Below are 140,964 nucleotides of genomic sequence, written 5' to 3'. Positions count from 1 at the left end.
AGGAGTCTGACAAACCTTTCCTCATACTTACTTATCATCAGCAAGGCTTGCAATATGTAGTCCATCGTGACTGAAAGATACTGATCTGACCCATCGGTCGTTTGCACCTCCAGCAAATATTGGAGTGGGAGGGGGAAAGAGGTGCCTGGAGAGAGAGAGAGAGAGAGAGAGACTCAGCTGCCTGCAAAGCCCTTAACAACTGCAAAGAGTTTCTTCATCATTGTTTCCATCAGCCACTGCTAAGATCCTTCCCAAAGCTAATTACCAGTTAAATACATAAACCCATTAATTTTCAGTAGTCGTCTCCTCTCTAGGGGAAAGTTTCCAGATTTGACTACTTTACTTACCCAAATTCCATAAGAATAACTCCAAGATGTGGGTCCCAGACATAGACTCGAGTATCGTAAGATGCAGTAGCCAGTAAAGCTCCATCAGGAGAAAACTCACAAGCTACAACATCATTGTGATGTCCTTCAAGTTTCCGGATCATAGAGTATTTATCCATATCCCACAGAAAAACCTGCAATCAAACCAGCTGATGTTATAGCTCTGCTCACAGATGCAAGGAAGCATTTACTTTTTTTTTTTTTTTTTTTTAAAGTATAGCTGCTAGTCTTATTTAGGATTATATTAAAATCAGGCATTATGAATTACTACAATTAAGAAATATGCTCAGTGTCATATTCAAATTAAAATCAAGTTTTTTAAAAATAATTAAAGCAGACATGCAAGTTCTAACTCAAGTTTGTTAAATGTTATTTACAAAATAAGCCAAAATATAAGATAAAGGCAACACAATTTAACCATGTAGCTTACTGAAATTCAGGTATTACAAAACTATTTTATTAAAATATGCAGAAATAAATAGGGTTAAACTCTACAGTCCCCTCTTTTCAGTAACTACCGAAATTTTAAGAAATATACAGACAGAAAACGTAAGGTTAACATATTGTTACTCCAGTGGCATCCCTTTGAGTTTAAGATCACTTGTTTACAATTGGCTTGGATCACCAACGTCAGCCTAGGAAGAGAAACAGATACTGCAAGCAAAAAGAATTTTCACAGCCAAAAGTTACGTCTTCGGCAAAACAATAGGGAACTCTAACCACATTATTAGAAAGAATTTATGCATTTTAAATCAAGTCAACAGTAAGAAAGACATTAATATTACAATTTACCAGGCTAATTGCATAAGGTATTATAAAAATTGAGAACAGATTATAGTATTCTGAGATTTTACATGCAGTTGTACATTATATATAATCAAAATAAAGACTGTGCAGAATTACTTAATAGGAACGATCTATGTACTGCAATGTAATTTTACAGAAAATGTAACTCTTTAGCATAAGGTGTTATGTCCCTAAAAGAGCTCGTTAGGGTCCTTGATTTTTCCTGACTTGGTTTTACTGCACAGATTAATTACTGACATCTTGGATAAATTTATATGTTTGACCAAAGCAAACAGAGCCTTAGCGCCTCACGTACTTCCTGACACTGAACCATTGGACAATCAGTTATAAATGCGTTGACCAATTTCTCTAAGGAGACCCCAACATTCCAGAAAACTGGAAACTAAGTTTTAGGAGTCAGCGTGTTTCACTGCTGTGAAAATTATAAAAAAAAAAAAAAAAAAAAAGAAATAAAAAAAGAAAGAAAGAAAGCAGAAAGTGGACATCAACCAGCACCTGCGTACGTACAGGACACCTTGCAGTCCAAGGCAAGGTTACTTCGTCCTATGGTAAAGTTCGCCCCCAGCCTGGCAGCCAGAGATGCCACTCTTTCTGCCCCGCTAACACCATTGTGCTCCTGTGTGAGTGGTGCCAGCTTAACCTCAATCACACCAATATTGCTGCCACCACCTGTGACAGGGAAAGCAAGAAGCTTATGGAAAACACACAGCCTAAAGATATCAGCGTATACATCCACATCTGCTCTAGTTAAAGAAGAAACAAACCCCAGATCTCAGCTATCAATCCTGCACTGATAATTTAAAGTATAAAATGCATTTGAACAGTTATCCATATAAAGTGGTATCCAGTGACTGAACTGTGCTTTTTACTCATCACTAGGCTTTGTTAAACTACCTACAAAGCCCCTGTAACTGGACTGAATTCCCCTTTCTGTTTTATCCTAATTCTTCAGTGCCAAGAAAAGCAGCTTATGGCATATGTGCTTTACCTGCACTGCTTTCAGTTCTCTAGCAGGGCACTAGAATACAGCTGACAACAAAACCAGTGTGCTGTTTTTCGCCCTAGAGCTTTTAGACACGAGTGCCATTTGTATTGCAAAACATGGAGAAACATTTTTGTTCAGCAGGAGAAACCATGACTGGCTCAGACTTTGAAAAGTCCTTTTCATTGAGCAGGAAACAGAAAGGATAAAATCAATAACAAAATAGTTTTATGCATTAATCTAAGTATCTTTTAACACTGGAAGCTTTAGTCTTCTTTGCTTTTATACTATGAACATGTGCAGATGTGTAGAACTGTTTCTCAAAGAACGCTTACGGTTTCTTCAACTAAAAGCAGTGCAAGTTCAATTCAAACAGTGTCTCACCATTTGCTAGTTTAATTTCATGCACTTTTACATCATCATAAAACATTAGAAGTTCATGACACCGAGCACAAGCTTAATGTTACTTAGATTTAAAATGATTATGCACACAATTGAGTAGATGTAACGAACAAGAAACTCTGACACATACTGCTTTACTGGCTCCAACCGAGCAGAGGAGAGAGGAGTCTGGAGAGAAGGCACAGCCATACACCCAGTTCTGGTGTCCTCTCAACACCTTCATCATATTTCCTGAAAAGAAAGACATTCCCATAAGAATTGATTAAATATTACAAATTCAAATTGAAAAGCTTTTCCAAATTAGTTCTTCCTTTATAGAATTTTATACTATTTTTCCAAAGAACATCTTGCAGAGTCATTCTACACAGGCTGTCACACAGGCTCTAAATCCCATGTCCCCATTCAAAGGGGTCACTTTGTGCACTCTTTAACTTAACCCAATCCCAGTTTATACCTTTAGGGCACATACAGATAAAGAATTTCAAGAGAGCATGCACAGAGAGCGACTAATAGAACAAAAATAATTTTTTTTTTTAAGAAATGCTGACCTAACTGAGTTTATAGCAATAAAAGAAGAGAGTATGTGCATATTTCTCCTACGTATTCCAGCAGGTAAATTTAAAACGCGTACCATCATCTTTCAGGTCCCACACTCTCAGTGTTTTGTCTCTGGACGCAGACACTAAGATCAGGCTGCCATCTGGGGCAAAGGTTAGATCTCTAACAACTTCGGTATGGTCCATCAGGTTAAGGAGGAGTTTTCCTGTTACATGGAAACACCACAATTTGCAATGAAGGACTGTACTTTTATTCACATCAAATGTTTTACGGATACAAATACAGAATACACAATTACAGCACATAAAGCCAAATCTTCTTTGTAGGAATGCTCCCTACAGTAAGAAGGATGGGTATCCTTCTAGACTCTTCTGTATCGAGAGGCCATTTCCTGAAAAGCTAGTAAATCTATACACTAAAACCATACACCTCAGAAATAACGCAAGACTTGCCTTGCGATAGACATCTCTGTTCTAGCTTAAATTTACAAGATAACAACAAATTACTCAACAGTCATTAGTTTCATTTTTTTTAAAGCTGAGAAGTTCTCTCCCAACCTAGCAGCTGTGCTGCCAGCGGAATTGAGATGCCATAATTTCAGATTCAGTCTTTTATCTTCTGAAAAATTATTTACTTTAAAAAAAAAAAAAAAGGTCCTCATCAACATAATGCTTCCCCATACTCAAGAACAGAGAGCAACTTCATGTTTTGAAAGTTTCCTTTGTTTGAAAGTATTTTAAAACTACAATCCAGATTTTAGATTTTAGAGCAAAAGATTTTAGAGCAAAAGATTTTAGAGCAAAAAGCAATATACACAAAGTCAGTCACATAACAATTTTGCTGCACCAAGGCTTCATCTTCCATCATTTCCATCTCAAAGCATGACCCGAGTCTGCTCCTTCCTCTAGCAGTATTTGAACATTTCTAGTGGCAGGAGCTCATGCTTTTTTCAGATTACTTAACTTGTGTATTCAAGGTTCAGTTCCCAATTAAAATTCTGTCAGCAGTTCCTCCTGTGTATGAAATGGCAGTGAAGTGTCACCTTCCCCTCACACACTCTACCTGTATAAACATCCCAGATCTTGATGCGCCCGTTGTTCAGGCCAGTTGCGAGGAGAAGCTGGTCTTGCCCGAATTTGAAGCGGTGCCATTCTATATTGACACAACGGCTCTGCTTCTCTGGCACCGAGGACCCAAAAGCGAGGCTCCAGACGATATCGCCGCAGTCTATGATGTGTTCACAAGGCTTGTTCTTCTGACCACTGTCACTGTTCTGCCTCGCGAGTCTGGTACTGACAGAGTTTGCAACATTCTTTGTGCCATGCAACAAGCTGCAAAACAAACAAAACAGACCAAAAAAATAGCATAATGTGTCTTGAAAAATAGAACAAAAAGGTCTTTAAGATGTAACAAAATCTGTGAGTTGCTATAATGTCCATTTTGGAGACGCATAATGATGCATTTTTATTTTCAAATTATAAACACAGCTTTTTCTTATAACTGTCAAAAGTTATTAATCCCTGGGAACCCTCTCACACAATATAATACTAATACTTCTGTACACGTTTTTACCTCTGTAGAGAGCAATATAAACTTAACCCATTGCGAAAACCAACATTTTAAAAACATTTACAGAAAAATGAGTTACAAGAATTTCTAAGACTTTCTGCTAAACGAGCAAGAAGTTCCCTGCAATCCACTTAGAGGTGTTAAATACTGGGCAGAGACGCTGGGGCCAGCATAGGGAAACCAATTAACCCACCACCAGAGAGAGGGGCGGGATTTGCTGGGAGGGGAAATGTAACCAGCTACAAAAATGCAACTGCTGGTTACTAACTTCATTACAACACAACCTGCAAGTGTAAAAAAAGGTGCGTCTTTTAGAAATTAACCTGCATTCCAGTAAGAGTAAGGAAAGAGGTTTGCCTTTAAGAAAATTCATAAAAGTAGAACCAAGTAGGTCTCCAATAGGAAATTTTAAAGTCTAGATCTGCCCGAGTCTTTAAACTTCCTTCTCATTCTAACTTCCTCTCATTTTACAGCAACTGAATCAATTATTAAAGCCCTCCTCCACAGCCTGAGGCTGCAATACAGTTGTTTCTCTCGCTGGCCACAGAAGATAGAAAACAACAGCTGCTACTTTAAAGAATTAGTTTTTCCCAAAGACATCAACGCCTAAAAAAGCCAACGCACGCGTTTTTATCTATTCAAAGTTATCTCCTGTTCCGAAGCTCTGAAGTTTCTGAGGTGAATGAAAAGCCACGTGGTTTTGTCTTACAAGTTCTGAAGGCACTGGGACCACGGCACCAGCTTCACGATGCGATGTCCTTGGGACCAGGCAAAGTAAGAGCCATCGGGAGCGAAGGCCACAGTCCAGTTTTCACGTCCACACTTCTTGTCGAAGGGAGAAGTTGGGGCCAAGAGTTCTCCTACCGTGCGCGATCGTGCTAAAAAGGAAACAAAGAGGAAATGCCATTAAAAAAAAAAAAAAAAAAAAGCAGCAGCATATTTTAAAAGGTTACAAGGGAACCAGGCAGTTTTAACTATTTTGCTGTTATTTCAAGACGTTGAAAGTAATGGGGGAGGGTGTGTGTGTGTCGTATTGTCTCTGTACAACCAATGAATAGACTAAGCCTCAGCGGCACAAGGGACTGAGTCACTGAGGAGGAACGGCCCTGGCCGTCAGTCAGTAACATCACATCTCCGCACCTGGGGCAGAACTCAAAGAAATTAAAAATCTGCTGAAACCAGCTATTACTTCAATTATTCTAACGATAGCTCTAGAGACATCAATAGATCTATGTGCCACCTTGACCTAATACTGCAGAGTTTAGCAAATAAGATGCCCGGTAATGATTTTTTTTTTTTTTTTTTTTTTTTTACTTTTAAATAAAAACGTGAGTACACTCGCACGCTTTAATATCCCGCCCTCCAATAGGAACAATGAATTCAGAGACCCCCCAGGGACCACCGTGCGATGGAGGAGCCCGTGATCCCCCGCGTCTCACGGTAACCGGAGGCGCCCCGCTCTCCTTCCGGCTGCGGGGGCCGGTACCGAGCTCCGCAGAGCCCCCGCGGCCCCTCCGTCGGGCCCAGCGCCGAACCGGCCCCGCTGAGGGACGGCGCCAACCGCGCCCGCCCGGCCCGGCCGCCCCAGGCCCGAGCCGCCCCAGCCCCGCTCCCGTTCCCGGCCGCGCCCGCCGCTCACCGATAAGCTTCTCGTTGACACTCAGGGGAAAGCTGGCCATCTACGGGGCCGCCCTTCGGACCGGCTCGGGACCTGCAACGGAGCGAGAGGCGAGAAACGGACTGGGACAAAATGGCGGCGGCGGCGCGGGGTGTAGCGCGGGGCGGGCGGGGGACGCGCCCGCCCTCCTTTTCTCCTCCTTCCCTCGCTCCGCCCGCCGTCTGGCGGGGACTCGGCCCCGGGGGGCCCGTCCGCTCGCCCGGCCCTTCCTCCGGGCTTCAGCCGTGGCTCGGTATCTGCCCCTCGGTGGTCTCCTCCCGTCTTGCCCCGCCACTGCGCTCCAGCGCGCTGGATCGGGGCCTCGCTCCCCCCGGGCCCTCGGTGCCTCCCGGCTCCCCGGCCCGATGTGGTGCTCCCCACCCTGTGTTTCTCCGTCCAAACGCAGCCTGATGTTCCTCGAGATGGGGTGGCAAGAACCCAGCCTTCGCTGTAAAACAAAGGGGACACATTAAAAACCACCCCTTTTGGCCCTTTTGTGCCTCGGGGAAAATGGTACGTGGTAAGGTGGTAGCAAGACACGGGCTGTGGTGCCGTCCCAGCAGGGTCTGCCGCTACAGCCCGTTTCGGCAACACCTTCCAGTCCCATCTTTGCCAAAAGATGAGTCACGTTTTATCTGTACTAAGGGACTAAATCTGTGATAACCGGGCTCCCTCAAAACGGAGGGGTTCAGAGGACGGAAGAGAACCATGGTGACCCCTCAATATTGCAATTAAAAGACTTTTTATAGCTGCTGTTGCGGGGATGTACCGGTGAGGTGGTGATGGGGTATACTGGTGAGTGGTGGTGGTGATGTGGGGGTGTACTGGTGAGTGGTGGTGGTGACTGGTGAGGTGGTGGTGATGGGGTCTACTGGTGAGATGGTGGTGTGGGGGTCTACTGGTGAGGTGGTGCTGATAAACTGCAGAGTCCTCAAATGGGATCAGAAATGTTTCTTTTGTTGCTTAATTGCCTGACCAGCAGCAGTTCCCGTTCCCGCCCCAGTGAGTTAGAGAGAGGTTGTCTCCAGGCTCTTTTGAGACAGGTTGTGACATCGTTGGTGTCTGTTTGACCATGGAACTACAAGGCAACACGTAAAACAAAGAGTATGCGAAAGGTTATATGGCTGCGCTGCGGGATGTGTGTAGGATGGTGACGTGTGCTCTTGGTTTCATCTTCCCTAATGAGGGGCAGGAAAACCCTTGGGAGTTTCCTGCTCTTTGGTGTTTCTTTCTAAATGTGTGCAGCTCAGCACCTAAATCCAGCAAGATCTGGTTTATGACAAAATTTTGAATTTACTGTTAAAGTTAATGGAGTTGTCCATAAATGACTTGGAGAAAGAGACCCTGAAGCCACCTCATTCTCTGCTTGATTTTGCATTAACATCTGTGTATTCCCCTGTCTCCTTCCTTTTCCTCTTTCGTTCTCTGTTTGCGTATTGAAGTTCTGCTCCTCTTCTGGACCAGGTGACTCTCCCTTGCTCTCTCGTTGGACTTGAGAAAAGCACAGGGCAGGATAATTAACCGCAGATAGTAACTATGATTTCATTCCAAAGCAGTGGCCGAGCTGGAGCTGCACTGACGTAGCTGTATGGATTAGCTGTTCGGCCGTAGAAACTTCCAGAAGTTACCCTTATGTAAGCAAGGCCAGCAAAGCCTTTTTAAAGTCACGTAGTGCGACAATGTCAAAGAAAGGAGCAGGAAGAAGTTTGGAATACTTTTGATGACCCAAACTCTAGCAGGGATTAACGCTGGTTTGTATAAACTCTCTCAGCACCTCGTAGCACTAATTCGACACAGTTCTTCTTCGCAGCGTCATCCTGTTCCTGCTCTGTCAGTCCTCTACCACCCGCAGATGGAAAAGCCCTGAGCAGTTATCTTCACTTAATCCCTCAACAACTTCTTATAACGAGGCAGATTTGCAGCCAGGGAATATTGTGAAACACTGGTTTGGAGTTACTCATGGGTTGTGAATGTCTGAGCCAGCCCAGCTCAGAGCTGGGATAACTCCGTGAGATCTCTCCCGAGGGTCGGAGCCTCGCACGGAGCCAGGACAAGGCTGGGTCGTGTTTGCTTACCTTGGGGGCTGCTACAGCCAGGGAGAGATAGCACTGCAGTTACACAGCTTCTAGGAGTGTTACCACGTTGCTGGATTTCTTGCTGTTTGTTTGTTTGTTTTTTTTTAAGAAGCAAAGTATTTGGCAATTTATTATTTCTTTAAGTCTCTGTACTTTTGCAAGTACTGCTCCGATAGTTGGTGTTTCTTCCCTGGTGTGCTTTCTGCTCATTAATGTAATAAATTTGAGGGCTGGAAGAGACGATTAACTCATTTAGTCTGGTCTTTGTCTAACAGAGGAATATAATTTAATCTAATTTAACACACCTTCTAACACTGAGGATTTCCAGCAGTTACACTGTTGTTCAGCCTTCACAACACTGGAGCCCAGATGCCGATGTTTGAACTTCCCCGTCCACATTTTGGGTGTTATGGAGGCAAATTGTGATATGTAAGTTCCCAGGTTTTTGGAAGCTCGTTAGAAATTGTTTGGTGTCGCAGGGTGTCCTGGAGACATCTCCTTTCATGCCTGGCTGGAAGGGCTGATGCCTGGTGTCTGGAGCCAGAGTAGGAGAGGTGGAAAGCTGGGTGCTGTCTGCGCGTTACCAACTCGGCCATTGTGGGCGGTAAAACGTACCTCTCTAAAATTCAGTCAAAACTTGAGGAGACAAAGAATCCACACTTTCCCTTCTCGGCGCCCTTGCCATGTTTATTTCCCTTGCAAGTGAAGCAAAGTGGATGATTTTTGGGATGGTTTCTGCTGCGCTGCGCTGGTGAGGCATGGCTGTGGAATGGAGGGTGGCACGGGGCTACATACCCCAGAGGGTCACATGCCACGAGGGCCCGCGGGGCTGCGCGGGTGACTCAGGGCTGATTTATGTGTTTTTCCATTATCTTCCTTTATGGATGCAGCTGCCAAGCCTGCACAGCGCTGGTCAGCTGGGAAGCTAATAAACTCCCTGCCATCTTTCTCCATCAAGACTTTACACACTGCCATAAGCTTCCACAAATGAAAGGACTTTTGTTGTCTGCCTGTCTTGGAAATACTTTCCAAGTTCCAAGTTGCGGAGCTTTTCCCCCGGCTGCTGGAGCACCAGGATCTGCTTGTTCCATATCTTTGTATTCTGACCCGGCAAATCTAGTTATACCCAGTTCATTTGGTTTTCTTCTCTGATTTTTTTTTTTTTTTTTAACTGATTTATGAGTTTATGTTTCTTAATCAGCTTTGTTGAAGTCTTTTTGACTCAGTCAGTCATTAGGCTGGACTAGGAAGCCACCTGAACTTAGTATGTATCCCAAATGAGGGACTGAGCTGCTTTTATGGAAATTGGTTTTGGTGCTGTTTTCTCTTTGTAATATCACCTGGGGTTTGTGAAACGAGCCAAGGCATTTGCCTCCTCCATTTCCCGTCTTCTGGCTACTTGCGAGGCTCCCAGTCCTGTGCTCACTGTGCTTCCCTTCCATTGCTAGAGCTTCCTTCTGGGAGGCTTCCACCACCCAAAGGCTGCTCATTCTGCTTTCTGGTACAGATCACCCATGAATTTAGATTATGGTTTCTGCCCAAGTTCCCCATTCAGCTTGCGCAAGCCATCCTGGCAAGGTTATTGTGCCTAGGGGCCACCGAGGCTGCCTGTTTCTGTTAGCTGTGGTTGGTTGGGTTGTCCAGACAGGCCTCTGGAAGTCATATCAGCACAGTAAGTGTAAAATGCATTCCAAAGTACTATAAAAGCCCATGGTGCTTTTTCAGGCCCACGAGTTACATCCTCCCTCTTCACATTTTATAAAGCATTCCTGCCAGGTGACAGGTAAGGCCACAATTAAGGCCAGTCACACCAGACCCAAGGTGCAATAGTGCATGCATCTTGATGGTCTGGCTGTCATTAAAAATTACGCTATTTATAGTCTACGCTGTTAATAATTCACAAGCTCCTGTTTGTTTTGAGTAGCCTCCTTGGGACGGAGAAAGTTCAGTGTGAGTCTATGGTGGCGGAAGAGAAGGTGAAAGGAAAAAGCCGAATGGAAGGAAGAAAGAGAGGGCAAATAGGGTTGAAGAGAAGAAGGGGTTGCAGTGGAGAGACTGGGGAGCAGCAGGGAGGTTGTGTTGGCCAGAGAAAAGAAAGCACCATCAGAGCCCCAGTGTACGAGACCTTGTGTACTAGGCTTTGCAATTTCATCTACTGGAACTATTTTTTTAAAACACTTTAGCCCTCTTTGTCCCTCTGGATCTCTCCCTGCCCCCCTTACTATAGCACGTCCTCGCCGAGAAACGCTGCTGGGACTGGCACAGTTTCAGCCGTTACTTCATTTCGTGTACGTGTTGTTATTTGCCTGGTGACTACAAGCAATACTGGCAGAGCCCAGCAGCTTGGTGCGGGTCTTCTGGCCCTGACTAAATAGAGAAGACAAACAATGGTTGGGAGGGGAAGCGGGGAGACGGGGCCGCTTTCTCAGGGTCATGGTGGAGCAGCCAGGAGCATGATCTTCTGATTTTCCCACAGGCACCTCATGCATTGGAAGAAACTGCCTCCCTTCTGGAATTCTGAGCTGCCATTTCTCTGTCCCCTTCTCCCCCATTGCTCTGTAGCTTATTCACCATTGCTTATTGTGAAAAATAGAATTAGTTTTCTGCAGATGGTCATAAATTGATGCATGCCTGGTACCCGAGGGGTTAATCTGTACAGGTCTGCTAAAAGAGTGTGCTGTGGAAAAGTTGCACAGATGGAATATCAGAGATAGACTACAGTCTTTTTTTTCTCTGCATTCTTTTGGTCTCTTTGGGATTTTATAATTTTTGGACCACATCTTTGGGTATAATAAATGGAGCAGATGGCTTAGTGTGTGGGGTGAATTCAGCGTTTTCGTGATGAGTAGCTGCACTGGAATAAGGGAGACGGAGGTTTGGGTTTATTCTTTTTAGGTTCAAAACCATTCCTTCTTTGTAAGCCAGCCATGGGTGCCGTGTCAGGGAGCCGCTTTCAGAAACATCTGTGCTAAATTTACCCGCTGAAGTTACAAGAGCTGTTATCTCAGATGGCTGAAGGTCGTGCCGAGAGTTTTGAACTTGAACCGTCCTAAACAAGGAGGGTAGGAAAGGGTCCCTGTGTTACAGAGAAAGCAAGATCAGCCTCGCTTGACTTCACTGTATCTGTGCCCTGATATATGTCAGCATAACCTCAAACACAGCTATTTCACTTCCTTAAAAAATCCTTTCTAAAACATACTAGTTTTCTGTGTTCTCTCCAGCCTGTGTTTTCTCTGAGCTCAGCTGCCAATGAATTCAGTCTGCTGGACAGCCCAGGCTCCTTGCGGAAGGAGCGCGATGCCCGGCAGGCGCAGGCACCCGTCTGCAGTGTTTCCCCAGGATTCAAAATGACAGTTTTTTCCACTGTGCAGTGAGAAATGTTACTGAGCTGTTTTGTGTTCCTTTGGCTCCAATTCCCTCACCCTGCCCCATAATTATATCTGATTATTTACAGTGGTGCGAAACACCCATCTCTCATTATAACCAGGGTTAAAATCGTTCTAATTGGCTCATTAAAATCAGAGAGGATACGAGGCCTCGTGGCCAAAGCATGGGATGTAGAATCAAAAGCGTTAGCTTCTCCTCTTAACTTTGCTACCTGCTTCCTGGGTGAATTTGGACACGTCTTAAACCAAACTTAAATACAACCAGCTCAGTTCAGGGGTGGTGACATCATGCTCTGAGACAGAGATCTAAGTCTTACCAGAACTGCAAAATATTGCAATTGAATACTGAATTATTTTGTGGATCAGTTTCTTTTCTACACTGTAGATTTAGACACCTCCTACATCCAATCAAAATGTATGAGGGAATAATATAAATGAAGGCAGAGGTATTAAACATCGGAAAATCGGGCCTGGTGACATACTGGTATTTGTGCAGGGTGAGGACAGGGACAGTGCTCTGCAGCAGTCACTACTATGTGCTGTCTGACATTTGAATGCAGAGACACTCCTCGACACAAATTCCTGCCAGTGTTTGGTGGGGTTTGAGCAAAGGTCCAGTCCTGTTGGATGCAAATTCAAAGCTTCAGCACAGGCCTCTCCTCTCCGGCCACCTCCTCCTGCCACCAAACAGCCCAGGAGCTGCTGGAGACACGGGGGCTCATTCTTGTTTGGCTGCAGAGGGCTACACTTCAGTCCCCTCCATTTTTTTGTTCGTTTTGCAAACTTGTCCCTCTTCATTCCCCAAAATGCCAGATTCCTAATTTGACTTTCATCTTCAGGGCAGCAGGGTCTGGCTGATGGAACAGCTCAGCACTGCCAGATGAGACAGACCCACCTTGCAAGAACATTCATTTCCCTGCGATATAGAGGAGGAGGATCTCTCCAGCGGAGTCTGGTCTGCAACAAGCCCTGTCTGCCAGATTGAAAATAACCTTTCTTGGGCTGCTTATTCTTCCGTCCTGCTTTTCGTTCGTTGCTCCTGATAAGTACAGCACAGTCAAATGTTCCTGCTGGAGGGGGGAAGCTGGGGCAGAGGCTCCAGGCGTGTGGGCAAGGCAAGGCGGCTTCAGCATGAAGTCCTGGAGGGATAACACCCCAGGGCATTTGGGGGGCACAACCGGGAGAGCTGGGCGTCCCCGTGGGGAGCAAGTGCCGAGGGGATGTGTCCTCTCCTCTGCCCAATGCGACCGTGCATTGGCCAAAAAGGGCTGGGATCGGGAAGCTGATGTGAGACCAGAGGAATGTCAAAGCAGTCACGTAACAAGTAAAAATAAGGGCTTTGTCCTGGCCAGCTCTGAGGGTACAGATAACAAGATAGCGGGGAATATTCTGAATTGTTCCAGACCCTACACTTCTGTGTAAATATGAAATAGCCTTCCTTCCTTTTTTGATGTTTTTTTAAAATACCTGATCCAAGGCAGAAACGTGCAGTGATTTATGCCAGTGTAGGGTGTAGTCAGTAATAAACTGCTGGACATGTTTACAATTGGAAGAGTATTTTTTGCTTTTTATGAAATCTGTGTTTTGGCATTGGACTAGCAGGATCGTGCAAACAGAGGGAAAATCAATTGCACGAAGGGCGTCACTGCACGTTCCAATAAATTGTCTATAAATTCAATTTATAGAGAAGCAAGTTAAGTTTAATAGGAAAAAGGAAAGGGTTAGACTACATACATCCTGCAAAGCAGCTCAATAAAATAATAAAAGAGCAGAAGAAGTCAGCTCGTTGGGGAATGACAGGGTCGTGTCTGACGGTGTCTGCCTGGGAACAGCGGAGGCCGCATTCCTGCTGCGGCGGTTGGGAAAGAGCAGGTTGCTGACAGATAACGCGTGTTTGCTTTGCTCACAGACCAGAGACGGGCCCGAGCTGGTGGGGAAACGAGCCTGAAAATATTTGGGTGGTTTGTATCCCGGCCTGTTGCTACAGGGAACATGTTCACAGGGCTACAGAAAAGGTGAAGAATTTGAGAGAAATGTAGGTTCTTTGAAGCTGGAGGTTGGACAAGATAATTTCTTAAGATTTCTTCTTGTCCCCATTTTCGGTGGGTTATTAAAATGTTGGAAATAGGTGTAAGAGTGAGGGGAGAAGATGGGAACTCGCTTATTTGCAGTGCAGCCTCTTAACGTTACACTGGGAATGCGGGTCTGCGTTTGCCCAGCGTATACAGAGTAAGCGGCGTAAAGGAGTCTGACGGTAAATACTAGGATATGATCTTGAATAAATACTAGTGTAAAGACAGATATTAAGGCAAAAAAAAGTAATGCCCTAAACCCAAAATTCTTTATTAGGAAACAGGTACAGCTCTCACTGCTTTTGGGAACATTCCCACAGACACATCGGCAGCTACGGGGGCAGATCGTCTCCAGGCAGGCACAGGCAGAATAAAATACAGGTGGGGTTAGTGGAGGTAATTACTGACATTTCAGTAAATGTGAGTATTCTGGGTTATATCACTGACTCAGAACTTACATTAGTAATAGACACAATCTTGAATCAAAGCATGATGGAGGAAGAAGAAGGAAAAACAGGAAAGGAGAACAGGAATTGGTTGAGATTAGAAAAGCAAGATTTTGTATAAAATCTGGCAGTGATTTGGGAGAGTTTGTTACCAGACAGGACCCTGGTATCTAACTGTAACTTCTTTTGTAAGAGAGAGTTACTCATTGTCACAGCAGCAGGAGTGTCCAGCAGAGCAATTGCTCCATGTCTTTGCAGTCCGACAAGAAAACCATAAGGAAAGGTATATTGAAGAACTGGGGTAACGTTCAAAAGCTGAAGAGAAAAGAAGGAAGGAGATATAAGCAGCAAAGATTTCAAGCAAATGAGCTAAGGCCCATTAATGACCAGCATTAGAAACAGTGTTTAGAAAAGATTTATTTAGTTCCTTTCATAGGACTGGGTTAACAGAGCTTCCTTCTCACAGTATGTTTTATCCTTTCTTGCAAACGTTGTGTTCTGCAGGCTGTCTGAGGAGCTCCTGGCCCAGGAGAAGTCAGTATAAGGTAATACCCCTTCTAGAGACACATGGTAATAGAGTTTTAAGAAAAGCTAGCCATGTTGAGCCTTCCAGGAATGTCATCTTCAGTCCTTCCTTCCCCCAGATTCCTGTTCCCTTTATCCAAATGTCTGTAATGTGGCAGTTCAGCGGTGTCACTTGGCAGCGTAGCTACATCTCTGCGAATCCGAGTGCTCCTCTGCAGCCAGTTCTCTATGATTGTAAGTAAAACGCTCTGGGAAGTAGCCCTGGTTCAGACAGTCATACTGCAAGCAGAGCTGTAATCATGTAAAAGTACCTTATTGTGAGCACAGCCCGTTCGTGTAAATTAAAGGAATAAGATACAGCAATGCAAACGCAGCAACCCCGTCAACTGCTCCTCACTGCAGGCTTTGTTTCATTCGATCTGTTTCTGAGCAGACCTGGATACGGAGGCGCCGGAGCTGTGACGGGTGTAATTTACCCCCTGGATCACTTTTTTCTCCACCGCAGCGTGACGCCTGGCTCCGTGACCAGCCAGGCAGGGCCACACCAGGCAGCCACAGAGCTTTTAAGGGGAGGACCTGCTCCCTGCATTAATGTAATTGCAGGTTATTTGTGAGATTCCTCCCGTGTCTTACTTCCTGAAGGCCTGGCACAGAAATCCGGTTTTGTAATCTGAGAACTAACGAGTGGCTGGATGTAATTATGTGCTCCATTATTCCAGCAGCCTCTGCAGCACGAAAAGTAAGAGCTCAGTGTTGCCGTTAGTGCTGAAAACACACAAGTTGGTACGTAAGAGCTCTCTTGCACAAGGGGTGTAGTGAGCACTATGTACACAAGTATGCATTCAGGTTTAACTAGGGTCTATTTTGTGCTGTTTATAAATGCTTCCCGAAAGAGACTGATGAGATTTCTAGTTACATGCTCATTATATCTCTCTTAAAGCCACAGATGGTACAGAAAATGTACAATAAATAAGCCTTGGCAATAGCAATAGGTTCCCCACTAAAGCAAAGCAGGATTTGGGGGGAGCGTAATTTACTTTTTTGTCAGATGTCCTTTTGATGACATCAAGAGGGGGAATGAGAGGTACGTGCTCAGCCCCACAGAGGGATGGATGGGCTGCAGGACGTGTCATTGTGGCTGAACATTTTGTCTCAGCAGCTTCACGCTGCCTCTTCGGTGCTGGGGATGCTCTGGTCACTGCAGCCTGGAACGGGAAGAGGCTGCTGGTAAAGAAAGACATGAAGAAGAGGGAGTATTCTTGCAAGACCTGAAATTTAAGCCTAAATCCAGACATGAACAGGAAGTACATATTCTAGTTCAATAACACACTGTATTCTACACATTGTAGAATTTGGGCTATAAATGCTGCTTTTCAGTCAGACATCCTGTGCTATGATGGTAGTAATGCTTTGTACTCCTGCAAACAGAAAATGGTTCTATGAAAGGTGTAAAGCTCACAATGGCTGTGTCTGCTGATTGTTATTCGCATTGTTTTATAGATGGATACACAAATTCAGACTGAAGACTGGTGTATGCTGCTGCTTGGCTGTGACAGCAGCCAGGGCTTGGGTGAGCCGTCGGTCCCACAGCTGGTGTGGCAGCGTCGATGCAGGACCTGCTGCCGTGGCATCAGCTGACGGAGCCTTGTCAGGCCACGTCACACAGGTGTAAGCACCCTGTGCCACCAAACACCGCTTACAGCGCGATTAGAAGGCTGATAGCAGTGTTTGTAGGAACGCATGAGGCAGCGTTGTCAATTAATACAGCAGTATCGGGGTAGAGCTGAATGATGTAGTGCCTTCCATTGCTATAGTAGTAAATAAAAAATGGGTAAAGTCACTTTTTGTTGCTACAGTGCCCAAATTAGAAGCTACTAATTAGTGTTTATCCTCACTGAGGCTGCTAAGCTCCAAGCCTACAACCTTCTAGAAACAATTCAGCTGTTCCCTGAGGATCTGGTGAGGAGACAGTTTTCCAGCAGGAAAGGCTCTGATCTGGGAGCCAGGAGATGACACTGTGCTTGTGGCTGTTACCGCCTTGCTTCCTGGCCACCGAGTGGGTCACACCGGCTTGCCGTGCTTCTGTTTGCCCTCTCGGCTTCCGCCTCTTTCATCTTTTAAGGTCGCAAGTAAGGGATTTCTTTCTAATCTGTATTCGTAGAGAGCCTAATAGAAAGGGAGGGAGGTTTCTGTGGGAGTCCTCGCAAGCTGCTGCAGTGCAAACAGCACGGGCTCTAGTGCAGAGCTGCGTTGCTCAGCCCCGGCACAGGGTGACAAAGCCGCCACGTGGAGGTTGGCAGAGTTACTCACGCTCCATTTGTGTCTGTGCAGCTTCTAATCTTTAAACTGCAATTAGAATGTCTTCCCTGCTAGTGTGATAAAGCCTTCTGTCTCACAAAACAGCTCCATCGATGCCCTTTTGGTCTGTATTTGAAGGTTGTACTACCATGACTCTGTCAAGAAAGGGTGTAATATTTTTAAAAAAACTTAGATCAATGTGCCAGTGAAAGTTCTGATAGAGGTACAGCTCTACAACTGTAGGAGTGCACAGGACTGCATAATATTTTGCTTTTCAGAATAGAAATAGACTTTTATAGCTGTGTAACTATTTCTGTCTATGGAAGGGAAAGATGAACTGACCAATTCTGCCAGTCTAACAGAGGAAAATATTTAAGTGTAATTCCATTACAGGATTAAGCTGGGGGAGGCTCATGTGCTTCACAGGTGTAACCTTGTCTTTTCCTTTCTTTTCTTACTGAGCCTGGAAGTATTTTTCCCTGTTGCCCTCTCTCTCCTTTCTTTTGGAGCTGGCTTTTCCTGTCATACTACGTACTCTCGAAAGCGCTTGGCATTTTTCCCTGCCCTTTGCGGTTTTGGAATGCTTTATTCCTGTTTCTCAATCCCTGCTACAACTGCAAGTAAGGCAGAGGTGATGTTTTTGTTTCACTGCTGCTTTTAAGTCACATGATGATATTTAGGAAATCCGTGGACCTGCAGTACTGCAAGATTACACCCATGAAAAACGCAAAATGGGTTAATGAGTGCCCAGATCCTTAAACAGTCAGGTTCAAGTTTAGGGCAACAATAGCTACTGGTGCCCAGCAGTTTGATTCTCCAACATTTTTGTTGCCCATGTAGCCAGATAATTAAAGAAAAAAAAATAAAAAAAAGGAGTGGGCCTATGTTTGGATACCAGCCAAGAATTCACCAGGAAGGTTCCAATGTAAACATGGTGTTCACCGGAGGGCTGTGGCTCTGGAGTCCTTCACCCTGCCAGGTAGGCTCTTCCTTCAAGGATTAAAAATAGTTTGATGTCCCCCCTTCTCAGAAACAAGAAACTCCCCTCAACGCGTCCAACAAATTCTTACTACTATCCTTTTTCCTTATGGCTTCAGCGATGCAGAAGGAAAGGTGGTGGGAAGTGATACCGTGGGCCACGGCGCTGCTTCCCAGAGCTCATGTAAGACTTTACTAGGAGGCAGCAGCGGGCAGTTAATCATTACTTTAGGCTGAGGTCTTGACTTTAGTGCCAGTCAGGTCATGATTTGCCATTGATAAAAGCATTGCGCAGTGCCAGATACAGTGATGCTTCTAAGACAGTAGCAAAAATAGAACCCCTGGTTGCTTGGCAAGTACCTGTAAATTTAGCAAATTATCTTTCTATCTATCCATCCATCTGTCTATTGCCCACGTAAAGGATGAGCCTCAGGTCTAATTAATTTTCATGGGGTTAAAATTTACCTTCCTATGTTTCTCCTTAGGGATTTTCCCAAATCCGTAGTAGTACTGTTACTTTTCTGTCCTAGGTAAGCTTCATTCTCAATTTCCAGCTCCATTTAACAGCAGCTCTAAGACGCTGTGCCTGAGGACTCCGTGCTGTTCAGCGTTATTTGGAAGCGCAGGGCAGTGCTACACACCAGCCATTCAAACCACCTGAGCTCTATTTCAAATAAGCTTTTTTTAAAATTTTATTTTAGAAACTCTTGTGTGGGCTTAAGCAGCAGTTGAAATTAAATAGGGCAGCATAAGCTAATAGCATGACTCATGGGAAGGAAATAGAGCAGCAGTTGGTAAAAACTGTTCAGTAACAGAGAGTCTTTATATTCATAAATTCATACAGGCTAACACGAGGCTTACATAAAGGTTATTTAAGAACAGAAAACTAAATTCCGGTCTCGAGATTCTCCCCGTTCTTAAAGACTTGTCTTTCCACCAGATGCTTTCCCTCTTCAGTCCCTCTTGTACACCTGATCGCTTAAAAGGAAAGAGGAGGGAAAAAAATAGCAATCTTTGGTGAACAGGCTGGTCGAGTGGCATTTCTGCGTGCTGCACAAGTGTCTGTGTTTAAGTTAAAATAACAGTACAGATACACCAGCGGTGAATTTGTGCGGATCCTTGCTAACCCATTGACTCACCCCTGTAGAAGTGAATCATGTTTCTGATCCCAGCCGTTCCGTGGCTACGAATTGAGCAGGGGTGCGGTGTGGGTGCTACGGTGTCAGCAGAGCTTAGACCTTGGGCACCCCAACGAAAGACATCATACTTTATCGATTCAGTGCTGATGCTACTGAATACAAATCCCGGCTCCCAGGCTGTGTGACTGTAATCTAAAATCAGCTGATCTGACTGCGAAATAATTCCACTGAAGTTAAGGGAAATTACATGGGGCTTTATATAGTGTCAAGGGGAAAAAAGTGTCAGGCCCAGTCTTTTACCGTGTCCCTGAGCAAGCTGAGACTGGTTTTAATTTCACAGTTCCTCTGAGTGATGGGCATTCATCCCTGACTTGCTGGGTAGGTTTGTCTGGGTGTGAGTAGACACAGAGGATCACGAGGCACTAGAAAGCTTTAGGAAGACAAGCACTCCAGCACACATAATAAGATTTTACTGAGAATGCTGCCTGGTGAAGTAGCTCTCATCCCAGTGACACTCCAGACCTCCAGTTCGCTTTCCGTGACTAGAACTCCACGCTTTCTGTGAGATCACACAGAAAAGAAGCCAGAAAATACCAGTCAATACTAAAGTCACGAGGTCTATCTGGTCTTCCTCTCCTGTGAAATCTCTCCTCTTTTTGACCCCTGTTGTATGATAAATGAGTAAGGAAACAGAATTTCAGGAAGCGATAACCTTGAATTATCCTTTGGGGCAATGTGATAATCCAGGCCGAGCTGATTAGTCATCCAGAACAATTAAAATATTGCATTATAATATTTAAGTAACTTAACCTCTGCGAATGACTAATGTCTGGGGAAGGCATGGCTTGCTAGGGGAAGCAAAGAGCAGATACACAAAATGATCTCCTTCCCTGAGGTTTTTAGAACATAAACACGTACACTGGCAGAGATTGTGATCAAACAAACTCCAGCTAGGATTTGACACAGAGCTTGTTTATCCCTCTAAGGCGAAATAGCAGACACCAATTTAATACGTCTTTATCCATTTCCAGCGCATGGCATGAGCCTCAGTTTCAGAAAATATTCTGTTCCATTTGAGCTCCTGTGACATCTTGATAATGGACTATTTCTTTGTGTCAGTCCAAGTATCAGGGATTAAACTCCTGGTGTTTGCATCCAAATGAGATTTCTACCGGAACAGAAATATTTGCATTTAGAAATTGATTGCGTGAAACAATGTGCTACAATTGTAATTATCCTTTGCTGATTAGACTTTCTGGGATAAAAGTTTCCACGTGAATATTTTGTATAGAATCTCTAATTTCTCTAAAATATAATCCATCATTCTGTGAGTACTATTAATCTAGTCAGATCATTTGCTTGCTCTGCTCATATTTAACAGATCCTGTTGCAGACAGGGAGGAACTGGGAAGTCGAGAACACAAAAGAAAAATCCACGGCTTAATCTTTCAGAAGAAGTTTCTTCCCATTTTGAAATCTATCCAGCACACATCAGGTAAGTCAATAAGATACATGTCATGGAAAGAATACAAAACCACCGGTCATTTATCAAAGGAAAATAAATCCGGATTATTTTCCTCTCCTCTAATTAGTTCGAATTTGCGGGATTTCGGTGGCCTCTAATGCCCTCTAATGGACAAAGCTGCTGGAGCAAAGTCCTCCTGGGGACCGGGCAGGGGGGTGAAGCCACCGAGTGTCTCAATGGAGAAGGAGCTCCAGGAGGTTCTGCAGCTCTCATTGGGGATCTGCCAGCTCTGGGATTAAACCCATGTTTAAGGCGTTTGTAGCTTAGAGGTATTAAGTCACCACTTACCGAAAACTTGGCAGATTCTTTCCTTCCTCACTTCCTTCCTCATTTAATACCTTTCTTTGTTTAGTTTCACTTAAGAACAGTAGGAAAATATTTTTGATGCTGATCCCAGATTTGGCACATTTCCTCCGGAATGACACCCGATCTGTCAAAACCTGAAACCAACCATGTGCCTTGCGGAGGAATGGCTCTGCAGTGGTGGTGGGTTTCTGCATGAAATTAAAAAGTATCACTGAGCCGCTGCTGGCGTGTTTGACAAATGCTGGTGAAAACGAGGAAGTGGGATGGGAGGAATGAAGAGAAGAAATCAAAGTAGGAAACGAAGACTTTAGTGAGTAGGAGAAAAAAAAAGATAGGTTAATAAATAAATAAATAGAGTTGAAACTAAAAAGAAAAAGGTAACGATGTGGAAGGGAGAAAATCCATATTCTCTGGCAAGAAGCCAAGAGAAGTGTCACCTCCAAGAGCCAGTTCAGGCATAATAAAAAAGAGGCCCAGATCTCCTGAGTAAATTGTAGGTGATATCTAGAAATTAACTGAACCTTAAAGGGTAAAATGTGTCAGAAAGAAAGGAAATGCTTAAGGGCTTCTAGCTTTAAAGGGAATTTCATTAGAAGTTGTTAAATGATGCTCTAATGACACAGGATCAACATCGTCACTCTGGAGGGAAGGACAAAGCCAGTGAGTGGGGAATTGGTGTGGATTTTAGCACAGATGTGGGCAGGTCCTTTCCTCTGTGTGCCTCCACTTTCTCATCTGGTTCCCCGTCCTCTGACTCAGGCAAGAAGCAGAAGTGCCAGAATACCTCCAGGGAAGGGATTCAAGTGGCATTTTCTGTCTTGACTAGAAACATTGGGGTCTGGAAATGTCATGTTCTCACAGAGACAAATTTCCAGCTGGTACTTCCAGTGGCTTGGCTGGTCAGGTTCTAGTAGGTCTAAATCTACGCTGAGAGGGAATAGAGACACAGCCAGGGACTTTCCTCCTCCGTGTGACTCCTACCACTAGTGCCACTTCTGACAGCCACAGCGGGAAATTTTTAGTGAGGAAAAAACCATTGGCATTTACACTAAAGCCTGACAAGACTTTGGGGATGCCTTAAGCTGAAATTTCTTACTTCAGTTTACATACAAGCTTAAGGAAGTGCATTAAGAAGCTCTTGCTAAAATGTCTTAAAAAACCCACCAAAATAATCCAGAAGCATGAGATTGTCAAGAGCTGCTAAATAAATAGTAGCACAACTCAGAAGTTATCTGGAGCTAGGGAATTTGGGATGAGTAGCTTCAAATAATACCTGACTAGCAGTTACACGCTGTCGTGTGTCTGCCTGTTGGAGGACAAAATGTGTGTTTTCATGGATCCAACAGATTTGGTTTAGCACAAAAACGAATAGAAGAGATACTGTGTTTTTTTCTGGGACAGCAGATCACTTCTAGGATGGTGGATCTCAGGGCACGTTGTATTGAGCCTCAGAAGAAGAGGAAACAATTAAAAGGAAGCAGAGAGCAGTGGGAAAGAACGGGCTTGACCAAATATCGGCTGGAATTTTCCAAAGAGTTTGGGGGAAACACTATGAGAATTTCCAACATCACAGTTCAGCCTCTGAAGTTCCCCCCCCCCGCTCTAAACTGGGAATACTACAGCAAGTCATGTTTGCTTTCAGGGAACAGATTTGCTTTGGGAAAAACACTCTGAGAAACAGGAAGAAGCACTGTTTGTTTTGTTTAGTAAATTTTGAAGGGAAGAAACAGCCTGTCTTTTTCTACCTAAGTCCAGAGTTCCCAAGATGCTTCTCTCTCGGCTAATCTCATCACCCCTGATTTCTTTCTGGCTTTTTGAGATGTGTTTTTCGTGAGCATATCAGTAAGGTGAAGCCCTTTCCTGCCCCCTACATGAATTAATATTGTTTAGATTTTGGCAGATTGTAGAGATCCCTATGGAGATTGTGGCTGTATTGCCTTCACTGGATGTTATTCCTGCCTGATTGCTATGGAATGCTTAGAGGTCAAACGTATAAACAGTTGAAAAAGGAGATTTGACAAGTTCATGGAGGAAGGGCCCAGCAGGAGCGGTTGGGCCTCCAGCAATCCCAGGACTGCCGTCTGCTGGGAATTTGGGAGGGATGTGAGCGGAGGGCGAGCTCTGCGTGACTGCCGTGGTCTACGGGCGCTGTCTGTGAGCCATGGGCTGCTGGGGAAACGGAGAATTGGTCTGAGGCACGGCCTCTCATCTGCCACCAGCAGAACGAGCCGGCTCGACTCAAGCCAGCGAGGAAGGTGAGGATGAGATGGAGCTGGGTGATCATGGCTGGAGGAGGGAGTGTTCCTGCAGTCCCTCCCAGGGGCAGGTGCTGGTCCAGGACCGGGAGTGATCCCATCTCCAGCCCAGAGAGCGTACCTCTGCGGCATAAGGCCTCACTCCGTACTGTTTTAGGCCGGTTTTAAGGCTGAGGTTTCGAACTGCGAGGTCCCTTCCAGACAGAGCTGGGCCAGGCGCAGGTGGTACCATTCCCAGCTCTTGGTCACTGCCAAATGCTCCGGCTCCTCCTCTGCCAGCCCAAGGACTGCGGGACTCAACGGGAGATGGGATGAGCCCTAACCCTCAGGGCTCTGCTTAATCAGAAGGTAATAAACAGTTCTAGGTAAGATCTTGGCTCCACTGAGTCCATTGGGTGTTTTGTGTTTGTTTCTCCTTTCATTCTCTGTGACAAAGCCTTTTCTGTCAGCCCAAACAGCCTCTGGGTGTGCAGTGGGGTGGCCCCGGCTGATCTCAAGGAGCTGGTGCCATCCCCGTGGTCCCATATGGGGAGAACACCGCGGGAACTGCAGCTCCTGGAGAACGGAACCCATCCTCCTCCTGCTTTCCAGAGTCCAAAGTAACCGTTTACCTGTTCAGGGGCATGTTGGGGAGAGCAACAAATGCCTATAAAATGGTGTGGGGACGCAAACCCCTCTTTTGCTGGGCCTTTCTTTGTGCTCAGACGTACAACGACCATTAGAAACGGCTCCAGGGACTGGCTTCGCTCGCCACCAAGCCCAGTCAAGACTTTGATAATTAAGCAAATATATCCACATATCACGTAGGCTTGATTGGGATACGGGTATATATCACCAACACATTAGAAGTCGTCTCTAGAACATGAGACAACATTTAGTCTTAAAAATCTTTTTGAAACATATAAATGCTGCCCACTGTAATGCGCTGTAACGCAAAGGAATCGATAGCCTTTGCACCACAGCTCGTTCATTGTGCACAGCAAATGCAGGATACAAAGCTCAGGGCACTTAACAGCCCCACGTTTATACCCCATTGGTATAAATCAGAATGCTGCTTGCATTTCCTGAAAGATACGACCACAACTTGCACAGACACAATAATGCTATTTATTCTTCAACCAATGAATTGGTTTTTTTTTCTTAAATAAAATATTTGCAATCGATTTGCATGTTTTTATAAAACATCTGCCTCTTCAAATATTTGCTACGAACCAAGCTCCTGAGTTTGTTGCTAGAATACAAAGGAATTGTTCATACTGTAAATCTGAATTACAGGAATTTAATTGTTTGTTATTTACAGGGAAAGAATATATACCTCAGACTGCATTTTGTGTCGCTGTTACTGGTAATGGCGTAACAGCAAGAGTCTCCGAGTCAAACCAGAGCCCCTGCTGGGTGGAGTAACCCAACGAAAATTCATTTTATTCTCCAGTTCTTCAATGTACATTTGTCGATTTTAAATCCTGTGCTCAGGAGGTCTTACCTCAGGTTGCATCTGTGTTTATACGGTCAGAATTTTAACTCGACTCTAGCATGAAAGGACGTTATTTTGTGCTTCTGCCTCCCCAGAAGGAAAACAAATTAACATTCCCAAGAAGGAAACTGGAAGTGGATGTTTATTTGTCTTGTTATCCGCGTATCCTACTTTTCTGAGTCACGGAGAGTAAACAATTGGCTGGGGAAGGATTTTTCTGTGCTACATTTCATATTTTTAGTTACTGCTGGAGTTCTGCGGGGAAGCCTTGAGATGTAACGGAAGCTGTTAAATGGAAATAAACTAATTTATTAAACAATAACTTTTTTTTTTTTTTTTTTTTTAAGGTAAAATGGCGCTATAGATTCCGGTCTAATACCCAGACCGTAGACAATCTGTGTCAAGCACCGTGGCTTTGCAATGGCCACTGCAATTTGAATAAAGTCAGCGTCTGCCAACTGTCTCGTCCTTGTGCCAAGAGCCGTACATCAGCACGGAAACCACCACCCAAGGCTCAGCCCGAGCGCACGCCCCGGGTTCAGAGAGGGGAGACGCTCCCTTGCCATCTGAGGCCAAAGGACAGAAACTCACGTCTACAGTAACTAATTGAATAAATAATTCCAAGGCAGACTTTTAAAACAACCTTCTGTTTTCAAGGGTAGTTTATGCTATTTCGGTACTTTTTAACCTGGGAGGGTTTTTGCCTCCTCCTTTCCCCCATCCCCGCAGGGTGACCAGCGGCGAACACCGACACAGGCGGGGCCGGAGGGGAACGGAACGGAACGGCACCGACCCGGCCCCGGCCGCCCTGATCCCCCTGCGGGAGGCGATGAACCGCCCGGCCAGGCCCCTTTTGGCTTTACCCCCGGGGCAGCCGGCAGCTCCTCTGCCCCCGTCGGGAACCGGAGGGTGGGCCGCAGGTTGCGGCTCCGGCCGGCTCCTGCCACCGGCGGTGCGGGTCAGGGCCGGGGCGGCGCCGAAGCCCGGGGGAAGGGCCTGCGCGGCCGAAGGCGCCCGCCGGGGCGGAGCAGAGCGGTGCCGGGCCCACGGGGAGCGGAAGGGACGGGGCCGCCCCGACACCGGGCACCGGCGGGGCCGCCGCGGCCCTCACGGAGCCCCGCCCCCGGCGGACGGCGCATGCGCCACCCCCACACCGGCCCCTCCGCGGCGCAGGCGCGCGCGGGGTGCGCAGGCGCGGAGCGGCCCCCGCCCCGCCGCCGCGCAGGCGCAGCGCGTCCCCGCCGCCGCGCAGGCGCCGCCCCGCCGCCGCCCGTCTCTCGGCGCTCCCCCTGGCGCGGCGGCCGCGGCGCTGCGGCTCGCGCGGGCGGGGGCGGCTGCGCTCCCGCTTCCGGTGTGGTGTCATGGCGGGCCCTGGGCGCTGATGGCCGCGGGGAGCTGAGGGCCCCGGAGCGCGCCAGGGATACGGAGACGCTCCCCTCGCCCGGCGCCTCTGCTGCCGCCCTCCCTGCGGGGATCCGCCCCCCTCCCTGGCCGGGCGGGCGGGGGGACATGGCGGCCCACAAGCCGGTGGAGTGGGTGCAGGCCGTGGTGAACCGCTTCGACGAGCAGGTAGCGGGGGCGGCCGTGAGGAGGGGCGGCGGGCCGGGGCCGGCGGGGGAGCAGGGGCGGCGCGGGGAGGGCTGGGGCGGGCCGCCGCCGGAGGTGCGGGGCCTGTGCGGGCCGGGGGGCTGCGGGCGGGGAAGGGGGCGAGCGGCGGGGGAGGCCGCCCCGCGGCGGAGGCAGCGGCGGGGAGCGCGGCCTCCTGCCTTCCCCCTCCGCCCGCCGGCCGTGCCGGGGGACCGAGGGAGCTGCTCGGCGGCGGGTCCGGCTCAGCCCCGGCCGGGGGCGGCGGCCGGCGGCGCCCATTGTGCCGGGCGGGGTGGGGCCGGGGCCGCCCCGCCGGTCTGTCATCCCCGCGGCCACCCGGGCCCGGCGGTGAGGGGGGTCCCGGGCCCGGCGGCGGGGGGCCCTGCCCTGTGCCCGTCTGCTGCGGGTGCAGCGGCGGGGGTCTGCGGGGAGCGGGGGCTGCGGCGCCCGGATCCTCCTGGCTTCTGCTCCCCCACCCCTCCCGAAAGCGGGTTTGCTTCTCCTGGACGTTGCCGCGAAATTCACTTCTGGGCTTCACACCGTCCTCCTCATCGGCAAGGAGGTGAAGCCTCAAGAGTGAGTTTAAGGAGGACCAAGGGAAACTGCTCAGGCCATTCCACCTTGTTCCCCTTTAATCAGTGGTGAATGTCAGTGGGAAATCTCCCCACGTCGCTGGGAGCGCAGTGGTGTGGGCTGTAGGTGCTTTTCTAGCCGGTGTCGTTATAGCGATAGAATATTTACTTCTCTTTGCAAAAGTCACTCCTGGTTTGGAGAAGGATTTTTCTGAATGGAAGGAAGAGGGATTTGTTGGCCTGAGACTCTGCGTTTCTCTGATCCACAGGCAGGAGCTGCTTACCGGGATTAGGCGCCGTGACTTTCTCGGTGGGGCTAAGCTTAGCGCTTGGACTCCGCATTTTCACTCCCAAGATGCTTTCCTGACGTGGGAGCCTGAGCTCGCTTTAGGCTGAATGATGAGTTTCTGTCTCATTTTGCTGTCCCGTGAGTGCAGCCTTTGTGTCACGAGACAGAGCTCTCGGAGACCCTGCTCGGGGTAACATCCATCAGAAACGCTGAGGCGGTTCCATAGGTTGAATCTTGTTCACCTGCCTTAGAATCACGTCTCTCTCAGGGGTGCCTGGCTCTTAACGACCCGCAGAAGGGTTGTGGCCTGGCTGAATAAAAATAAGCTGTTCTTTTCGTCATTTATATTAAAACTGCTGCAAATGAAGTTTAATTAAAGAAGGAGAATATCAAACTTTATCTTTCGACACTAAAATGATGCAGATTTTTCGAATACATTTTAGGCATATTTGCATAGTTAACTTATCCCCCCCCCCCCCGCTCCGTTATCTTGAGTCATAGATCATTTTTTCCATAAGCTTTAAAAGCATGGTACTGATTATGCTCCCAATAATGCAAGAAAATGTGTCTTTGTGTACTGGTGTTAAAAGGCCCTAGGCTTTGTCGTTGGCTTTGTTATGTATATTGTAGAATTGGGCTTGCCAACATCTGTTAGGAGTTAAGAACTTCAGCTTTTTAAACAGAATTACTTTTCTATACATTTTCTGGGATAATGACGGATAGCTGTATGGGAGGAATCCTCTCCTGATAGGAAAAAAACCTGTCTTGATTGTATACTTGCTAAAATATTGGAGTTGCTGGGGTAATATACATCAAATGTGCCGTTACTGTTGCAGTCGTAATGTAGCTTGTGTGATAGGCGCTATTTACAAAATATTCATTAGTTTATACAAAATTTTGAGTAGTTTATTGCATATTTTTGTTTATTTTTTTTTTAATATTATGTCATCAGGTGAATGAAACAGTGAAGCGAGGATGGGACATTAATATGTACTCCCTTTGTGAGGAGTCTTCTCTCTCATTTCTTAATTTCAACTCGGGGTTCTCAATTTTATTTGTTTGCTTTTAATACATGATTTCCTCTGCCTTGCCCAGTCTGACAGTGATCTTCACGGTGGAAAGGTGACTGTTGTTAACCGACTACCCAAATGCCAGGCTGTAGTGACACCGTCACGACTGCTAAATGCATCGTTGATCCATGGGGATATTTATGTGCTTCGTGTAACTCCTCACACTTGTGTGTTATTGGGTCGTCGTGTGGTTATTAGGTTATCTGCTTGTTACGTTTCAGACTGCTCATTTAAGCATCAAGTTCATACTTCATAAAAATATACTGAATACATACACGTTATTTTAGTGGTGCTAATGCGGTTTGGAGGTTTTGCGTACTCTGCCCATCTCGGGGCAGCACCTCTTGATTCAGCACTGGGGGAGCCACTGCTTGTTCTGTCAGCGGTTGGTTGAGTAAGGGAGGGGAGCTCGGGTTTGGTGCGAGTTGTTTAGGGTTTGGGTTTTTTCCCTGAGGTTTCTTCTTCATTTTCAAAGGAGGAAAACCGTCTTTCACCAGAATTTATGGATGTAGACAGGCTTTTCATTCATTTGCTGAGTGCTTGAATTCATTTTAAGACAGATGAAACAACAAACTGGGAGAATGCTAATCTGTATTGAAAACAAGAAAAATCAGTGCAAACCAGTCTGTTCTTGTCTACTCTCGTTTATTGTTATAAATGCTGCTTTAACCAAAATCTGCTTTTGTGTGTACAGTTCTGTGGGCTTAAAATGACTGGCAAGCGCAGTTTTATGAATTAGCCAATGACTGGCTCACTGAATACATTTTTCAAACCCGCTGTGGGTCTTGCCCGGCTGCGTGCTCTCCTGAGCCTGCGACTGCTGCCTCTGGGGGCTGCCCGTGACGGCTGCCTGGAGGTCTCAGCTGGAGCAGAAAGAAGCTGCTGCTGGTACCTGGGAGGCTGGATCCCCTTTCTTGCACAGCACGGAGGAAACCTCTGGCCTGATTTTGTATGTAGGACTAGCTGTTAGATTTTTTCAAAACTTTCACTGCTCAGCGTTAGGCTGCAGGAGCGCGAGGAGGCTAGGCTGTGTTTTAGTAGAATTCTCTGTGGTTTCAGACATAATCAGGTCTTTGTAAAAGAAAATTATCCCTTTTTTTCCTATGGAAATGTTCACTTATGATTTTATGTACTGTATTTTTATAGTATTTTTAAACGTGTTACAAACTGAAGCCATGGGAAGGCTGCTGCAGTAGTGAAATAGTTGCAAGCGTAGTCAGAGAAGCCTTACTGCCTAAACCATTTAAACCTAGACTGGTTGAAAACTATCAGATGTAATAAAAGGTATTAATCCTGTGTGAACTTGTGGCGACTTAAGTGATTATGGTATGTTTTAAAGAAGGAAGCCCTTCATTATGTGCATTATGGTTTAGGCTCCCCATTTGTAGTGTATGAGATAGGATTGCTTTCAGTTAAGAAAGCTTTTGTGAAAACTGAAAGCCAGGAGGTGTGTTCCATTCTCACTTTCATTAAAAGGCATTAAATTAAAGCAAATATTCCTCCCTCGTGTTGATTCTCTGCAGCATTTGACATCTACCCAGGAGCAGAGACCTGAAAAAGCGCTGGCTGCAGGTACCAGCTTTGTGTTTTTCGTCGCCGTTTCTCACCTTGGCTTGGTAAGAAACCCCTAGTGGTAATAAGATGGATTTTAAAGAATTTCACGTGAGTTGTGCTGTCTCCCCGGTGAGATGGTGCCTGTTCCTGTAAGGGGAGGCTGCTCTGGGCAGAGTAGTTGTTCCCGGGACCGACTTTGAGTTAACCTTTCGAAAATACTATTTTTTTTTCAGAGTAACCCATAAAAATATTTTCAGAGTTCCGTGTTCTTCTGAGGGCTCAGTTGCGAAGTTCTCATACTAAATAACGCCTTTTTAGAAGGTGATGCAGTGCGTGTTTATAGTTGGGAGGAAGATGCCTGTTGATTTTTAAAGAGATTTGTATCTGGTTCTGACAGTATTTTTGCTGAGGAAGGATGGTGCTGGGTGTGTTTTCTGTCTCACCAGTACGTCTGTGTGTTACAGTCTGCTGGAGAAGTTTTGAAAATTATTGGAAAGGGAAGAACCAGGTGGATTTCTGTGATGTTGAGGGTAGCACCAGGGATATTTTTCTAGATGTTGTTCCTTTCTCCTGATTCGGAATCAAAGCCACGGGGCTGGGATGCTTTCAGGCATCTCAAGGTGCTCATTGGAAATGCTCAGCCCATTATAGAGGAGCAGATCCCCGGTGTGTGTCCCCCGGCCCCGCTCCCAGGGTGGGTTGGAGACTGGGTGCTGTTTGGGGTGAGGCGGTGGGAGGGTCTGGGACCCGGCCACCCCTGGGGATGGGGAGAGCAAGAGGGACCGGGACCCGGCCACCCCTGGGGACCTGGATCCTGGGGATGGGGGCAGCAAGAGGGACCGGGACCCAGCCACCCCTGGGGATGGGGGCAGAAAGAGGGACCAGGACCCGGCCACCCCTGGGGACCTGGATCCTGGGGATGGGGGCAGAAAGAGGGACCAGGACCCGGCCACCCCTGGGGACCTGGATCCTGGGGATGGGGGCAGAAAGAGGAACCGGGACCCGGCCACCCCTGGGGACTTGGCTCCTGGGGATGGGGGCAGCAAGAGGGACCAGGACCCGGCCACCCCTGGGGACTTGGCTCCTGGGGACCTGGCGCTGGGAGCCGCTGGTCACCCAGTGCCTGTGCGTGGCTGCAGTGACCAAGGCTTGTCACGATTGTGGTCTCAACAGCCGTCATCCTCACTAGGTATATCTGTCAGATTTTGGATTCTTAGTCTTCTGCAAAGTTGTCTCTCGCACAAAAAAGTTGAAATAGTGACTTGGTTCGAAGGGATAAAGCACTTAATCTTGCTCCATAACCTCTGAAAATAAGAACATTTAAATACAGCCTTTACTAAATAGAGGTGATGGAACTTGGTGTTCGTTAATTACAGGTGATGCAGAAGAACCCATGGCTTTGCTAGCCCTTCTCAGCAGCCCCTCACCGCGGTCCGTTTCAGGTCAATGGCCCCTATGTTTAGCAAAATATTGTATCAGAGAGAGCATACTCTGAACAAGTGCTAATAGCTGGTAGATACTTCAGTGTTTCGTCTTAGGAATAGGCTCTTCTCCTTGTTTCAGCAGTACCTGAGACACGGATGCTCTGGGTGTCACCCCGGGTTATTGCTCTGGCACAGACCGCCGCTGACTGGCGAGCCCTTGGCTTTTGCAGCAGTGTCCTTTTTTAATCGATCTGAGAAGGTTTAGAATTTGATAGTTGGAAAGATTCCAGATTTCATCTCCCTATTTTGCCTGTCCACTGTGTACAATAAGGCAAGTTATAGCCCCGAATGCCGTTGGTGCCTGTCCTCTGGAGCTCATTTGACACCTCCGGGAGAGGTGGTCGGACTGGGCTGGAGAGTGTGTGTGACAGCCCGGGCTGTACCTGCACCGCTTGGCTGTTGCTCCCATTTCAGTGGTGAAAACAGCTGAACTGGAGCAGTGGACTGTCCTTCTGCTGAACTGGGGTGAGTTCAGAGTGGTGCGTGTGTTCACAGTTTGAAGCTCCAGTTATATTTAAGCTTTGTGCTTTAATTCCTGTTTCTAATACAAATAAAAGCTGTACGGGAAACCATTTGTGTCAGACTTTCTTTTTTCTAAAATAAAATTAAAGGCAATGAAAGTAAAGTTTCAACTTCTTTTCCTTCCTCCCCCCTTCCCCCTTCCAGCTTTTTTCCCCTTATAATGTTTAGATTGATGGATATTTGTGTTGTAGTTAAATAGGCTTGCTTTAGCCACTCAACACCAGCACCGCGTTCCATTAGGGGACATCACCGCTCCAGCATGTCGGAGTGCACAAAGGAAATAGCTGAGAAATAAAAAAAAACCCCAACCCAACAGTGCTAATATTTCCTTTCAATGTACTTTCGTATTTTAAATGGTAGTATAAAAAGCAATTTTACTTCTAGGTGACCTTGTTGCAGTGGTGTTGTGGCAGGAAGCTCCGGGAGGGTGCCATACGGCGTTTCTGTAGCGTGGAAGCTCACAGGAATACATCTGTGGCACGGTTCTTTGGGATGCACTTCAGAAGTGTTTTATCACTCCGTGGTATCGAGCTTTTCTGCTGTTGTCAGCACAGACTTGAAAATTCAGATAAAAAGTACTAGTAATGATGAAAATTTTAATTAAATGTATCTATCTTTCAGTAATGACTTCTGAAAATGTGTTGTAAAAATAACATCTAACAATGAAAACAAAGCTTGAGTCATAAATGCTGTTTGTTCTGCCTTTTCCAGTGTTAAAATGAGCATATTGAAATGCATCGCACTGTTTTAAAGCATTACAGTCTGAACACTTGCAAGAGAATTACAAACTTAAGTGGGAATTACCTTGATCGCCCTGCGGAAGCTGTTGCTACAGGGGCTTGTGCAGGGCAAAAGCCTGAGACCTTCTTGGGGAGAGGTGGGCCCGTGGTGTGGGTCCCTGGACATGGTGCTTGGTGCTGGAGATCCCCGAGGCGCTGATCTCTGAGTGGAGAGCAGGGGTTCCTCAGGGACCTCGCTGTCCTGCTGGTCCGTGGTGTGACCAGCATGGCAGGACAGGCATTTTTTAATTGAGGAAAAACCAGCCAACCTCCACTGTGATCCCGGTCTGTGGTACCAAAAGAACTGACGCTTCAACCCCAGAGCACAGCACAGTTTGTGTGGAGAGGAAATTACACTTGGGCATGAAAACCAGGTAGTGTGTTAAAGAGGTCCATTTCCCTACAGGGGAAGGTGTCGATGCTGAGGAGACTGTATTTAATGGTGCAGTCAAAACTGTGAAAAAAAGTGTTCCAGTTTTGGTGTTCTTTAATACAATTCATCCAGCATTTCAAAAGGCAGTGATGACAAACGGCTGGCAGAGATGCTCGTGACCGCTGACAGCAGTTTCACTGGATGCCAGTATGGAAAGTGTCCTCACCCAGTCTGCCCAGTACAACCTGGAAGGTTGTTCTTTAAGCATTTTGCAGCTGTAAAGCTGATTGTAATGCCTTGGGATTCTTCTTTTAACCTCTCTTAAATTATCTTTCTCTCTTTTTCTTTTTGATTTTTTTAAAGATAACTTTCTAATGCAAAATATTACATTGTGGCATTTACTTTGAGCTATTAGTGTCTTTCAGAATGCACATTTATTGAGAATTCTAGTTAAAATTGGTTAAAACTTGTAGTAGCAATTAAAGTGAACCCCTAGGTCACGCTTTAAAATACAAATGGCAGGTGTGAATTATAAAAAGCGGTGATGATATTGATTCCTTCTTTTTCCCACATTTGGTGGCTTTTTAAAAAATATAAATCCTCAGTAAAATGGATTTTTCCAAGAGTTGCTTCTCTCATTGGTGGTGGTGGTGGTTCGTCACGGGCCAGCTCCAGCGAGGAGCGTGCAGGGGACGTGACTCGTTTGTCACCCTCGAAGAATTTGGGAACAGTCTGAAACAAAGTGCGCAGTGTGCAGACAGCAGGAGAGACATCCCGGCCTCGTGCAGTCCCTCTGAATCTTGTCTTTCCTGGAAAAGATGTGTTTCAAGTGGAGTTTTTAGGGCTGGCTGTTGGGCAGGGGCCGTAACATGGGCTCACGGGTGGTGCTTGGAGCGGGTTTGAGGCTGGGGCTCCATCACCTGGTGGTGGTGGTGGGGTGTCTTTGAGAGGGGACCCCGAGATCCTCAGGGACTGTCGAGGCTGGTGGCGGTGGTTCCTCCTGGGACTCTGTTGTCCCTCTTGGCCAGCTCTGTCCTGTGAAGCAGCAGAGAAAACATGTGGAACCACTGTTACCACCTTCCAGCTCACCCGCTTTGGGAGCTACTGGGGTTTTCCCTCTCAGGTTTCAAGATGCAGTTTTTTTTTGCAGGTATGAGACTTTTGAAGATTTTTTTTGGTATTTAACGAGCTAGTTTTTGAAATAAAGAAACTTTTCTTCTCAAATTTCTGTCTTATATTTTTCTGCTCATTTTGATTGCTTTGACATTTGGTTTGTAGAAAATTTATCACAAAATAGGGGTTTAGTTTCAATTGAGAAAAAGGAATAGGTGAATTGCAGTATTTTGTTTTATAGATAAGTAATAGAAAGATGAATGCAGAGAAAATGAAATAATGTGTTTGTAGTTGTCTCTTGTAGAATGTTTTTCAAGGTCGTTTCTTGTCTCAAAAAATTTTTAACCCATCTTTAAAGATGTAACGTTTAATGTAAAAAAGCTTACGGTGCTTATCTCTCGTTGTAGCTTCCAATAAAGGCCGGCCAGCAGAACACCCACACCAAAGTCAGTACGGAGCATAACAAGGAATGTCTCATTAACATTTCCAAGTACAAGTTTTCCCTGGTCATCAGTGGTCTCACTAATATCTTAAAAAATGTTAACAACATGGTAAGTCTTCTCATTTTGGATTGTTGGATGATTTTTCAAAATGGTTGTTATTTATTCATATTACACAATCTGCAGAGGGTCATTTGAGATCTAGGCAAATTGTTACTTGCCTTTTACACTGCATTTTTTTCTTTTTGTCCTCGTGCTGAAGTTCAGCAGCAGCACCGAGCTGTGTTACGTAGAAAGGTGATGAGATGAGATAGTTGTGGCAGAGAGATCTGGGGAAGGTGGTGCTTCAGGGCAGCCTGCTGTTGGCCATGAGAGCACACTGTGCTTGGGGGTGTGTGGGGCTCTCCGAGGAGCGGGGACACAAAGGTACTCGCTGAGCAAGGTTTAGGTACCCGGAGAACGTGCTGCTTTTGGGATGGAGGGGAGGCTGCTTCCCATCGTGTGGGAAGGTGCTTCAGGTGGCCAGGGCAGTGCAGAGGAGCGCAGCAGGAGATGCTGAGCAGCACCACAGAGGTGGGTTTCCCCCTCTTCTGTCCTGCCAGGAATCATCTTGGGAGAGAAGGAAGGGAGAAAGAAGGGAAAAGGATTTAAAACTTCGGTAGGCTGTTTGGATGTTTTAATATTTGTGTGTGTATAATATGTATATATATAAACAACCAGATGAATTTCAGTCAGAACCTTGTAAGAAAAATCCTTGAAAACAATCTCTTGTCTGATACTGCCACCATAGACCCGTACCTCCAAAGGGACACCCTTCGAGGCAGTAAGAAAAGGGAATGACAGTTGTGTGGGAGCGATACACATCTCTTCCGTTTACTGTTCGGTATGGATCGCAGCCTCTCCTTAAACCATTTAATCTGATGCTGGAGGGCAGGGCGCTGGTGGGAAGGGATGAAATTCAAGGTGATTTTTCTACAAGTTCCCAAAGAGAAATCTTCAGAGCCAGGTGCCTTAGTAGATGGTTCCCTTCTGCGTACTGGGTTTTGTTCTGCCTCCGAGGGAACCATAAAACGATTCCTGAAATCCATCAAAATATTTGACTCATCAGTATCACTAGAAGTGTCTTTTAAAATAGATCTCAGTGGAACCAAAGAGAAGAGAAACCTAGAAAAAAGATAAATGAATGTGAATGTACATTGTGGTGACTCTAGAAAAATAATTATCGCCATCAAGTTGGGTAAATGGAAAGTTTAGGAATCCGTTATAAGGAGAAAGATGCAGTTGATTTTCTTCTTTCAATATGGTCTAGTTTTGGGTTTGTCATGAGGAAAGTTTAGTTCATGGAGTTTTGAAGCCATGTGGTTTGTGATCATGTGGAATCTCCATGAACAAGTACAGAACTGGCCGAACTCTAGCAGGACCTTTTCCTTATGGTTTTAGTAAGAGAGTTTGCAGTCAGCTCCTTCGGATGTCGGTTGTGTAGAGATGTGCATCTGCCAGAACACTGCAAAGGGCTGATAACATCAGAAAATAGGTTGCCCTACTGCTAGGGAGTTTAGGCTGCTTAAAGCTACCTGTAGTCCCTTTTGAGAGAGAACTTATTTTAATTAAACTCCATAGGCATGAAGGAGTGTGTGGATGCGTAAGACGCCTGTCCGGTAAATGAGAACACTATACAGCAAAGACAAGTTTCTGTATGTGATATCTAGATCTGGAGAGGACAGACCGAGCTAAAAATGTCAATCAAAAAAGTCAATGTTTGCTTTGCCACTGAGGAACAAGACTTAACGTTTTTTCTGTTTGATGGCCTGAGGTCCTGTATGAATCAGCAATACTCGGGAAGGGTTTCTGTAGCTGAAGCAGACCAGGCCAATGGACTGTCACAGTGGTCTGACGCTTAGAAACAAGTCTTGAGGGTTTGTGCTCTGCTGAAGCTCAGACCTAGTTGAGCTCAGCTCTCCCATGGTTCAAATACAGCTTCCTTTGGGTGACTTCTGCACGTGTTCCACGTCTGGGCAGTACTACCAGTATATTTTTGGTTAAATCTTTTCTGCTTCATTTTGCTGTCTTAATATTGCTGGAACTAGTCACTATTGTTAGCAAGAGAGTTGGGCGCTGTGGGAAACACCCGATGGAATTCTGCCTCCTCCTGGGTCTGAAGGGTGGCATTGTTTTGGGGGGGGTGTCTCACGTGTTTCTTCCTGTGGTCTGTGCTAAAATTTGCAACACTTTTGTAAGCTCTGGATATGGATTTGTTGTAGCATCAGTTCTATTAAAATGTTGGCAATGAAGTACGTAATTGGAAAAGAGTCAGCAGTAATTGATACCAAAATAGTGTCTGAAAAGGTATAACCTTCATTTCTGGGTAAATCCTAGGCCTGATGGAGCTGCGGGGCTGCGGTACTTCCAGTCTTACTTTGCAGTAACTGTTTGTTCCTTACCAGATTCGGCATTGCAGACTGGCCAAGGGTATTTCCTCAGCAATAAGGTTTTAATTCCTATTTTAAACTAATTTTTACTGGCTTGATTTCTAAACTCGAGGAGCCATAACTTACTGTGCCGCTTTGCTATGTTACTTGAGTGCGTTACAAGTTAAATTTCTGTGTCTCAGATGAATCCATATCCTTTCTACTTCTAGAGAATATTTGGAGAAACTGCTGAAAAGAATTTATATCTATCTCAGCTGATTATCTTGGATACACTGGAAAAATGTCTGGCAGGGGTGAGTAGGCTTGCTTAAGCAATTGCTAACTTGGAATCAAATGAGTTAGAGACTACAAGTCAAATGCTTGTGAATCTATTATTACTGGTACTAAAGTTAAAACTCATCTGACTTAGAGTGAAGTAGAATTAATACCATTTAAAAAAATACTAAAACTTCCTATAAATGCAAGTATTCGATAGAACTGATAAATTAAGGATTTGTGGGGTGCTTTTTCTTGCCTAAAATTAGTGATTTTTTTTCAGCTACGTAGATACAAGTAAACTTTTGAATTTGTCCTTATAACTCTACAAATTAGTTGAATAGTAAGTAGTGATTTTATTTTTATAATTTGTTAAGAAGAATTGCACACAACTGTACTCAGAGACATGTGTCAACAGGGAAGACACAAATCCAAACGAAGAATTAGATGTAGTTATGAAGCTTTGCTAGATTTTTATAAGCTTCGAAAGCTTGTGGCATAATCTGCTCAGTGTTTTTTGAATAGACGCATGAAAACATTTTCATCCCATAATTTAAACTGGGAAAGTAATATGATAGTAAATCATGTTAAAAGTAAAAGTTTAATGCTAGTAAGTTTCCTGCAGATGGGGATGATTTTTCTTTCAGTTTCTTAAAACTTGCATTTGGTGGTGAAGTATTTTTTTATGTACTGCTTTATCCAGCAGAAACTTTGCTATCACTGCTCTGAAGATTACTTTCGCAGGTGTTTCCTAGATTACATGAGTTAACCGTGTCCAAGCTTCCACTGGGAGCCCAGTGCTGAGTTTTCCAGTCGGAGCTGTGCTGGGAGGCAGTTTGCTGGTACCTCGGGGACGTACGACTTACTGTGCAGAGCTGTGTGATTGCAAAGCCAAACCTCTCTCGGCAGCATTTGCCATGGTTTATTCCTTTAACAAGAAAGGAATTTTTTTTTTAAAGCTGTATTCCTGGATGGATGTCATGAAACCATCTAAGCTCTTTGCTGTTTCCCTGCAACAGTTTTTGAAGGTTCTTTCTTTATAAGGTAATGGCCTTATTATGGTTAGATTTGTCAAGCGGCATATCTTATATTAGAGTGCTAAAACAGTCTGAGTAATTGTGGATTCTTCTAAGTTCACAAAAGATCCAGGTAAATGCATTTTCCAGAGTAATTTTCAGCTTTCACAGCTGAGGTAAATACCTCTTTTTGGTACTACTTGTGGCTTTGATCCAGTGAGTCGAAAAAACTCTTTCAACTTCGGAAAATAATTCTTTTAATATAATTCTTACATGCATATTGTTTGAAACGTTAGCGTTTTTTTTTCCTGATAGATGATGGTATTTGAACAGCCTATGATTGCTCTGAATACTTCTTGCTTTGTCGATTCAAACGAGAGCAAGTTGAGCCAGTATATGTTTAATCAGACCGAGCCAAAGTTCTATACAAAGAGCGTTGTGTTCTGCGATATCTGCAGCCCTGTTTCTCGCTCGCTGGTCTTGCTCAATGTTTCATCGAGTTCTCATGGCAACAGGACTCAGGTCAACTAAGTGGGAGTCTCTGAAACTTCCCAATTCCCCATGGTAAATTCATTGGTAAAATTTTAGAAAGCTTTAATGCTGACCCTTCTGTTAAAACTTGCTCTTAGTAGAGCAAAGTTTCACTTTGAATTCTTTTGTAAATAGTTTCCTTATGTCTCATACTGTGCAAACTGGCAAAAATGAGATTTTTCTTTTGCAGGAAAGTTAAGCCATTTTTGACTCGTATAGAGCAATCCCAGGCAAGAGCAAGGGAGAAGCACCTTTTTTTCGGTTCATTTTTTTTAATATAAAATATTTGCTGTCAAAATACAGTGGTTAGAATAGTACCCAACAAGAAGTAAGGGTGGGGCTTTGCCCTTTGAGCTCCAGTCAAAGCCAAGATGGTTAATGCTCCGCTGCTCGTACTTCACACAGATCAATGGGGTGCATTCGTCAAAACAGAAATGTGTTTTACTTCAAAAACGAGTTTGATGTTTTGCTTGATACTTGATGACATTGATCAACTTGCTGTCCTACAGATTTTGGAGACTTAACTGAAAATGTAAGATGGTTTGAATGATACGGATTATTGTTCGAATGGCAAGAAGCCTCTTTCAGCGTAGATGACTTACGCTGTGGGCAGTGGTAGCCCGCAGGCAGAGTGAGAAGCCCAGATTCCAGCCCTGTGCCTACTAGTGGCAGATGCTCCTTTTTTTTTTTTTGGCCTCCAAACTTACAAAACGGAATTTCATGAAATACCGAATGTTTCTTTCCAGCAACCAAAGGACACCATGCGACTAGACGAGACGATGCTGGTCAAACAGCTGCTGCCAGAAATCTGCCACTTCATCCACACGTACCGGGAGGGGAACCAGCACGCAGCCGAGCTGCGGAACTCTGCCTCGGGGGTTCTGTTCTCTCTCAGCTGCAATAACTTCAATGCCGTCTTCAGCCGCATCTCCACCAGGTGGGTGTTTCTCAGCAGCCTGACTTGGTGTATTAGAAGAGCTACTCAATGCTGGTGTCTAGAGCATCTGTCATGAATTGCAGTCTTCCTAATTTCAGACAAGTTAACTGTTTAAATGATATTTAGCAGATAGTTCTTTGGTGAAATTCCCTCTACCTTTCAAAATTTGACTTGAGTTTCAGGTTACAAAACGAACCTGGTTGGTATCCATTCTAGGTTGCTGTGAGCTGCATTTACTGCTTTTTTAATTTGCCTTCTTAAGTACAAGTCAAATGCAGTTCTAGAGTGAAAAGAATGATAACTCAGCTGAATAACTTGAGTAAGTTCTTGCGGGTGCAAGGTGTTTTGGGAAAAAAAACAGGATGCTGAAGATAATGGGTTGTATCTATTCACTTATCAATTTCCAATGCAAGATTGCTGATTGTCTACAGCTGTGTTGGAGCCCTGAGGCTGTTTTCCTTCCTAATTTTTCCTGCTTGAAGGCTTTTATGTTAAATCTGTCTTATGCCTGAAGGGGACAAAACAGCTGGACTGTTTGTTAGTTGCTGGAAAAGGCCTGTTTGTCTTCTGACTGACCTGAGTCTCACAGCACGTTTACTGTAAAATAACTGTCTTTGCTGCTGTTCTAAGTGAGAAGAGGGACAGGCCCAAGGTTTCTGTCTGTTCTTTGCTCTTTTTGCCCCATTCCAGGTCTTTCTGATGCTTCAGCGTTTGCCAGTCCACTAGAGCTGTGTATTAAGCTCTCTATTACTGAAATACTTTGATGTTTTTTGAAAGTTGCTTTAAGTAGCTGAGCTGTAACAATGTGTGATAAGAGTGAACGTCATCCTTGGTTTATTAAAAGTGGAGCTTGGGCAGCCTTATGTGGTCACATAGCAATGAGTGTGCCAATTTAATTGAAGCAAAGATTTATATATTCCTTATAATGTAAAAACAATTCCATTCCAATATTTTTTAAAATATTTGCATTTTAGAAGTCAGCGTAAAATTATTTAATGATTTGAAATTTTAAGTATTTTAAAAACTTTTACAGAGCCTTCAGTAACTTCTGTTTCAAGAACATAGAGCTGGCAGCTAGTGTAGAGGATGTGGTTTTACTCAATAGGTTGATTATGTTTTGTTGCTTATGGAAATGGAAGCAATTTCTTTTGCTCCTTTTATAGGAAGTATTTTTCAGTTGAAATTTTTTGTCAGTCATTGAATCTCGTCCACGGAGCTGTATTTATTCACGTGTCTGTAGCATGGCTTAGTTCTCAAGCTCCAAAGCCCTTCTGACTGTCCGTCTGAGATGGAACATAGTGCTTTTCCCCAACCTGCCCTTCACTTCAAGACGGGCTGTGCGTAAATAGTTAAATATTTGACCAGTTGTTGCTGATCTCCACGGGGGTCAGCTCGCCGACAGTCAGCGGTGCTGCTCTCTTGACCTCTCCTTCCTGTTTAGGCATATTTCTAGGCCTTGTGCAGCAGCTGGGGGATTTTTGGCATGAAAAGCAGAGCAGTGGGGACCTTCCCATTCCCAGCGAGGGCTGTTAAGTTTCCCTGGCGTTGGAGAAATGAAGAACTGCTTTTGTGTGTAGTACTAGAAATCGCATTCCGTGTCTAAAACACATCTGTAGCTTTGGAACGAGACGTGGCAATCTTCAGTTTGTGCGAACAGATGATTTAGTTATTAGTGGCTTAGTATCTGATGAGATGTTTAGTAAATCATCTAGTACAAAAGTGTGAAAAGCTGCCATTGTGTTTAAAATGACGTGATTCAACTTCATCCTATTTCTTTTGCCCAGAAAAACATGTCCCGTCTTTAGCTTACAGAGAGCGGTTGGTTGTAGTTCAGCGATATCAAGTACCATCAGTCACGGCTTTGCTCTTGAGAAATCAGCTGGGGCAAGAGGTGCTGCCAGGGAGCAGTGGTCTGAAGGTGTCGTGATTCCATGAACTGAATATTTAGATGAAATATGACAAGATCACTGCTACACTGTGGTAGATAACAGAAGGATTTAGGCAAATCTTGAGCATAAAGAGACTGTTGCCAGATGGTGTTGGTATTTTGTAAGACATCACTGGTATTTCTAGATGCATTTTCAGTATGGAATAAGACTATAATATTAACTCCTAATCATGCAAAGTCTGTCTTTCATTTCTAAACCTGGAAAAGTTTAGCGGAGGAGATCATGTTATATGAGGAGATGATATAATATTGCCCTGCTCTGCAAATGTATAGAATCCTAGGTACATGTTCATACCTGTCTGACATGCTCCGATTGAGACGTTAGTTTACTTTGCGTATTTTTAGATTACAGGAACTGACTGTTTGTTCAGAAGATAATGCTGATGTTCATGATATTGAACTTTTACAGTACATCAGTGTGGATTGTTCAAAACTGAAACGACTCTTACAAGGTATGATTTGAGCCTGTGTTTTGAAATGGTTTTACCTGAATATGGCTAGTTAGAGATGACACGATGATATTGATATGTATATCTTTTTATTGCTGTGTTTTACTCCAAATAGCCATATATTTACCAAAATATTAAAAAATACTTAAGTAGCATAAAGACTTTGGTTTAAAAACTGCTTTGCACTTCAAATGGCTTTTATAATGTGTTGCTTTTTAGAACCAGGTTTCTTTTCTAAATGCAGAAATGTTTTACCTTTACAGAGACTGTTTTCAAGTTTAAAGCCCTTAAGAAAGTAGCTCAGTTAGCTGTTATCAACAGTCTTGAAAAGGTAGGTATTTTAATATTTATCTTCTGTTTCATTGGTTATTTGCAGACTTTATCTAATTTAGGAATAGTTGTGATTCAGTAATTTACTATGAAATATATGTTGGTGCATCCCTTTGCATATGTTTCGCAAGGAATGTTGAGTGATTAGAATTAAGAGTAAAATCTCTTCATTTAAATACATAATTCAGAAAAAATATTAAGCTCTGGAATGTAAAGATGTTTTGTGTTACCTGCAGGCATTTTGGAACTGGGTTGAAAACTATCCTGATGAGTTCACAAAGCTGTACCAGACCCCGCAGACTGACATGGCTGGTAAGGCAGAACAAACGACATCGTGTTCAGAAGTTGGTTTCTCAGCATCTCCGCACTCGCGTTTTGTCCCCTCTTCGCTGCTTGTGCAGCCTGCAAATAAGAAACTAATTTGTGTCGAGCTTTGTCAGGGCAGGCAGGAATACATCACTATCTCTTTTATCTCCTGACTTGCCTTTTAATGTGGTTCACAACACAAAGAAATAAACCCCAAAAGATGGAAACTCTTTAGATACATATTTTTCATCTTGATATGGGAAAAAACTCTTAACAGAACATCACCTGGATTTGTCTCTAGTCAAAAAGCGGAAAATTTATATTTTCAGGAAAACCATGTCTTTAACTGGGTTGATTTTTATCCCCAGTAATGTGCGAAACAGAACTTTTTTCTGCGTAGGTGGAGCTATCCCTCTGCTCTTTTGTACCTATTCTTTACCTTTTCATAATTAAAATTGGTATTGAACTAATTTGGGGTTATATTTTATGCAGATTGTGCAGAGAAGTTGTTTGACTTAGTGGATGGCTTTGCTGAGAGCACAAAACGTAAAGCAGCAGTTTGGCCACTGCAAATCATACTCCTGGTCCTGTGTCCAGAGATAATCCAAGATATAGCAAAGGATGTGGTAGAGGAAACTAAAATGAACAAGGTAACAGAAGAAAAGTATGTGAATTCTGGCTCTTGATTTCTAGAGGATGCTTGTCTTTGCTTATTTTGTATTTCAGGTGTATTTTATTTTGTCTTTCCTGTCAGAAAAACACGATGTTGTTTGTTTTTAATGTTGAAGGATCTAAACACCCTGACCACAGATTGCCAGAGCTCTGGTTATAACTATTCCTGATTTGAATTCTGCAGAAACTGTTCCTGGACAATCTCCGGAAAGCCCTTGCCGGCCACAGTGGGAGCAGGCAGCTGACGGAAAGCGCTGCTATCGCTTGTGTGAAACTGTGCAAAGCATCTACCTACATCAACTGGGAAGATAATTCCGTCATTTTCCTACTAGTGCAGTCCATGGTGGTAGATCTTAAGGTAAAAATGTCTGTTTCCTAACTCAGTGAAGAAATTTGAGTTTTAAAATAATGAAATAGACTTTGAATTTCTCCTGAATTGAATATCTTAGTGTTTTTCAGTGAAAAAGTTTTGTATTGAAAGTAGACAAGAATAATCTTGGTATCTGATATATATATTTGTATTTCTTTGAAACATACAGAATTTGCTGTTTAATCCAAGCAAACCTTTTTCAAGAGGCAATCAAAATGCAGATGTAGACCTTATGATTGACTGCTTAGTCTCCTGCTTCCGCATAAACCCTCATAATAACCAACACTTCAAGGTGAGAACACTGCTTACTGGTAAGTCATTCTCCACGTCCTGTTGATGACCTGTCAATTGGAAAAGATGTGCTAACAGCGGCTGGAAGCTCATAAATAACTTCAACTGTATAAATATCCCTTAAAATTAATCTCTGCGTGTTTTTGTAAATCTTTTCTTGTCTGGTTAGACTTGCTTATGTTTAGATTTGACAGCTTTGTCAATTTAATAAAACGGCTCCAGTATGTTATTCAGTGTGATAAGAAAGAAGGCAAAGAAGGTGGTGTTCCTAAATGGCTTTTATGTATTTTTTTTGTAGATTTGCTTGGCACAGAATTCCCCATCAACATTTCATTACGTACTGGTAAATTCACTCCACCGAATAATCACAAATGTAAGTTCTGAAAGTATTTAATCAGCCCAGCAATCTGTGGCTTCTGTGCAGATCGGTATCTGCTTGTTAAATGCAATGTGACTAGTAAACCAAATCTTGTAGCCTGTATCCACGCAGCAAGAGGTGCTTGCTAGTGAGGAAGGACATAGAAATCTTTGTTCATATTGTCCACCAGTTGGATCCCCAGTTTGAGAGCTCCTATTCCCATATAAAATTTCAACATAAATATATTTTAATACCTCTAATGTAGGATGACAAATGAATCTTATGTTCTCTAGTTTTACAGTAGGTACTGCTTTATTGGCACTTGAAAAACACCCTCAGGACCTTCACCGTTACACCCCCTGCTACAGCTTCTAGTGCATTGACATGGGCGCTGAGGGGAAGAGCTGGCCTCAGGGCTGTGCGCAGGGATTTGATCCAGCATGAAAATCAATAGTGTGAAGTTGTAGTAAATGCTCAGTGCCAGAAATATTTTGAAAGTGGGTGCAGTTGTTTGTATTCAGTGTGTTACTGTACCTTTAAGTTAGTTGTATTTACTAAAGTACAACTTCAGTTTTTATACTGTTCAGAAATACTTTTCTGATTGGTGTGAAAACAGAATCAGTCAGTGTTGAGCAACCAGCCTTACTTAATTTACATAACATTTTCTATTTCATTCATCCCAACATCATAATGAAAACACAGTATTTAAAAAAGGATTAGGCACTTTGACAAATAGGGGAGAAATGCTGCTGTGGGTGTGGTGGTGTATCTGTGGTGGAGTAATACAGCTTTTCAGGTATTATCAAGCACTGAAAATACCAATTTTCTGTTTTGTTTAGTGTGTCAGGATGAACTGAGTGCACATTATTTGTTTTGAAGTATTACTCACTAGCATTCCGTGTCCTGAAATCTACCGTGGTTTCCTGCCTTCATGGTTTCAGAGTTTGTGCTTGTTCAGAAAGAAGCGCAGTGTAGTAAGCAGTTCAGTTGGAAGGATTGCTTCTCTTACAACAGATGTAAACATTACGAGTTTTACAGTGAGAATGCAAAATTAACGTATCGGTAATACTGTGTAAAATACTCTTGTGTAAAATTAGTTATACCACTGCTTTGTAACTGTTAGAGCTGTAAAATAAACCGTATTGTGACTGGTTGGCGATCGGTTGGAGCGTTGCTGTGTTCTGTTGCAGTCGGCGCTGGACTGGTGGCCGAGGATCGACGCCGTGTACTGCCATTCCATGGAGCTGCGCAGCATGTTCAGCGAGACGCTGCACAAAGCCATCCAGGGCTGCGGGGCACACCCAGCCATTCGCATGACGCCGGTAAGACGCCTGAAGAAGCTGTTAAAACACAAACCCTTTGCTTTTCCCATGTCCCTATTCCATTCCAGCTCTTTTATTCATTAGCTTTAAGCTGGAAACTAGAGGGGGGAAGCGCATTGCAATCCCAAAAGCAGCAGAGCGCCTTTCACGCTCTGTGAACTCTGCAGGTTTCGGTGTAGTGACTGTTTCTAGCCAGTTCCTGACGTGTTTCTCAGTTTTCACACTGTTTTTAAACTGGTAGCATAGAAATACTTCTTCTGTAACTGTCTTCTGTGGCTGACTGCTCATTTTAAGCATTCTTGCTGTGTGAATGGTCAGGCAATATGTCCATTCTTGTTCAGTCTGAAAAACAAAAGCATTCTGTATGTGAAGATAATTTCTGAAAACTGCAGTGCTTTTACCATGACTAACACGAGTAGTTTTTCTTTTCATTAGTCTTGCTTGCTTTCCGTTGAGCAATTTGACTGTTTGGTCTTGATGACAGCAACAAAGTAAAAGATTTCTCAACCATTTTGTTCAAAACTTGTAAGTTTAGTGAAAATGACAAACAAGCTCGTGTTGTTGTTTGAGATCTTCACGAATAATAAACTAGACAAAATGGTTTAAAAAGCTGAGTTTCTAAAGAGTATTGTATTCTGTCTTGTGTTGGATATCCACAAGGGCAATTTTTTTGTCCAACTTGCTGTCTCGTAGTTATTTTGGTAGCTGTGTACTAATTTAATCCCTGCTGATACAAGATTAAAATTAATTAAAATATAAATTCTGTAAACTTACTGGAGAGTGATGAACGTCTTTTCGTCTGTGGACATACTGTGGATCAATTAATGCAAGTTCACTTTTCTTAAAATGTGTATTTATATGTGTATGTAACTGCTACATAGACTCCCTTACTGACAATCACTGTGATTTTTTTTTCCTTCCACCAGAGTCTTACATTTAAGGAGAAAATGACAAGCCTTAAATTTAAAGAAAAACCTACTGATCTGGAAACCAGAAGCTACAAGTTCTTGCTGTTATCCTTGGTAAAACTGATCCATGCTGACCCAAAGCTTCTGCTGTGTGTAAGTATATCAAACTATTCATTTATAGTAAAATTTACTTTCGAAGCTACTAAATGAATAAAAATTCAAAACATAAACCTGGCATCAAGGATACTTCCCTACTCATTCTTTTCTCTGGTTATAATGCTTCTGTGCTTTCAAAGGAAAAAGACAAAGCCAGAAAGAAGCTGTAAGAAATTGTACAGAACCAGAGAAAGAGAACGAAAGGAGAATAAAGCTCTGTAACTCTGCAGGGGATGGGGGGAGGACCGGGGAATAGAACAAGAAGAAAATTAAAATAAGGGAAATTAGTCATCATTTCAATGAGTGAAAAGACAGATGCGCTCTTAGATCTTCCGTTTTCTCAGGTCTGTTTATTGTTTAATTTAGAAATATTTCAATTCTGTTAAAGGTATGATATGCAAGGGGTATCATAGCTTAAAAATTAAGGAGGTACTCTCTTAAAGATCCAGAAATCCACCTAGTTTAATTCCAGGAATGCTGTCGTGGCGGTCAGGAACACGGTCAGTTATTAAAAAGTTTTACAACTTAAACATGCTTTCCTTTGTGCTTTTCAGAACCCAAGGAAGCAAGGGCCTGAGACGCAAGGCAGCACGGCGGAGTTAATCACGGGCCTCGTCCAGCTGGTTCCGCAGTCCAGCATGCCAGATATAGCACAAGAAGCCATGGAGGTGAGGGGTGGACGTTCTTCACGCCAAATGATTAGCACACAGACAAAGTAGGGCTTTTGTAGCACCTCTGGAGCATTGATTAGCTGTGAAGTTCTGTATCTCAGAGTTGCTCTCTATTGATCTTTTCCTAAATGTCTTCTACATCAGAAGTTTTACAGGAGAAAATTCCAAAAAGCGATTTGAGCTGCCTCTTGTGACCGCCCTGCACCTCGTAGCGGGGCTTCTCCCTCCCTGGTCTCTAGCTTCCCATTCCAAAAAGTGCACTGGAGAGTGTGTGCTTCGTTGACAGCTTTCGTGTTTTAGGTTTTCACAGGTAGACTGGAAAAGGGGTTAACTATACCTATATGCTGTTAAAGCTTTACATAAGTAGTTGAATTTTAGTCCATAAACTAAGGCTTTTTTGTTAAACTTTGCCTCAACAAGAATTGCCACAAATACCGTCAATATAGTACTACCTATCAATATATAAAATACCTATTTCTTGATAGTTTAATGGTAGAATTCGAGACTATTTCTTGTTTAAGAATAATCCTTTTCGGTGTGAAGGTCTCTGGGGAAGTTTCTGTTGGGTGGTAATAGCCCTATGGTCACCCACGGGAACTCAGAAATTGGGAGGTTTTGGCCGTTCCGTAATTGGATTTTGGTGTACTGTTCAGTCTTCAGTCTTTAATGATCTTAATCCCTAATCTACCTGAGTATTGGTTTATCTGCCTGAGAATCTCTATTTTTTGTTGTTTTTAAAGCAATTAATTACCATGTGATTGCACCTGTTTCCCTGCCCATGCTGATGTACTTTGTAAATACCTGCCTTTAAGTGAAAGCACTTTGTTTGGGATTTAGGCCTTGCTAGTTCTGCACCAGTTGGACAGCATCGACTTGTGGAATCCTGATGCTCCCATAGAAACATTCTGGGAAATCAGGTATGGAAGTTAATTTTGTAAATTAGAGAAGTAGATGCTTTGATTGGTCTTCTCTTTTGAAATAGCTGTGAGTGTTTTGGGAAACCTATGCAACATCGGCATGAACCCGCAGTCAAAATTATTATGTGCGTTCAGTATAACATTTTATCTTCCTTATACTCTATGAATTTAACAAAAATATCCCATATGTTTTGCTGGCTTTCTTAATGACTCTCTTCAGCCTGATGTTAAGGTGTAGAAATGATTATTAGTTTGAAAAGTTAGAGACTTTTCCACCTCATTCAAATGTTTACTACGTGTTTAAGTTCTGTGTTCTCTTTTCGGGGCTGAGGGAGGGTAATGCTAAGCAGTTCTAACAGTGTGGATTTGCTGCTCTTGGCTCTGAAGCCCTCGCCTCAAGAAGGTAGTAGTTTGCTCTGACCTGGGATCTTTCCTGTGTATTTAAAGAATATTTATTCATTAAAGTCCTCTTGCTTTTTATAACTTCACAGCAGCTGTTGCGGTTGATTTCTTGGAGAATATTAAGGACAATGACATCCCAAAAAATTCAGAATTACACAAAACGCTAAACCAAAAAATAGGAATCTGTAAACTCAGATTTCTAAGAATTGCATGAACTAAACAATTTTAAAAAGAAATATTTGGTGATCTAACCCGTGTTGGTAGAGATGTTTGGTTTAGAGGCAAGGGAGCGAGAGCCTGGGAGGAACACTGAGCGGCATCAGCGAATTGGCTGTGAGGCTGCTGAGCCCCCCGAGGCGGGCACTAACTGGAACTCATTGCTGTAATTAATAGTAGTAGAAATGAGTTTGTGGTCTGTTTGGGCTGGGGGAAAAAAACCCATTGAAATGGACACTAATTTGGACCCTTTGGCAGTTTTAACAGAGAGTGTGAGGCCTGAATGGATATGAAGAAGGAACATCCCTAGATGTGTTCCTTCCAGAGCAGAGTTGAGACACGTTGTCAGAGCAGTGTAGGTAAAGTCGTGCCGCCCCTGTCTGTGCTGTATCTGTTCTGTGGGTAGATGGAGGACTTCGGAACCCACAGCCCCGGAGTCCGGACTTCTGCCAAGTACCCAAATGGCTTAACTTCCTCTAGGGAACTGCAAAGGCCAGCTGGGCGGTGGGAAGGGCCAGCGGGGAGCTTCTCCTTTACAGTACACACCTATATTACATCTATTATTAAAAGCTGATGCTAGTATATGTATAGGAAATTCATGCTAATTGCCTATTTCTATGTAAAACGTAGTAGTATCTTCAAAAATGTTATTACTAGATTATAAAGCTAATGCTGAGTTTCATTTTGCTGCAGTTCACAAATGCTTTTTTATATCTGCAAGAAGCTAACTAGTCATCAGATGCTCAGCAGTACGGAAATCCTCAAGTGGCTGCGAGAAATTCTCATCTGTAGGAATAAATTTCTTCTAAAAAACAAAGTAAGTAAATGTTAACATCTATGTTAGGATGTTAACGACATGTTAGGATCATTAAAGTGGATTGCTCTCGGTTTTGTCACTCCCTTTATTTAGCAGTTTATTTTCATGATTGGAAGAGATTTAATGGCTACACCTACACTTCTGTTCTCTGATTTCCTCTCTGCTGAGAGACGGTGCTTTGTGAGGCATCCTTGGCTGGGACTGTTAACCAAAGTTAGGTTTAGGATTTTAATTTTGTTTTACTTTAGCTACACAGGTTGTCTTACTTGCCCAGAAAATGTATGTTTTGCAGAAACCTGGTGCCTGATACCTATTTGCCTAATACAAAGAGAAATAGTCCACAAGGTGAGGAAAAGGGAAAGTTAGTTATGATAAAATATACTTCTTCATGGATGAAATAAAAATTTCTTTTTGGATCTCACGTTCATGTGAGTCCTAGAATTCTGCCTTGCTTCTTTCCAATAATCTCAAGAGACTCTTTCCAAGCCAGACCCACATTGTAATGCTATAGTTAGCTGGAATTAAATCCAGACGTGCTATATTTCTTTCTGAATTAAAGATCTACTAAAAAAAGTAAAGGTTTTCTGTTTTTTCTATCTGCCTGAAAGTAGCTGTGCTAACACGAGAAGGAGACTATCTTATGTGTAGTATATAGTGTGCTTTAAAAGTCTTCTTTCAGCAACAGGATTTTTACCTTTAAATCACTTTTTTTCTTCTGTTTTCAACCGTGGGAGCTTGTTACTGATGGGCACTACTTGTCTGGGTTGATGCTGAGCACTGGCCTTTCTTCTTTGCCATCTCCAGTTTAATGTGTATTTGTAAAATCTAACCTCACGTATTGCAGCTGAAGACGGCAGGCATTCTGGCTTTCTGTTCAGCAACGCTTTTACGCTTGGCCTCTAAGTGGAAATAACTGTCCTTCAAGTAGAGAGTATGCTTAATTTGTCATTCTCCTTCCAGTTATGAAGTAATTAAAAATGTCTTTCCTCTTAGTGCTTAGAGGATGGTCATTAATATACCAGGATGAGAAAAAGATAATAGTTCTTATTAGAGCTCTGCTTCGCAGTCTCAGTTCCTGCTTTTCTGATCTAATATAAAATGTATAGAATAAAATGTACAGTACTCCCAAGTTGGCTTCTTTAGACTTAATTACATCTAAATTATAATTATATTTATGTTAGTATTTGTTCTGTGGAGTAAACCCAAGAAGCCTATCAGGCTTTCAGGAGGCTCCAAGAAAGGCAGGAAAAGGCATCATTTTGTGCTTACTTCAAGGTGATGTTTTTTGAAGATGACTCTCCAGATAATTTCTTAAAGGGAAATACCTTTCTGAGATACCGTTAATTTGGGTGACTTTATAGAGCCCTGAGAGCACCAGTGTGAAAAGTACTGTGTAAATGTTGAAGAGTTTTTTACCTTCACGAATTCTGTCCTTTTTAGCCCTTTTTAAAAATAAGTTGATTTGTTACTTTTGTTCCATCTCTTCCTAGCAATCAGACAGGAGTTCCTGCCACTTCCTCTTCCTTTATGATGTCTCTGGAGGTGGAACGAGTCAAATTTCCCTTGACCATGAAGAGATGATACGCTGTGCTCCAGGAGCTACCCTCAGGAAAGGGAAAGGGAATTCTTCCATGGTAAGTAATATATGATAATAATTCTTTTTAACACTTGGGGAGAAAAACCCACATGCAGTTAGAAATTAAATTACTTCGAGAGTAATTTTTAAAAATAAAATTAACTTTCTGAGGAGGAAAAGACATTTGTATCCTGTATAACGTGTCTAATATGCTGGTTAATAATGATTCAGACTTTAAAAAGCCAGACCTTTTTCAAGTTAAAATGGTGAATAATTTTTTTTCTTAGGATTGCACATGGCATCCCTACACATTAGTCTGTTGTTAATAAATCTGAGACCTCGCTTTGGAAGGTGTTGTGTGCAGTCTGAATGTAGCGTGAAGGATCATAAAATCACACACTTCAGTAAAATACACCCTTTCACAGACAAGTTTCTCAAGCCTAGTTTTACTGCCAGGTCTAGCTGCAGGAAAACAATGAAGAGGATATTTAGAACATCTTTTATAAACCAAAGCTTTCATTTTGTGTTTTAATGTACACTTTTCTGTACCAGTAAGATTTTCCTAAGTCCATGGTTATCCTTATGAAAGGAGCAGGTTCTCAGCCACTGTGTTCACGCAGCAGCACATAAGAGCTCTGATCGTGTTTAGGATTGCTTATTCCTACTGGAATAAAAGCAGTTTTACAGAACAATTGGGATAAGGCTGATTTTTAATAAAATTGCCGTATTCATAAGCCATATTACCAAATTTGGAAATCTCTGTTTCCCAAGGAAAGTACAGCAGGATGCAGCGGAACACCCATTTGTCGCCAGGCCCAAACGAAGCTGGAAGTTGCCTTATACATGTTTTTGTGGAGCCCGGATATCGAGGCAGTCCTTGTTGCCATGTCCTGTTTCCGTCACCTCTGTGAGGAAGCAGATATCAGATGCGGAGTAGATGAAGTCTCAGTGCATAATTTTTTGCCAAACTACAATACTTTCATGGAGTTTGCATCTGTTAGCAATATGATGTCAACAGGTAGGAATCATGAATCTGTAAAATAGCTTTCTACATATATAATAAGACTATTATTCGTATTTGAATTCTTTAAACAGATTGAGATTCTTGATTTAATTGCTACTCTTGCTTTCACTGAAATATCTTAATTGGAATTGCCAGAAAGAGTAGAGAATTTGGGTGACTGAGTTCATATTTTGAAGTGTGACAAGAGGAATCCTTTTCTAAACACTTTAAGGGGATATGTTCCTCTGTTAATTAAATAATTACTTTCAAAGTTCTCATATTTGACATAGGTGGGTTTGCAAAAAACTGAGTTAAATGTTCTGTGCTCCTTTGTAGGGAGAGCAGCTCTTCAGAAAAGAGTGATGGCCTTGTTAAGACGCATTGAACATCCAACTGCAGGAAACACAGAGGTAAACTTTCTTCTGAATTCATATACTCTTTGCATGCATTTTTTTTTTTTTTTTTTGAAAACAGAAAATACTGTTGCTACAAGTAGTTCTGAAGTTAAATCTTGATGTATCTTATTTTAGGCCTGGGAGGATACACATGCAAAATGGGAACAAGCTACAAAACTAATCCTTAACTATCCAAAGACCAAAATGGAAGACGGGCAGGTGACTATGAATTTTTCCATAGGTTCAACCCTTAGAAATTCAAAATAATTCTTTAAGCTTACTTATTTTAAGGAATTGAACTTTAATCTAGAAGATGAGTTTTGTAGACAGACTTAAGTCCGTTGAAAGTATTCCAGAAAAATAATGGTAATCATTTGTCCAGTGTGTTTACTAAGAGACCAAGAAGTAATTTGACTTACGTTGCTGTAACAGAGGTGGAGGCTGAGCTTAAAAATTAAAAAAATTGAAAAAAAAGATTAGTGAAAACTCTGGAATACAACTAGAGAAAGGTTGAAATCCTTTTCACTGGAAGCTTTAAGCAAGCTGCTGGCTGTCATGGTTTAAATACACTTTATCCTGGCGCGGAGCAGGGAATTGGCCGGGCAACCCCCTTCAGGCTTTTTCAGCCCCTCTTTTGCAGCTTCTCTAAACAGAGCACCTCTGCATAGATTTCTGTTTGTGCTATCACAACAGGCTGTAAAAGGTGAATCTTAGAAAATTCTTGAGGCTGGAACTGTAAGTGGTAGGAGGTGTTATGGGATACTTTAAAATTCTGATCTCTCTCCATCAGTTGTATTGAATTGAAGAGATTTCGTCTTTGGCCGATCTTTTTCAGGTTGCTGAAAGTCTTCATAAGACAATTGTTAAGAGACGAATGTCACACGTGAGTGGGGGAGGCTCCATAGACTTGTCTGACACGGATTCTCTCCAGGAGTGGATCAACATGACGGGGTTCCTGTGTGCCCTCGGCGGGGTGTGCCTGCAGCATCGCAGCAACGTGGGGCTGGCCACCTACAGCCCCCCCATGGGGCCCGTCAACGAGAGAAAGGGCTCCATGATATCCATGGTCTCCACCGAGGGCAACACGGAGACTCCCGTCAGCAAATTCATTGACCGGCTGTTGACCCTGATGGTCTGCAACCACGAGAAGGTGGGACTGCAGATACGGACGAATATTAAAGATCTGGTGGGTCTGGAGCTGAGTCCGGCGCTTTACCCAATGCTGTTTAACAAGCTGAAGAATACCATCAGCAAGTTTTTTGATTCTCAAGGACAGGTAAAGCGTTGATATATTCCTTCACATTTCTGTCTTAATAAAAAGCATGTCTTGTCTTTCATGTAGGTAACTGAAATTTATACCTGTTCATGTTTTATACAAAAAACCTGCCGGTGTTGTGATTGTATTTGACAGCGTGCATTGATAGTTATTGTATTTGTGATTCCAGGCTGTATTTAACATCAAATAATGGGAAACATTCTTGAGTTCTAAGTCAACTCTGAGTACAGAATCTGTGAGAATGTTCTTAGAATCATTACAGCTGGTAATATTGACATATTTAGCCTTGACATATATTGGAATTTTTTTGGCTAGGTGATACTGGAAAAATGCTTGTCTGTTAAGTTTTTGAAATGCTGCACTATATTTGATAAATAACCCTTTTTTAGGGGTTTGTGTATTTCACTGAATTTCACTGAATTTTTAGAGTTGGAAGGGACCATAGAGATCATCTAGTCCCACTCCCCTGCTGAAGCAGGATTGCCCAGAGCATGTCAGAGCACGTTACTCAGGACTGCATCCAGGCGGGTCTTGAAAATCTCCAAAGAAGGGGAGTCCACAACCTCCCTGGGCAGCCTGTTCCAGGGCTCTGGCACCCTCACTGTGAAGGAGTTTTTTCTCATATTTGAGTGGAACTTCCTATGTTCCAACTTGTGCCCGTTGCCCCTCGTCCTCTCCCTGGCAACCACTGGAAATTAAGACCTGCAATTTTCTTCCTGTAGGTTTTGTTAACTGAGACCAACACACAGTTTGTAGAGCAAACCATTGCTATAATGAAGAATTTGCTGGACAATCATACAGAGGGGAGCTCAGAACACCTGGGACAAGCCAGTATTGAGACAATGATGTTAAACCTGGTTAGGTAAGAAATCCTGTTCACCTGTACAGGGTAATATGTTTAAAAGCGAGGTAGGCCCTTCTGGTTTATATCTTTTCTGCCTGGATCCGCAGAGAAGCAGCAGCTGATGGTTCTGACAACTTCAGTAATGGTGGAGGTCATTTATACTGTAGCATAAAGTGTGCTGATGGAGGGTGACCTTTTTCTTCTTTAAAGAACTAACCATTCCATGGCTTGGCCCCATTCTTGGAAGCGTTCCTGGTTTCTCTTCTGTGCAATGGTGCTAGTGGTTAAAAGCCAGATTTCTGTTCAATTTCATACTAATAGAAAACTTCTTTGGCCAGAAGAAATTTGGTACTGGTCTTATCTGATGCTGGCTTGGGAAATACAGAGAGGTAGCCCAGGCACTTGGTCACCCGTTGTGCAGGTCTGCGGGGTCAACCAGCGCCTGGGATCCAGCGGGGGGCTGACAGGGTTTCTCAGGCGTGTGGGCATGTGCTGGGAAGCAGCGTCACGCATTGAATCAGTCTTTTTTTGCTTTTTTTCTGCAGGTATGTGCGTGTCCTTGGAAATCTGGTACATGCAATTCAAATAAAAACTAAGCTGTGTCAGTTAGTAGAAGTAATGATGGAGAGGAGAGATGACCTTTCGTTTTGCCAAGAAATGAAATTTAGGTAAGTGTTGCATTATATAACTTCTGGGATAGTGTAACGTGGACAAGTGCGGTTTTGTTTCGTTTCGTGTTTACTATCCTTATATCAGGAATACTTCTTACTTAGTCCTCCCTTTGTCTTCAGGATAATTTAGAGGCTGGTGCAGCATTAAAATTTTATTTTGATTGTGGGGATACTAAACACATGTAAAATGTTTGTGTGTGATACAGACTGGGGTATTAATTGGTATAATAAAATTAGTTCAGTTCATCTTCATTGTGTGGTGTAGTAATTATTACACTGAATTTGTAATTGCTAAGAGTGATGCCAACAGTAGTAAGTGTGTTTGGGGGAAGGGTTGTTCAAAAAAAAGAAAACCACAACAAAACCCAAAGCTAAAGCAATATCTCTATATGTAACAGGAACAAAATGGTGGAATATTTGACGGACTGGGTTATGGGAACATCTAATCAAGCAACAGATGAGGATGTGAAATGCTTGACAAGGTAAGAAAGAGCATGATCCAACTGGGGCTACAGTTGGGAACACTGATCCTGGCGGCATCGGATACCTACAGATGAGCAGGCTCTTGTGGACTTCCTTCAGTGGTAGTAATTTTAAGGAAAAGACAAAAATTGAAACTTTAGTTTTGTTGAGCAGCAACAGAGTGATATTTAATGCATAGTCTTAACTGGCTCTTGAGATGTGCTTTTTTTTTTGTTTTTTTTGTGGTTGTTTTGTTTTTTACATCTACTGAATTTAATTCCTTTTAATACCTTTTCTGATTTAGCATTAGGATTGAACGCTTTATTTGCTAGAGCTGTATCTTCATATGATGCATTCTGAAGAATAAAATCATCAATAATTGTAGTGTTGAATTTATACTTTTTTTTTTAGTGACAAATTTGGTTTGTTGGCCTTAGTAGATATATTGCTTGAACCCATACCGCGAAATGCAGTAGCCATAGTCTTGATGGACACAGATTTACTAGAATAATTATTTTTTTTAAAAAATTCTTTTCAGCTGCAGTTAGGCATATAAGGAAAAGGGACTCGGCACCGGGGGGGAAATGATCACGGGGAAGGAGAGACTACTCCTGCTGAACTAATTCACAGCTGCATAAAACTTCCATTTTCAGAGACCTGGACCAAGCGAGTATGGAAGCAGTGGTCTCTCTGCTTGCTGGGCTGCCACTCCAGCCTGAAGAAGGAGATGGTGTTGAGTTGATGGAAGCGAAATCTCAGTTATTTCTTAAGTAAATAGTGACTTTTAACTATTTTTCTATACAATGACTAAGTAGATGCACCAGGTGACAAACTATGGTTTTTTTGTCTGGCAGAAATAGTTGTATTATCCACACAAGAATTGCCTCTTGTATATCCCATTTCACAAATCTCTGCCTCCTAGGTTTAAGGAAACATTTTCAGTTAGAAAACAATTATAAAATTTGGCTTTGTTTCTGCTTAATGTGGCTGTATGCTTGGGATGGATTACTGTGCTTTGATACTATATTTTTATCCATAAGACTTAAAATCTCTTTGAAGACATCTGTTTGTAAAGACACACCTGTGAAATTCACTTGCCTTGAAAATTCACATACCAATTTTGGGACAGTGCTTTCTGGTTTTCACAACACACTTGAAAGTTTGGATTATGCTGCAAGAGAGATTTCTTGGGGCAGTTCTGAGATTTTTCACGAGGTTTATTTTCCATTTGTTGCTGCATGCACATCTTTTTCAGATGGTTGCCTTTGCAGAATCTGCTTTACTTACCCAAGTCTTTGTCTTTTGCCTTAGATACTTCACACTGTTCATGAACCTTCTAAATGATTGCAGTGAGGTTGAGGATGAAAGTGCACAAACAGGTGGCAGGAAGCGTGGGATGTCTCGAAGGCTGGCGTCGCTGCGGCACTGCACTGTGCTCGCTATGTCCAATTTACTCAACGCCAACGTGGACAGTGGTCTCATGCACTCAATAGGTAAAGTAGCTAGAGATAACTGTGCATAAATGAATGCGTAATGAAGACATTGGTATTTAATTTATTTTTACATCTTCCTTAGTAGTTCTGGGTTTTTTTAATCAGGCTTGGGCTATCATAAAGATCTCCAAACAAGAGCTACGTTTATGGAAGTCCTCACCAAAATTCTGCAGCAGGGGACAGAGTTCGATACGTTAGCAGAGACAGTGCTAGCGGATCGGTTTGAGAGATTGGTGGAGTTGGTTACAATGATGGGTGATCAGGGGGAGCTTCCTATTGCTATGGCTTTAGCCAATGTGGTGCCTTGTTCTCAGTGGGTAAGTTGATTCACGCATTTTATTTCCTATGTTTTTGAAAATATTAAGACCTTACTTGAAGTAAAAATTAGTGCAAACATTGAGAGCGTAACAACAGTCTGCTAAAGAGAGATTAGACCTACCGTTCATGAGAGCTACCTTTCTTAGGATATTCCTGGAAAACGTATTGAATCTAATTGTCAGAGATCTTGATTATAAACTGCATTTTTATAGTAAATTTTTAGTTAATATCTAGGAATAATTTTATATACACTTATTGTAATAAATGTATCTGTTTGGGTTGGTTATTGTGTGTGCTGTAGTGCAGACAAACAAAACAGTGTATTTGCTCCTCTAGATCTTAGCGAGATGAATTGGGCTTTGTTATACAGCAGAATAACTGCTTATCTCTCTGGACTAACCACTCTGCATTTGTGTGACTGGACATCGTGAGGCAGACTTTTAGACAAGCAATAGCATAGGAAAGATTTAAAGAGAGATTGTGTGTGCTTAATTTCATATTTACATGCAAGTCTCCATAGCAAATGTAAAGTATTAGTACAAACTCGGTGTTGTTTTCATAATTCTTTTTTTTCCTGTAGTTGCTTTGGTCTGATTAATATTTCATTGCTTCTTTTAAGGATGAGCTAGCTCGAGTCCTGGTCACACTCTTTGATTCCCGGCACTTGCTCTACCAGCTGCTCTGGAATATGTTTTCAAAGGAAGTTGAACTGGCAGATTCCATGCAGACGCTCTTCCGAGGAAACAGCTTAGCCAGTAAAATAATGACTTTCTGTTTTAAGGTATATTTTCTTATTTCTCTCTGCTACAGATCACTTCAGTAACGTGAAAAGTTTATGAAAATACAAAACTACCAGTCTGTGGTGTTAAGCATTTGAGTAACTGGATTAGATGAACACAGTAGAGAGTTGCCTTTGGGGCTGGGTTTAAGTTACTCTCAGCTCTCACATCTGTTAAGTTCAGGGAGTTCTGCTTTTAATGTTTTAATGTTTGATAAACTAAATCTTGTAGATCTCTTACGCTCAGGCCCAACTGAAAAATACAAACCCTCCTAGAACTCACCTTTTGCCAAGACTTTATAACTCAACCAGTTAGGCTTAAACTTGCATTTAGTCTTCTTGGAAGTCTCCAAGGCAATAAAGGGTTCATCTTGCCTAATCTTTATTTTCTGCATGGCAAAGAAGAAAACGGGTTGCAGTAACAAAAACGTTTGGAAGATTTGTAGATTTCAACAGAGATTATTAGTTATTTAGAAAACATAACTTATTTGCTACAAAAGGCTAACATCTGTTCGTTTAAAGTTTAAATATAAAGTTTTAGTTATCTTAAAGTCTTTTCCTAAATAATCTTCAGTCATAATAGAGCTCTTTGAACTTCTGATACGAGCGACTGGGGGGCCAGTACCAGCTTGGAGGCTGTTCCTGGTGGTCCTTTAGTAACAGACAGTTTAAAGGTGGGGAGTCAAACTCTCTCAGGTCTTGTTTGTGCTTCCATTTCAGTTTAAAAAGTTGTGTCCAAGCAGAGATGAAGAGCTGGGTCAGTGTGCTCTAAGAAACAATCCCATCTGGTTGTTGTGGTTATTGAAGTCACCTATAGTTTTCTCTAAATTGGAAATTAATTAACATACTTGTAGAAATTGGTCACGGTTATGTTTCAGCAGTGAGACTATAATACAGAACATCAGTTTTACAGAAATCTGGCTTATGCCAAAACAAATCAAATGGTTACAGGCTCTTTTAACGCTTACAGAATTTTGGGCTGTTCCTGTGAGTTGCTGTGTTAATCCAGCTGCCTATTCCCATTTTCTTTCTGCACAGGTATATGGTGCTACGTATTTGCAGAAGCTTTTGGAACCTTTATTGAGGACTGTGATCACATCCTCTGAATGGCAGCATGTTAGCTTTGAGGTGGATCCAACAAGGTTTGAGATTCAAGGGGGGGAGCAAATGTATTTATTTGTAAACACAATTCCCAATCATTGTAAATATAATAGGGTTCCCTTTTCCTTGCTGCAAGTGTTCTTCTCATACTTTAATACTTTTCCACTCCTTACTTTAGCAGACACATTAATTTTATATTATACCCAGGGAGAGGTGCCCAGAGCTGCCCAGCACAGTGAGATGGGTTTTGCTGCACGTCTTCTAACCCTGAGGAGGGAGTAAGGAGGACAGGGAGCTCTTGCAGGGCATCTTCTGCTACTTCGTACTTCTCTGTAGGCCACTGATGTGGGGATTTCCAGTAGGACCAAAAAGCATCTGCTTTAGGTCATTGAATTAATTACAGAAGCAAGATGGATGCATGCATATTGTGTGTAATTTTTTTGCTTTACTTTCTCTTATACACCTCGAGACTTGGATTTAGTAGTTGTTCTGTAGCTGTCAATTAACTTTTAGAAAAACTTTTAAGGATTTAAGTAGCTGACCAAAAGTTAAGCCTTCTTATTACTACTTTAACTCTCGAAGATCTGCATCTGCCTCAAAAATTCCTTTCAGAGAAACCATCATCAAACTGCTAAGGCAATTATCGTTGCAATTCTGTGTGTGTGTCTTAGTGTGGCACGGTGTGAGAGAATCCCGCGGACGGCGCTCTGCTTATTACTGAGTTTTAAATGACCTTATATTTGTAACTTGCACGGTTTAAAATATTGATGGAAACTTTTGTGTAAAAGATGATAAATATTTCCATAAGATTTCCGTTTACCCTGGGAAGTCAGGGCACTACCAAACAGCTAATTGCGGCTCGTGTTGTGTATTTGATTGCTGGTCATCCGTGTGCGGGTCTGTTTCAGGCTGGAGCCCACGGAAAGCCTCGAGGAGAACCAGCGGAGTCTCTTGCAAATGACAGAAAAATTTTTTCATGCAATCATTAATTCTTCTTCGGAGTTCCCACCCCAGCTCCGCAGTGTGTGCCATTGTTTATACCAGGTATGCCTGCAGCGGTTGCCTGCCCCGAAGCTTCGGGGCTTGTTCGTACAATTCGAGCAATTTGGAGCTTGGTCGGGTAGCGGGTGCGCAGTGGGCATTTCTTAGGCTGGTTCAAGACATACATTAAGTAACAGGAATCTAATCGTAGGGACTGAATTGTGTTTTAAGACTCGGGTTGGCAATTAGGAGGTGACTAAACGTTTTTTTAAGGAGTTGAATCACAGTTAGGAACTCAGGCCTAATAAGGCAGCAATAATCTCTGCTTTAGCGTCTCTGTGGGAAACTAAAGATTAACTAGGGAGGGAACGGTTATACTTTGCTTGTATCGGTTCATCACGTGGGCCATCTATAGGGAAGGCAGCAAAAGGGGAAAATAAATGAAAAAATCACTGCTGGGCTGAGAGAATGCAAAACTGTGTTTTGAATATAGAAAGAGTGTACTTGTTTACTTCTTATACAGGACCAATTAAATCAGAAATAGAGTTATTTATCTGGAAGTCTTATGGATCACGCCTTTGATAAAGTTTAACTCTGTGAGTAGAATAGCTACTTGTGAAGTTAATGACTGTAGATAGTTTTTGTCTGCATAAAAAGAGGCAGTTTCTTCAAGAGCATTTCTGTCTGAAGTGAATGTTTCCAAAACTTGTCTACAAAATGTATTATTGAGGTCATTGCTCCAGGAATATTACTTAGTCGTCCATTACGGGTGGGCACGATCTTATACTCTCTGCCTGTGATAGAAAAGCAGGTTAAAAGGGGGGTGAGATCCTCATGAGAAAAAGCCTGTATGGTCTTCAGCGGGACCACAGAGTTACAAGTCCTAAATTTTAGAAACTGTGTATTGAAGCTGAGTGCAACGGAAGGAAATAGATGTATAAAATGCTGTTGGCTGTGCTTGGTAGAGGTGTTGCCCACAGCAGCTGGAAGAGATTTTACATCTGACTTGTTCTTGTGGCTAAAACTTTGGGGCTGTCACCCAAACCGTGGAAAGTTCCCAAGCTGGGACCGCCCTCTCCGTGCTTGTTTCTGGTACCATTCCTAAATGATCCTTAAAGAGAAGAAACCTTCCCGAGTGGTGCGCTCTCCTCCCTAGAGTGAGTTCTACTCTAGTGGCACCCTCCTGGCTGCCCCCCGGCCCCCATCCTGACGTGCTCCGCTCTGTTCCCCTCCCGCTGCTCCCTGCCAGCGTGGCCACGGGCTGCTGAGCCCAGGCTGCTCTTGGTCTGCTGCTGATGCTAAAAATTCCAGTGAGGGATACTCCTCAGGGCTCAGAGGGAAGATGATTTCCAGCCCCGTTGGAGACTGCTGGGGCAGAGGAGGTGTGTGCGACAGAGGCCTTGAGCTGTGGGCTCGGCAAAGTGGTGTGGAAGAGCTGTTGGCTTTTCAACCATGGAGCCTGAATCTCGGCCCTAAAGCAAAGCAAGGAAAATAGATTTTCTGAGCTGTATGAACTAATTATGAGTAATAAGAAAAAATGCCATGTAGTGTAGTCTTAGTCATATGTTTGGGGTGAATGCTGTATTAATAAATGCAACAGCTGCTGCGGTTCTCGGGAGTTGAAGTGAAAACCAGTGAATTGCACGTTGTGACTGTTGTGGAACTTGGGTGGTTGTTGTGAGCTGTTGGAAGGAATTAGGCATGCGAATGGAGTGCTTTTGGTTTTGCTGTGACACCTTCTGGCTTCTAAAGTCACTGGTTTCTCTTTCTGACTGTGGTTGTACTGAGGTCGGGGGGAGGGGGTTTGGTTTTGTTGGGTGGTTTTTTGGGGTTTTTTTGGTTTTTTTTTTAAATGCAAAATGAGGAGGGCAAGTTGGTTTTCTTTAAGTTCAAATGATCACAATCTCACAGACCTTGACTGGGGTATATTTCAGTGTTATTGAAAATGTTTCACACAACCTTAATTGTTTCTTCCATTAATTGATGTTACACTTTCCCACATACTTTCCTAGACATGCTTTTATATGCTCTTACTAGGATGTATCAGATTTATCTCCATTTCTGTGATATATTGCTATAAGTTATTTCTATACATACCACTTTTAATTCCTGCACAATATGGAATTACTAGAAGGTGCTCACCAGTGGGCAGTGCCGGAGGTTCTTCTGTGGGAGCAGGTCAAGTCTATTGGCTTTATTCTTGCCTTTACTTTTTTTTTTTGGTAACAAGGGTAGTTTGTTCCTGAAAGAGAGGATTTACTGGCAAATATAGAAGTGGTATTAACTGATACTCAGCTTCAACGTTTACCACTTTAACTCTTTCTAGTAACGTGTATTTGTGTACAAATGTTTGGTCATCACAAATAGTGTAATAATTCATTCTGTACTTTCAAATTCCAGAGATTTTGAAGAATCTGACCTTTATCTGAAAGAAAGTACAATTAAAATCTGAATTCTGGGGGGTATTAATCCACTTTTATCATAAGAACCAAATAGGTGATTTTTATAAGGTAACTTCATTTTTTTATAAGGTGAATGTCTTCTACCCCAGGCGATGGTGTCAGAGTAACTGAGACTGAATTTTGCAGTGTCTTTTTATGCTTAAAGTTTTAAAGTAAGTCTGTGTGCAAAAAATGCTATTCAGGTGTGCCCTGTAAATGATTTGTAGCTAATTTTAATCAGTGTAGGAACATGCTGGGAAGGGTGTATTTGGTTGACTGTCGGGGTGTAGGTGTAGCTGTAGCAGCCAGAACTGGGAGCCCCAGCTGACGGTTACCCCGACACATCCCCCCCTGCTCACTGGCAGGGAGCCTGTGGTCAGGGTGTTACCTGGTCACAGTAACTCGTACAGAGAAATTGCACTGGCTATTTCATAAAATACACACAGACATCCATGATTTTTCTTAATAAAGGGAGATGGAGATGTGACTTGCTTTAAATGCAATAGCCTGAGGAAGAGTGTGTATACAACTGCTTCTCTGCAGAAATTGCACAGTCAGACACTTGGCATTTAACCATCACTGGTTAAATATTAACAGATCCTGCACAAAGTTGAACTATTTAAATTTAGACTGGTCAGCACAATAGCTTCTACCGACTTTTTTTTTTTTCCTTTTTACTCTGTCATACTCTGAAGTTGTAGAAACTCTCTTCCAGTTCCAGTTTGGGTGATGCTCTCAGGATTATCTGAACTGTTGGTGCTTGCTCTCAAACTGCTAAATGTTGCTGGCTGGTGACGGATACAGCTCCGGGTGCGGGGGTCCTCTCGGTGATGCTGGTTTCCAGCTGATACACAGGGTGTAGGACCCAGCTCCGAGACCAGGCATTCCCCCTGCGAGGGGCGCAGTGCGGGGGGCTGACGGGCTGTAGCTTTGCCCAGATCCTGCTCTGAAACGAGAAAGAAAATGATGCTTCTTGGTGGATCCCTTTGTGTTTAAAGGGAATGCAGAAATAAGCACAATCGAGTCAGATGTCTTGATTGGAAATGGGTAACAAATTAATGTAGACCTGCTGGCTTTTTTCTTCCTTTTTCCACAGAGTGTTTTATGGCAGTGTTTAGCTCTCAAAGTAGTAATAACTGTGATGATTCACAGATCTAACTAAATTGAAGGACACACAGAGAAACATTGGGAAGATTTAAAACTCTAAATTTATTTTAAAAGTAATATGTATTTCAAAGGTATAACGCTTTACTATTTTTAGTATTAAAATCATTTGGGGATGGTGAAATACATTTGAAAGCTGAATATACCATTTAATGCCCAATATTGTGTATCATGAGCACATTAATGTGGTTTGACGTTTAATCTAGCCAGAAATAGTAGAAATGATTGAAACGCAACATTTGCTTGTTTTGTATATAGTGCTTTGTAAATAAGATGTAATAAAACAGTGGAATAAAAACTCCATCATCAGTCTTTAGTTTATATATTTCATTTTCTGTTGGTTATGTTTGTTACATTTTACTGTGTAATTTATGTACAAGTCAACTTTGGTTTTTTGTTGCTGTATGTAGTTGGTGCTGTGACTTGTTTGTGCTCATCTCTGTTCTGTAGGCAACTTGCCACTCTCTACTGAATAAAGCTACCGTAAAAGAAAAAAAGGAAAACAAAAAATCAGTAAGTTTGGAGACCTTTTTATTAGCCATTTCTTTCAAAGCACAACGGAAATCTTTTGCTGTTTGTTCAGAACATCTTCACTTCAGTCTATTTGACCTCACTGTAAAATCATTCTACTAATTCTGGCACAAAATAGCTTTCATTTCAATTAACACTGGAATTAAGTTATATTTAAAATATTCTCTGTGTGCCTATTTGAGTAAACAAAAGACATTTTTAACATTACTGCTTAGTGTTTAATACTCTGATTCTTCTACCCTTGCCACCATCTTCAAATTAAAAAAATATGCAGAAGCAAAATGTTTTCTTCGGTTTTGGGGAAAACCCGAGTCTGTTTCGTTGTTTTAACGCTCTGGCAGATAACTTGGCTTCAGCTTGCATCCTGGGAGACAACAATTCATATATATATGGGTTACTGAAAAGAAAAGGGCTTATGTGACTTGTTTCTGATATATTTTCTCGTTTGCCTTGTGACTAAGCAATACCATTTAGCACTTGCATTTATTTACTGGGAAAAGCAGATTTCGCATTTTCAGTAACTTGTTAAAGAGATCAGATGTCGATTGTGAGAGTGGTGTCATTAAAAGTTAAGACTTATCCTTTTCTTTGACAGTGACCTCAAAATACAAAGTGTGAATAAAACGAGGCAGAATGGAAATTTAGACTTTTATTAAATATTCCCTTATTTTTTGCTGTAGCTAAGCAGAACAGTAGTCACGTTTAAATGCAGAATCTGTGTGCAAACTAGTATTTTACAAGAAAATATTATCAGTAATTGCATTACAAGGTAACTGAATGAAGTTGCTACAGAATCAAAGTGATTATTGAAATATTATGTATGTACTAAAGGCTTGATCAGTTTTAAGGGGCATGATTTGAGTTACATTTTGAAGTATTTTAGAAAGATGGAGTTTGTTTTTGATTTATTTTAAACAATATAACTTAAAATGCGAAGCTTGCTGATTTTATTCTGTGAAAAGATAGACCCTGTCTGACTTGTTTTGATTAACTGTTGTTACTCATGAGAAAATACACGTACAGATATCGAATCTTTACAGAACCACATGTAGCACATTTAAGAACTTTATTTTTGTCAGGCAGCTTTAACTGACTTTTCAAAGGCAAATGAAAGATACCTAGAAAATATTTAGCAATACAGAGTAGATTTCCTAAAAAGAAAGATTTCTTTTTTCATACAACATTTTCAGAAAAAAATTTTTTTTTTTTCTAGATAGCAAAGAACAATATTTTAAATCTGTAGTTCTTCTAGCAGGTTCCTGCTGAGTGATTTAGGACGGTGTCTGTAGGCAGAGAAGGACACCAGCCCCTCGACTCCGGCTCCTTCTGTCCTTCCCCCTTTGGCAAAGCTGTTGAGATGTGATGGTTCTGATGAGCATTTCTACAAAATTACTCATGAAATTTTGCAGCATAAGTCTTGTTGCTGGAGAGGCTCTTGTGATGAATAATGAAATTACAAATACACAAATAAAAGACCCACTCGTTTAAAAAGAATGATCTGTATTTGCTGGGAGGACTGTGTGAACCGACGGCATTTGTCCGCTGCGCTGTTGGTGGCCAGGTCCTGGGATTCGGTGGCCAGCAACTCTGAGAGAGATCTTCTCATCTTTGACCAACAGCTATTGTAGCAATTTTGCCCTAGCAGGAAAGTTTGCCCAAAAGCAAGAAAGTTTGCCCAAAGGAGAACCAGCCTGTCCCCCATAGCCCCCCACCCCTTACTCCTCGTTCCCCCCATTCTGGTGTCCTGCCATGCAAGACCCGCCGAGGCAGGAGAGCTTGATTGGTGTGGAAAGAATGCTTAAAGTTGGGTTACCAAACAAGGCTTTTCTCGGCTTGCTTTCCCTTTCCTTTAATGCAAAAATATTCTTTATAATTCTCGACTTCGTAGGTGGTTAGTCAGCGGTTTCCGCAGAACAGCATCGGAGCGGTTGGAAGCGCCATGTTCCTGCGGTTCATCAATCCTGCCATCGTCTCCCCGTACGAGGCAGGGATTTTAGATAAAAAGCCTCCACCAAGAATTGAAAGGGGATTGAAACTGATGTCAAAGGTGAATCAAGAAATGTTTTTGTTTGGCCATATTATATCTTCTACCCAATGTAGTTCGTTCTTTGACTACTGTCAGAAAATTTATTTGCACTTGTGGTTTTTTGTAGCAACCATCGTGTTTATTTGAAGTGCACTTTCCATACTGTGTTTATAGCTCAGGGTGTTAGTGCCATAGCTCCCAGCAGTGTGAGTGTGGGGAACACTCTGTAGGGAAAAAAAAAAAAAAAAAAAAAAACGTTTTGCCAAAACACTGTATAAGATAAGAGAATGCCTTCTGGCTCCTCGCTTGAACTTCTAACCTTCCTTAAGAACAAAGAAAGAAGCCAATGACACTTGTAGCACAGTGAGAAGAATGGCAGCCAGCTACTGCTTAAATACGAGTGCTAAAGAGGTGATTTTTCCTATCTTTAATCTTATTTGGTGTTCCTGTAAAATTAAAATTTTTAAAAAAAGTTTAATGAATGGCATAGAAATTCTGTGGCCTGTGTATATGATCTATTCTAAAAGTTGAGAAATTCTAGTTTTCTTTAAGTTGCCTTTACTTGTCTGTGTGATTTCCAGCAGAAATAGTCACACTTAATAAATGGTGGTTTTGAAAGATGATTTATTTTCCTTGTCTAAAGTTTAATAAAGTTCATAAGTAAGGGAAGTCATTTTCTAGTGTTTAAAAGTTTGTAAAGGAAAATGTTTTGAAAGTGAGCATATTTTTAATTACTTGGTTTGTTGGCTTTTTTTGTTTTGAGGTTGCACAACGGGTTAAAATAAGTATTTCTGACAGTTACACTGGCTGCCGTAACAGTTCATGCATTAAACTTTGTGTCTCTGCCATCTTTTTATTGTTTAGATACTTCAGAGCATTGCCAACCACGTCCTGTTTACAAAAGAAGAACATATGCGGCCTTTTAATGATTTTGTAAAGAGCAATTTTGATGCAGCACGAAGGTAGGCACCTGGAAGCGCGAGCAGGGTCTGGGTCGGGGAATGTTCTTAGAGCCTTTTGGTTGACACCGGGTCTGCTGGGCTGGTTTCCCGTGCACGCTGATGGGAATTACTGGTTTTCAACTCTAGGTTTTTCCTCGACATCGCGTCCGATTGCCCAGCGAGTGACACGGTCAATCACAGCCTGTCCTTCATCAGCGATGGCAACGTCCTGGCTTTGCACCGGCTGCTGTGGAACAACCAGGAGAAAATCGGGCAGTACCTGTCCAGCAACAGGTGAGGCAAGGGGGGTAACTGGGCAAAAAAATCAGAATTGCTGAGTTAAGAAGGACTTTTCTTTTAATCAATATGCTTTTGTAGGGACCACAAGGCTGTGGGAAGACGCCCTTTTGACAAGATGGCTACTCTTCTCGCCTACCTGGGTCCTCCTGAGCACAAGCCCGTGGCAGATACCCATTGGTCCAGTTTAAATCTCACTAGTTCCAAATTTGAAGAATTTATGACAAGGTAATGAGATTATCGTGGAGGGGACACACGTTGTGGGTTTCTAGACTTTAACACATCAGGCAGAAGTAGTTACTGAGACTCCAGCTTTTCATTTGAAGGGGAATTTAAAAAGCTGGGTCTACATGTACCTTTCAGATTTCTGAGTGGATTTCAATTTCAATAATTAAATTGAAAACCAGAGACAGCAGTAACGTTCGTGATTTAACAAAGGTTCAAGATTGTGTGAACGTAATACTTTTGTTTAAAGATACAAATAAAGGGGGGGAGTTGGAATTTTTTTTTAGTTTAAATTTTTTTTTTCTTTGAAAGGCAGTTGTGAAAAGTTGATGTCAATGTACTGCTTTTTAGGCATCAGGTACATGAAAAAGAGGAGTTCAAAGCACTGAAAACATTAAATATTTTCTACCAAGCTGGGACGTCAAAAGCTGGGAATCCTGTTTTCTACTACATTGCTCGGCGGTAAGGAATCTTTCTCCTTCCCTATCTGAAATAAACATGTAAAATGAAAGTATCAAGTGTATATGAGAAAGGGGACACCAATTTAGTAACAAACGAGAATCTGAAAATGGCTTATTTGTCAAATTTTGGTGACAGTATTTTTGAATTGAGCTGTTTCCTAAATCAGAACTGTCATAGTTTTCTGTGGAAAGATAGCTAAAATTTTATATACATTTTATTAATTTTTCACTGTCTCAAGTGAAGTCCATCCACACCACGTTGCTGTTAACCCTTTATCAGAGATTTTAGCGTCTTCAGTTTCTGAAGTATACAACAAGTAACAAGCTAAAACATGGGATAAAATTTCTCAAAATTGTCCCTGTGTCCCATTTTTACGAGTCATAGAGGTATTTAGAAATTCCACACATAGACACCACCATGATGTTGCTTCAGTTTCACCAGTATGTTCTAAGTGAAAATAATACCATGTCTTTGGAAATGGTTGAGATCTGAGGAAATACCACTGAAGTCATAAGTAAAGGGATGCTGACATTTGAACTTTGCAAAAGGCTGTCTTTCCAATAAGACACAATTTTGAAAGGTTTAAGTATTCCCTACTCTGAAAGACAGTGATTCCTAATAATGAGTAACAGCTGCTGCAGTATTGAAGAATTAGGGAAGAATATCCCATGGTCAATATTAGTTAGTTTATGGTCAAATAAATCACAACTCTCTCTTTTTTTTTTTTTTTAAATAAAACATAAGCAAATTAAATAAACTAGTGTTTTTATTTAAATTAATGTCTGCAGTCATAAAGCTGAACTAGAGTAAGAATATAACTGAAATTTGATCTCTCAATCTAGTTAAGTAACTGTGCTGTAAAATCCGTGGAGGACGGCAGGTTCAAAACGGTTTCCATAGTAATTACACTCATTACTAAAAGCCATTTGTAGACTCTTAAGGAAAATCATTGTGCTCCCAACCAAGTGCAGTTGGAGGCAGAGCCGTAAAGATCAGATTGGGGCTGTTGTACCTTTTCTCTCTGCCGCGTTGTTGGTGCCTTGGTTCTGGTGGCGGTGGCACCGCGGGTTTTGGCACTGGTGGGGTGTGTGGTGGTGCCACCGGGGTCTGTGAGGGTCTCACCAGCGCTGATGGTGGGAGTGAGAGTCTGGAATCAACGTGGCACTCACGGATGGATGTCCGTGGTTGGATTATTGCCGATGCCTTTTGTGCCAGAGGGGCTCTTGGTTTTGGCCTCTGCTATTGCCAGTATGGCTTTTGCTGGTGCTGCTGGGGGTGGCCAAGTTCATGCTGGTGGAGCTGCCTGCGGCACCGGCACTGGTAGAGTCCATGTGGTCGCTGTGGCTCCTCCTGGAGCTCCTGTTGGTGGTGGGGTGCTGGTCTGTGATGCCGTGGGGGGTTGCTTGCTCCTGGCCCCCCCTCCCGCTGCTGTGGAGCAGGGTTTGTGCCAGTTTAGGGGGTGTTTCCCAACGCTGCCGTGGGACCGCTGGGCCCACCTGGGCCAGGGGTGCACAGGCAGCAAACTGCTGCCGAGTCGTGCTTTTTGGGGTGAGAAGAGACCATAAATACAAACGAGCAGCAGAATGGCCTCCGATCTCTTGCAGATCTGCTCTTCCTCAGTCTTTCCAGAATGGAGATGATTTCCCTAGTTTTGTGATACTGAACTCTACAGAAATTCTAAAGTTTTAATTGTTGACCGAGTTCCCTGGCAGTTTAACAGTCTGAAAAGTTGTCTGCAACAAAATAGCTTTAAAAAATGCATGCCCAGGATCTTTGAATGCAAACTTCATTTCCTCAAGGGAAGACGAAAAATCGTTGCTGAGCCATAGAGGTCACGGTACGAGTCAGGTGAGCGTTCCTGTGCTGCAAAAAGGGGTGGCAAGGGGCAGACTTCTGTGTGTTTTACCCAGGTAGAGGATATTTAATGAAAATATTGTTATGCTTTGACGTAAGCCCTGCTATGCGGTGGAACGTCGCTTGCCTTTACCTCCCCTTCTCTTGCTTGTTTTCTCTTCAGCAGCTGCATAATTCTTAATTTCCTCCGCGAGGCCGCGTTCCCAAACCCGGCCCTGGGATGATGCTCTGACATCTCTCCTGCAAAGCGGTGCCTGTTGGGGGCGTTTCTCTGGTGGCTCGGAGCCAGGTGCTGTTCTGTACAGCGTGAAGTGTGGAGGGCTGTTCAGGTTGGAGCTGCCGGTGTGTTTGAGGGCTTGCAGCAGCCCGGGGGTTTTTCTGGGGTTTTTGTTGTGGGTTTTTTTTTTTTTTTTTGGTACTTTGAGATCTCGTTGCTAGGGCATTGTTGAGTCATTTTACTGGTATATCTGGATCAGTTTATATCCTTTTTCTGCTGTGAAATTGAATCCCTTCTGTCAGTTTTCCTCACATTTTGTTTCCTGGGCAACAACCCGACTTCTGAAGCCACCGCTCTTATCTTTTTAATCCTTGTGCTGTTACTAAAATGATCAATAAATCAATATATATTGATTCTGAAGCACTGCCATTAAGTTTTAAAGCTGATATCTCAAACTAATTAATAGGAATGCAAACCTCTGAGTTATTGCTTCAGACCACAGCTGTGCCTACAGCAATTCTAACCTTTCAGAAGCAAGCGTGTTCCTGCTACAAGGTGTGCTAGACCTTTTTTGGGTATTTTGGATATTGTCCTGAAATGCTAGATAGTTATTTTGGAAAAAAGAATTTTTGTGAGATAGATTATTTTATATTATCATGGACTGAATGACCAGCATGTCTAAACCCGCACAGAGGGATGCTGTGGTGTTTGCATCCGCGCCTGTCGGGTTTATTTCAGTTGGACTGCACCGTTGCCAAGCAACAAGTGCAGGACTCCCACATCTCCCTGCCTCCTCGCTGCTCCCTTATCAACCCGTTTGTATTCCAGAAAAATAACAAGGAAACCTAAATTTCAGTCTGCTTTATTGAAAGCAGTGTGGCTTAGAAGCCCTTTGCTCTCATCTCCCAGCGGTGAGGTTTGGGTGGAGAGTGTGGCCATGGACTGGGGACTCATCTCCCTGTCATCTGCAGGTCTCTTCTTCCCTGGCTTCCCGGTCCTGTACGTCTACTTGGAAAACTCCACACCCCCATGTCCCCTTCCAGGCTTTTATCAGCGTCCTTTAGACTTCAAAGTCTGGGTAGCAAGTCATTCAGTGTGGGGACTTGTAATTTGCCCCAAACAACTTCTGAAAAACTGCGTTTTTCCCGGAGTCGCTGTTCGCTGAGCAGTCTCATTACGGCTGAGACATTCTCAGGGCATTTAAAGCTGATTCCATGTTGGTTTTTTTGCATCCAGTAGAATTTGGTGTCCTGTATTGAATTCTTCAGCAAAGGCACGTGTAGTATTGCATGTAACTGTCTCAACTCAAGGCGGTTTAGTTGTAGCGCCTCATTTAGTGACCTGTCCTGCCCCGCAAGCTGAGCTGCTCCGTGCCGAGGGGGATGAACCCACAGGAGTGAGAGAATTCGAGGAAATGCCCAGTTCTGAACATGGTGAGGAGGTTGCAAACACATTGTCTGTCCAAAGAGAGCAGAAGGCAGTGGTGGTTTTTTTCATACCGATCCTAGTTAGTGGAATTTATGGGTTCATGTCAGATTATTTAACCTAGGGAAAATATACGGAACCTGTGCAAGTGGGGAACTCTCTCAGGCTGCTGGTAGCCTCTTGATATCCCCAGGCGCTTCTGCTGGCCGTTGGAGGTACCGTGCACACATTGCTCATGGGCCAGCTTGTCTCAACTGTGACTTGGATAACTAGTTCTTGTCAGCCTAAAATGTATGTGAAATGTCAGTCTTTGGGTTTGGGGTTTTTTTAAGTTTTGTGTCTTATTAAACATGGAGAGTCTTTTTGTGAGAGGGAGAGAGCTGCCTTTTTCTAGTGGGTAGAGCCATGCCTTAGGTGTTTGCACGTTCTGAAGGGTAGGAGACCCTGTGTTACTGTTATCTATTCAGCTGATTAATAAACAATGTTAGGGATATATCAGTATCAAAATAATATAACTTCATTTAACCGTAATTTCCCCCCATAAGACATGAAGGTTGAGCCAAATGGCTGCTTGAAATGGGTTTGTATAACAAAATTTATCTATTCAGCGATGTTACTACGCACATTTGAAAAGAAGCACTGTCACTAATTCAGTTCAATACAAACGTAACTTTATTTTTACTTAAATGCCAATGAAATAACTGTACAAATTCATTGTGTAACATTTACTGTTAGAAATTAAAACACGTTTCTGGTTATAGAAATACTGTTCACAATTGGAAAGTTGTGGTTTCTCCGATACCAGTGGTTGTAAATGGTCTGCAGCCCTCAGTGACACCTAGGAGAAATAGGTAGAGGACTCCCGTTGCAGTAGTGAGGTTTTCTGGGTTTTGCAGCACCTTCATGCTACAATAACTGGAAATTAAATGGCCTGAAATGAATGGAAAACATTGTATAAAGATTTGTAATATTAAGTGAATAATACTTTTTCAATGAACTTGTTCTTCAGTTTTCATTTCATGCTGTTTGCGAAACTTCATCTGTAGTATATCAAGTACCTTTGCCACGTAATTTAAATTATTTTCCTAGAGTGGACGGAACCATGCGTGCAACTATTTCTACTCACTGATGGTGCAGATGGCAAGGAGAAAACCATTCATGCTCCTCCGTATAAAGCAGGGATTCGGGCATGTTCAATGCCATGGACTGAATTCTTTTTTTTTTTTTTAAAGTCACAAGATTCAAGGATTGTTTCAATGACAGCTTGACAACTAATTGCTTAATTGATTTGTTACATAACTTGTGTTGAAAATTGGCTGGTACTTCATTTTACTGATCAAAAAGTAGTAGTTTGATACGTTCTGGCTGATTTGCAATATTCTTTTAAGCGTAATATATTAACATTTCAGATTTTTGGTTGTCACTTGAAATAAAGTGAAGGAGTTCCACTTCATTAGTTTGTGTAGATAGCTCCTTGTTGGACAGTGCCATGGCATTGAACATCTTGTGTTTTCCTCCACTTTTTTTTTTTTTTTAAATATGGAGAGCGAGAAATAACTTGCCTGCAGTCTCTAAGTCAAGACAGCAAAAAGAGGTATCAGCCCCTGCCGCTTCCCCCATGCTGAAGCTGGACCATGTTGCCTTCTCAGTTTGCACCCTCTTAGCAGACATCATGGCATTGTCATATTTAATTCCTAAATTCAAAACTGTTGTTCTTCGTATTTAAAATATCCTAGTACATATGAAGCAAACATAGATATACATGCTAGCGATTTTTCTCAGGAATAACTTCTGGTTAGTGAAACAGCTAGGTTTAGTTCCTTTATTTTTTCCCTTCCCTTCGTATGTCGCTGTGACTTACAGAGGATCTGTGCTGCTATAGTACACGAGTTGCTCACTGGCAAGTCAAGCAAGACAATGCAGATATGATACAGGCCTTCTTTTTTTTTTTTTTTCCCAGTTGTTTAATGACAAAATCATACATAAAATCAGTACTGAAAATTCTGATGTTTTATTCTGTGCAGGTAAAATTAAAAATTTAAATACAAAATAATCACATTTTTAAAAACAAAATCATAGGTTAGTTTTACTCAATTAAGACATATTAAAATAAGTAGCAGCTTAGTATCAAGACATTAGTGTGCACTTCTTTAATGAAGAACCGTTATTTTCTTTAGATCAGAGTCAGAACTTTGAATTTCTTGTGTTTTGATTTGTTATTTGACCTGGATGTCTTACCTCCAGCTTTGTATCACAGGAATAAACTCAATAATTTTCACAAGATTGGCCCTTAGCCGATAAACATTGCCACTGCGTTAAGCGTTACAACATAAAACAAATATATCTGACAGGTACTTGCTTTGGAGGGCACGTGGGTATTCTGAGTGTTTGTGGTGGGTTCCTCTTTCCTGAAGGTAGCGGTTGTGCTTTGAGGCATCCCGGAGAAGTTTGTTGGCATCCCGCTGGTGATGCTGAGGGTCAGGGGGGTGGTGGGCACTCCTGCCGAGCCTGTCAGGCTGGAGTTCAGCTGGGTGGAATCCTTGACGTAGATGGTGTGTGTGGCTGCTGCTTCTTGGGAGCCGACCTTCCTGGTGGTCAGGTCTTCTGGGTAGAGGAGCAGCGGTCGGTCTGTGCTCGTGAACACTACGGTTTGGCTTGAGGTCGCCGAACCGGTCACCTCCTTGACTTTATATTGTTTATGCATCCTTGTCATTAGGGTTGGTTGGGTTGCCGCTGGAGAAGTAGCTTTGTCTGCTGCCTTCATTCCCTTGATCATGAGGCTGGAGTCAGTACCTGTGGGAGCTGCTGGGGTTGGGGTGGGACCCAGCCAAAGCCCGGACTGGTTGGCGCAGGGAGCCCCTATAACGCTGGCTGCCGTGGCCTGCACCCACTGAAGCAAGTAGGGGATATTCTGTTCGTCGCTGCAGGACCAGGGGTTGTTATAGAGCGTGACCACTTGCAGCTGGAGGAGCTGGTCGAAGGCTTTGTTGGGAATGAACGTGAACTTGTTGTTGTGCAGGTAGAGGCTTGTGAGGCGTCGTAGTCTCACCAGCGTCCCCGGGAGTATCTGGGACAAGAAGTTACTGGATAGATCCACCGTCTCGATGTTGTGGGGCATATTGGTTGGAACGGTCCAAAGTTTGTTGCTACTGAGATTGAGAAGCTTGAGGCTGCTCAGTGTGTTGTTGATGAGAACTGCCCTTTCCACCATATTCCTGGAAACATCCAGCACTCTAAGATTCCACTGGTAAGCTGTGTCAAGCTTCTGAAGAACTTTAATGTTGTTGTTTATGGCATATAATTCCCATAAGGACTTGGGCAGTTGAGCAGGAACATTCTTGAGCCAATTATTTGAAATATCAAGGGTCCTCAAATTGGTGAATCTAGTTAGCTGATGGTCGAGATCCACGAACTGGTTAAAGGACAGATTTAAATATGTAATGTTGTCTTGAAGTCCGTGTGGCAGCACAGTTAAGTTCCTGCCCGAACAGTCCACATTCCTGTCGTTTCCTGAGCATGTACAGTTAGAAGGACAGACACCCGAAACGGTGGGTATGAGAAGCAGAAGGACCAGCAGACAGGTAGATGTGTTCAGTGTCTGGTACTCCATTCTTGCCTGAAAGTAAATATACCAAAATGACACCCTTTAAATCCATCTAATATATTTTATTTCTTTGTAAGGGTTGTCTTTGCAGTGACCACTTGCAGGAGAAATTAAGTAAAAATATCAATAAACCCCATTGTGGCACGGTCCTTTTTAGAATTGTTCAAGAGAGACTTCACAAAGCATCCCTTCAGAGACTGTCATGTTGTCTGGCAGAATGAGACTTGTTTTTTCATCTCCCTTTCCCCCTCAAGCTCAAATGAGGGCTTTCTTCCGAAAATGCAAGTCTCTTCCAAATGTTATACAATGTCTGCTTCTTGTTTTTAGTGATTTCAAGCCTATATTATGTTTGGAATAATGTGTTCTTTTATACAGGATGAAAAAATGGCTGTCAACTGGATCTGCTTTACAAATCTCTGCAGTAATGTAGCAGTCCCCCCCCATACATGCATGCTATTTGCTTAAGTAGAATTGGTTGAAATACATCTTAAATTGTTACAAATTTAGTTTGCAACGCAAATTCCACGTTCATACCGACATGCACGTTATTATTTTTCCTTATTATAGTGTTATTTACATTCTCGGAGCTGGTAACACATGTTTGAAAGCTGAATTAACGTTAGTAAGAAATCTCTGACACTGCAGCAAATTTCTGGTGCAAGCATCTGTCATCAACTAATAATTTCGTTCTTATTCCTGTCTCTAATTTTGTAGCGGTTTTTGCGATGGAAAAACACACACAAAAAAAACCCCACAAACTTACCGTAGTCTCTCCTGCAGTATCAGCACATCGTTTCTGTGCGAGACGGGAGCGCAGAGGTCGCCCGGCTGTGGGGAGCAGCGGGAGTTGCTGTCTGAGGGCTGTGCTGCATCCTGCGCCGCCGGCTGGGGCTCTGCAACCACCTCATCCCCCTCCTCGGCACACTGCAGCGCTGCCTCGCACCGACTGCACAGCAGGCACAGGCAGGGAAATAGCTGGGGTTTGTGATTTGGATCGGTTCACTTCTCCGTCTCTCTGTTCTAGGCTATTTTAATGCATCAAAACACACCGCGTTAGGTAACGGCACCGAATGGAATTCCTGCAGGCTGCTTTAGCCGCAGCTGTCATTCCTTTCAAATGTTCCTATTTGAAAAGTCATGTTAAGTTGTGTTCTTTTTTACCTGCCATTAACCTCTCCTCCTGTAATAAAGGTTAATGCTAATTCAGGCTCCCTATCGTAAGCTTTTTTAAGCTACGCTGCCAGAGTATCTTTTCATGATTTTAAAATACTCAGTTTTCTTCTCCCCAGATCATACTGTCGCTATATTGTCAGGTACAGTATAGCTCAGCTTGTAGGATTTTACAGATTTCTATAGGAAATCTATATCTGAATTTCTCCAAGCGATATGGTAAGAGTGGATGTACTTTATAATGCTGTTAATTTTAACATGGTCTAATACAACAAGCCTTAAAAAAATCTTTGCGTAATTGGCATGTTGTTCTTTAGGCTGTCTATAGGTAAGAAAACTTTGTAAATATCTTTTCGTAGGTCCATTGTATGCACAGCAGCTTAGAATTGCATTTGAATAGCTCATGACTTTAATTTTTAGTGGTAATTTAAAGATTTTTAAGTTTATTGTCATAACATATGCAAACATGTGCTCTGGGCAACATCCACAGAAGCAGTCCCTCCCCGAGGCAGGGATTCAAAACTACAAACTCCGCCACTTTGCAGAGATGTCACGGAAGGCTCAGCATATAGCAGCTTCTTTCTAGAAATCTAAACATTCAATACTGATTAAAAAAACCAATTTACCTCTGAGACCACCCTCCTACTTCCCACCAAACACTTGGCTTATCAAAAGGCATGGCTCTGGCCCGGCCGGCGAGTGTCACTTGTCCTCAGGGCCAGAAGGGAACCCATAAAGCACTTAAGACACCGTGAGCTAAAAGGAATCTGACATCCGTGCAACATTACATTAATTTTTAAAGTTTATATTAATAATATTGAGTGCACTCTGAAAATACTGCTTCAGAGGAAGAAACTAGTGAATGTGCACAACTAGTTCTGCTCGTCATTTGCCTGGGTGGGCTGCAAACGGTTTCTATTTTATCCATAAAAATCAGAAGTATGTAGGTAAAAGCCTTTTTGTACTTGTTTGTCAAGTGTTTGGAGCCGTTTCTGGTTTTGGTGACCGCTGTGTAACTGTGCCCTCACACCCTTCTCTGCCTTCCCACCCCACAGCCTGAGCTGAGGGGGGGTTTTACACCAGTCGGTGTTTTGGCAAGGTTTGGTCTGGGGGAAATCCCCTTGCTACTGGTGAAGAACAAGTGATGGCTGTTGGGAGGATTTGTTTCAGAGCCCGGTAATCTGTTCCCACCAGGTAGTTACTCCCCCATTTACAGAAAGCAGGCCTCTGTATGAGAGATGGGGGGTGTGTGTGTGTGTGTGTGTATGTCCAGGCGTGTAGACTTCGGTTTGGATTCACAGCCTGGTATCTAGGCAAACGCTCAGTTGTGCTTTCAGTGACCAAAACATCCTTGAATTAGAAAGCTTTATTAAAATGAACTGGAATTCATTGCGTTCTCTTATACAGCCTAGTAGAACAAACAATTTTGAGAAGCTCAGAGTACCTCTAGGGCTGTACCGGTTCTTGAAAGCTCCATGTCTGTGTATGTTACATATATGTATAGGCACACATACTCTGTTTTCTGGACTCGCTAGTGGCAGTAACTACTGGGCACAATCCATATGGTATTTTGAAATGGTTTGCTTCAGGCAGAAGCGGGTTGTTCCCTTTTGTGAAAGCCAACGTGCAGAACCGCTGGGGAGACGCCCGTGCTGCGGTCTCGCTCTTCTCGCCTGCCCCAGCTTCCCCTTTTTTCATTTATTGGAAGAATACTTCATTTAAGACAAACGTGAAGTGTGCTGGCCGTCGGTTTGGGCAGCCTCCGGAGGGTGTTGTGGCTGCAGCAGCTGGGGTGGCGGTTCCTCAGTCTCCTGGATCAGTGACTCGGGTGGTGGGGGCAGCGGTTCCTCCGGGTCCGAGGGCGATTCCTGGTGCTTGCTCCCACCCGGACTCTCACCCGCAGCCGGTTCCCTCAGCCAGTCGGGGGGAGGCGGCAGATCCGGGGGGTCGGGTGAAGCCCCTGCGTGAGGACAGGAATCATCTGCGGCGCTTGCTGCTTGCGTAGTGGGAGCTGGAGAGGCGTCCGGGTTGGAAACGCCGGCCACGGAGCCGTCTTCGGCTGGTGGAGGCAACTGGCTGTGGTCATCGCTGGCGGTGCAGGGGGACGGTTTCTCTGGTGCAGTGGGATCCTGCTGCACGGCTGAGTCTTGTTTCCATTTCCAAGGCAACATAAATAAAACCGATGAGCGTTTGGGAGCCTGGTCGGAGTCCATAAAGACATCTGGTGTGTCTCCATCTGCAAATGGAGAACGACCTGCCCAGTTTGAATCAACTACTGGCCTCTTGCGGCATTTCCACAGGAGAATTACAATAATAGCCATTATCATACTAATCAAAATGATGCCAATTAGCAGCGCCGCGATCCAGCTCCCGTCGCTGGGTTCGGCGTGTGCTTTGGGGAGCTCAGGGGGGGCCGTAATGGCCAGGGCTCCTCCAGGTTTGTGTGGAGGGGGCCCGGCTGCTGGCAATGCGTGTAGAGGGGCTTTCTCTGCTCTTGGAACCCTCATTCTGGTGTTTGCCTTTCCTCTATTCATGGCAACGTTTGGAGGTATTGCTGTAGAGTGATTTCCAGACTTCTCCGTAGAAGAGAACCACTGTTAGGTGCTGGTTGGCCCTTTTCCTGCAGCCTCTTTAAATACGCCCCCTCCTGTAGCAGGAATGGAATAGAACATATTAACTTGAAAACTGTTTGTTGTATTGTCACTCTTTACTGACACCAGGCAATTTTACATTAATACTGGAGTAGTGAAAATAATATTAGACCCAATGTTTAAAATTTCATGCCTGTTCCCTTTTGCAAAATCAGGAGGTCTGTCACTGGGTTTACAAACAACAAGCAGATCATCCCAAGATAGTCACTTCTTTGAAGTCTGAATTGGTTATTCACCTTTTTTCACCTTATCAGGAAAAGGCAGCAGCAGAGAACTCCTAACAGTGCTTCAAAATAACGTTTTTCGGTCATGTGAATGGTTCTGGACCTGGGACCAAACACGAAGCACTGGCGGCAGCGTTCACAGACGGGATTGTCACCAAGAGAATTGTCCTATTTTGGTGGGGATAAGCTGAGACTTAGTAAAAGGTTCTTTACGTTCTCTTAAACTTCTATTTCCTGTTCTTGCCTTTCTTCAGCAGTTAAGGGTAGAGCGTAATAATGTTTAAAAAGTTTCTAAATACCGATGCCGTAATAGAACAGCATTCTAATGTTAAACTGTTTTTATAAAGAAATTGCTGCATGTGGAACACCTTTTATAATGGAGGAGATTGTAGCAGCGTTAAGTTGTTGGCATGAAACAGATTGCTTTTTTTTCCTCTACTGTTTAGAGTTCGGGTCTCTCAATGTCTCTCTATGAAATAAATAATATAAAATGCATCCGCTACAGAGCATTTTTCTATCTGAAGTTACTTCCATGCAATTTGAGCTAATTTATTAGTTACTATAACACTAGTCATGTGAAGCTGTTTCTGGGAAATTAATATGCATAAATCTTTTTGGGTTTACGAATATGCAAAATTAAATTTCTGGTGTAACAGTGTAAACACCTATGAGTAGTAAATGCTTCTTGAGAACATTATGGTCTAAATGCTGTGAGGTTTATAAGAGGTAAAAATGATTCGATTTAATTCTTATTCTGCTCCCCTCCTTTCAAAATATAGTCAAGGAATACTTCTGCCTAGAGTTCATGATAGTTCCTAGTAACAACATCAAAGAACATGTGTTTGAATCCCAAATACTTTAAAGACACAGACATTCAACAAGAACTTTGAAAACACCCTGGAGTCGGGGCGTACACCGTGCTGGCCGCCGTGCGGTTCTTTTTCAAAGCAAATAATACAAATATTAAGCCTCTCCATTTTGAAGTTGATTCTTACCTGCACGTTTCTCTTCTATGGCGCAGGCATCGTCTCCCTTGTTCGAAGCCTTAGACAGACCGTGTGCCGACAGTCAGGCAGCTTAAAATGGCTCGTTTCATGTTGAAGTAGGGCTTTTTTGCAGCTGGAGAGGAAGTTTATCAACACTTGCTGCAGGAAGTGTCGAGAGTTGGGAGATTACTAAGAGCCTCAGCGCAGAGTTTGCATGCTTTGCCAGTGAACTTCCCAGCTCCCTTGTTTTTAGAAAACTCAAATATTTAAATGTTTGTGGCTTTTGTCCTGTATATGCGTATTATCTAGAAATTCATAAATACTTGTTTGCCTGTCTTTGAAAATAGCTATAGTTACTTCTGTCTGACTCAAAAATTAGGCAAGTTTGGATTGGATTTGAATCTTAGTGATCTAATTTCAGCGGTGGGTTTGGTGTGCTGTCATGGTAATTAGTGGAAAAGCAACCTCAGGTTCATTACAGTGAGTCATAGAGAGCTATCTGATTACAGGATGCTGGCTTGCTTACGCATCTGCATTTCTGTAGTTGCATTAAAAGGCAGACAACTACAGATTCCACCCTTCTGCCCCTGCTCCGCATGGAGTTATTCCGTCTGGATGACTTTGGTACCTGCTGCCGTCGTTAGTGGGGGCTGTGCTCTCCGGGCAGCTCTTCTCCCACTCTCTCTTTGTCCCTACCATTTCGTGTAACCCAAACTACTTCCTTTTGTCTCCTTTAGCATTTTTGCCTCGAAATGCTGCCTGGCAAAGAGAGACCTGCACTAATATGTCCTTGCAGCATTTTGCAAGTGTCTTCTGCCAGTGCCAAGTAGCTACTGCCAGATCCTCCTGCAGCTTCTTCATCTCCTCCTGCTTTCCCTGTTATTCCTCTCTTCTGCTTGCACTAGTTCTCTTTTTCAGGCTCTCCCTGCTCCTGCAGCAAACCCAGCTCCTGATCCCACACTCACATTATAACTCGGTTTATTGTCCGATTCCTTCATCTCATCCCCACTCTCTCCAACCCTCAGAGTCTCCACCTACATTTTGCCACAATTCCCACCTCAATGACAGTTCTTTTTCCTTCCTGTTTCTCCTTCGTCCCTTCCACTAAGATGATCGTGATTCTTTCCTTTTTTGCCTGCTTTTTTCATGGCACTGCTGGTTTACCCCTTCGGTCTGTTGCCCACTAACGACTGGCTGACTGAGGGCTTCCTTCTCCTGCCTGAGCTCTGGTACCCTCCCAGCTGTGAGCGGTTTTACACCAGGTCACATTCTCATCTTTGCTCTCTCAGATTCTTTTTTTAGTCCTTGCACAGCCTCTGCTGTTGGCTCCCATCCTCGTCGTCGTTTTGGGGAAGGAAAAGGTAACTGTAATGCAGCATCCCCCAACCCTGCCCTTTTGCTCTTTCTGTCACCAGTGGGAGATGTTCCCAGTTCGTCTCCTGGAGGTACTGGGTTGTCCTCACCCATCTGTCGCAGTTTGCCCTTATTCTTCTCCTGGCCTCCTGACACAGTGCCCTGTCCTCCCATTCTGTGGTGTGGTGTGTCTCCTCCCGTTGAGCTCTAAGGCCTGGATGTGTGGTTTATGGCAGATTCATTGGAATTTGCCCTGTAGTTGGGGTTTGTTTTGGTTTGGTTTTTTTTCCTGTCCTGTCTCTAATGAATTTATTTTCTAATGACTCCCAGTTCCGGGCTGAGCTTGCAAACTCCTTCCAACTTTATCTTCTTTACTGCACAAACCACCTTTGTCACAGGCAGCTGTATGTTTGGGGTTTGGTTTTTAGATCTTGCACTCTCTTGGCTCCCCTGAATACCGTCTGTCCTTTTCCGCTGCTTCTCGACCTGCCCTTCCAGCTAAGGCTGTGGGTGATGTAATGGAAGGTGAATTGAGGATTCAGCCCCGTGTCCTGATTTGTTCAAACTCCTACAACTGTCTCTTGTGTCAAAAATGTTTGCTGCAGGTGCAGGGGATGTTTGGAGCTTTGTCACTCTCCGTTTTAACTCTTGTAACCATGGTGCAACAGATCTTCTTTAAACCCAACAGCTTGTGAAAAACTTCTTGTGTTTCCTTAAAATAACAAAGCTCTGCTGTAGTGAGGGCCAGATACAGACATCTCCCCAGAAATATGGGAAAAATCTGGTCTCTATGGGAATAAAGAAACGAAAAGTTGTTGTGGGTCTTGAAGAAGTTTTTGGCATGTAGTGATCGGTTGTGTTCGGACAAAGTGGAGTGTGTTTCCCTGTGGGTGTTTCTGTGGTGCAAGAAATCACAGCTCCTCATCAGAGGAGACCTCTACTGACCGACGGCAAATGTTATAGGAATATAGTGTTCCAAAATGCCTTCTCTAATGTTTTCTGTAATATTTTGACTTGGAGAAATAGTATCACGTAAGTCAAGTTACTTAAAAGCCGATGCTGTTTGTTTATTGGAGGTAACAAATTCTTATAGTCTAACATACAATACAAACTTCATATATTCATACACCAAGTTGAAACACAATAAATATGATTCAAATCTCAATCTGGTTCAAAAGGTATTGAGCTGGTTTTAAGAAGTCCTTGATGAAAAAAACAGTAAGGGCGTTTTGAGGGAGATTAGTTCCTGGTACAGTAATTGCATCGAAGTTGTGTCTGAGTTACGGTTTTCTTAAAATCCCAACCTGGATGCGGCTGTGTAGCACCTCCTGGTATGGAATAGTTATTTTTAACTGTTAGAGGACAGTTAACTGTCCTATTTTTTCCTCCTAATGATCTTTGAGAATGGGCAAACTTCAGTCCTTTCGGTTTATCCTGTTGAGCTTCTATCACCATCATTTCTGGTAAAAGCTGTAAAGCCGGTCTTGACACTAGTTACAAAAAGCTGTTTAACACAATCTCATTCCCTTCTACATCTACAAGTTGCTACAGCGTTTCCGCTGTCTTGAACGGAAACCCCCTAAGATCTCTATTTAGCTTTCCTGTGTTAACATTTATGTTGCTACTTGAAAGCTAAGGTTTTGCCTCATATTAATGATCTAAAAAAGGCAAAAGATGAGTTTTTACCTGACTGGGAGTTAAATCTCAACTACAAAATTGGTTAGAATGGGTTTGTGGGACCTTGGTTCTTTGTTTTCCTGTTTGTTATCTGTTTCTTTAGTGAGTTTCTCAGTAGTTCCATCTTCGGTTTTCCTCCCTGCTATAAAGTCTTGCATTATCAGTTCAGTCCCCGCTGTCTCCTTAGGCATCCTCTGCCAGGTTCCGGCCGCCGTTGGCCATAAGCTGTTGGTTGCCAGAATGTCACCGTTGCTCCTGGGCCGACGCTTTCCTTGCTGAGTTTTTTTGAGATAAGACATTTTGTTTGCTATTACGACTGTCGACAGAAATAAGAAGGTGCAGATCAGCACGAGCGCTGCTATTACAGTGAAACAAATCAGTATAAGAGACTTATTGTCTTCACATGTTTCTTTTGTCATTGTACTCTTGGGTTTGCTGGTATTTCTGGATCCTCCAGCGGCAGAAACAGCACTTCTGGTGGGGGAAGATGTTGAATTTGGGGCCGTTGTGGAGGATGAGGATTGCAGGGTACTAGTCCATGTTTTGAAAGTAGTCATTTTGCTGCTGAAATTGATGCTCAGAGGAGAATTTGTATTGGCTTCTGTTACATTCTGGCTTCCACTTTGGTTTTGGCTGATGGGGTTCCAGGTTTCATTTATAACCCTGGGATAATCGGTGTGGTTTGCACTTGTTTGCAGACACCAAGAAAAGATTATCACGACAGGGAAAACCAAGTGTGGTTTACTGTGTCTCTTTGTCTTCATCTTCCTGTTTAGTCACCTGCAAAAATACAAATGATGGTATTAGTTCAGCAAATGCTGGCGCTCAGAGGATTGAGTCAGACTTCGCAGGGAATAGCAGGCAGCAGCCTTTCTGATGGGAAGAAAAAAAAAAAAGTAACTTGACCTCATTTTTAGTGGATGTAGGAGGACGAGTTCAAGTACTTGGTATTCTGAAAGAAGAGGTTGTCTCCAACTTCTGACAGTTTGAGGTTTATAGGAGATATATGAAGATTACAAAAGAACACAGAGAAAGAGAGAAGGGAAGGTGTTTCCTACAGACTGCTCCGTGACGCAGAGACGGGCTCAGTGGCGGTTCCTCCTCGGCCGTGGTTCCTCCTCTTTAAAGCTGACCCGATTGCAGCTGTAAACTCATCACTTCTGCTTTTACACAGTGAAAGGAGAAACCCAGGTGAAGTTCACAGATCACTGCTGCTTACCCGCCTGCATTGCCCTCAGTGCGGGAAGTGCAACCATCCTGGTAAAGATGGTCAAGTGAAAAACGTTCATCTGACCTGTTCCTGTAAGTGACAGCACTCTGGAGACAGCACAGCTGTCTGGAGGATTTCAGAAATGCCTAGGAAAATCTTTGTTCTCTAATTTTTCTGCTGTATTCCACAAACAGCTATTTATCACAAATGTACTTCTCTAATTTTTCGCCCAAATATGCTACAGATTGTGACATTTTGTTTAAAATGCCTGAGATAATTATGCAAAGTATGTTCTGTCTCACATTTGTGTGCTATGCAATTTTGTACCTATTGAATCTGTCTGTAGGGCAGGAAACTGATCTTTAGGTCAGTCTGGTACTGAGATAATAACCTCAAAATATCAGTGAGAAACCAGACGAGTGGTGACACCGCTTCTCTGCTGCTGCTTCGGACGGGCTGCGCGTCTGAGACATGGCCAGAGCTTAAGGCTCAATATCCAGATGTCTCTCGTTCACCCGTCTCTATTAACAGAACAACGTGCGTCCTTTGAACGTTACAGTCTACATTTGGTTCAAATATAAATACTATAGAGAATGACCAAAAGCAATGGTGCTGTTTGGATAAATACATTTGTCCTTGAAGCTCTTACTGTAAAGGTAACAAAGCATAACTGTAAATTTGTAAGAATAGGTAATTTTGAAGTATTCCAAACAGTGTTTCTTTTATCCTAGTCAGAAGTCAACATGCCTGCAAAGGAACTTTGGTATATTTGCTCCCCAAAAATCAGAGGGAGAACTTGCCTGTCTCGTGATACCCAAAGGCAGCCCCTCCTGCTGCTGCCCTTCCCCAGGAGAATGGGAAGCGCCTGGAGCGGAACCAGGGAGCAGACCGCGGGCGTCTCTCCCTGCGTAACGAAGGAGCAGCGAAAGATATATTTATCTCTTACTTTGCGATGCACCCATAGCATAGAATTAAACTCCATTCTGGGGTGAATCCTTATGGTTAAGTTTGAACTAGAAACCATCTTAGTAATCAACTGTAGCTCAGGTTGAATTTATCTTTATATGGTAAAGGTTGCCTGGATGATGTCTTGGAGCATATTTTAAAAAGGAAAAAAAGCAAAACCAGCAAAGCTTTTGGTTTGGAAACACAACATTTCTCATAAAGAAACGCGTTTGCTGGCACAGATACTCCCCAGCGTCTAATGTCACTGTCCCAGAGTTGCAGATCTCCTCCTGCCTGCTCCCTGCAGGAGCACAGCGAGTCTGGTATTAATTGTGGTGTCCTAGACCAGATGTGCTTTTCTTAAAAATAAACAAACTAATGTTAAGGGCTTTGCTTAAAATGGTAAGAACAAAGGAACTGATCATTAAAGAACTGGTTTTTTTTCTTTTTAGTTTGAGCCCTTGCGCGTGGGTATCGATGGGCTCGTCTGTCGCTGCGCAGTGGGATCTGCGATACAGGAACAACAGGGCTGGGCAGCGACTGTCACTGCCAATTCCTTGGAGTCTGAATATCAATAACCTTTAACATTACTAAAAATACAGTTATATCAGCTTCCTTAATTCGGTTGGAGATAATATTTTTACAGATTGTTACTATTTTTCAGTTACTTGACCTTCTTTAAAATACTTCTGCATATACTTTTCTACAAAATCTAAGAAACTTTGAAGTGAAACTTAAAATAGGAGAAGGAAAAGGTGTACTTACCTTGCCAAGATGTACTCAAAAGAAACTTAGTCTTTCGGATATTTAGTCCTTTAACAATAAAAAGTCTTTGTGCATATACTTGCTCTTAGGATGCGAACAACCATTACCATAAAGCAAGTAGATTGACGCAACACTGGTATTTTTTAAGCAAATCTGTAACTGAAATGACATGTCGTTGACTCTAAGTGGAGAACTCAAACCACAGAGATGACACACTTCCTCTCTGTAACAACTATACCATGACACGGTAGAGGGGGAAAAACACCAACTTGCCCAAAATAGCTCTCAGAACAACAGGAAGTAGCACAAGGGGAAAAAAAAAGTCTCTCTGGCAGACGAATATTCCACATTCATGAAGTTTATCTCCTCCGTTATCCTTCGCTGGGGGTTTTACCTGGGGTGTCACCAGGAGCCGTGTCCCAGCGCACTCACAGTTCCATACCTGCTCACGGGCTTTGGGAGCTCTTCCCCCGGCTGTTCCTTTGCCTTGAAAGGGCTGAGTTCACGTGAGCTTGAAGCAGTGACAGGTAATTAAAAATACCTTCCATGTTCACCAGCTGCTCCTGAGTTTGATTTGTATTAATTTTAAGAATTAATTTATTCTTCGTAGGAGAATTTTGTCTGCTCTGCTAACTCTGGGGACTCGGTGTAGGCAAATCACTGTCCGGTCTCATAAAATTCAGAGAATCATTAAATAAGAATAAAAGATTCTTAATATTTATATGTTACCTGAACTCTTTTCTGGCAAGAGTTATCTTGTAGACAGATCCTCAGAGGATGGACGATTCTTAGAAACATTCCGCCAAGCGTTAGTGCGCTGTGGTGTGTAGCAAATGGAATGAGTTTGAGAGCCTTTGAACAAGTTGGTATGTGGATGCTTATTTAGTCTTAATTATGACGTCTCAAATGCATTTATTTTTCCCCATATAAAAGTAGATACAATTTGAATCTCTAGAGAGGTTAAAAAGTTAGTTTGAGGGACTTACGCTTTGTTTTTATTTTGAAAGAAACTCCGAGCTGTTTCCATGTAGTCCAGCTTTGACCCAGTCGATGCACCGGTGGTCTCCAGCAGGGATTTTGTTTTCCCTTTTGGTTGAATGAACCTCCCGTCTGCCTGGGGGTTGCTGGGCTGTGGTAGGTCGCCTGGCCCTTCAAAATGACGCTGAGTTAAATCCCAAGTCAAGTTCTGGGAACCAGACTTAGGTGGCGTGTGAGCCGTGATGGAACAGGAGCAGTAGCCGCTGGTCCAGCGCTGATACTTTGGATCCATGGGGTTTGTTTTGTTTTTTGTTTTTTTTTTTTTTTTTTTTTAGAACTATATGAAAGATCACTCTGGTTTAGCGTCACAGTAGAATGTGTAATGGGGATCTAAAATACAAACCCAACGATGTCTGTCTTGTTCTCTTACAGATTCAAGACTGGTCAGATCAACGGAGATTTACTGATCTACCACGTGCTGCTCACGCTGAAGCCATACTATGCAAAGCCATACGAAATTGTAGTGGACCTCACGCACGCCGGGCCCAGTAACCGCTTTAAAACAGACTTTCTTTCTAAATGGTTTGTAGTTTTTCCAGGCTTCGCTTATGAAAATGTCTCAGCAGTTTTTATTTATAACTGTAACTCTTGGGTCAGAGAATACACCAAATACCATGAAAGGCTCTTGACAGGTCTGAAAGGAAGCAAAAGGCTTATTTTCATAGACTCTCCAGGGAAGCTGGCAGAGCACATCGAACACGACCAGCAGAAGCTCCCAGCGGCTACCTTGGCTTTGGAGGAGGACTTGAAAGTATTTCACAATGCTCTCAAACTGGCTCACAAAGACACCAAAGTTTCTATTAAAGTAAGTCTTTCAGTACTGTTCCTAGTCAATTGTTATATTTTTATAAGGATTTGAATAAGATTTTACTGGCTCTTAATTCTTCTCTCCTGTCTTGAGGAGAAATCACAACTTATTAGTATGCCTCTTTAGGAAGTATAAATTTCATACATTTATCTTTATAAAATCAGAATTGTTAGACTCTTCTCTCGCTGTATTGCTGACAGTAGGTGCTGAACCACTTTTGTTCTCCTTGAAAGGTTGGGTCGACGGCTGTGCAGGTGACGTCAGCAGAGCGGACAAGAGTCCTGGGGCAAACAGTGTTTCTAAATGACATATACTATGCCTCTGAAATTGAGGAAATATGTCTTGTTGATGAGAACCAGTTCACCTTGACCATCGCCAACCAAGGCACGCCGCTCACCTTCATGCACCAGGAGTGCGAAGCCATCGTGAGGTCCATCATTCACATCCGGACGCGGTGGGAGCTGTCGCAGCCGGACTCCATCCCCCAACACACCAAAATCCGCCCGAAGGACGTCCCTGGGACACTCCTGAACATCGCGCTGCTCAACCTGGGCAGCTCCGACCCCAGTCTGCGGTACAGACCGTTCCAATTGATACTAGCTTTGGTCAAAAAAGTCAATTCTCTCCGAGGTTTTCGTACTGTTAGAGAATCCCTCTTGAACAAAACAATCTTTCTTTCAACACAGCTCCATAAAACGTACTTTTTAATGTAAAGAAAGTTTCTGTAGGTGAAGACAGACTGTCAGGGTAACGGAAGGCGTATAGGAAGCTTAATTTCTCTTTACAAGGAGAAATATTCTGCTTTGCAGTGCATGTTTGAGAGGTACATTTGATTTTCACGTGTTGAGTTTACTGTTGGTCCCCTGGGAGCCAAACCTCTCGGAGCTGCTCCTGGCTCCCGACAGGAAGTCTCCCCCTGGGTGCTGGCCCTCGGGGGCTCTCCCGGCACCGGGAAATACTTACAATTTCCTGGAACTGAACGATTTTCTGAGAGGTCCAGTCCAGAGTCCTTCAAGCATACTCTTTAACCTTACCAGAAATTTTTTAAAGCAAGCGGAGGAGTTATTTCCATGTCTCTAAGGCAAACATTGTCTCTGAATCTTAACTGGTGCAGGGAAGAACGTTCAGGATTTAGATGGAATCTCTTACGTAGCAGGATTGATTTGATTTTTAAAATGTCATTAGTACTGCTGTGATGCCTTGCTGTGATGCGTGTATTTTAAAATGTACAAGAAAACTATTACAAGTCCCGTTGCTTGCTCTGTTACAGGTCTGCTGCCTATAACCTTCTCTGTGCCTTAACCTGTACCTTTAATTTAAAGATTGAGGGCCAGTTACTGGAAACTTCAGGTCTGTGTATTCCTGCCAACAACACGCTATTTATTGTATCTATTAGTAAGACTCTCGCAGCTAACGAACCGCACCTCACCTTAGAGTTCTTGGAGGAGTGTATTTCGGGATTTAGCAAATCTAGTAAGTAACGCTGGTGTTCCTTAACGCTAACCGGGAATTTGATGGGATTTCAGCTGGCAGCTGTCTGGCTTAGGCAATTAAGCTTCCTCGTGTTACTGAGTCACAATCAGTTTAACTTGCGAGTGCTGCTTTAGAGCCCTTTTAGCTCTTTTCAAGATTATCCATTTATATCTGTTTCTTAATAATCGGGTTGTGTAATCCTGCGACGCCGGGCAGTTCCACAAACTGGAACGGCATCTGTGGGAGCAAACCCGCTGCTTTTCCCGTTCGAATGTGCTCTTTCCTTTCTCATGAAGTAAATTTAAAAAAAACAAAACACCAAAGGCAATGGCCTTTTAAACTTGGAAATTAAAACAAGTTTTTTACTAGACATCTCATTTGTTCAGAGGATTAAGTTCATTCCGAGAGATCCCAATACAGATTTGTTTCCTGTCACTGTTACTGGTTTTGTGCAGCGAGTCCTTTGGGTAGATCTCTCTCAGGCTGTTACTGGTTCAGCAGAAGTAGAGAACATTGCGGGAGAAAAATCAAAATTTGAGGTCCATGATCGTGAAGCTTTGAACTCCAGCAGGTACACACCCAGAGGCGTTACAGGGTTCTTTAGTCGTATCAAAATTCATCTTTTCAGGTTCGTTGTATCTCAGTTGTAGATCTGGTTCTGGTGCACTGCTTTTGTCATCCTTTTTTCCCAGACAACACAGCTCTGACTTCACTGTTGGAAGCTGTTCAGAATACATTTTCCAGATTAAAAAGACATTATCTTCAGTAGTCCCCCCTCCTACTGAACGTACGTCTTTGTCACGTCTCCTAATAAGATACTAAAATACCATCATCTCCTGTCCAGGTTCCTACAGGCATTTCTGGGATGTCACTATTAGAGTATGTTTCTTTTTGAAGCTTATCTGTTTGCCCAGTGTTATTTGCTCAGCTCTGATAGTGATTATTTTAGACAATGAAACTGAAAAGTGCTCACAATTAGTTATTTACTTACCAATAGAGACCGGTGCTGATTCTGCGTTACAAAGTGAATTTTTATTTCAGGTATTGAACTGAAACACCTTTGTCTGGAGTACATGACGCCCTGGCTCTCCAATCTGGTCCGATTCTGTAAACACAACGATGATGCCAAGCGCCAGCGAGTCACTGCTATTCTCGATAAGCTTATAACGATGACAATAAATGAAAAACAGATGTATCCTTCCATTCAAGCCAAGATATGGGGAAGTCTTGGACAGGTACAAATTCTGCATAATTTATTGCAGTTTGTTTATAAGCAGATTATAGTTTCTTCAGAGTTCTGAAGCACTTTGATTTGGAGTAAAACCTGATGGAATTAATCTATTAATCTTTATACTTCTAATTTTTACATTAGACTTTTTTTCCAAAAGGATAACAAATGACTAAAACTGGCGCTTTAATTTATTCCAGTTATGCATCTTCAACTGAAAAATGAAGGATTGCTTATTTAAAAGTTGGTTTACTGTGGAAAAATAAAGTTAATCTGACTGATTAAAGAGGATGTTTTTTTCTCTGACAGATAACAGATCTCCTTGATGTCGTGCTGGACAGTTTCATCAAAACCAGTGCCACGGGGGGCTTGGGCTCCATAAAGGCTGAGGTTATGGCAGACACAGCGGTAGCACTGGCTTCTGGAAATGTCAAATTGGTTTCGAGCAAAGTGAGTTCCCTCTTTGCCTTAATTTCCTTTTCTGTAATAATTTCAATGTGGCACTGAGATGCTTTCTGATAACTCAGTACAGGCAATAATGTGAAAACTATGATAAAACAGGTTCTAAGCAGTAGAATAATTCCAGTGTTAAATTGTTCCTACTGAAGTTCTGAGCTGTGCCCTTTGTTTGAGTGAAGCGAGACGCTTGTTCTCTTTCCAGGTGATTGGAAGGATGTGTAAAATCATCGACAAGACTTGTCTGTCCCCGACGCCTACACTGGAGCAGCACCTGATGTGGGATGATATTGCCATTCTGGCCCGTTACATGCTGATGCTCTCCTTTAACAATTCCCTGGACGTGGCCGCCCATCTCCCCTACCTCTTCCACGTGGTTACTTTACTGGTGGCCACTGGTCCCCTTTCTCTCAGAGCTTCCACTCACGGGCTCGTCATCAACATCATCCATTCTCTTTGCACTTGTTCACAGCTTCACTTCAGCGGTAAGAGGTTTTTTTCAGATTTTCTGATTGCTCCATAGATCGTTTAAGAAATATTGGAGTTGTGTTTTAGAGCAGGTGCATAATGTAAATTGTTTGTATGACGGGTTTTAGAAAAAGAGAAGAAAGTAAGTGCCAGGAAGCTCCTGTAGTGCAGAGAAAGGAAAAAATACGTCTGTGCTAAAACTGGCTGATGTGCATCTTTCGAATGGTTGCGTAATGTGGTAACAAAAATATCAATTACATAAGGGAATTGTGAAGCCATACTGTTAAAACAGGTATTTTTGCATACTGCTGTATTTTAGCAGCCCTAAAATAATTGGCATTAGCAAATATGGAGCTGTCACTTCTTACCACGGCAGTACAGTATAAAACCAGGCTAGATTTTGTGCAGAAATAAATTAAAAGTTTATGTAATCTTGTCTTTTTTTAAAGTATGTGAAAGCTCATTTTATATCTATATATATCAACAGAGCGAGTGTGTGAATACACACACACACACACACATATATGTATAGAGAAAAGCTTTGCTTTGGCACACAGAGGAAGGCAAACCTTCCTGTTCAGACACTGAATTTGAAGTACACTGAAATGAACGGAAAGTTCAGAATTGTAAAAATATGCAGTGCTTGTGGCAGGGCCGTCATTTTCTTCTCATTTAAGTGGCTTTTTTCATTTTGGTGCCAGAGCCAAAAGCAGAATTTGATTGCGGTTTGAACTTCCAGTGCCACTGGTATTTCACAGCAGGAGCCCTCCTGGTTTCCATTTCCTGAACCGCATCAGGAGAAGTCTCACAGAATCACACCTTTACACAAGTTTCTTTCTACCTGTTTTTAGAATAGATCTTCCCGGAGGCAGCCCCCAGCGGTCTGTGCAGCACCCGCCCCTGGGGCATCCTTGGGCAAACAGCAGAGGAAAGTGTGTTGGAATGTGCAGAGTGACTTATAGGAGGATTATACTTTTGTATTCATGGGAGGGTGAGCCTCAGTGTGTCGAAAATGTGGATTGAATTTCAGTGGTTTCAACCTAATACGTAAAAATTTCTTCAACAGAGGAGACCAAGCAAGTTTTAAGGCTGAGCTTGACCGAGTTCTCTCTGCCCAAATTTTATCTGCTGTTTGGAATCAGCAAAGTGAAATCGGCCGCTGTCATCGCCTTCCGATCCAGCTACCGAGACAGGTCCTTCTCGCCTGGGTCCTATGAGAGGGAGACGTTTGCGCTGACTTCCCTGGAGACTGTCACCGAGGCTTTGCTGGAGATCATGGAGGTACGTGGTTCCAGGCAAAGGAAATGGCTCTGCTCACGCTTCCCACGGGCAGGGGTGCAGTGAGAGGTACCTCCCGTGAAAGGGTAATCAATAGTTAATTAACTGACTTCTGAGAACTAAAATAATGGCACATTCTGAATTTTAAAGACTTTTTCTTGATGTTACTTGTATTCAACAATATAATTCTTTTTAGGCCTGTATGAGGGATATTCCAACGTGCAAGTGGCTAGACCAGTGGACAGAACTAGCTCAAAAGTATGTTGTGGATCTCAAAACATAACCCCTGCCCCCCGTGTGCTCTATTTAGAGTCCTCACTTGCTGTACAGCCCATTTGTGGTATATTTGTTCAATATAGTGTTCTCTGTTTCTTCGCAGGTTTGCATTCCAGTATAACCCATCCCTGCAGCCGCGAGCGCTTGTTGTCTTTGGCTGTATAAGTAAACGTGTGTCTCATGGACAAATAAAACAAATAATCCGGATTCTTAGCAAGGTAATAGACCCGTGTGCCTTCAGTTGATTTGGTGGCAATAAGTTTCATCAGGGCTGCGACTTCTGGAGTAACAGTAGTTTTCAATTCTGCGTTTAAAATTGGAGACACTGAGATTGATCCAGAAGTCAGTATTTAAATAACTGTGAAATTTTCTGTGAAGGCATTAGCTGCATGCACATGATTCACAACTTCCTTTTTTTTTAAAGGAAGTTAATAACCAAATGTGTTATAAATAAATACAGTAAAGAGCAGGGCATTCCTATAAGAAAACTTCGGAACAGACTTGCCTCGCTTGGAAATGCCGTCCCATATTTTCTAAAGAGAGTTGTGTTCCATAGCAAGTCAACAGTGTGCTAAAAACATTTCCTTTAAGCATTTTATTAGAGTTTTATGGACATAAACTTTATTTGAAGAGCATCTGAAGATGCTGTTTGGTAATTCTTGTCCCCTGTCCTGCACCCTTACTTTTTTAACACGCCTTGTGCAGGTGCTTTCAGCAGTGCATGTATCACGTCTGTAAATCTCCATTTGGAAAAGGCCTTGAGAATTGGTTTAAAATGAGCTCAAGCTTTGTAAACTAATTGAGAGCAACAATTGTTGTTTAGAGCTTTGATCTTCATTTTACAAAGCAAAATCTAATTATGGTTTTATTTTTAATTACTCTTTTTTTTCCTGCTAAAAGGGACTTGAGAGCTGTTTAAAAGGCCCTGATAATTACAATAGCCAAGTTCTAATAGAAGCTACAGTCATAGCCCTCACCAAGCTGCAGCCTCTTCTCAATAAGGTAAACAACTGGATTTTTAGAGTAAACAGAGAACATATTTTGTAAATGAAAATTATAATTATGGGTATAATTGCAAAAATGTGAGTGAGTGTTGTGGTATCTGAAGTTCATGCTTCACTGCTATGAGTCACGCTCGAAAGTGCTCCATATGGGGAACGTCAGATGTTTGTACGTGGGACGACGGCATCAGAAACGCTTTAGAACGTTCTGCTTCCTCAAACTGGGCCAGAGCGAAATGGGCAAAGGCTGTGCCACGTCATCATTCTTCCCAAAGGATTTTCAGTCTCGGCTTTCAAATGTTTTGATGGCCAATCTACGCCTTTCAGATCATGGCTTGTAATAACTGCTCCTCTTACGTGATTGGGGATGAGTTTGGCCATCGGTGTGGTACTTTCATGTCCGTTGTGTGATCAGCACGCCAATGGATACGCCATTAGTGAAGAGCCTCAACAGTTTACTGTTAGTAAATAAAACTTGTTCCTAGAAAAATCAGCTGCTTAAGAGCTCCAGCATCTGTTGAATGCCAATTCTCCCTGCATAATGCTGCTTCGATTTGGAGAAGGAATTGCCTGGCTAGTTGCACGTGCAGAATTGTGATCTGTTTTCAACAGCTCAGCTCTCCACTTGATACCAAAAGACCCGTTTCTGCTCAGCCTGGTGTAGGGCAATACGCGTCTGACGGTTTTTGAGCACGGGAGGGAGTATGAGAGACAAGAAACAGGTTCGGGGCAGGTGAAAGGCTTGAAATTCATTTGCATTCTGCTGTTGAGCTGTGAAGTGCATTGAGACCACAGGTTCCTGTGTCCATCTGTCCTGGTGGAACCAGGGCAGCTGAGGACAGAACCCTCTGCAGGAAGGACAGGGATGCATCAGTCTTGCTTGTCTTTGACCCACAGGAACTGCCTTGAAAGTGAAGTTGTGGTTTCTCCTTTCCCTTCCAGGACTCCCCTATGCACAAGGCCCTCTTCTGGGTGGCCATGGCGGTGCTGCAGCTCGATGAAGTCAACCTCTACTCGGCTGGTACGGCCCTGCTGGAGCAGAACCTGCACACCCTGGACAGCCTACGCGTCTTCAACGACAAGGTAACTGCTGGCCACTGGCAGTGACTGACCCGTAGTTTGTGTAAGCAGTTAGAGCTGGTACAAAAGAAGAAAATTTCCTTGTCCTCACGGGCAGTGGTAACCAACTACAACTGAAATTTGCATTAGAAATTGTTTCACTTGCGTTAATATCAACGGTCAATCGAAGCTGTAGAGATGGAGCTCTTGTTACTCTGTTCTAAACTGGAACAGAACTGTATTGATGTGTTCTAATCAAGGGCATGTTTGCTATCGTCATGGAAACTCGTAAAATGACTTTTTTGTCACTATTTTTTGAAAAAAAAAACACAAAAAAACCAACACAACAAACCAACTTGAGGTTTGATGAGTAACTTTCAATGAGGTGCTCCTGTGTTTTATTTTGCCGGGTCAGAGCCCAGAAGAGGTGTTTATGGAGATCAGGAGGCCGCTGGAGTGGCACTGCAAGCAGATGGATCATTTTGTTGGGCTAAATTTCAACTCCAACTTTAACTTTGCGCTGGTGGGACACCTGCTGAAAGGTAAGGGTACGTCTGGCTGCTCACGTCAGGTGAACACTCCTAATTCAGAAATAAAAACAAACCCAAGGATAAAGGGGAAAGACTGGGTGGTGGATTTTAACTATCTTGGATCACAGAGAAGATGCAGAATCAAACATTCCTTGACTAAAGGACTTTGCCAGGTTTCCCACAGACAAGTTCTTTACTACTTGCTCCTGTTCCATTGTCTTTCTGTGTTTGCCTGTGCTCAGGCTCACTGTTACTTTTAGAAGATTGATTTGTGAGATAATAGATACAATAGGTGCACAGATGTGAAATGGTGTGACTTTTGGAGGGAGGGACAGAAAAAAATCTTGAATGTGCAATTTCTGTGAGCGTTGTGCTTCCTTACCATTTCCGTGAAGCTTCCTGAGAACCTGCTGAAAAACATTTATAAATATTTTCAAAATATTAATGCTTCATAAATAGGCATTAAAATTAAATACAGTATTTTGGTTTCTTAACCTCATTTCTTAGGGTACAGGCATCCTTCTCCCACCACTGTAGCAAGGACAGTGAGGATTTTGCACACACTACTCGCTCTGGTCAACAAGCACAGGAACTGTGACAAGTTTGAGGTGAACACGCAGAGCGTGGCTTACCTTGCAGGTAAGACCAACCAACCAAACCTTCTTTTAAATCTGTGCTAACTGAAAAGGAGTGAATTATTGTGGGGATTCTTACGGTTTTGGGTCGATAAAATTGTACCAACGTAAAAGAAACTTATAACTGGAGATGGGGAGGGGTCTGGGCAAGGCTGGGGTGCATCGGGGGAAGCTTTTTGTGGGCTGAACGGTGCCAGCACAGGGACCGACTCTGCAACGTGGAAAACACTTCAGGGAGGCTGAAGGGTTTTTGTTAAAGTGCGTGTCTTCGAACATTGACATTTCTAGTGGTCTAGAGATAGAAACTGTGCCCATATGAGGGCAAATGTCTAAATCATGTAATTGTAACTGGATGGGGAATAGAATTCTTTTTAAATGAGCTGCTTTTTAATCAGTACATTTCAATGAGATGTAATTACATCTCCATGGTTTGCTTTATACTAAGTAAAAAAATAAATTGATAGAATATTGCTTACATTCTTCAATGTATTCCTACTGTGGAAAACTTACCTTAGCTTTCTTTGAATTTTTAGCTTTGCTGACAGTGTCAGAGGAAGTTCGAAGTCGCTGCAGCCTAAAACATAGGAAGTCTCTCTTGTTGACAGATGTTTCGATGGAAAATGTTCCTATGGATACATATCCCATACATCACAGTGACACTAGCTATAGGTTGGTTGTCTGACTTTAGCTAAGTTACCCAAATTTCAATGTCTGTTTACTTTAGTAAGTTATCTAAAGGTAACCTGTGGTGACTTTGACTACAAACCCACATCCGTAAAGTTAAATTAATGTTCTGTCGGTGGTTCCAGAACAAGGTGGTACTGAGCCTGTGATCAGGAGTCAGAGAAATTTGAGTATTGAATTCCCATAGATTTAATTTTGAGATCCGTAAAGCTATTTCAGAGCTTCACTACTTTGGAGGTTCTTAAACTCTTTGCTCACCTCTTTCTACGAGACCTAATTTCACCTCACGTTTCATTTATATTTTAGAAGAAAGTTCTGTTTGTCCTTTTAAGAGCTTTAAGGCATGTTTTAAGTAATCACTTGGTCCATGTCATTGCAAAATGGTGACACCTTGTAGCCTGTCTCTGAGCAGGCACAGGGATAAGCCAAGGAATCACCCGAGAAGGGACCTGGAGCTGGTTTCTCTCAACAGGGAGCACTTTACTGAGTAGCTGTCTTCTTAGCATCCAGTGTGGAGCAGCTGATTGTTAAATACCTTTCACCTTGCCTCGTAGGCTGATTTGCTTGTGTTCTTTTCGTTGCTTTATTTTTTTTCTCTTGATCATTACATGCGTATCAGATTGTTAGTTTTCACTAGCTCAGACATTTTTGCAAGCAATTACTATTTCTTAATATAGATTTTTGGGAGATTAACCTGTTAGGAAAGATGGGTTTAATAAAGGGTAGTTTGGCTAGTTGAAAAATTTATGCCTAAATGTGCACAGTTGTAAAGATTTTCATAATTTAATTTCTCTGCATTTTCAGGACACTAAAGGAAAATCAACCCTGGTCATCACCAAAGGGGTCAGACAGACACCTGGCTGCCAGTTACCCGACAGTGGGACAGATAAGCCCTCGAACACGAAAATCCATGAGTTTGGATATGGGGCAGCCTTCACAAGCCAACACTAAAAAGCTTCTAGGTTATTAAGATAACTAATTTACTGATTTGCCTACAGAATACCTCAGGAAGTGTTACTGGAGAAAAGATTATATTTGTATTTGTTATGACTTTAAGTGCTTATTCCCGATTCAGAGGAATATCTGCAGTTTGTACAAAGTATAAATTCGAGAACACTGTACAGCTGCCTCGGGGACTAACTCGGTTCTTTTGGTCATGAAGCAAGAGCGATGCTCAGAATGTGCATGTTGAAAGGAAGAAAAAAAGATATTGCAGAGCCCAAAGATTCCTAGTGCCAGTTTTCTGCCGCCAGCCCTCCTCCGACAGGACAAAGCAGCTGAATGCTTCAGCTCAGCTACTGTGTTGAACGCTCTCTCTTATGCTAGAAAAGATGGTCCCAAAACATTCTAGATGTTTTGGAAGCAATCTGATTTTATTCATGGCGTCTCAATACATCCTGGTTACAGGCAAAGTCTTAATGTCAGAGAAACAAGCTGAGTTGCTTTGTGTAACTTGTGGTTCCCCTTTTACATTCCACGGAGCAGATGGAAGAGGAGGGGCACTACTTTCATTACAGTCCTTTAACTGCTTCCTTTTCAGTAATCACATTTTGGCATGTTTATTCGGTGTGATGTGATACCAGGAGACCATAGCATGCCCACAGCTTACATACTTGAATAAATTGCATGCTTTCCTCATACGTATCATGAAGCATTTTGGAAACTGTGATGGAGAGCGGCATGGTGTGATCGTATTTTCTCTACCATCCCTGAAAATGGTGAAAATGGCCCCAGATTCCTATCAATATGGTGTAGACAGGAGAGTAGCTTGGCCAGAAAATCAGAAATACTTAGAATATGGATTTAGGTTCACTGTTTTTTAATTTCCTGATAAATTGTTTTTAGGTACAAGGAAAAGTTTTGACCATTTGATATCGGACACAAAGGCTCCTAAAAGGCAAGACATGGAATCTGGAATCACAACGCCTCCCAAAATGAGGAGAGTAGCGGAAAATGATTATGAAATGGGTGAGAAACAGGACTAACATTTTAAGAATAATACTAGTTATAAATGCTTTGTATGTATATACAAAGGATTCTTTCTAAATTCAATGTTTATTTGCCTAGGTTGCTACAAGGTAAGGGAGAAATATCTTTCTTAACGGTGGCTTCTGGAGAGCAGAGTCTTCCCTGTCGCTGGACCTGAGGCCCGAGTTAGAGTTGCTCAGTTTGCAGGTGCAGAATTAAGCGGCAGCTGTAAAGAACCGCATAGAGGAGCGAAATGAAATAAATAAAATTTGGCTTTTATAAGTTAATAAGCCCTAGCTGCAAATTCTGCAGGAGACGGAATGTGACCGTAATGCCTAGAATGCCTCTCTTCATCTTCTCCCACATCTGCTTCCTGTGCCCCCACCCCAATTGCAATGCAAGACCAGGGTCCTTCTCTCATATCCGCCGTTGGTCGGCTCCTGACCCTCTAATGGTACTCGCCACCCCTGGGCCTGTATTTCACCAAAGAGAAATTGGGGTTATTGTTGACCATCTGATAATACATCCCATGTAACAGTCTATGCTGCTGGTATTACGGCATAGTTGTTGCTTTTCTACTTTATGGAAAGGCTGGTGAGCTCTGCAGTTTGCGTGTGACTGGATTTGTTGTGCAGGAGCTGATTCTATTTTGGTTTGGGTTTATTTTGCTTTGGATGAGTTGCTCTTTTTTTTTCTCTGGCAGAAACCCAGCGAATATCACCACAGCAACACCCACACCTTCGAAAAGTTTCTGTTTCTGAGTCAAATGTCCTCCTCGATGAAGAAGTTCTGACTGACCCAAAAATTCAAGCGCTGCTGCTTACGGTTCTTGTAAGTGTCTTTATGTGTATTGTCGCTGTCTGATGCTCTTTTATCTTCTGAAGAAGCACCCGTGTTCCTCGCGGTGTTTCTAAATTCATATGGATCAGAATCACTGTGATGAGGAAGTCTGTTCTTCTGTTGCCATCCTTCAAACTTTCTAGAAATCACTTTTTGAAATGGATTTAAATGCTCTTTGAGATCAAATACTGAATTTTCGTTATTTGGATTGTCCCTTTTTCTGGCAGATTTTTATCACAAACTAATTTTACGTAATAAAAATGTATTCTATATTCTACTTTAAAAGTTTAGTAGTGAAAACTGTTGGAATCACAGCACAATTCAGTTTAGAAGTTGACTGAGGAGTAATAGAGGCACAGTATGATAGTGCTTTCTTCAGATGTACCAATACGGTTTCTTTCCTGATATAATTCAAAAGCCTCAGTTGCTCAGTTTTGCCAAAAACCAACTGGATGAATTTTTTTGCCAAAACAGAAGCTATTTATTACCAACTGTTTTTTTACTTTTTTCCTAAATACGCTTTATAAAGTAACTTTATTCTGTTTTCAAAGAGGACATAAGTTAATCTTTTGTAATGCTGCTTTCTGCTATTCAGAAGTCATAAAACCTTAAACTACCCCAACAAATAAAGCCCGTAACCACTCCAATTAAAACATGCTAATTTAATGCTTTGCCTTATGACAGGCGACATTAGTGAAGTACACTACTGATGAGTTTGACCAGCGGATCCTGTATGAGTATTTAGCAGAAGCCAGTGTTGTCTTCCCAAAGGTCTTTCCTGTTGTGTAAGTATCTAAACCCCTGGGTTTGGTGCCTTTTGCCTGGCCCTTCCTTTAACGGGGTCTCTGGGCTGGCACAAGCGCATTTTGGGTTGCCAGCTGCAGCCTGTCCGTGGCTTGTCCAGACAAATGTCCATAGCAATTTGAGTCGTCTTTTTTCCCTATGTTAAATGAATATAATGTTCTTACTAGAACAGGCGTCCGCAGATAGCGCTGCCGCAGATGGTCCTCGAGCGCTCTCAGCGTCACGTTTTGAGGCAGGTTGGCGGAGCGTGGGAGATGCCATCGGAGGGAGCCTGGCTGCGTGGCCACTGGCTTCTCCCGACGGCTGGCGGCGTCATCGCTGCCGTCACTCAGGACGGGTGACTTCACACGGCTTCGTCGCTTGTTTGATTCTGCCGAAACGCAAATTACATTTTAATAAGTTCATGGACCTTTCTGCGCAAGTCAGTACGGACTGTCTTTTAAATATTATTTGCACCCCAGTCAGACCCGGGTTTTTCAATGAGCACAAATCAAAAGTGACCTAAAGCGTAGTTCAAGATACTCTTTGGATGTATTTCTTCAGCTCTCAGTTGAAAGTAGTGTTCACTGGAGTCACTATATGAAAGGGAAACTATCAGAAATTACCATGAGTAGACTTTTAAACTTGACCTTTGCATGATTTAGAAATAATGCTGCCTTTTTCTGGCTTTATAAAGTGGTGGTCGCAGCACAGACAAGTTCTGTGAGTTATTGAAACCACAACGGTAACTGGCATTTGTATTAAAACCCCCCAATGCATGAGTTCCACGAGGGAGAGCTCAAATGAGACAGTGCCCCCCACAAATTTTAAAAGCTCCTTTGAAATTCCAGCTCTGACATGTACATAAATCCAGTGAAGCATTTTTTGGTTGAAAATAATTAAAATATTTGCAATTTAAAGTGCTGGGTAAATGCTTCAGTGGGTTATATTGTTAGTAAAATTTTTTGGAAGGTTACTCATCGTAAGAGTCCTTGCTGAAAATATATAGGAATTGTTTTCTACTTCTAAAATCGCGATGGGATTAAAAATCCCACCTTACCTGCTGTTTGCTAAAGTCAGTTGAGAACTGCAGATTTATTTATTTTTTAATGAACAAAAAATAAGCCACTTCTGTTTTCCTCAGGCATAATTTATTGGATTCCAAGATCAATACCCTTTTGTCGCTGTGCCAGGATCCAAATCTGTTGAATCCAATTCACGGGATTGTTCAGAGCGTTGTCTACCATGAGGAGTCTCCACCCCAATACCAAACTTCCTACCTACAGAGTAAATATTGCTCCATTTTTTAAAAAAAAAAATGCTGTATTTTAAGTTAGATTGCTACTGACGATGTTTCAGAATTATTGCAGCCCTAACAGAGTAGTCAGTCAGTCTGGTGCGGAATCTCTCCAGCGTCATAAATCCTAGTGAAAATAAGAGTTCACAGATTAAAAAACCACCTACTGACATGAATATTAAAGTGCTTGCTGCTTTGTGCACCACATATTAATAGTATTGCACCATCTACGTGAGTAAAAAGAAGTTGAAGCTCAGTATTGTGTTTCCACTAACCAGTTTAAAGAAATACGAAACATGAATGGTGGGGATAAACGCTGAGTTTTAAGTTAACTTTGTAAGTTAGGGGTGGCTTTAATTATTGGTAAATTCCATGCAGTAATGTTTGGTTTTCAGTGCCCAAGTTCCACGTCCATGGGATACTTGAACACTTACAATGTAAATATTTTTTTAAGGTCCATAATGAAAAACTTCCCAGGATGGTCCATAAGAAACAGTTGAGAAAAACCTAAAAGTTGACATCACTTTTAAACTGAGATGTGTGTTCACGTGCTGAATTTACCTTTTAAAATATCATCAAGATTTTCTTGTATGATGGTTCTGAGATTTTGAGGTTTTTACAACTTACATATTTGATACACATATTAAAATGCCTTGGTTTTACACTATACATGGTTTGGACAAAATTTAGTGTTGCATTTCCAAATCAAAATAGTTCATTTCAGTGCCTGAGTAAACCCAGGTGATGTCCTGTGTCTTCTTTCTGGTTGTCTCCTGTCGACGGAGAGCTGTTCTGTTGTAGTAATGTTCAATTTGTTGTTGTAGGTTTTGGCTTTAATGGGTTATGGAGGTTTGCTGGCCCCTTTTCTAAGGTAAGAACAGTACAATATATAAGTTCATGAGGGTTTTGCCTTCATTTCTGTATAAAGCACGTTGGTGCTCCAACGCACAGATAAATGACAAGACATGGAATTTATATGAGCAAATCAATAATACAAGGCTCGCTTTTATAGCTAAACCAGTGTGATATTAGAGTGAGTTCTGGGACAAAGCTTGTATTGACAGGGAAGTTGAAAGAGAAGAACCAATTTTTTAAATGTGTTTTTCCCCCCTCCATTGCCCCCAGCAAACACAAATCCCAGACTACGCTGAGCTCATAGTGAAGTTTCTCGATGCCTTGATTGACACGTATTTGCCTGGAATTGATGAGGAAACCAGTGAAGAATCTCTCCTGACGCCCACATCTCCGTATCCTCCCGCCGTGCAGAGCCAGCTGAGCATCACCGCCAACCTCAACCTCTCCAATTCCATGACTTCCCTCGCAACTTCCCAGCACTCCCCAGGTCAGTACCTTCTCCGGGACCACACCGGGGAGCGAAATGCACTGAATTTGCTGGTTCTGTAGCCAAATGCTCAGTCTTGTTGTCTCTTCGGGTGTGTTTATGCATCAGACATCATTGCATTCTCGAGTCCAATGAATATTAAACTGTTTACTGAGCTACGCTGGTGTTTGGGATGTTGGGTTTCGTCCAGCACAAAAGCTGGCTCCTGAGTCATTATCCACAGAGGAAATAGCATTGAGTGCCTCAGATCCAACAGCGGCTGCATCTTCATGTGGAACATATGCCACAGTGCAGCCTTGAAAAGTAATAAATGTGTAATCGTGATATTCTGTAAGGAGAGTAACACCTGTCTGGGCACTACAAGGTAGCACATTTTAGGAAAAATAGTCCAGAACTGTGCTGCGGAAGAACGTGTCTGGGCTGACAGTGTTTCTGTGGACTGTAGGATTTAATTTTATAGGAAAGGCAGTGTCAGCCTGAGCTCAGACTCTGCCTCGAAGAGGAAACGTGTTCCGTAGGTACATATGGAAGAGTGGGTCAGCTCAGAGCACGGCCTTGCCAGGAATCTGCTGGTGAGAAAAGGGAGGCCTTCAAGAGAAGAATAGTTGTGGGTAAACCACTGAATTCCTTCTGGGTCAGGGAGAGGAGAATTGCAGGGAGACGCACAGGTTAAATGTAACAGTGTAGGTTTTCAGGGTGAAAAATGAAAAAAGAGAGTGAAAATTATTCAGTATTGCAGATGAAGCATAAGCTGGAGGAAATTAAATATTGGAAGGAAATGGAATTTATGTCAGAAATCTGCATGAAGACTCTTGCTGAAGTGATTTTGGATTAGTGTCTCATATGGAGGAAATTCTTTACTCTTTGTCATAAAAATTATAATGGATGATATTTCTTAAATGATGATTTAACTATTGCAGTTCTGAACGCTGAAGTCAATCGACCTTTTATTTCTGCTTTGTTTCTAACCCTGATGGGAGGCCAGAAACCACTAGTATTTAGGTATGATGTTTACAGAAGTGTTTGGGTGTTTTCCACGCTCTTGTTCGCTGGTTAAGTACAGCACATTATGGGCAGCATCTTTCCGTTTAGAATGTGGCATCGGTGGCAACTCCAGCAGTTCTTTTTGCAAGGATGAAGTGACGATGCAGGATTAGGCCCTCTACTAGCAAAAATAGCATTTTGCAATATAAATGTCTTCCTTCCTTCTGCCTCACTTTCTATTCCTTCTGCCTTTGTTAGTGAAGAGGAAGGAATTCATCCAGCTCCTTAAAAACCTCTTACAAGTGTTCTGCAAACAGATGGCTTTTGTCAATCGCTGGTTAAGAACCCGTCTCCACAAAGGGAGCTGGGAACTCGCTCAGGGTACCAGTGAGTCTCTAATCATGTGTTTATGACGCTCTATGCATGGTTTGCTTGGAAATTAAATTTTTAAAGACCGATATGAAGGCCGGGAGATTACTAATGGTTCCATTTCTGTGTAACCAGACTGGAGGCGTCTTTACAAAGAATTAGTCTCAGTGTTTCAGCAGGTGTGAAACAGCCTGAAGTGACTGCTGCTTTATGAAAGCCTCGTGCTTAACGTATAATCAAGGTGGTATTTTCCCATCATCTCCTACAATTTATTAATGTCTTGCCTATTAACTTGAGCATTCTCCCTTCATTCTAGCAATTTGAATACAGAGACTTGGGGTTTGATGGGGGGATCTCCAGCTTTCTTGAACTGTGGACCAGGTCACAACACGGAGCGTTTCATTCTGCTACTTCATCCCATGTTTATTACATTGCTCCACTTTAATCAACATACAATTTCACTAGTTCAAACTGGCAGGTTAACCGGTGCAGCTTTGCATAAAACATGCTTGGCTTTTTAAGCTGGTTAATTGTATTAAAAATGTGATTGGTCTTCTGGCACTTTATACAGCTCCGCAGCTGCATACATGAATTTTGTGTGCTCATTAGCTGTGTGTGGCGTTGTCACTGCTCTACACACTTATACTGTAGAGACAAGAGCGAGGGAGAAAGCAGTGAGAGACCTAGTATTTGCCAAGATAAAATCATTGGGAAAAAATCATAGAATGTAAGGGTGGGCCATAGGATTTATTGAAGGAGCAAGGCAGCTATGAGACTAATAAGGGATGGAGGTCTGCCATGCACTTACTCTCATTTGAGAACTACTGAACAAGAAAATCAAATATTTAGCAGTGCTGAGTTACTTCTTCACACTGAGTTAAAGAGACAGTTTCAGCCAAGGGAGTTTTTTATTATGGTTAATATATTAAGTTGCAGATACATGAAAAATTCTTTCCTTGCATCTGGAAACAGCCAGGCGAGATCATTGTTTGCAAATGTTTTCTTTGTCATCATCTCTTCTCCCTTCCCTCCCCTTCCCCTTGTCATGGACATTATTCACTTACATTTTTTCTTTCATTCTGTGTCGGTGAAGCTTCTCTGCCTTGCTCTAAATCTGCAGTTTTCATGCAGCTTCCTCATCAAGGTACACTCTACTTTCATCATATTTGCACGAATTATGCTTGGTCTGCTTTAGGGTTGGGCTTGTGGCATGAGGAGCGGTTTCCTGATCCTTTGACACGGGAATGGCTTCAGTGTAAGTGCTAAAGCTGTTGCTTTTCTGGTGTGATGCTCGTAATACCTGGTGACAGAGCAGGAAAGAAAGTCAGTCACATCCTTAAGAATAAGATAAATGTGGTAATAGAGAAGTGAACGGTATGTGAAATTATTCTGCTGCAGGTATTAAGCTAAAATGAAGAAGTATTTCATGCGAGCGCTGTAGATTGACAGGAACTCAGCATTAACTCCAATTACACACCACCGGAAAACAGGCACAAGTTGTTTGGGGTGAACTGCCGCAGCTCGGTGAAATGGGCGCTCAGCACCCTCTGATTTCTGCTTCTATATGGAGGAGTGAGAAAAAGCTGCAGAAGTTTTTTTGCTCGGAGCCAGGGGTGGTTCCCTATTCTCGTGGGAGGCTGTGGGTCTGTCAGCTCAGCCCACACGAGCAGGGGAGGGATGACGGACCCTGCAGCCACCTTCTGGCTGGAGTTTTGAAGTTGCTCCTGTGCGTGTGTGAAATGGGGAATGTATACTGTATTCTGCTAATGACAATGAGAATCAGTTATGGGAATGGGACATAACCACGGGAGACATCATTTATAGTAGTAGGATTTTGTTCTAACCTTTTTATTCACTGTCAGACATCCTAATTTTTGCTGCTGACTCTGCTTTTTAGCCTCCTGCATAAAAACACCTTCCTGCTCTTCATTGCAATGCTGCACATGTACCACAAGTGTTGAGTGTTGCTAAACACACGTCGTACTCATTTCGGTGCAGGGATAATGTGACAGCTACACGGAGATATTGCTGCAGGAATGATTAACTCACAGTAGTGTCAGCATAAAAGTAATAATTGATTGGAAGCATGTCTACATTAAAGAGAAGTCTCTGCTTTTATATCTTCAAGTTACTGTGTCCAAAACTGTGGGAGTCACGGCTCATAACCAAAAGCTTTCATGTGCTGTCAGCGTGTCAGCATGAAGTTTACACTAAAACAGTTCCCTTTTGAGGTTTGTTTGATGTTATTCTTTTAGCAAAACATAATGGAGTTACCTTGTCCTGCAGAGAACATCCAAAGCTTCTCAGAAAAGCACATGCACTCGGCTGTAAAGCCTGTCTGGTTTCATCCTTGTCTGCGCTGTCAGCGGCCGCCTGCCTTCGGTGGAGCTGAACTTCTGCACGAGCAGCTCTTGGAAAGATCTCCAGACTCAGCTGCTCTGGGTTTCCTGTTAGTGCCCCGCTTAGAAAATTGTTTCTCTAGTTGTCCTCGTTAAAAGTTAATTGTTGATTTTTTAATTTTTTTTATTTTTACTCTGAATTTTCCATGGTTTAAATCATTATAATTGGTGTCTGCACTTTGACACTTGACTCTTCAAGCAGGTGCCTGCATCAGTTCAGTCTCTGCTGCAGGCAGAGTCGGCCAGCGGAGCCTTCCCTTCCTCCCGGCAACGACAGTCCTCCAAACAGGGATTTTTACTGATCTTTATTTGTGAGCCAAGATTCAGTGTCGAGGGGAGTTTTAGGTACTTGAATACGCACGAATCTTCTCTGGTAGCAAGAATCAGCCTCTGCTGCTGCAGCAGAATTCTGCAGGTTCAGACATTCCTCACTCTGCCATTCCTGGCTAATGGCAATTGTTGATGTTTGGCTGGAGGAAGCCCACGGATTTGAGAGTCTGTCAGTTCTGCCTCTTAGAGAACACAAAAGCCAGAAGAGACTTGGGTCAAACTCTCTCGTTTGCTCAGTCTTCTCAAAACTAGAGTCAGAAAGGGCTTTGTGGCCTGGAGGACTTTCATTTTGTCTTTTCAGTGTGTCCGGATACTGGTCCAAATGCTTTGTGTGTGGAGGGGAACCCTTCATCTGCCGTGTGAACGTTTATGTACACTGTTCCCCATATTAAATAAAATTCCTGCTCTGTTTTAAGAGCTGACGAGGTGAACTCGGTGCACAGGTCATACCCTGTCTATTTTCATACAGTGGTAGGAAAGCAGCACAGATGGAGACGGATCAGCCAGTGCCCATAGGCCAAAGTATTTTGTCTTTTACTGTTGGAGAGAGATTAATCTAACATCAAATTCAATCTGCAACTTTAAGGGGGAGGGGGAAGATTATTCGATTGAGCGGTGTTGAGACGTGATGTGCCGTGTGTAGGTGAGTGTGTAGATCTGTGCGAGCAGGAACCACACTTCAGCATATGGAGGTGTTTTAGCTGGTCAAAGTCCGGGCTTTTGCTGAACATGGGGTCACACATCTGATCCTGAAAACATTCTTTTTCGTACCACAGTGGCACAATGAAATAGCAGTCTCAGATTTGTCATTTGTGTGATGTCATCGACAGTAAGATTGTATGGTGTTGGGCTAAAATAGTGTACTGGGCCTGGCTGGGAAGAGTTAATTCCTTCAGAGCAGCTGGGAATGGGGCTGTGCTTCACATCTGTGACCCGAATGGTGCTGGGCAGAAACTGCTCAGTCCGGGGAGTAGGCGGCTGGAGGGGCTCAGCTCACCAGCCGGTGAGCGATTGCCTTTGCATCACCTGTTTTGATTTGCTTTTTTTCTTCTTCCACTGATCCCTCACTTACTAGACAATTTTTTTAATCTCTACCCTCAAGTTTTCTTGCTTTTCACTCTTCCTGTCCCACTGGGCGAGCGGCTGTGTGGTGCTCACCTGCCTAGTGGGGCTAAGTTGCTACCAATAATATTTTGGGGTTTTTTAAACACATCATGACCAGGTTCTGCAGCGCTTTCCCAGGCAGGCGGCTGGTTTGTGTTGCCAAAGGCTGTTTTGAATGAACCGCCACTTGTCAGCATGGCAGAATTCAGCGGTATTTGGACCATAATCTCCTTTCTTCCTGCAGACTGCTGACAGCAGCGCGGGCAGGTCACCGACACCTCCCTGGCCCAAAGGCACCGTCGTTTCTTCCTGCGTTGTCCGGTGCAGGGTCAGCACACTCCCTGGTGTGTCTGCAGAGAAAGCCCTCCTTACAGCGCGGGGTGAGAGGATGTGCCCAGCAGCAAGGTTTAACCCCGGTCCTTGTGTCTCCCCAGGGATCGACAAGGAGAACGTGGAGCTCTCACCCACCGCCGGACACTCCAACAGCGGGAGGATGCGCCACGGCTCTGCAAGCCAAGTGCAAAAGCAGCGAAGCGCTGGCAGTTTCAAACGTCACAGCATCAAAAAGATTGTGTGACACTTTCTTTTTAATTTTTTTTTTTTCTTTTCCTTGGAGACTGACTGACACTCGTGGGCCTCTCCCAAAGGGCCCCCACCGGTTGTGATGCTGCACTTAATTTTTAAAGTTCCCATCCTGTCAGCCGTGTTGCCAGATGATCAACTCTTGAAACATTGCCTGAATTTTAATGCCTTCATTTCTTTCCTTCTGTTTTTGGTTTAAGCCAGTGTTTCAGAACCGCTCACGTAGATCCTGCGGGACTTTGTAGCCGAAGGAGGTGTGGAGTTCTGTAACGCTGCAGAACCGTATCTCGTCCAAACACGAAAGCCATTTCCCGTAGACAGTTCTCCCTTGCTTCCTTCTGTTACCTGCCTTGTTTGTGTCTTCTCTAAAGGAAAGTGTTAATCCTTAATCCTGTTTGCACACTTTTCAAGGTAGTGGCTTTACGAGCCGGGGGAAGTTACTCTAATCCTGGTTTTAATTCAAACCTGTAAGATTTTTAGCTGTGGACTTTTTTTTACCATACTTAAAAGAAACTTAAGATAGCCGCAGTACAATGAGATTAACCAGAAGTGGTGGGTTAGATTAAATTTCTAGTAATTAGCAATAAATTTGAGAGGACGAGGAGGCTGCATGAGTCTCTCTCATTCCCCAGACCATAGTTTCACGTACTCGGACTGTATATGGACCAGACTGGACAAACTGGCTTTTTTTCCAAAGCAATTTTTTTTTTTTTTTGCTCTACTTTAACTGCACTAAAAAGGTTGTATATTGGAAAGAAAATCATTGAGAACTGACTATTATGCTGTCGTTGTAGCAGTGCTGAAAATTTCTTGCTTCTTTCTTCCATTTAGCATATGCTTTAGTTTTGCCCTTCCCAACAGTATGCACCTTTGAGAAATTCCTGGCAGAATAACCATTGGGGTGTGGAGGGGAAAATGAATGAATTAACATCCAGCACTGGGAGCTGGTGTTTGGCAAAGCTGCTTTTGTGCTGCCCAAGCAGTGATATAAAAACAGTAATGTTTGCTTAAGGTACATGAATTCAAAAATAACTGACACTGTGTCAAATCCAGGTTACGTTTGAATGTTTGCAGTGCAATACCTGGTATCAGTACAGACATCTGCCCTCAGAGCTGTCCTGCAGAACTTCCAGGGGGTTTTAGTTTGTGAGGGTTTGTACGGGGGGAGGGTTACACAAAATTGAAATTGCTGTCATTGTGAAAGACTTGCCGGCTACAGTCGTGTGGCAGCGACGGGAGACTCTGAGGACATGCTGCTGTCTTGGTGGTGCCGGGTGCTGGGGGTGCTCTGGGTGCTGCGAGCAGCAAGGCTGAGAAAAGGGCCCGTCACCCAGACGCTCGTTTGAGGGCTGAGGAGATCTCCTGCTGCAGAACAGCTAAACTTCCCAGTTTCAGATCCCTGATGTATGTTAGAAAGAAACAATCTGTAAGTGGGTTTAAAGGAAAAACAAAGTATATCCACTCTATAAAATAAAACCCTCTAGTGCAATTTTGTTAGTGGCTTTCAGTAAATCAAACTCCACAGCTAAATTATTAGAGAATGGTACAATTCAGTGTTCAGATTTTATTGATATAGCACATAATTCATATGTATCCACACAGTAACAATGTAACATTTATGTAAATAAAAATACCTTTATTGTATTGATTCATAAAATAACAATTTAATTTCTTTTAATTTGTTTACAGTCCTGGAAAAACTATGAACACAAACTTAATATGGAAATAGATTGCCAAAACAAGAGGAAAACTTAGAATTAGCAGTTTTGAAATAGATGTGTTGGAAAATACAAAAAGACTCGTGCAATTAACCAAACTTCTTCACTCTTGGTCGCGTAGGAGCTGCAGTAGAAGTGTGGTTACTGACCTGGTAATGAGGGTGGAACTGACGGTAGGAACAGAGCAGTGTCTGATGCTGCTGTGCTTGTAACACTTGGGAGCCGCTGATTTAAAACCCTTCTCATCTCATACATCAAATTGCAAAGAGCCACCTTCAGCGTCGCTGCCACTTTGCACTTGGTTGTACTGAATGAAGCTCGTTCCAGCCCTTTCTGTTTTTGCTGAAGACAATGAATTGTAGAAGCTCTGTACAGAAGTACAGAAGATCTGTAGGTAGGAGGAAAAAAGAATCTCTTGTTAAAGATAACTTGCTGTTAGAAAAATACAGCTTTCAGTTGTTTCTCCTACAAGCAGATTTTCTTTGAACAGAAATAGTAATTCCAGATGAACTACCAAATCAGTTTGGTTTGGACTGGGTCCATTTGAGAGCAAGTCTTTCAATATTTTACATTGCCTATATATAAAAAGCATCCCTAAATTAATATTAATGTAGTCTTTGAAATACACATAATGTGAAATCAAAATGGACAGTGATTAAAATTACTTGTCATGTGAGAACTGGAACTACTCCAGGCTCTCAGTCCCAGCTGAAAAAAGCTGATCTCTTCACAAAGTAATTCAACAAAATTTAATTTATTCTATTTCCTGGAAGGAAGGGGAGTCATTTAATGTTTTCACTGCATGGTTCAGTGAAAAGGACCCAAACTTTCTTAGAGCAGGGGTGTCAAACACGTTAGGTCATGGGGGCTGGATTTGGGTGTAATTACAGTCCATGGCCAAGCTTTAATTCAGGATCACGTGTGCCCCGATACGCAGGAACGTTATCTCCCAGTAGTGGGGAAGCTTGCACTTAGATCAAGGGGGAAAATATGGCCTTTCTTTAATGATTAAACTTCTATTAGTAATTAGTTGCTCAGTGCCTTACTGTCATGTTCATCACTTGGCCTGCTCCCTGTAACAGCCAGTGCTGTTACTTTGCCTTTTTATTTTCTTTCTCACATCCTCTATATTTGTTCCCTTCCTTCTCCCATTCTGAATATTTTGAATGTTCTCCACTGCTGCATTTGGTTCCCCTGAACACCACTCTCATCCCAGCCCAGCCGCTTCCCTCCCCTCCTCATCCCATGGATGCCCGTAGCGATCGGCAGTTGGGTGCTGGTGACGATGTGGGATCGAAACCTGATTTAACGAGCGGGAGACAGATCTCAGAGCTCCGACCTTGGCTCACTGTTGAGGCAGCCTGCAGACTGCCGGGCCATGGCTGCTGCGCGGGCTACTGCAGCTGTGGCATCTGCCTGCTTTGAAACAAAAACTTAGTGTCAGAAAAATCTGATTTTTAACATGTGGACCATACAACTACATCTTGGGGACTGTACGTTTTGACACCCCTGTTTTAGAACACATTCTCCATTACGCACTAACTACAGTTAAGTACTGTAAAGATGATTAACATTTTGTTTGTGTTTGTATTTTCCCTGACTTAAAAATAATTCAGTAGTATTTGAATAGTGCATAACCTACCTGTTAATTATGCCAATGTTTCTGCTTTAATGTGCATGAGGTTTCCAAGAACAGGAAACATTTCAAATAAGTATTGTGGACTGAGCACCTGGGAGCGTTCCAGGGCTCTATTCCTAACTGGGTTGTAGGTTTTAGGGCTTTTTCTGTTTCATTCTAAGGTTAATTTTTTTTTTTTTTTTCAAATGTAATCAAGCACGTCTTATTGTTATGCAACAAACTTACCACAGAAAGTCACTTTTAGTGTTGGTCCCACAATTTTTTTTTAATGCAGTATATTCACCTGTAAATAGTTTTTGTGTAAAATTTGACAGAAAAGTATATTTACTACACTGTAAATACATGTGACAATATATTGTATTATTTTGCTTTTTTTGTAAAGCAGTTAGTTGCTGTATATGTATAACATACAAATTTGATTATTCTAGTGTTAGTAACTGTTAACTACTACTACTCCTTCCTGCTGTTGCGTTATGTCATTTAAAAAAAAAACACAATGCTGTGTACTATAAACTTACACTGTGTATGATACCTTACGATTTCCATTTGGGCCTCAACTTTGAAAATCTTTCCTTGGTCCACAATCCTGTTCATATTGTAAGCAAGTGTGCGACAGCCGGCAAGAGCCCGGCTGACTCCAATGCAGTTGGTAACTGTAGGTAAAAACGGTAGAAACCTGGTTTCAGATAATTGTTGTTCACCCCGTTCTCCCCTCATGTATGTACTTTCCCTTTTTTTTGAAGTAAAATGTAAATTCAACCTGCCTCAAGTTGTTTGAAGGTCATTCACTTGTGCTGTGGGATGAAGTTGCTGTATTCTGAAATCCTTTTTCTGTTTCTTGCAATGTTGAGATTTGGAGGGTTCCTTTGGGTCTGAACCAAGGGCTCATCTTGGCAGGTGCTGGATCCAGCCCTAGTTCCAGGCCTGAAAACCCACTTTCTCTGGGGAAAATCAGAGTCAGGTTGAAATCCAGCGTCTGGGATTTGTCTTTCCAGAATGGTGCGTGTGTGTGTGTGTGTGTGTGATCTTGCACAGTTCTAAATAATGGCAAAACTGATTGCCTGTGGATAACTGAGGACAGAATTTGGACAGAATAAAGCCCATTGTCATGAATTTCATGTCACTTCAATAAGATTATCATAATTGAATAATAAATCAGACTATTTCTTTTTAAAATGTAAATTTAATATTTTAATAAAACAGCTGCTTGGTCTTTAAAGAACATTTCAGTATAATTTGTCTATTTGAGCTTTTCTAGCTTAGAAGCTTGAAGTTTCAGCTGTCAGGCAACTTTTATGACAAATGATTAATCAAATCTATTTTTCTTTTAGGGGAATATATTACTTTCCTGTTAAAAATGTATAAGTACTTATATTCTGGCTTTGTGAATCGTAAAAGGATGTAAAAAACACATTAAAGCGTGACTGCATTGACAACTTCTGAGACATCTTATTGTTCCTGCACGCTAACCATACCATCGGGCCTGCTTAGCTGAGAACAGCCAGCCAGACCTGGGCATGGGGGCCAGGTGACTCAGGGCCACGCGCCTGCTGCCAGCAGTGATTGTATGAATGGAAAAGCAGCAGAATTGTTAAAATTTCAGGAGCACATTTTCTTTAGAGGAAATGTTCATTAATCCTAAATCAGAACTAGCACAGGGAGCCACAGAGGAGATGTCTCCTGAACAACACAAACTAAATCACTGCTGCCAAAAACATTTTTTTTAAGTTCTTCTTTTGGACAGTTGAGCTTCCGCAAAATAGACTGTGGCCACAGTGAGGGAATGAAAGGAGAAAGAATTTTATTTTAGTTATGTCTTTATGCAGTTGGAAAAACTATATTTAGGGAAAAAATTGCACCCTTGGAACAAGTGGTTCTGTCTTAGGAAATAGCTTCAAAATCCCTGCCCAGCTGATGCTGCTAAAATATTTTACAAAGGAAAAAAAAATAATAAGCAAAGTAAAAACTCAGAAATTTCTTGATGTGGGGGTATAAATTCTGAAGGTGACCACACAGTCACGTTAACTGCTGCTCCAGTGACACACACCCCCAGCTGTATAGGAAAGTTGGACAGAGAAGACATGAACCTAAATAGATAGAGTGTGATTAAGTCATTCGGTGTCACAGAACTGAAAACTAAAGCCAACCTCTTGTAGCTATGAAGGGTGCTACTGACCGGTCCTTTTCAAAGCAATGCTGGTCCTTTCCCACCTCTGAAGTTCATGATTTATAGGTGTGAATCCTTTGTGTCTTGGAACATTGGTTTCTTCAGTTGACTGCTGCTATGTTTAACAAGATCTGAAATGAAAATAAATCCCGGGGTTGTGTGGGTGGAGAGTGTAGAATAACATCTCCCATGATGTGACTTGTTAAAACAAGTATGGGTTTGTTCTTCAAAGCAGTAATGTAAAAAAAAGACTGATGGCTGCATCTTTAGGGATATTCAAATGACAGGGCTATAAATAGCGATGAGTAACTAACTATATGTTCAAGAAAAATCCCACTGAACTATTAAATTATATTTTAATATTTTTTTCTCATATCATACTGTCCTTCTGAAAAAACCTAGAAATATCTGTTCCGCTGCTTCTACCCCCAGTTAGCGTTAATTAGAGAACGAGGTCTGCCCAGGAGAGCCGGGTGCTCAGTAGAACACAGTACAAACCAAAGAACTGGCCATCCAGCCCTGCACGGCCTGTGACGACACAGGTAAACGAAGAAAGATCTGGAAGAGCTGGATCGGGGACAGGCCTGACCAGGAGTGAGTTTTCCAAGCGCTCACTTATCAACTCTGCTTCCTGAGGCTACTTATGTTTAAGATATAAGATGCCAGGCCGGGGGGGCAGTGGGTGCCTCTGCCTCACCTGTTCTGGGCTCCACTCCCTTTGCCCTTATTTGTTTTCTGTGAAGTTCCTCCACTTGCTGTCTCCCCCGTTCCTCGCAGTATCAGCCATGGTTTTTTTTTTTTTTTTTTCTTGGCAATTCCCTTTCCCTTCACTAACTGTCCCCTACCCCTCCTGGAGCTCACTGTGAGACAGCTCTTCTCATTTCTGACAGGCCTGGAGCACAGTTAGTGCGGCATCAGGGAAGTAAAAAAGGGGCTTTCAGCTCTCCAAGCAGTGAGAGCACATGCAAAGAGGGTGCAATGAAAAGTTCTGCGAAGTGAGAGGGACCCACCCAACTGTCCACAAAGAGGCATGACTGAACACGGGCCAGAGACAGCGCAGGAACGGTGGCCCTGAGCCAACGAGGAGGCTGGTTCTGAGCAATGCAAAACATACAAAGGCTTAAAGGCCCCACAATACAAACAAGCGAGGCCTCTGGAGTGGTGGAGGCAGCACCAAAACAAGGGAAGGAATTTCTGCACTTGCCCAAAACACTTAGCAGCATCTACGTCTCTGCGCAGCAGGGATCAAAGAGCAAAGGCTGCCTCTGTGCTGCTGAATCCTGCTGCATGGTGCGTTACTCACGTGAAGAGATGCTCACAGACCGGGGAGATGAGGCCATCGCCAGCTCTGTATCTGCCGTCCTTCCAAAGGCTGCACTGGATCGTCTGACTCTCCTCTGCTCTCCGTGCTGCCAGGCCCAGCCTTCTTTTTAACTTCTGGTCTCACGCAGTTCCTGAAAGAGGGAAAAATTACTGCTACTTCCTGCATCTGCTGCTCTGAGGAAGTCCCGCACAGAGGCAGGCAAGGCTCTCAGAAGCCACCCGGCCTCTGGCCCAGCGCAGCCCTGCCCCGGCCACGGAGCGGGACACTGGCAGCACCACAGCATTGGCACCATGATGCAGCCCTCACTGCTGACAAAAGCAACAGCAGAGAGCAGTTAGAGAGAGACAGAACCAGGCAGAGTGCAAGGAACCTGCTGTAGCACTCCAAGGACTGGATCAAACACCCCGCAAAGCAATTCAGCAAGTTGACCTTCATTTTCTAGTTCTGTTTGAGATGTTAATGGGCGTACCTATAATTTACAACAAAGGCACAGATAAAAAAAAAAAGGCAATAAATTGGCCTCAAGGATGCTGACATGCCTTACCTGTTCTTTTCTCATTTTCAGTAATTCTTTCACTTAACATGGTGCAAATTTTTCTTCCCAGGAACATTTGTTTGCTTTTTAAATCCTCATGAAAATTGAACTAGCAGGCTAGAAAGCTGGTCCCCACTCATGAAAAATTCAGACATGAACTGATTCTGTATGAAGAACGTGACTTGTCAGACACAGAAACAGTTCATCGTTCTGTTAGCAGTGTTTGTTTTATTTGACATCAGTATAATTTTATTATTAATCGACAGAATGTATTTTTCTTTTCACAGTAGTAAATCTTACGGACTTTGCTGTAAGAGCTCAGCTACACACTGCATGCAGAGCAAGACACCAGTTTTGTCCCAAGTTCCTAAACTGTTTATAGTCACCATGTGTGTCTGACACAGGCTTTGTGACCTTCGATAAATCTCTTACCCTCTTACAATCAGGCATCATAAATGCCTGAATTGCCCAACTGTAACAGTCAAGGATGGCCGTCAGTTGGTGGAATTCTTAACAGACAAACTTCTGAGATCTTCAGATTAAAGACATTAAAAGGGCAAAGTCTTAACGTTGTTGTATTTTTTCTGCTTCATGCATGGCACAATTTGAAGTCTTTAAGCAGCTATTTATTATTAATTTCTGAGCGGATATTTGTTATTAATTTTTGACTGCTCTAAACAAAAAGACTGAGGCAAATCAGGAACTTTTCACAGAAAAATACTTAACAAATTAGTAACTGAGGAAGGGCAATCCTGCTCAAACACGATTCTGTGATTTTTCCAAGTTACTCATTTACACCCTCTAATGTACTAACTGCTTGCTGCATACATGTGTAAATAAACAACTGAGCCGGTTTAACGCCAGCCAGCCTGGTTAGTTAAGCCAATAAAACAACCCTGCTGTCCCGCTGTTAAGGTGTTTACAACAGAAAATTTCCTGCACCATTACATAGTATAGAGCACACTGTTTACAGCCAGGCAAGCTCATAGGAACAGAAAAGGCTCTGCAGAATGAAAGACATGGTTACTGGGAAAAGGAAGAAGGCTAATTTTGAAATAATCTAATACTTTAAATTAAAAGGAAGATCAGGCTTTCACAGGTATGCAGGCTGAGGCTTTCCTACACCGCTGCAGCTCCGGCTGGTTACCACCAGGAATTACTCTGGTTTGTAGTCTCGCTTCTTGCTCTGCTCTTCTCTGCTACCTTTTCTTTCCCCGAAGCACACTTGCACAAACCATCTCTCCCTGGCCTATTTCTTCCCTCTGACTTTGCCTCTCAGTTTCCAAAAGATAAAAAAGCAGCCTCAGTTGTTCCGTTGGGAAATCCAGAGCCATCTCCGTTACCACAAAGACAGGTCCAGCGGCAAACCAAGAACAGTTGCACACAATGCAGAACCAAATCCTGAGAAAGCACAGGCACAGCAGTGTCCCGGGGGCCACCCCAGTGCCCGGATGCAGCAGCTGCCCTCTGATTTGTGGCAGAAGCAACTACAGCACCCAGCTGCACAGGAAGGAGAAGCACCCAGAAAAAGCTGACTCCTGTGCCTCCGTGCCTTTCCATGCAACTGGGCTGGATTATGTGGAGAGAGGATACACCACTCCCAAACTGCTCTTCCCACACAGACGCAGCTGAAGGCCAAACTCCTCCCCTCCTGGGTGTCGCTGTGATATTAACACAGAAATTAACAACGATCCCCATAAAGATCAGCACAGAATTTTTCCCAAGGCATGGCTGCCTCTCAGATTGCTCCAGCCACACCCCATATCCTTTTCCTCTTTCGTACCAGTCTGCTCTGCAAACTCCCAAGCTCCTTAGAATAACTACAACTATTTCCCACAGTTTCCTCCAAGTGACTTGCCCAGAGCTGTCCTGAAAGCTACTGTAAAACAGGCCCCAACGCCCCGAAGGGCACTCCAGCGCCAGCAACAACAAGCCATGCTTTTCTACTGCGCGTCCTCTCCCCGAGCCCTCAGAGATTCCTTGGGACACAGAAATCATTTACACACCGTGCTTTCTTTAAGGATGCAAAAACCTCTGGGGGGAAATGTCGTGTTTCACAATAAAATGAAAACAAAAGCCTCCATCAATTCCAACTTTGTGCTACTGCAGCTAAGCAGTAGCCTTGCACCAACACAGATTTTCTCATTCTGGTTCAGCCTTGGCAAGACAGCAGCTCCAATCCCACATTGCTACAGCTGCTAGTTAATACGTTTGCTTACTGTCTAATGTTTCGTCATCAGCTAGGTACTTGCAGCATTTGCCTAAAACTTCATATAAAGTGCAGGTTCACCTCTGTTTACTCGTTTGAAGCTAGCAGTGTCTGGCTGTGTTAGGAGACAATTGAGAGCTTTGGCTCCGGGGCTGAGATGAGCCAAATGATCCCAGCAGAGAACAGGGCTGAGCAGTTGGAGCAGATGAGGGTACTCAGGTGCAGCCTTTAAGCACTATGAGAGGAAAGAGGAGCAAAGAGCCATTCCTAAGCCCTTTGAAGACGTGAATCAGATACCCAAGGCCCGGCCGAAGCAGAAGACACAGCAGGTCCTGCCAGTAAGAGAGGAAGCAGCTCGCCACCTCGCCGGAGCCCCGGGGCAAAGCGCCGCGACCAAGCGGCGGCGACTGGGCAGGAAGGCCTGGTCAGGCCGCGGGGCTGGGGGAGACCCGGCGGTGCCGCGCCGCGTCAGGACGGTAGAAACCCTCCATTACAGCAGCTCCCGGCTGCTGGCGGAGGCCCAGCGCCTGGCCGCCTAGGGATGAGGGACACCACAGGAGCCGGCCCAGCCACTACCGCGACCATGGCTGACTAGGCCTCGGCGGCACCTCTCCTCTCCGCTCGCCTCACACGGAGCACAGCCCCCACTGCGCCGAATCCCCGCGAGTACCGGGCGAGGAAGGGAAGACGGAGGCGGCACGGCGGCGGGCCTAGCTCCCTCCCCGAGCCGTGGCAACAAGACGGGCCGCGCAGCCCAGGAGCAGCCGGGCCGCTCCCCTCAGGTACCGGCGGGGCGGGGCGGGCAGTGCGCAGGCGCGGCGCCGGCGGGACGCGGCGCTCTCGCGAGAGGGGCGTGGCGGGCGGGCGGGGCGGCGGCGGCCGCTGCATGTCCCAGCCCGGCGGCCCGGCCGGGCTGCACGTGGGCTCGGCGCGGGCGGGGGGCGGCGGGCGGGACCGGCACCTGCACCTGCTCCGGGCACCGGCGCGGGGAGGGCGGCGCCGGCCGCACCTTCCGTAAGTACCGCGGCGACCCGCCAGCCGGCCCCTCGGGCAGCGGTGGGGCCCGCCGCACCCCCGGGCTGTCAGCCGGCCAGCTCCCCTCAGCGCGGGGCCGGGTAGGGGGGGTGCCGGCGGTCCTGTCCTCCCTGTGGGCCGCCGCTCCTGAGGCCCTGGGCGCAGCGGGAGGGGTCCCGCGCGGCCCGGCTGCGGCCAAGGTCAGCGCTCGACCCCCGGCCCGCCCCGGAGGTCACCCCGGGCCGCGGCGGGGCCGTACCGCGCTGCCGGCCTGGGCACGGCGCCGTGCGGGGCTGCCCGCGGGCACGGCGGGGGCTGCGGGCCGTGCCGGTGCCTGGTGAGGGCTGCGGCCGCCGAGCGGCCCCGGTGGGCTGGGAAAGGCGGGGGTGCCGTAGGCCGGCGGCGGGGCGGGAGGGCTCCGGGGTCTCGGCCAAGTCCGCGGCGGTTCTGAGACTCTACAGCGCTTTTCTGTGTCTCTTGCTATTTACTGCGCGCTCGGCCGTAGCAAAGTACATCCACGGGAGAGACAGCCGTGCGGGCCGAAGGAGCCGCGCGAGGTGCTATTAAAGGTGATTCATTCCCGCTGCAAACCCTGCTGTAGCTGCTCAGAGACCAAGGCGAGAGGTGACAGAAGTGTTGCAGGCTTGGCAGTAAGGATTAAGGATGCCTCGTGTTGTCTCTTGTACGTCTGGTGTGGCGAGGCTTGCTTGTGTTATGGTAATAGCTGATAAAAACTGTTATTAGCAAACTTTTCACATGTTGCAGTGACTTCCACTTGTTTGCAAGCCAGCGTGGAATATAATCAAGAGCAAAGGAGTTAAATTGTATTGCCACTGAGGAGGTAATGTTTTGGTAGCCTTGCTCTCCTGGAAGAATCCTTGTTGTTTGGTTATTTCTTTTTTCTTCTTCCTCCTCCTTAAAGCATGTAAGATCTAAGTTACTCATGTTCCAGAACTGGGCAACTTGATCAGTGTCTGGCCAAGTTCTTTATCGCGGTCAGTAAGCCATACCATGGAGCAGGGAACACAAAATGAGTAGCCATCGCCAGTAAGGGCATCATTTGTGTGCAAGTTGCCTGTATTGGTAGGAAACAGCAAAAAAAAAAAAAGCTGCATTTGAGCTCAGTCTGCCTGTTACGGAAGAGTAAGGGGCTGTGGTAATTGTGCCTTTCTGTGTTTGCAGGGTCATGAGCTGCGGTGGCCAGGCCGGCGGTTGCGCTAGCACCTGCTGAGCGTTATCGGAGCCTCTGTGGACTTTGTCTCAGGTGAAAGGAAATTGCTTGTTGCCGGGGAAAGTAGTAGCAGGAGATGGTAACTTCACTTTTCTCCTGTTTGCTCTGTGCTTGTGAATGATCTACTGAGCTCCAGCCCTGCGTGCGTGCCGTGTAGCCAAGGAGGAGCATGTGGCACGCTGGAGCGCGGTGCGGCTCCTGAGGGAGGTATGGCTTTTGCGTGGCAACGCATGGACCAGAGCTGTCAGAGCAACTGAGCTGAGCTTGCTCCTCTGCCGGGGGTCACTGTGTGACCCAGTTCAAGTCACTTAACCTCCTCGCTCTTTAATGAGCTCCCTGCACAAAGGGTGGAATACTGTGCAGGCGTCCACTGAGCTGCTGTACCTGTCATCTGGTAATCTCAACCTTCCTGTGGTTCTGCAAAAGGATAGTACAGCTTTACTGCGTGTATCTTGATGGCACAGTTTAGTTCTTGATTACTTGGTTGGCTTGCCTGTACTGCCTAGTGCACTGAAGGAAATTACAACCTTTTAGTAAGCTAAAAGGAGCAAGAAGCTTGTAGAACTTGAGCTGTGCTGGAAGCTTGCTAAAATCCACCTTATTGCATCTCTTGCTATCCTGGGACCACTCCTCTGACAGTCCCTCAGCTTCTGTTTCAGTGTTTCCTTGAACTCTGAAAGGACTTTTAAAAGCTCTAATGGGACACCGGTGCTGGTATATTTAGGCACGTGACTCTCAAGTCTCTTGTACAACAGCGTTGCAGGTTGTTTGCTCTCAGAAATGCAGCAAATAGTATTAGTTTGGAGGGGCTGCAGGAACCCTGTTGTTGTGTGTTCTGGGAGCTGCTTCTTGCTTAGGTGTGCTCTCCTTAGTCGCACTGAGGTTAGATACCTGTCCTAGGAACCAGATTCCTTCTCAAAGGTTTCTGGAGATGCTTTGAGATACTGGTACTGAAAATCACCAAATGCTTAGAAAGCCTTGGCTTTAACCTAGACATTCCACAGCGCCTGAAATTAGACAGCAGGAATTCCCCTCGCCACCCAGGGTGTGAGAGGAAGGTTCCTGCAGCTCAGATCCCCCACGGTACCTGCGTTCCCAGTTCCTGCAAATTCTCTTGGGAGTTAACAGTGACAGGAGTTTGTTTGAGGATTGCAGGCAGAGCTGTTCAGAGCCCGAAGCAGTTCATTGCTACATTGAGACTCCTGTGTTCGTTTTGAAAACATTGCAGCTGGCTTTGGGGGTGTTTGGGAGCAAGTACACTTTTGCTGTAGTAGAGTTATCTGAAGAGCATAATGCTTTAAAAGCAACATACCCCACTTATCTATGGCTCTTGTCGTTCATGTGCACTTAACTGATGTGAAAAAATTATTTAAGGTATTTCTAGTGTCTGGGGAGACTGTAATAAGATCAGGGCTGGTATCCCAGGTGCCCTTAGCAACATCTAGAAGTAATAAAAAACATTAATTAAACCATTAATCACTCTTGATTATTTTTTTTAATGTTTCAAATCTAATGACTAGCCTTTTTTACATCCTGATTTCTAACTACAGTGCTTCTGTGGAACTCTTAATGCAAATGGCTGGTTAAACTTCATGAAGTGATGATTAACTTCAGGCAGCCACTTTCAGGTACTTGGAAGAAGCTGCTTTATTCAGCAGGCGCTTCAGATTTCCTGGAAATTAAGGCTGTTGAGTTTGCTTCTCATGGGGATTGCTGAAGGTGGTATGTTTGCATGTCACTCACTGCTTCTGCAAATTATCTGTCTTCAGCTGTTTTACTATTGTGTTTTTTTTTTTATTGTCCACTACTGGATTCTGTTTAACTTTGCTGCTCCTGCGTTTTGTACCTTGGCTGGAAGCTGATGCTGAATTTATGGGCCCTGTACATTACTACTAGCAGAGTTGAATATTTCATGAAAGATCATGTAAAATCATTCTTCAGCAAACAAATCACTGCAGACCTGAAGAGGTCCTGATTGCCTTTGACCTCTGCTGCCACCTGGCAAGGAGGATGAGAAACTTACCATGTGCTCCAGCTGATTTTTGACTCCCTGCATATAAATAGCAGCAGTTCCTGGCAAAAGCTCATGATCTGCATGTGTTTCTTGTACTGGGGGCATTTGCTTTGCATAGGGATAAATCTGTGAATTGGAAACTTGAAGTCTCTGACCAAGGATTGGAGTGTGTATCCGCATAAATCTCAGGGCTGTGACCCTGCAGTTTCCCCTTCCTTAAGGGGGGAAAGCTCCTCTTTTGTTATGAGCTGGGACTTGTGTTGCATTTCTTCTTGAAATGCAGGGTTAGGAAGATTTTTTTTTTTGGTCTTCAGGGGTGCAAGAAAGACATTTGCTCAACACTTGCCTAAAATATTTCAAGTTGAATGGAGTGTAGTGTTCTGTTTGCTGCCTGGTGAAGAGAACAGGCTCTTGTCTCTTGAGTTGGGGTACCAATTTTCTGTTCCTTGTGTTTCATCCAACTTAGTGTGAGTGTAGGAAGGTCACTTAATCTGTGTCTTGGCTTTGCTTTTTTTAAAAGCAAAAGGACTGCCAAAGCTGAGGAGAGGAGGCAGCCTGCAATCTTTGGGGGAAGTCTTTCTGTGTAGGAGAACTAGTGTAATTTGGGTGAGGGCTTGCAGGTGCTGCTGTAATTCGGATCAAATTGAAACATGTCTCCCTCTGATTAGGTCTCAAGTATGTTGTGTAACTTCTTGTAGCAAGCTTGTAAATGCCTACAAGTTGTCTTCCTGCTTGTTCAGTCTAAACGACTCTCAGTGAAACCTTTGCTGTTCCTTCCTGGTGCAGATAAATGCAGAGTGCCTTCTTCACAATTGTTCTGTGCCCTCTGTGGCTGGTTCTCGGCCAGCCCAAGCTCTGGCCACAAGGCTTCCAGCTGAACAACACAGCTTTTTGCTCTTCTGTTTAAGTCTAGTCCAGCTTTTGTTTTGAGAAGCTGATTATCAAGGTCTAAACCTCCTAGGGAGCAGTTCTCCAGATACCTGTTTTGTCTCAGCGCTGCCTCCCTTCTCACTGTCTCTTACAGCGGTATCAGTGTGTTGTGATGAAAACCTCACCGTTCCGTCTCCTTGAAAATTCAACTCTGGGATTTTTTTTTTTTGTCTTGTGTGTGCAGAGTATGTTGGAAGCCTTTGGTTAGTTTAGTCTCTGCTCCTGGGTGTTGTGCATGCCTCTTCTATGGAAATTGATAGAGGTGCCAGATATTTGACTTAGCTGGTTGCTTTTAAATTTTAATTTATAAGCTGCACCTGTAGTGGACACTGCACTATGTTGCCCACAGCAAGGGCTGCATTAGCATTTTGTGTTTGCTTCTACACCAATGAAGCTAAGTATTGGATGTTTTTTTTTCTGAAATTTTGGAAAATAATTTGTTCTGTTCTCCTGCCTGAGTGAAAATGCAGAAAGAAAGATGATAAAATCTGGATTTAGGGAAACTTTTTTGTAATGTGTTAGTAGATTACAAAGGTAATAAAAGCCACTTTGCCTGTACCGTGGAGGACTGTTTATCTTTAGTCTTCTATGAAAAATGCTTTTAGAAGAATTGAACCTGGACTGGTAGGTGTGTTGAGGAGGTAGCTATTCAGAAAAGATCCCAATGGCTGATGTCTTGTCCTCTTGGGTGTGAGAAGTGGTGTTCATTCCCGGGTCAGAGATACTTGCGTGTGGCAGGGTTAGCCTACATCAGAGCACTTTCTCTGCAGTTTAAAGCCAGGTGATAGTAGAAGGGTCGTGTGGCCTCTGCCTTATGTGCTAAACTCTTTTGGCTGAAGAACCCAGAACATTTGGCCTGGCTCTCTTTTTGGAGTGGACTCCAAAACTGGCAAAAAAACCCCAACCCCCTGCCAAATTTTAAGAAATAGAAAAGAAAAATAAAGGAGGTATCAGTAAAGTGGTGCAAAAGTGGTTTCTCAAGCATGTTTCTGAGATACCTTCTGGGCAAAGCAGTGAAAAATTGATCTTGCCTTCCTCTGTAACAGAGGATTCACAGGGAGACACTGGCTTGGTTGAGGAAACTATAAATAATGGAACAATTGGAGCAGGAAGGTAATAAGATATAAAGTGCAGTGAGGAGCTTGATAATCTGATAGGGTTAATGTTAATTACAAAGTGTAACCTGTGAGTTGCTGCCTAGCAGGAGCGATCAGCTCAGGGCCTTGCAGTAATCCATCGGGCTGTGCAGGTGGGGAGGGTTAGTGGTGGGTGTTTGCATATGGATGAGCTGCTTGGTGATTTCCAAAACATCTGTGTAAAAAAAAAAAAAAAAAAAAGGACCAACCCAGCAACAAACAAACCTACAGTTTGGCCAGATTGATACCTTTATTGTAAACCTCTGCTTTCGAGTGTAAATAGAAACTGTAAGTGATTCTACTGGGCCACTGCTTGCCTCCTGAGTGGGAGAAAATACACAGAAGCAGCAACTGTAAAACTAAGTACTTTTAATAAAGCCTTGGGCCATCATGTAGCAGCTTCTGCTGCAGAGGAGGGGAGTGAGCTGCTGTAGGAACGTCACTGAAGCTGATTACATTGGAAGCAGTTTTTATCTTAGAGATAAAAGACAGCCTGGTGTTGGTGGTGTTTCTTGCTCCAGAGCTGTAGGTTAGCTCTACAACAACCAGCTTTTTTGGCCTTTTACTCCTGTCATAATTTGTCCCCCTGCAAACAGGACTGTTGGTTCTTAACTATTTTAAGGTTGTGGGGTGGCTTCATTAGTTCCCATTCACAGGGGAGCCTGTTTCTTGAGCTCTGTAGCCCATATTAACTAGACCATATGTATTATTATAACCATATTAAAAGGTGGTATTGCTTAAGGGGTATCTCTTGCTGGTCTTCTCTTTCAGTACTGGTGTCTGAAGCAGAAATTGCTGCAGAACACTTACCTTTAATTATTTAAGTATAGAGAAAGGTACTTGTTCACTTATTTTTAAAAGAAGTGCCATCCAGTTTGAGATCTTGCTTGCCTGAATCCTGCCTGTCTTTGGATATTTGTAGCTCCTGAGTCCTATTTTCTGAGCTCTCACTGCTGGGTGATGTTGGGTTTGATGGTGGAACACCAGGCTGGCCTGGGAGAAGAGCGTGGGAAAGGCTGCAGAGTGGTGTGGTTGACGGACAGCCTGGTGATCAGGAGTGTGCTGTATGTAAGGGCAGGTCAAGTCAGTCTTTCTGTGTCTGTTTCTGTGCAGCAATTCCTCTTATTTTTCATTATAGAATCATAGAATGGTTTGGGTTGGAAGGCACCTTAAAGATAATCAAGTTCCAATCCCCCTGCCATGGGCAGAGACACCTCCCACTAGACCAGGTTGCTCAAAGCTGGCCTTGGACACCTCCAGTAAAGGGAATTTGATCACATTTTTTTGGTCTCACCAGAGTGGAGTAGAGGGGGAGAGTCACCTTCCTTGCCCTGCTGGCCATGCTTCTCTTGATTTATCTTCAAGGGAGGGTCTCCAGTTCTTTAGGTTTTTGTCAACTCCCGTTCTTATGCCTCCTATAAGGCAGAGCATGTGCTACTGGTTATTTTTAGCATGGAAAATTTTAAGAGCCCACGTGGTCCCATTTAGCTTTAACTGTGCCAGCCTTGTCCAGTTCTCTTTCACCCAGATAGTATTTATTTCCCAAGTGCTGTACTGCTAACTATAGGGTTTGTAGGGAGGCGTCTCGGCCTTAGTGTAGAAGCTGCATTTTCATTTTAAGCTGCCTGCTTGGTTGCTCTGTGGTCCTTCAGGATGGTCTTTAATTCCAGCCTCTAATTCCCAGTGCTTTTGGGGTCTGGAAGTGTGACCTCTCAAGTGCTGGGGCAGGAGGGAAGCGGAGGAGGCAGGGATCAGTGGCACTGAAGGGTCTGTCCCTGCAGAGCCTGGGGGCTGGGTCACTCGGGAGTTGTCCTTGTCTCTCTTCTCATAGAGACTTGGAGCAGCTTGCCCCCAGAATAGACCTTCTTGTGCGTAGAAAGCCCTGAAAACTGGAGCGAGTGCTTGCTGAACTCTCCTCTCGGACCTTGAGAATGAATTATCTGGCTTCTCGGCGGACCTCGTGCTGCAAACATTTCTAACCTTATAAGGATGTGTATACTGAAGGGTTGTTTGTCCTGGCTGGAGAAACAAGGTGCCTTAAAACTGCTCTCAGGCCCTAATGCGAACAAGTAGAACACATTGACTGTCCTTGGCTTTTTTTTTTTTTAAGATAGGTGAGTGTGTGCATTCATTCTTGCCCTCATCTCCCTGATCTTTACCAGGAGTTTTCCATAAATCAAGTCAGAATACAGACTTGGAGAAGCTGACTGACCCCTACTCTCCCCTTGGTGTCTTAATCCCATCCTGACCTACTGCAGGGATTATTTAGCGAGTTGGGAAAAGTCTCGTGTCCTTGCTGCAGCTCTCTGTCCCTGCCTTGGTAGAAGGTGTGACATTTAGACGGGATTCCCAACGTGCCAGAGGGAGGTGGAAGTGGCCGGTTGGCGCGGGGTGAGCGCGTACAGTCTGTGAGCTCTGCACCAGCTCGGCTCTATTTTTGGTGGGGGGCTGCGTGTTGGGAACCGGCAGCGGGGCATCCAGCATGTCTCACCCGTCCTGGCTTTTCCAAGCCCATCACCTCCGGTCCAAAACCCGTGGGGCTGCCGCGCGTCCCCAGCTGGCTCCTCCTGCAAGGGCTGCCGGGCCGGGTTCCCTCCGCTTTGGCAGTGTTTAAAGCCATGTGATTTGACAACATGCCATTTCTTTTTTTTTTTTTTTTTTTTTTTTTTTTTTGTGCTGCTGGCAGGAAAATCCCAGGCTTTCTCTCCCCCCCCTGCCGTGTTTAAATGATCGCATTGCTCCTGCAGTCCTGGCCTGGCTGTCAAACTGGCAGCGGAGAGAGGGCTTTGTTGCTCTTAAACGTGTTGGAAAACGAAGGTGGGCTTTAGGAGCTCTCCTGTGGAGGAAATGAAGAAGTATGTGCTGCATCTTACAACTGTTTGGTTGAGGAGGTTAATAATCAGCCATCTTCTAGGCATCGTGTAAAAGGTGACGTTGTGACCAGCGTATCAAAATCAGGCCACCAAAGTCTTCCTGTCGCGATTAGATGTTTGTGGGTGTTAGCTGTCCCCAAGCCAACCCGGTGCTTTAGGGTGTCTGCTGGCATCTTGTGCAGGGCCATTGCCTTTTATCCCTTTCTAGTTGATGGAAGGATGTGGAATTCCCATTTAACACAATCACTGATAGTATAATGCAGCTCTTACTAAAACTACTCAATTTAACAACATGAAATTAAATGAGCTTCACAACAAGCAGTCAGCTAATCAGCCAGTCCCCACTGATCTAAATATCACAGAGAGGTGAAGAATTTATCTTAAATTATATTAATGTTTAAAATTACTCTTAGAACTGTTTTGTCTGCCAGGCTTGGGGACAGGCCTGTCCCTCCGTGGAGCATCCTGCTCCTGTCCTCCTGCGCTGCAGAATTGTGTGGGACCATTGTTTATGCAGTTAGTGCAGCTTAATAGGGAATGGGATAATAATAGGGCTGTCTGTTTAATCAGGGAAGCTTGCTGGGAATGGGCTATGTGAGCTACTTTAATTTGAGTTTGTGGTAGGCCTGTGAGACAGCTTGTAGGGTGGTTCTGCATTAATTATAACAACTTAAGTGGAGGGCAGATGAGCACTCGCAGTGGCTCACAATGTGCCATTGTGCTGTAGAGCATAAATGTGAACCTTTTGTCTTAGGAATGTACAGGCTTCTCTCTTTCCGTTTACCAAGTTCCAAGAACCAAACGTCCAAATTATTGCATAGGACTTGTTGGGTTTTTCTAATTCCAAATGTCAGGTGTTGCTGTTAACCAACAGTTCCTCCTCAGCGGTGAGCCCCACTGTCTGACTGTACAGAGCCAGCTGGAAGTAACTCGGATTTAGAAGATCTCAGATATGAATGTCCAGTGAAGACAGACTCAAGTTTCCTGCGTAGAACAACATAAATACCTCATTTGTGATATATTGGAGATGTTACTGGATTTCTTAAATCATGTCTGCAGCTAACCTTTGGTTTGGGATTGAGCAAGAAACTTCCTCATCCCTGTTTTCACCACTCATTTATTTCCTTGCCTCAGTCGTTATGGCTGTGCAGGGCTGGCGCCTGAGCTGCCTTGGGTAAAGTTGTGTGTTTGCTGCTGTGGGATGGGAAGGTGTGGCCGGAGGAGGTGCGAAGTCTGGAGTGAATATTAAATTATCTGAGGCTTGGGTGCTTGGCTGGAGCCCGAGGGAGGCATGTTTTTGTCCCTCGGCTAGAATGTAATCAGCTCCTCGTGGAAATCGAGGCCCTGAAGGAGAGTTGTGTTTGGGAACCGTGGTCAGAACGTTTGCTCTGATAACAAAAGGTTTTTTCCGGTTGAGACAGACTAAGCACAGTTGAGAGACTGGCTTGATTGTCTTCTCTTGTCTAAGAAATATTACGCTTCCAAAGAGGAATTAGATAATACTCTCTTCCAGTGGGTGGTTCCCATTTCTAGGACTTCGCTATCTCCTGAAAACAATCTTTATTTTTGTTGCTTACTGGCAAAAGTCTTGAGGTCTGTTTGGAGAAAAGTCCGTCCTGTGTAAGCATTGTCAGACACGTGGTGCTTTGCTTTAATTCCTGCTCAGTGAAAACATAAACTGTAAGTGCTTTGCAGCCAGGCTGTTTTGGGGATGTGGGTAACTCTTTAGCTTTGTGTTCCAGCTGCAGACTTTCCTGCAGGAAAAAGGGAAGGCATGTCAGTCCTGCCTTGCGTAACCCAGGTGAGGTTTGTAGATGGAGGAGCATGACTGGGATATGAGTCCTAGCGATGTCCAGGCAGGGAAGGATAAGTAGACTGAGAGAGATGGCTTTCGGGTCTAGAGAGTCAGAGGAGTAGCGACTGTCAACATAGTGAATTTAAATGTAGAACAAACTTTGGAGTTCCTAAGTAGTAGTGTCTCTGTCGAGACTGCTTTTGCTAGACAAATACGACTCTTATAAGGGTGTTATAGCACATTTCCCATCTTCACTACTGCGACGCATTTTAGAGGGACTTCTGGTCATTGGGAGACACTTGCTCCATCAGGCTGTAGTTGGTCTTTGTTCAGGAATTCCTGCGCTGCAGACCTCTGGGTGCCCACGCACCAGCCCCTGCAGGGCTCTGGATGAGAACGTTTGTAAAGCACTTCAACTTCCATGAGTTACTATATTTTAGAGAGGTGTGTGTTGACCTGTGAAACTCTCAGGAATGTGAGGTTTCAAGCGGACAATTGCAGTGTATCGAGTCTGTGTCTTGGAAAGGCTTGTGGTACAGCCGTGTTGTGAACCCAGCCTGGTGCTGGGGAAACTCAGGGTGCTGGGTGCTGCCTTTGTGTGTAGCACCGGCCTGCAAAGGCGAGACTGGAGAAAGGAGGTGGAATTGGTTTAAGTGTAAAGGTGAGGCAAGGTGAAGTTGGTGGGTATAACAGTGAGATTAAGTAAGGATCTTGTTCTGTGGCCTGCTGGAAAAGCGATACGTGAATTTAAAGAGCGGCTGGAAGATGAGCCTGGGATGGATGTTAAAATCCTTTATAGGACCCTGTCTGTTCAAGACAAAGAACAGGATTTATATTCCGTTCATGCTAACAGAAAGACCTCAAGGCATTTATGAAACTTTAGCCTTCTTGATAACCTTCCCTGTGACTATTTTAACATGGTTTCTGTTTCTCTGTCTAGGTACAACTGCTGAGGCTCTGCAAAATGGCTTTATGCTTCCGCAGTTTCACCCTATATGCCATACCTGGAGTGCTGGCGCTTGTCGGCTGCTGGTGGATCTATTCCCACAGAAAAAAGCATGCAGGCTACCATGACAAACAAGCACCAGCCACTGAAGAAGAGCAGCAGGAGGAAGTGCCAGAGAATGATTCAGCACCCAAAACAGAAGCATGCGTTCGTCGAAGATTGCCTCTCTCGTCGGAAGAGGAATGCCCAGAGAACGAAACCTCGACCTCCCTGCCGCCAGCAGGGCCCACGACGCCCTCTCTTCTGTGTCAGACTCAGGAGAGGCCAGATCTGTCACAGGACCTGCCAGACCTGTCAGTCGCAACAGTTCAGCCCAGCACCCTCAAGGACGACAGTGAAAAACTAGAAACGATAGGATCTCAAGATGAAAGCGGTGTCCCTGCTTGTGTTCCTCTCCCCCTGATCTCAAGGAGCCCTACACAGGGCTCGAGCTCTAGCGCAAACCAAGATCAGCGGCGACCAGCGGCGACGACACAGGAGCCTTTGGGAATCACGGAGGAGATCAGCCATGCAGAGCAGTCAGATGATTCTTCATTTAAGCCCCCTAAGGAAAGCCAGATGCCAGAAATTGTGCCATCGGATGCTGGCCCTGTGACAGCCCTTTGCTTGGGATTGGAGAAGGAAGCCAATACCCCACAAGCTTCTCTCAATAATGGAATCGAAGTTGTATCAAGTCACAAGGATTCTGCAGCGAGCGTGTTACCGGATAGTTTGGAGTCTGCCTGCGTGGAGCGGTCCAGGGAAGAAGAAATGCCTGAGTCAATTGCCAGTACTGTACCTGTGTGTCAGGAGGAGGACACACAGCTAAAAGGAGATGAACTGGAAAGAGAGAAGACCGGAGGAATGAGTTTGGACAAGGAAGAAGTTGAGAAAATTGAGCAAGTAGCAATACAGATCATTTCCAAGGTCATCTTGGCAGCAACTGAGGAAGTGCTGTCTGGTTCTGCGAGTGATGTGTCCAGTTGGATCTGCCAGACCGCTGCCAGCCGAGCTGAGAGACCTCTGGAGACGGGAAGCGTTGTTTCCTCTGACGGGATGCCTGCGGAGGAAGCTACGGGAGCAGATGAGAACGTGGCTGCGGAGAGCGATGCTGCGGTACCGACATCCCTGCAGACAGAGGAACAGCATCAGTGTGTAACGGGTTCCAGCTGTTTAACACACAACTGTTTGTCTGCCCCTGTTCAGGGAGACACAAAAGACTGTCGGATGAAGAACCGGGTGTGCAGTCAGTCCCAAGGAGCTGATAGGACTCCTATGGAAAACCATGGAGGGTCACTGGAAAGGTCGTCTTTGGTTATGGAGGACTCTGGGTGCAACACGTATGCATCGGAAAGTGGGACAAGTGTGGAGGACCCATTGCAGAACACAATGCTGTCTGTCTCATCAGGCCAGCATTCGGACTCGCTGAGCATATCTGCAACCCAGGACACATCTGCTGAGCAGAGCTCAGTACCAAGTGAAAAACCACCTACTCCGAAGCTGCCTGAAGAGACTGTAGTGCCATACAGCAACGGGATACTGAAAGAGGATAGTCCAGATCTGCCTCATGAGTGTAGCAGGGCAGCAGGGGTGGATGGAGAACACTCAGGAGGTAAGGGATTTGAAAATCCTCCTACAAAAACCTGAACAAGCGTTTTATGTGCTGTAACCCTTCTGCTTCAGGACACACTTAGATAAATCCTCTTCATGTGTCACTTCCCCAGTAGATGAATATTTAGCCCTCGCGTGCAGGTGGTAGGCGTTAGCTCTCAGAGTTCCCATCTCCGTAGGATCCAGTGGTAGCTGGGGGATCTTCAGGGTATACAGCAAAGAGGTGAAGGGGCTGGTCCCATTCCAGCACAAAGCTTATTGTCTAAAGCTAAGCATGTACTTGAGCAGTGTGGTGAAATGGGCTGTGTCTGGATGTTGAACACCTTGCTGGTTTGGGACCTGCTAATACAAATGGTTTCTGCTGCGGTTCAGACAGCCTCTGGGTTCTTACCTGTGTTTATGGGCTACTGCCGAAAGGAAGCTGTAAGGCAAGTCTCTGAGGTGCTGCCGGATGAACCAGGGAAGGGCTCTGATGAATTGTGATAAAATCAGTTGGTCACAGACCAATTATCCTGAAGCCTTTTTGCTGGGAAGGGTAGGTGTGTGCCAAGGAATCCCAACAGGGAGCAGTGTTCATGGAGATCCCCCATCTGTCTCTGTGATGCTTTTGCCTTCTAGATGCTGGATGATGTGTGCCTGGCAGAATACAGAGCTGGCTGAGCAAATGGTAACCCATGTGACCTTGGGGATGGATGTTAAAATCCTTTATGGGACCATGTGGTGCCAACAGCCTTAATGATGGGATGTCTTTTGTAATTGCTACAAAGTAGTCGGAACACTGCTTGTTGCAAGACATGGGGTTTGGGTTTGCCAGCAATTAAGGATTAAACCCACAAAACGTTTTCACTAGTGGGAATAACCATGGGAAGAAAATGGTTTTGCCTTGTTGTGAATGCTGGTGTGACAAGAAGGTACAAGAGTGTCATGGAGCCTGGTGGTGACAAGGGCTGAGAGCTCTGCATGGAGACAGCTGAAGGGCAGGGAGGGGGGATATAGCAGGTAAAGTTGGTAATGTGGCTGTGTTGGAGAAGAGGTCCTACAGCTGACCTTCACACCCAGGTGGTGAGACTTAGATCTTCATCCTTGTCTAGGAGGTCTCTGACAAACAGTGTGGTCTTTGACTTTCTGGGCATCTCTGCTGTGTTTCTAGTGAAGATGTGGCAAGTGTGAAGCAGCTGTTGGGTTTATTTTTCTCTTTGGTCTTGCACTGGATGGTCTGAATACTTGTAGACAAGTGAGGCTCTTCATGCTTCTGCCTGTTAATCTGGAAACCTTGTGTTACACTGACTGTATCTGGGGTCTGACCAGGAGGAAGCTGTTTGAGTTTGTCCCTTTCCCAAGTAGAAATGTTCCTGGTATCAGCTGATGGTTTGGGAACGAAATATAGCTCAGCTCTGGAACCTTGTTTCTTCAAGCATATGACAAATTTGGGCAAGAGATGATCCCCTACCACAGCTAGTAGGGGGCACACCTGAACCTGCAACCCCTGTTGGGGCAGGGATGTAATGTCAGTGGAAAGAGCAGATTAATAGGTTGGGTGTCCCTCCCTGCATGATGAACTCCCTGTGGAAAACCGTGTTTGAACCATGGGGAAAATGTAAAATACCTTGGTACAGCAGTGGCTTGGTGTTGATGTTAGCATAGATCTCCTGTTGCATTCCCAAAGGTAGGTGTGCAGGTTTTTCTCCAGGAATAAAAGGAAACTTCCAGTAGGCTAGATGTGACAGGACTTTACCCTTTCTAAAATACTGGAGAACCTGATACAGGATCATCCCAGCTGAATGCACAGGAAGAGCTTGGTGTAACCTCTATGAAATGATGTATTTTCATGGTGTTGTGGCTGGATTGTGTGTGTTGTCTGTGTGCTGACATGTCTGCATGTCTTGTAGGTTCGGATGTAAATGACATGGATTTTGTGGACAGTGGCTGTGCCCTGAGGAAGACGGTGACTCGCCAGAACTCTAAGCTGGGAGGAGAATCCAGCAAGTCCGACTTCATTATCTGGGAAATAGAGGTCCCAAAGGTAACTGGCCGCTGGCCTGCTCACTCATCCTGCCCTGCCCTACATAGCCATCTTCTGGTTCTTCCAGTCAGGTACTGGCCCAGTGCCACCCCAGAGAGATCAACAACAAATCAAGGAGGATTTAAGCATTTAGCTCCTGTTAGGACTCAGCAGGAGCGAAGAGCCAGTACACGACTGTAATCAAGGGGCATCTCAGGGCTGCCGAGGGTAACATTGGTTGTTGGACTCATTATTCCCCTTTATCTTCTCACCCAATCTATTAGTCTGATGCTTTGAAAGCACTCAGAAGGTTTTGAGGGTACACAGTTAGGGTTACGTTTCAACTGCTGGTCCAAATCCTTCCTCACAAGCTGAGTGCTCATCTGAGCTGTTCTGTGGAGTGGCTGCGTCTTGGTCTTTATAGTGAGCTTTCTTTTGGGTTGAGAGAGAAATTGTGTTTTTTAGGACTATGTTCATACCTTCTTCCCTGCTTCGTAAGTGCAAAATAACATGTGGCTGTTCTGCATAGCACTGCTCTTGCTGTTCTGCTTCTCAGACCCGAATGCTGACAGCAGGATGAGCATCCTGCCTCGAGTTCTTGGGTGCTGCGAGCCCAGTGAAGACGTGTAACGTGCATCTTAGTGCATCAGTAAAACATGGGCTGAGGAAGCAGTTCTGCAGCAGAAAAATATGTTTCAGTGGTTAGTGAAGACAGGCTGTCGCTTTTCTTCAGGTAGTTAACTTTGTTGTATAGGATTATCCACACTGACTCAGGCCCAGCACTTCTGTTCTGGTACCTGGTCTCTGACAGTAAGTGGTGGCAGATGCTGATGGAAGAGTAGGAGTGCCAGGGCTTGCACAGGCATCTCTTCGTCACCCTGCACAGCTCTCCAGGGCCTCTGTAGTCTAATGGGTGTGTTAGCCTGCTTTACTCTCCTGTGAATTTGTCTACTCCCTTTCTAATCTAATTAGCATGTTTAAAAATCACTAGAACTTACTATTTCATATTTGAATGAAAAATGCATGTAATATGCTTTTTAAAAAAAAGTGGTGGGAGATTGGAAGAGGATGTGACTTTACTTGACCGTAGGAAGGCAGTAGCCTTTACCAGGCCTGGCTTTGTCCCATCGTGTCTTTGTGTCATTCTACAAGATATGGAGATGGTTCTGTCAAAATGAGCTGTGCTTGTCGATCTCCATCTACCTTATCACAGACCAGCTGAACTCTGCACTGGTCCAGCATTGCCTTACATTTATCCTGCCTGGGAACGTGGGTGAAATAAGCCACAGGGAACGCTGTCATTTGATCTACATTTCTCTTCCTGACTGTTGCTTTCTTGTCCCTTTCATAAAGGAATTAGTTGGCCGCTTGATCGGCAAGCAGGGGAGATTTATGAGCTTCTTGAGGCAAGCGTCTGGTGCCAAAATTTATGTCTCAACACTACCTTATTTCCATGACTCCCAAGTCTGTCACATCGAGGGTAAGTGGAATGTCTCTTTATTCATGGTCTAACATGTAGCTTGGGGGCCTTAATTAGATGGGCAAGGAATTTAAATGGATTTAGTGGCTTTGCGAGTCCAGTGCTTGGCAAAACTTTTCTGCCAGTGAATTGGGTTCATACTGAAGGCTAAAGCTGTTGAAACTGAGGCCTGCTGGTCTGAGTTGCTCGTGTTGGTCTGAAACCAGGTTATCAGGTCAATGTATTAAAACTTAAATGGTTTTTGTAGCAGCTTCTGGTAGCTGAGTTGCTTCATGTGGCAGGGGTGGGGGTGTCCTCAGCATATCTGTGCTACAGACTTTCTGTGGGGTTTTTGTCTCCCAGGCTCCTCGCATCAAGTAGAAAAAGTACTGAGCCTGATCGGCAAGAAGTTCAAAGAGCTGTGTCTCACCAACATCTACGCTCTACCTCCACCAACACCACTGACGCTTCATTCCCTCCTCATGACTGCCTGGGTAAGTCCCAGCTTGCTGGCCATGCTGGTGCAGAGTGGGAGGCTGTTGCTGGCTGCCCCCCGTGGCAGCGTGGAACCGTTTAGGCTGGAAAAGACCTTTAGGATCATCGAGTCCAACCATTTAACCTAACGCTGCCAAGTCCACTGCTAAACCACGTCCCTCAGCGCCACATCTACCTGTCTTCTAAATACCTCCAGGGATGGCAACTCCACCACTTCTCTGGGCAGCCTGTTCCAATGCTTGATAACCCTTTTGGTGAAGAAATTTTTCCGAATACCCAATTGAAATGTCCCCTGGCACAACTTGAGGCCATTTCCTCTTGTCCTATCACTTGTTACTTGGGAGAAGAGACCGACCCACATTTCTTTGCTTACTCTGGGCATCTCGAATCTATAAATTAACTGTGCACATAACTGTCTCTGTGGATGTGAAGACAGACTTTGTTCTGAAGAAGTGAATTTATGCTGGGAAATTAAAGGTGCTTTAGATGTATTCTGAGCACAGTAACGCTTGGAAGCTGCCCAACACAATAGCTCTCTGGCAGCTGGGGAAAATTACTTTGAGAATGAGGCCTCTGTGACAAATCTTGGATGATCCTTGCGAAGATTATCTTGATGTTTAAAAACCCCAGTGGGCAGAGAATCTGTGCAAGTTGCACTGTGTTGACAGTGCAGCATGACTTGATCTGTATCATTTCTGACTCTGCTCGCTCATCTCTTGGGTAAATAAGTCTTATAGCTGCTCTGCGCCCATCATCTTTTTGTGTACAAGGTGGGTCCTGCCCCAAGTCTGATTTCCTTTAGAACAGAGTGGAGTAACACTGAGAAGCTTTTCTGCTTCTGATCCAAAGCAGCCTTTGGAAGGGAAATACCAGAGTGCCAGAGCTTTTCCGCCCCTGGCTGTAAGCCTCAGGAGTTGCTGGTGGAACGTGGAGTTGTCGCGAGTGAAGCTTGTGTTGCGATGAGCGCTAATGAGAATGTCTTTCCTTTATGGGGCAGCTCTTCCTCCCGGATGGAGTCACTGTGGAGGTGGTCGTGGCGAACCAGGTCGATGCAGGGCACATGTTTCTACAGCAGCATACGCACCCCACCTTCCACGTCCTGCGGAGCCTCGACCAGCAGATGTACGCCTGCTATTCTCAGCCTGAAATTCCAACCCTGCCAACTCCAGTAGAAGGCAAGTTACTTGGTTGCTCACAGGTTGTTCAGCTGAGAAACTTCTAGGGTTATTTAAAAGCCTGATGCCCCGGAGTTAGGCCTGGGAAGCTTCCCAGTGAATGAGACTGTGATAGTTCACTTGTCATTTTATGTTTTTTTAAGCTGCTGGCATAGTACAGGTGTCGCTCTACTCTTCCTCACCCCACTCATCCCTGGAGAACCTGCCCAGCTGCTTAGTTGCATGTTGAAATTCAGAAGGAGATAAAGTACATCTCAGGTTACTTCTGATCAATTTGGCATCTGGTGTATTTTTGCTGACAAAGGGAGGAACTACTCCCAGATCTTCATAGAGCTGCTGTCCGCACGTGATGTAGAGTGGAGGGGGCATCACATGGAAGGGGGTTATTGGCATTTACTTTCCTTTTTAGAGCCAGACCTCGCTGTTAGTGACCGAAGGTTGGAAGGGAACTGGGTACCTGGGTAGAAGAGCAGAGTGGTGTCAGACAGACTTGGGAGTAAAACCCATCTCTCCTGTGTCCCAGTATCAGACCTGGAGCGATGGGGGTGTGGGTGGTGTTGAAAGAAGGTGGAAGCAGCATAAGAAATGCTGTTGATTCTCCATAGATAACTGTGCAGCGCTACTAGTTCCTGAAGTGCTGATTTTGGGAAATCCACTTACACTGAGCCTTTCTTCTCTGTACTCTTATGTCCTGCAGTTGGTATTATCTGCGCGGCTCCAGGCCTGGATGGAGCATGGTTACGGGCTCAAGTTATCAGCTACTTCGAAGAGACCAATGAAGTGGAGCTCAGATACGTGGACTATGGAGGATACGACAAAGTGAAGGTCGACACGCTCAGACAAATCAGGTCTCTAGCTCCTCTTCCGTGGCCTGAGGCCGTATCTGGCTTGAATCTTCATTACAGGCATCCATATCATTTGAATGGCTTATAGGTTTTTCCACAGCTGAAGTGGGAAATAGTAGAAAAGTTTGTGTTGGCAGCAGGTGTGGACTCCTTGGGAGCACAGTAAACTCTTGCAAGGCTTTTTTTGAAGGGCAGGACAGAGGAAATTGCAACTTCTGCCACTTCAGTGTGGAAACTGAGCAAAAGGATGCCTTCAGGGGGCCCCAAAGTGTACTGAATTGATGAGCTAGGAATAAGATTCAGATGCTCTATGCACCGGCCCCAGCGGCTGGGAGAGCAGTATTGGATGGGGGTTTTCTTACACAAGCCCATTAAATACTTGATTGTGCCCCAGAAGTGGGAGAAAAGCAGTGCAGCCTCCGTTATGGAGGTGGCTTTTGCTTGCAGCCCAGTCCAACTTGCCATGCTAATCAGCCAGTTTATTGCTGCTGCTTAGATTGCTGGGAAAACAGGCTGGTTTGTTGGGGTTTTCTTTCAACTGTCATCAATTTCAAACTGAATTCCTGTTATAGCAATTGATTAATCAATGTTGCCTTAAAGAATACAGGAGTAACTTAAAGCCAGGTTCTTATTCCAATTGATTCTCTTTTCTTTAAGGTCTGATTTTTTATCACTACCTTTCCAAGGAGCAGAAGTTTTACTAGACAACGTGGTGCCACTTCCAGGTAATGGAGCTCTCGAGAGGTGCTGCTGGCGCTCCTCCTGCAGGTTTAAATGGATGCCAGCTGTGTACAAGCAATGATTCTGGCTAAACCTTCTCCCTCCTGTTGCAAGCGCAGCCTCTGATGTGACTGGAGCAAGGATTGGAAAAATTGTATTTTATTTTTCTATAATGTGCTAGTGGGGCATAACCTGTCAGGCTCCAGGGGAAAGATGATAAATGTCCAGGCTTTTTCCTGCATGGAGGAGAGAATGAATTACTCTCCTAAACAGCAGGCTGGCAGGACTGGCAGGGTATAGGTGAAGTAGCTGTAACTGCTCTGCCGCCTTCTGTCACAGAATAACTGTAAATGCAAACTTAGATATTTGTCTAGCAGATTAAAAACTGACATTTTCTTACTGAACTGACTGATGTGTATAGTTCTGTGTTCAAAAGACTACCCTCCAAGCACTGGAAGAATGTCAGTCGCTGCCTAGAAGTACTTTCTGGTTTGCTTTTTTTTTTTTTTTTTTCTTCTCTTTTCTAGGCATCTTTTAGAGATGCCTGCTGTGTTGGTGTCTAAGAAGGGGTGGCAGTAGGAGGTAGGGGCCAGGCCAGGTCTCCCCACGGGGGTTTGTTGGCTGTCAGGGCTCCGGGAGGCACGGGCCCTGCTGAGGCTGTAGATGGATGGAAAGGTTTAAGCTGCTCCTCACAGAAGTCGGTGTTTTGCATGTTTCCTGGGGTAATCGACCTCCTCTGGTACTTGTGGGGTTGTAAGGGGTTCATTTGCTGCTGGAGATGGTCTCGGGGTGGGGAACTGCAGGAGTTGAGTTGCTGGTCCTTGCAAAGAGCGTGTTTGGCCCTGCTCAGGTGCCACCCAGCCCGCGCTATAAATGCTTTTGAGTTCCCCTTTACAGTACTGCACTGTGCAGGGTCAGTAACGGCCTGAGGCCCCTGAGCTTAGTTTATTAAGGATCAAAATACTAATGGCTACTCAAAGCTTCTGCAGAAGTATACTTTTCTGTCTTTAAAGCCTCCTAGTTCATCAGCCACTTAAGTTCGCATTAACTTAGCCTAGTGGCTTTAGAAAGCACTTCATCCTTTCCCCTCGGCAGCGCAGCAGGCGTTAATACTTGTGTGATCTCCAGCTTAATAGACTGGTTTCAGCCAATGCCTACAGCACCG

General features: G+C 43.8%; 6 protein-coding genes and 1 long non-coding RNA gene across 11 annotated transcripts in view; 2 read left to right on the top strand and 5 right to left on the bottom strand.

Moving 5' to 3' along the window:
* Positions 1–6,693, bottom strand: part of WSB1 (WD repeat and SOCS box containing 1) — an 8,768-nt gene extending 2,075 nt beyond the window's left edge. The window contains exons 1-7 of one of the 3 annotated variants that reach the window (XM_074160432.1): positions 6,344–6,693; positions 5,414–5,582; positions 4,198–4,466; positions 3,209–3,340; positions 2,708–2,808; positions 348–520; positions 32–145 (exon numbers count right to left, since the gene is read on the bottom strand). In XM_074160432.1, coding sequence (XP_074016533.1) covers positions 32–145; positions 348–520; positions 2,708–2,808; positions 3,209–3,340; positions 4,198–4,466; positions 5,414–5,582; positions 6,344–6,383 — 998 coding nt within the window. In that variant the 5' untranslated portion in view covers positions 6,384–6,693. The remainder of the gene's footprint in view (positions 1–31; positions 146–347; positions 521–2,707; positions 2,809–3,208; positions 3,341–4,197; positions 4,467–5,413; positions 5,583–6,343) is intronic. The other 2 variants (XM_074160433.1, XM_074160434.1) reach the window with 2 other exon arrangements.
* A 19,497-nt stretch (positions 6,694–26,190) lies between these two features.
* NF1 (neurofibromin 1) lies at positions 26,191–109,917 on the top strand. Of its 3 annotated transcripts, XM_074160812.1 has the most exons (59): positions 26,191–26,409; positions 34,591–34,734; positions 37,262–37,345; positions 39,601–39,791; positions 42,085–42,191; positions 42,452–42,519; positions 42,755–42,830; positions 43,317–43,474; positions 43,681–43,854; positions 44,036–44,158; positions 44,456–44,530; positions 45,706–45,837; positions 46,719–46,898; positions 47,456–47,569; positions 48,410–48,489; positions 49,801–49,924; positions 51,415–51,558; positions 52,272–52,518; positions 52,840–52,913; positions 53,034–53,117; positions 53,734–54,174; positions 54,897–55,036; positions 55,564–55,686; positions 56,088–56,171; positions 56,805–56,921; positions 57,463–57,644; positions 57,750–57,961; positions 58,582–58,743; positions 59,779–59,882; positions 60,750–60,885; positions 64,878–64,940; positions 66,847–67,005; positions 67,849–67,946; positions 68,073–68,219; positions 68,304–68,450; positions 68,799–68,909; positions 88,401–88,833; positions 89,070–89,410; positions 90,107–90,309; positions 91,351–91,544; positions 91,847–91,987; positions 92,199–92,478; positions 93,528–93,742; positions 93,936–93,997; positions 94,119–94,233; positions 94,916–95,017; positions 95,959–96,099; positions 96,491–96,617; positions 97,113–97,244; positions 97,774–97,909; positions 98,729–98,886; positions 99,770–99,892; positions 100,596–100,723; positions 101,417–101,517; positions 102,660–102,802; positions 103,637–103,683; positions 103,938–104,154; positions 106,601–106,651; positions 109,775–109,917. In XM_074160812.1, the coding sequence occupies exons 1-59, from the start codon at positions 26,350–26,352 to the stop codon at positions 109,915–109,917; spliced, it is 8,598 nt and encodes a 2,865-aa protein (XP_074016913.1). In that variant the 5' UTR covers positions 26,191–26,349. The 3 variants fall into 3 exon arrangements, with proteins under 3 accessions (XP_074016913.1, XP_074016914.1, XP_074016915.1); XM_074160813.1 differs by lacking the exon at positions 106,601–106,651 and having other exon boundaries at positions 46,764–46,898; XM_074160814.1 differs by lacking the exons at positions 64,878–64,940; positions 106,601–106,651 and having other exon boundaries at positions 46,764–46,898.
* On the bottom strand, positions 74,696–76,015 carry OMG (oligodendrocyte myelin glycoprotein). Its single transcript, XM_074160815.1, has one exon. The coding sequence runs from the start codon at positions 76,013–76,015 to the stop codon at positions 74,696–74,698; it is 1,320 nt and encodes a 439-aa protein (XP_074016916.1).
* On the bottom strand, positions 78,898–81,739 carry EVI2B (ecotropic viral integration site 2B). The gene is given in 3 exon segments (XM_074160615.1): positions 78,898–79,741; positions 79,743–79,799; positions 81,669–81,739. Coding segments are annotated over 3 exon segments (972 nt in total).
* EVI2A (ecotropic viral integration site 2A) lies at positions 84,091–84,834 on the bottom strand. Its single transcript, XM_074160839.1, has one exon. The coding sequence runs from the start codon at positions 84,832–84,834 to the stop codon at positions 84,091–84,093; it is 744 nt and encodes a 247-aa protein (XP_074016940.1).
* Positions 109,918–110,637: 720 nt separating the features above from the next.
* On the bottom strand, positions 110,638–114,093 carry LOC141473313 (uncharacterized). Its single transcript, XR_012463555.1, has 5 exons — positions 114,044–114,093; positions 113,798–113,932; positions 112,980–113,059; positions 111,790–112,028; positions 110,638–111,321 (listed from the first exon to the last, which is right to left on the bottom strand). It is a non-coding gene; the product is annotated as an uncharacterized lncRNA (long non-coding RNA).
* Positions 114,094–131,468: 17,375 nt separating this feature from the next.
* AKAP1 (A-kinase anchoring protein 1) overlaps positions 131,469–140,964 on the top strand; it is a 12,316-nt gene continuing 2,820 nt past the window's right edge. Inside the window, exons 1-7 of the mRNA XM_074160508.1 lie at positions 131,469–133,104; positions 134,993–135,126; positions 136,459–136,585; positions 136,928–137,058; positions 138,057–138,234; positions 138,932–139,082; positions 139,737–139,804. Coding sequence (XP_074016609.1) covers positions 131,472–133,104; positions 134,993–135,126; positions 136,459–136,585; positions 136,928–137,058; positions 138,057–138,234; positions 138,932–139,082; positions 139,737–139,804 — 2,422 coding nt within the window. The 5' untranslated portion in view covers positions 131,469–131,471. The remainder of the gene's footprint in view (positions 133,105–134,992; positions 135,127–136,458; positions 136,586–136,927; positions 137,059–138,056; positions 138,235–138,931; positions 139,083–139,736; positions 139,805–140,964) is intronic.

This window comes from Numenius arquata, chromosome 18 (assembly GCF_964106895.1).
Source record: "Numenius arquata chromosome 18, bNumArq3.hap1.1, whole genome shotgun sequence".
Taxonomy (NCBI): domain Eukaryota; kingdom Metazoa; phylum Chordata; class Aves; order Charadriiformes; family Scolopacidae; genus Numenius; species Numenius arquata.
The sequence above is the reverse complement of the archived record's forward strand: the minus strand, read 5'-3'. Positions and strand labels throughout refer to the sequence as shown.

What these genes read in the sequence shown, in the direction of transcription:
- OMG (XM_074160815.1), bottom strand. Translation starts at nt 76,015, where the DNA reads ATGGAGTACCAGACACTGAACACATCTACCTGTCTGCTGGTCCTTCTG.
- EVI2A (XM_074160839.1), bottom strand. Translation starts at nt 84,834, where the DNA reads ATGAAGACAAAGAGACACAGTAAACCACACTTGGTTTTCCCTGTCGTG.
- NF1 (XM_074160812.1), top strand. Translation starts at nt 26,350, where the DNA reads ATGGCGGCCCACAAGCCGGTGGAGTGGGTGCAGGCCGTGGTGAACCGC. An exon ending in AAAAGGAAAACAAAAAATCA is followed by an intron (nt 64,941 to 66,846) that starts GTAAGTTTGGAG and finishes TCGACTTCGTAG; the next exon opens with GTGGTTAGTCAGCGGTTTCC. An exon ending in CTTTGCTGGAGATCATGGAG is followed by an intron (nt 93,743 to 93,935) that starts GTACGTGGTTCC and finishes AATTCTTTTTAG; the next exon opens with GCCTGTATGAGGGATATTCC.